General features: G+C 38.9%; 2 protein-coding genes and 1 long non-coding RNA gene across 3 annotated transcripts; 2 read left to right on the forward strand and 1 right to left on the reverse strand.

Moving 5' to 3' along the window:
- Positions 1 to 21,242: 21,242 nt before the first annotated feature.
- LOC126382060 (diacylglycerol kinase eta) lies at positions 21,243 to 101,949 on the forward strand. The gene is made up of 22 exons (XM_050031752.1): positions 21,243 to 21,320; positions 41,407 to 41,552; positions 46,725 to 46,923; positions 65,969 to 66,060; positions 83,901 to 84,106; positions 85,269 to 85,356; positions 86,602 to 86,710; positions 88,331 to 88,476; positions 89,255 to 89,366; positions 89,686 to 89,861; positions 90,042 to 90,129; positions 90,542 to 90,649; positions 91,183 to 91,382; positions 91,821 to 93,239; positions 93,806 to 94,225; positions 94,563 to 94,737; positions 95,086 to 95,211; positions 95,497 to 95,600; positions 97,865 to 98,033; positions 99,078 to 99,230; positions 99,727 to 99,858; positions 100,657 to 101,949. The coding sequence occupies exons 2-22, from the start codon at positions 41,458 to 41,460 to the stop codon at positions 100,945 to 100,947; spliced, it is 4,608 nt and encodes a 1,535-aa protein (XP_049887709.1). The 5' UTR covers positions 21,243 to 21,320; positions 41,407 to 41,457; the 3' UTR covers positions 100,948 to 101,949.
- On the forward strand, positions 62,034 to 63,307 carry LOC126382200 (uncharacterized). Its single transcript, XR_007569045.1, has 3 exons — positions 62,034 to 62,447; positions 63,079 to 63,118; positions 63,290 to 63,307. It is a non-coding gene; the product is annotated as an uncharacterized LOC126382200 (long non-coding RNA).
- Positions 101,950 to 117,146: 15,197 nt separating the features above from the next.
- LOC126382101 (probable glutamate--tRNA ligase, mitochondrial) lies at positions 117,147 to 121,971 on the reverse strand. The gene is made up of 6 exons (XM_050031841.1): positions 121,508 to 121,971; positions 120,473 to 120,668; positions 119,291 to 119,505; positions 118,866 to 118,981; positions 118,231 to 118,340; positions 117,147 to 117,686 (listed from the first exon to the last, which is right to left on the reverse strand). Exons 1-6 carry the CDS (start codon positions 121,843 to 121,845, stop codon positions 117,150 to 117,152), a joined length of 1,512 nt encoding a protein of 503 aa, XP_049887798.1. The 5' UTR covers positions 121,846 to 121,971; the 3' UTR covers positions 117,147 to 117,149.
- Between the last annotated feature and the right edge of the window lie 2,882 nt (positions 121,972 to 124,853).

Consider the following 124,853-nt stretch of genomic DNA (forward strand, 5'->3'; position numbering starts at 1 on the left):
CTGCGGATCTCCTCATTTCTGATTCGATCAAGCAGGGAAATACCGAGCATAGCTCTCCCCATTGCCCGCTGAGCGACACCGAGCCTCCTCACGAGACCCATAGTATGCGGCCACGTCTCACTGCCGTAGGTCATCACTGGCAACACGCGCTGGTCAAAGACTTTTGTCTTGAGACACTGGTATTTTGGACGAGAAGATGTTCCGCAGCTTCCCGAACGCTGCCCATCCGAGTTGGATCCGACGAGAGATCTCTTTCTCGAAGTTGGACTTACCTAACTGGATTATTTGTCCTAGGTAAATGTACTGGTCTACAACTTCGAGTGTAACGTTCCCAACCTGAACTGGAGTGGGTGCGACATGGTCGTTGGACATAATTTTTGTTTTTGCCATGTTCATGCTAAGACCCACTCGTTGGGATGCGTTACTGAGATGCTCGAGCATGGTGTTCAGTTCTTCCAGGGTCTCAGCCATTAGGACTATATCATCGGCAAATCGAAGGTGCGTCGGGTACTCACCGTTGATGTTGTTGCCAAATCCTTTCCAGTCCAGAAGCTTAAAAATATCCTCCAATGCAGCAGTGAACAGTTTCGGAGAGATGACATCTCTCTGTCTCACTCCTCGCTGCAGTTGGATCGGATTAGAGCTCTGGTTCTGTACTCGAACTGACATAGTGGCATTTTGGTAGAGGTCCCTTAGCTTTTCGATGTACCTATGGTCCACTTGGCACCTCTGAAGAGACTGCAACACCGCTCAGGTCTCGATCGAATCAAAGGCTTTCTCATAGTCCACAAACGCCAAGCAAAGTGGCAGATTATACTCTTCGGTCTTCTGTATAACCTGCCGCAGCGTATGGATGTGGTCTATGGTGCTAAAGCCTTTTCGGAAACCGGCTTGTTCGGGAAGTCGTCAAATCTGCAAGCGAGACGATTCGTAATGACCCTCGAAAACAACTTGTAGACATGGCTCAGAAGCGAGATAGGTCTGTAGTTCTTCAGTAGGGCTTTATCACCTTTCTTGAAGAACAGGACCACCTCGCTTCCGCTCTATGCCCTCTGCGTTTTGAGTATTGGCGTTCCGCCCGCTCTCAGGAGTTCTGCTGTGATTCTGTCATCTCCTGCCGCTTTGTTGTTTTTGAGCTGTTTGAGGGCCATCCTAATCTCGTACAGGCTGACGTCCGGGATATCTTCAGTGTAGTGTCGGGTAAGCTTGGCTCGAGGGTCTCGAGCCATGCTTTCGCCTGATGTTTTCGTGGAATATAGCTGTCTATAGAAACTCCCAATCTCCCTCAGGATTTCGGGAGTCGACGAAATGATTCTGTATGAGGAGTTTTCAATAAACTTTATTATTATTGTTATTTTTTTATTAAATGAATTATGACATAAACTACAGAAAAATCTTTTGGTTTCATAGATTTATATACATAATTGACGTCTGTCTCTGTCCATCCGTCTGTCTCTGTCCGTCCGCCTGTCCATCCGTCTGTCTCTGTCTATCCGTCTGTCTCTGCCGGTCCGTCTGTCTCTGTCTATCCGTCTGTCTCTGTCCGTCCGTCTGTCCATCCGTCTGTCTCTGTTCGTCCGTCTGTCTCTGTCCGTCCGTCTGTCTCTGTCTGTCCGTCTCTGTCCGTCCGTCTGTCTCTGTCCGTCCGTCTGTCTCTGTCTGTCCTTCTGTCTCTGTCTATCCGTCTGTCTCTGTCCGTCCGTTTCGGTCTGTCCGTCCGTCTCTGTCAGTCCGAAGAATAATGCATCACCCTGTCTATAAATCATAAGAGGGAATCTATGGTGGCGGTAATAGAAACATGTATGTAATTTCTGTGTTTCAATTTCCGCCACATAAAAATTAGCCTTAAGAAAACAAATAAATATTCAAAATGAGAGCTACGTATGTAATAACCAGTTTCAAAGCATATTTTAATAAATATCTAAAGTATTTAAATTAGAAATTCATAATTACTTCAACTACTTGTTCATACATTTCTTAAAAAAATACATTAACTTATATGCAGCACAGGATACTTGAATTCCACCAAATGTGTGGCGTTAATAGATTTTAATATAGTTCATGAACCATACTATAAAATAAGATGATAACATTATGAATGATTGGCCGTGTTACCTTAAATAATTAAAAAATACAAATATCATACAAATATCGATCGCCGCCATAGGTGGCGGTAATAGTAACCAAACTGCAAATGTATGCTTCTATCACCGCCACATTTTAAAACTCAAATTAATCATTTAAAACTAACACAAATATCAAATATAGCATGCTTTCTCAGTTCTTAAACGTATTAACAAGTAGTTATAATTACTAAAATGAAGAAAAATATGTTTCATCGGACACAAAACCTTAAGAAAAAAATGTTGTATGCTTATGCATTTCAGTAGTGGCTTGTATGGAGCGCGTTGCTTTCGCGGACACTGCACACTTACAGACCAATCACAAATTAGACTGTTGTTGCCCACGCTCAGGGGTATGTTCGTTTCATAGTCAATTAATACATGTATCTTTTGACATTTGAATCAATTTTCTATCTCGGACACAATTCAAAATATCCGCAATTTAAAAAAGGTGGCGGTAAACGATGTCGATTTTTGGGTGGCGTTAATAGGAGCGTTTACCTTAGGCAAAAAGGTCATTCTAAGGTTTCCTTTTAAATTTGGAACCCTGAAAATCGGCCTTTAATTTATATCTTACGCTTTTTCCGAGTATTATATCATATAATACTGACTTGTAGGAGCCTGAATAGGAAACTCTATAAATAGAGTACAATCGTATTATATTATTATTCTTCCTTTCTTTATGAGCCATGTCAGGGGCCTTTGGCAGCTTAATAATAACCCTGACACCAGGCTTGATGAGGTTGGTAATTCACCTCACAACCCACACGATAGAAGAAGATTATTCTTTAATAAATTGGCGTGTTCTTATGTACGTATGTAATAATTAGTAGACACATAAGCCTGTGAGTCACTTGTAGGGAGGTCACCTGTGGATATTTGTTACGTGAGAGATATTTTTTACGCGGGAAAATGTTTTCTGAAACCCAAACTCCCGAGAAATGCATTTCGGGGGTACATGACCTAACTTGTATTGGGCTGGTTTACCCTTCACGGGTTGGGAGGTCAGACAGGCAGTAGCTTTAGTACACCAAACTTGTCAAATCTTCAGAGCTCGCAACACGGCGACAGCGCCGCGTGCAGCGCGATTTATATCGAGGTCATTGACCAATAGATATACGACATCCACCCACGTACGTTGTACACAGGTACACGTTGGCACGGGTGCCGTGAGCCTGCTGGTTAGGTAAGCGGACCCGGTGAAAACGGTATAATATAGCGGTAAGGAGGAAATGATGACTCGTTAGAGGTTCACAGGTTTCCTTCAAAGTCACGGAACTCTAAAAATAGTCCAATCGTGTCCGCACCAGCAAGCGCGTCGGCTGTCAGCGGCCGTCAAAACTTCCTCGCGTTTTGTTCCGATGAGTAGAAACATTCGTACAGGGTTGAAACCGAAGCCAGTATGTTTTATTCATATCTCTCCACAACCGGTTGCCTACATTTTCATCTACATTCATTTTACAGGGGTTTTGTACGTTAGAATTCTAACTTCCAACTGGAAGGATAAACAGACAGTTTTCCCTTCCGTATTCGTATTGATAGAATATAATGGAAATAATTTATTTTAGATATAAGTAAGTATAGGTTAAAAGGGTAAAAAGGGACATCATCATTATCACTTATAGAGCCACGCTCTTGTCGGTGTAGCATTCTCCATTCTTGTCTATCAAAGGCCAATTTCTTCATTTCCTTATAAGACACGACGTTCACCTTCTCTTTGAACTGTTCCATGTAAGCTCTTCTTGGTCTAAAAAAGGGACATCAGCTCAGCAAAATGTTTTGACACTTCAATATTGAAGGAGTGCCATAACGCTGATTTCCAGCTGTTCCCCATATTGATAAGGATCATAGAAACATTTTCTTTTATCTTCCAAGCAACTATTGTCCAATTATACTAACGCCGCCGCGTTCGTGGTTCACGCCGCGACTTGTGCTGAGTGAGGCCCTTTTATCTCAGGCTGTCCACCACCACCTTATGATCATTTCGACGAAGGTCCGTTTTGCTTTTTTATAATTGTTTTGTGAAAATTAAATGATGTTATTGTCTTGTTTTTGTGTGTGACGTCCTTTTATAATAAACTATTTCTATTCTATTCTAATGGCTAAGCATAGGGCACGCTTTCATCTCTCTATCTTTTTTCGGTCCATACATAACATAAATTAAATAGCCTATATACTTCCCAATACTGGTCTCAGACCTCCCTGTAATCAACTAAAGGGGGTATGGAGTATACTTCATGACTTTGCTCCCGTGCGGGTTTGTAATTACTTAAGTAATTACATGGACCATGTCAAGGGCCTTTGGCGGCTGAATAGTAACCCGGTTGTGATTTCCTTTCACAAACTACACGAGAGACGCACAAACTACGGATGCACCACATTGTACCCGTTGCATAAACTAGTCTGCAATGCGACGTCTGACTGCAGAAACTTTTTAATTATCCCGGCATCACCCCGGCACTTTGTTTACTATCAGGCCCGGACTGGCCGTAGAGCAGTCCGGCCAAATGCCCGGTGGGCCGAACGTCCAAAGGGCCGATAGCCGCCGGCCACGTCGTCTGGCCGCTCGGTCGTTCGGCCATCGACTCTGCTATAATTGTAAAACCAAAACCGACCAAGTGCGGGTCGGAATCGCGCACAGAGGGTTCCATACCATTACGCATGGAAACCCCCTTAAATATTAATTCAATTTAATTGTTTTTAAAGTGAACATTTCAAGCGTTAGCAAGCCTGTTGCTGTTATTAATATTGAGCCAAAACGAGAAAATAATGACATTTGTTGTATGGGAACTTAAATATTAATTTTATTCTGTTTTTTACTATTTTTTGTTATTGCAGCAACAGAAATACATTATCACTGAACAACTATCTGACTATCACGGTTCATGAGATACAGCCTGGTGACAGATGGACGGACGGATAAACGGACAGCGGAGTCTTAGTAATAGGGTCTCGTTTTTTACCGTTTGAGAATCTCTCTATATTTAAGAGCTGCGCTCTTGTCGATGGAGTAATCGCTTCCATTTTCTTTACTCCATAGATAGGGCGTATAGAACGGTGGTTGCCCCAATCGCCTTCCGTTCTGCAGTAAACCGATCAAATTCTCAATCGGTGATGTTCTAGCTAGAGCCCTACCAGAATCCTTTTCTTCGGTTTCCAACCAGTACTGATACCGCTGCTGCCCGGCATCAGGGGTGCGCTTTTGAAGTAGCGGCGCCTACTCGCTACGTCACAAAATCGTCACAGAACCTAAGTAGCATTTTATAGGTTAGCCCGTCCCAGTGAGCTACCCACTACGTTCTGCTAATCCTGAATCCTGCGTTTGAGAATGGAACCCTAAAAATGCAAGCAATCCGTCTGCGTCATCATTTTATTTCAGTTGGAGTGGTTTAGTTGTAACTCTTAGCGGTCCACTGGTGCATGCTTGTGGCGAATCCCACCAGCAGTGGTGGTCGCGCAAGGGGCCACCTGGTTTGCTATCACCCTTCCACGTAGAGAGCATCTTCTCCCAATTTCTCGAGCCCGTTTTAAGTCAGTCCGGACCTGTTTACTACACAATTTGTTCGTATTATATAACTTCTTTTAAAAGGTTGCTTGGAGAGTTGATTGTTTTCCTTACCAATTTACTCTACGAGCAAGTTATGCGTGTCTTCTTCTTCTATCGTGTGGTTTGTGAGGTGGATTACCAACCTCATCAACCCTGGTGTCAGGGTTACTATTGAACCGCCAAAGACATGGCTCATGTAATGACTACGTACATACATCAGTAAGTAGTAACCGGGACCAACGGCTTAACTTTCCTTCCGAAGCTCTGATCATCTTACTTTCGGACAATCAGGTGGTCAGCCTGTAATGTCCTAAGCAAACTAGGGATCACAAAGTGATTTTCGTGATTATGTCCCCATTAGGATTCCGGGGTTCCTCGGGACTCGACGCGATAGGGTTCTAAAGTAAAATTAAGCAAATGCATTCTTAACGGCAAAAAGTAAAAGCATTCCACGTTTGTGTGTCATTGTGTTCTGAGTTGTTTGTTCGTGGTAATTCTAATAGAGTCAATATATTGAATATTCTTTATTTGAATACTATCGAGGTCAACTAAGTAACGTTAACTTGAAGGCCGTCCATTTAGTAAAAAGGTAAACGTAGCGTGTAAATGAAAAATAATAAAGGTATAAGGTTTTAGTGACGCCGTAGCAATTACTGCAGGGTAGGATTCAGACCGTAAGTATGAGTTAATATGAAGTGGAATTTTCCGTCTCAAAGACTTCATGCATGCTCGCCGGTTTGGAGTATTCTCGACCTGGCTTTTCATTAAAACATCCTGGATGTGATCGCAGATGTAAGCCTAAGCCTTCTTCCGACTCTACCACTACCTCTACCTCTACCAAAAAAAAGATTATTTAAAAATTCATTGAAATCGTAATATCATTTTTCTATTAACCAGTTACAAATTATTTTCACACCCGCATCATAATCTTTTTCGTAAGTCTACTTTCATTGATACTTCAAGGAACTTAACAGCAATAACACATGACATAAGTTCACAACTATATCCCCGTTGGGGTAGACAGGGATACATTTATCGCAAGATGAACTAAGTATCCACACCTCACCGAGCTTTCTGTTAGACCAATGATAGAGGGACTTCGTTTTCTTCAATTAAACACTCTTCCATTTAATTCGTCTTTTATTTTGTTTGTTCACACTCACGCTATGCCAATCACCAATTGTCATCTTATCTATCTCTTTTATATAAAATAAAAAGTAATACTGTTCGGTCTAATGCTACCGAACACATGATCAAATAGCTAGCGCATTAGATTTATAATGCGCTGATTTAATTATATTAATATTTAATCGCCAGTGCATTACGCGGAGCTGTCGAGATCGGGTGCACTCCGAACATTTTACTAACATTTTTTATGAACTTTAACATTTGTAACTGTAAACATTAGTGGAATTCAGATTATAATTATCTCCTACAAACCACGAACTCTTTCTCTTAAACAACTCCGCTCCGTACCGAAACAAATACAACTTCCGCTTCCTATTTCTCTCTCTCTCTCTCACTCTCATACTTTCTCGCTCTAAACGTTCCTTTTCATGTATCATACCTTTCTATTCCGATATTTATGTCTTTATAAAAATAAAGCCAGTGTCCCACTAGATATTTGACCTAGACACACAATTCACCCGTGCCCCCACTCGAAGGCCGCCGCCTACATCGTTTCACTGTCAAGGCTACTACGCGGCCTTGAGGGGGCGTGCGTGGGATACCAACGTGTTTTGTTTTTTTTTTCGGATGGATTCTTGTTACTTTGTTTATTCATGTCTGTGATAGTGATAACCCTGTTTGCGTGACTTATTTCGGCTACGGCGACTGCTTCGACGTTCATGTGCTCGCATGTGGCTTATATAGCCAATCTATTGGAAAAGATCCTCGCACATAGCGGGCATGCATTTAAATGTGTAAGTATAATTGATCGCCGTAGGCGGTCGGGCTTTCAATTCATCGCGCTTGGCGTCATGCTCTAAGCGCCGTCGATGTTCAAATTCATGAACTTTGGTGTGAACCAAAGCTCTCCATTCCGGACGTTTAGCGGTTGCGTGACTTATATCGGGGTTAAAAACTGAAGTCCGACAAACTGTTATCCGACAAGATTTTACTTCGGCAATATGGAAATCCGACACTTCTTTACTCCGACGATACATAATTACGACATGTCTTAACTTCGATACTACTTCCCAAATCTACGGTTGAGGCATGGTCCGCGAAATCAAATTTTTTATATACCCAAGAGTCGCACTAATATAATGAGGCAAGATCCCGTTACCACCGCTCTAAATATGTATATTAAATGAGGTTGCCAAGGAAATAGACCTATTCAATTGTTCATTGGCGAAGTTCGCAGAGGCTATAATTAAAATTGTAATTGATAAGTTTAGTATATAAGTATAATACTGTAAATATTGAAATAATAATTTAAGTTTATATTAACTTATGTGCCTAAGTTACCGCCTTGGGCATATGCATGTATGGTAGCTTATAGTTGTAATTATTAGATAAATAAATAAATACTCTACTCCGACAAAACGTTTTTTCGACATGACTTTACTAAGAAACGATGCGAATAAGATGGCATTCTACCTCGACAGTAATGCTACACTGACATGAAACTATTTCGACATACTCTTATTATTATTATTTTTCTTTTTCATATCTCGGGCCTATGGAGGCCCGGACTTTTGGAAGGCGTGCGTGGGGCCGAAGCCAACACGTAGAGGCCCCTTAAGACAATTGAATCTAAATGTTGTGTGACACCAACCGGCGATTATCCCTGTATGCACTATGGGAGTGCACCCGATGACAATCTCCGGTTCGTGTAGGATTATTGCAGATTATGGGAACAAAGGGAACTGGGCTATTGGGTTGAGGGTTAGTGGGCCGGAATACTGGAGCTATGGGGGACTATGGCGCCTGCTCGACCAATGTTGGTAACATGGATACAATGAGAAGGCGGTGACTCGCCACTCACTGGATGGGCCGCCTATCTAGCCGACGCGACTGGACGGCAAGGCAGCAACATGGTCGTGAGCAGCTCAGGGTGTCGAGAGGTGTACACCGCTTTCTGCGAGGCGGTTTACCCGCCTCACCAACTCGCGACTTATGCATCTTTCACTTCCACCCTGCGAGCGTATAGCTCTAACGCCCCACTCTGGCCGGCCAATGAAGGCAAGCCAGAGGTGAGAGTCCTGCGGCCCCCGCTGGGGTCCACTCCGGCCGGCCAGTGAAGGCAAGCCGGAGACGGAGGGCCTGACCGACTCTCGCGGGATCTCAGCTCCGTGGTGTCGTCACTCACCGACAGCTCGCTACAAGCTGGTCTGAGACTGACTGCGCCACATAATTTCCTACGACAGTATCTTAGATCGACGTCTTGCATCTAAGATCGTAGTGTTCCAGGTCCGAATCCCGGCTGAGACTAAACAACTGAATTCAACTTTATGAGTTTGAGGCTGGTCACCTGATTGTCTGAAAGTAAGATAATCCGTGCTTCGGTATGTTAAGCCATTGGTCCCGGTTACTATTTATTTTATTTTATTTTTTTCCGGGAGCTTACAGCCTAATTTACAAAATGTTTTGACTTATAATACTTAAATGCCAATCAACAAGCTACCACAAATGAAAAGAAAAAATATTTAAATACATAATAAGTCAAAGCCAGTCTCAGCGCCAACATATCAAGTCTGGTTCTTTATGCAGTATCGATTTGATAGTTTGTGTACTACTATAAAACAAGTCAAAACGGTCAACCGCATTATGCCTGTTGATCATCTTTGCCGTTCTCAGCAGAAAGCTGTTATTCCGGTAGATAGTGCGATTAAAAGGGACGTGTAGCAAGTCATTCCTACGTAGTATTTTTCCGGGAGGTAACAGATTAATATTACAGAGGAGCTGCGGACAATCTATTTTGCTTTGCGCAATCTTCATATAGCAGCAAACATCGGCAATATTTCGACGCAGATACAGCGGAAGAATGTGAAACTTGTTGCAAGTTAATACATAATTTGCAGAAGAATAAGGTTGGCGGAATTTAAAACTTAAATATCTTATAAATTTCATTTGAATATTCTCGATGCTATCTATGTACTTCTTGTAATAAGGGTTCCATATTTGGGAAGCATATTCTAGATGACTTCTTACATAAGCACAATAAATTATTTTGACGGTCTTCATCCTCCTAAAGTCTTTCGAGATTCGCTTTACGAAACCCAGAGACCTGTATGCTTTGTCTACGCAGTATTCAATATGCTGATCATATTGTAATTTAGTGTCGAGAAGAACGCCTAGGTCTCTAATCAGAGTTTTTGAAGATAGCATCGAATTCCCGAGAAAGTAACTATTCGAAAAAACACTTCTCTTACGCGTGAAATTAACAATACAACATTTCGTTACATTAAGGTCTAACTTATTTAGCTTGCAATAATAGTCAAGTCTGACTAAGTCTTCTTGTAAAAGCTGAGCGTCTTCCAAACAGTTAACAACCCTGAAGATTTTCATATCGTCAGCAAATAATAGACATTCAGAATTTTTGAAGCATAAGACTATATCATTTATGAAAATGTTAAAGAGCAATGGGCCCAAAAGAGATCCCTGAGGTACGCCTGAGGGGATTACCGCCCAAGAAGATGAAAAGTCGTTCAAAACCACTGCTTGAGTTCGGTTCTCAACATATGAAGTGAACCAGCGAAATAGATCACCTCTTATTCCTAAGGCAAAAAGCTTGGACAACAGTATATCATGATCAATGCGATCGAAAGCCTTATTATAGTCCGTATAGACAACATCAATTTGACTTCCTTGTGCCATGTTAGCAGTAATGTAATCGTCAAGTATAATGAGATTGGAAACCGTCGATCTGCCCCTCGTAAACCCATGCTGCTGAGGTATGAGACTGTGGCTAATACAGTTGTACAGTTGGTTGAAAACAATACGTTCTAGAACCTTTGCTAGTAGGCAAAGTTTTGAGATAGGTCTGTAGTTCTCGACCTTATTTTTGGGACCCTTTTTATGTTTTGGCGTTATATACGCCGATTTCCATATAGAAGGAACAATGCCCTCACGCAGAGAGCGCTGAAATAAGATCGAAACCGGTAGTGAAAGCTGCTTGGCACAACCAACCAGAAACGATGCTGGCAGATTATCTGGCCCTGCCGATTTAGACAAATCGAGGGATTTAAGGAGTCGGTAGACATGTGTCTGCAACACCTCGATCGAAGCTATGTCACAGGGAGTAGGTGATTCAACACGTAGGGAAGGCGAAGTACAAGAGGCAGTGGCAGAGGAATTTCCTAGGAATGTAGACTTGAAATACTCTGAGAAAAGTTCACTAATACCTGCACCAGAATCACTTACTTCAGAGGAGTAAGTCATTTTGGCTGGGTAGGAACTAGTCCCTCGCTTGCTCTTGGCGTACGACCAGAACAGCTTAGGATTTTTTGAAATGGTATCTTCTACCTTACTCATATACTCCCTATAACACATATGCTCGCTACGCTTCACTCTGTCACGTAGTAGCCGGAAGGACAGGTCATCATATTTGTTTCCATATATTTTAAACTTCGAGAAGTACTTGAATTTTTCCTTGATCATCTTAATTAACGATGAATTGTACCACGGAGGATATAAGCGACGCCTGGCGGAACGGGTGGGTACGAAGCTATTTCTTAACTCGTAGATTATTTCATAGAATTTAGCCACGGCTTCATCCACTGATCCCTGACCCATTATGTTCGGCCAATCTGAACTAGTTAAGTGACTGCAAATCTTATCATAATCCGCTCGATTATATAAATAGATTGTCCTTTTGTTAATATTTAGAGGATTCAGTTCTACAAAAGTTGGCCGAATAATTAAGCTGTTATGATTAAAATCCTCACATACTAATGGGTCGCTGCATTCAGACACCAAGACAGTATCTGTGCAGAGGACCAGATCTAGAATCACACCGTTTGAGTTAGGAAAGCCGTTGAACTGAACCAGGTTACATTCACGAATAGCGTCGATAAAGTGAGACAGCATTTCATTATTTGTGTAGTTGCTCGGTTGCAATCCTATATCAGAGGACATCCAAACAATATCTCTCATGTTAAAATCGCCTAAAATTAAGAATTTATCTGATCCATTCATGTCCATTACCCGTTTGACGTTAACTAGGAAGTTTTTTAACTGTTTTGAAAAAGAGTTACCCAAGTTTTGTTTTATTAAGTAAAGTGAGCAAATATGTAAGTTAATATTTCTCTTATTGAGTGAATTTCGGAGCGATACAGTAATCCAAATGTCTTCGGCACTGGAGTTAAATTCAAGACGATGAGTAACCGATAGGTCTCGTCGGACCGCGATTGCTACCCCGCCGCCCATGGTCTGCTGAGTGAGCTCATAATTGCGATCACGCCGATAAAGAATATACCTATCGTCGACCAGTTCTGAGTCATGTATGCTATCCAACAGCCATGTCTCCGTAAGAACTATCATGTCATAGTTGGTCGTCAACAAGTTTCTAGAAAATATGCTTGCTTGTTGATGTAAGTAAGTAATCGTCACATGAGCCATGTCAGGGGTCTTTGGCGGCTCAATTATAACCCTGACGGAGGTTGGTATTCCATCTCACAACCCACACGATAAGAAGAAGTTTCAATTCATGTTTGGATCATAAATAATTAACGTCACCTGGTTTCTGGTTGATGGCAATCGCCTCGCCTTCTATTTTATGGGACTTAAACATAGACATATGTATTCTGGAATTAAGTGAAATAATACACTACCTATCCATCTGTAATTTAGGTACATAACACCAAACAGATTCTATTTCAGAACGCCGGTAATTTAAAGTAACTTTCTAATAATACTGTGTTTGGTAGGTACATAAATTTCACACAAAATTTGACAATGTTCAGTGTTCACAACTCACTAATGTCAAAACTTTCTGATATGTATGAAATGTTCTCTTTGTAAATTACTGTTGTCGAAGCCGTAGCGAGTTTCAAATGTTTTGTGTTTGGTAACGTGGTTACTCCGACGTCGCTCACTTGTCGAGTTGTTACGTATAACATTTGTAACAGTATAACATTAATAACAATTGTAATATTCGCTTGATTGCAAATAACTTGTAATAGAGCGACGTGTCTTAGCAGACACGTAACGCAGTTTTGCCTAGCGGCAAAACGACTAAATGTACATGAGGAGATAAGTGACATCTAGTGACGCTATTAGTTCAACATTTTGACAGTTAGTTCAAATTCTCGCCACCGGCGCTCCATTCGCGCGCATTTTGGCGGCAATTTTTCTTGTATGGTCACGAGCATTAATATGTATACACTTTGGTACCATGTCACATTAACTTTTTTGACAAATTGAACTGTAAGTCTCACTAAATGTCAAATATGTTAGTGCGACAGAGTCCTAAAGTAGGTACATTATATTGCTCATGACTGTACGTCGAGGGACCCTCTATTTTCCGTAGTATATTAGTTGCTCCGTGTTATTATCGATTCCCACCAAATCGATATTCCATTCATTCATTCTCATTAACCTCACAATAACCTTAATGTCAACGGTCCTGCAATGAAAACAAAGCCGACGAATACTTATCGATCGCTTTAACTAAGTTATTAATCTTTACGTCAAATGATTCGCCAGGGCAAATTTTATATAATTGATGATGCCTGTCGTAAAGACGATTAAAGTTTGTAAGAGCCTTGGGCTTATTACAGGCTTGGTCGACGCTTATTGATCGTATATGAAGAGCAATTAATGACTTAGTCATAAAGAGTTTTCGTTCAAATAAGTTAATAGGAACATGTTGCTTTAAGAACAATGCTTTAGCTGCGGTGAAATCCGTGATAGACTTGGTCGGAGAACGCAAGACTTATTTTGCAGTGTTGCGGGTTCGATTCCTTGAATTCATGTTTGGATCACAGATAATTTTGAAATGTCCTGCAAAACTATTTAAACAGTTTTCCTGCAGGCATGACTCTCTAATAACACGTGTAGCAATTATAAATATGTATATCACAATATAGTGTATCAGTAATTAACTAAATTAACAATTAGTAACAATAATTAGACAGGACACGGAACTAAAAGGTATCGTATAAGTAATTTTCAAAATTTACTTTGGTTTGGTTCAAAACGGATGTTCTCAGGCAAACTATTTAAGATGTATGATAGTCTTTTTTTTATTTCTAGCGTCATAATAATGATTTACTTTAGGTACTTGCCTGCGTACAGTCATGAGCTATTGCTCACGCATGTACAGTCATGAGCAATATAATGTACCCACTTTAGGACTCTGTCGCACTAACATATTTGACATTTAGTGAGACTTACAGTTCTATTTGTCAAAAAAGTTAATGTGACATGGTACCAAAGTGTATACATATTAATGCTCGTGACCGTACGCTGTATGACGTGGTATTCCACGTAAGTGAAACTTACGGTTTAATTTGTCAAAAAAGTTAATGTGACATAGTTTCAAAGCGTATACATATGAGTAGGTACTCGTGAATGTAAACCGATCTCGTGCCGATATCAGGTATGTTCCAGGATTTGTACCCGGTTAATGGCAAGAGTACTGCGAGGCGGAAGGCAAGAGGGAAACCACTCTATTTGTCCCTAGAAAATTGGCATGGAGAATGCTACACCGACAAGAGCGTGGCTCTTAAAATAGTGATGTGTAAGATAGACTCGCCCCCTATTGCATAGGACTATGTAGCATTTATGGCATGTAGATATAATTAATCAAAGTATTAAAAGACTTACGAAAAAGGTTTTTGATGCATAATAACTGGTAGAGTTAGAATAGGAAGGCCTTTCAGTCAATCGTCGCACATATTTATGTGTTTTAAGTAATAAATAAGTTACGTTACGTTACTAACGTTATCTAAATATATAAAAGGAGAAACTGACTGACTGACATATCAACGCACAGCCTAAACGGCTAAACGTAGGCACTTGAAATTTGGAAGGGACGTAGCGTAGGTACCGTAGAGGTGCACTAAGAAAGGAATTCCCGGAATTCCCATAGAAACGGGAATTAGCGGGAAAATCCTTTTGTATGAAAAATCTAAACCGTTTAAGTTAGATGCTTGAAATTTGGCATGCAGGTACCATAGTAAACTTAAAGCTTACTTGCAACAGGATATTGCAAAATTCCCACGGGAACGGGAGTTAGCGGGAAAAAACATTTGTATGAAAAAATCTAAACTGCATAAGTTAGATGCTTGAAATTTGACATGCACTCCCCCACACACGAAGATCTCTCTTTTATAACACGCCACGCGGACGAAGTCGCGGGCAAAAGCTAGTACCTCTATATAATTATATACGTTATTACTTAAAAAAATCGTTTGGTATACGGTAAATGTGACTAACCCACCATAAAACGATTTTTCTCTAAAATGCTAATGAATTGAATATCTGTTGAAACCACTCATGTACGATAACAAATCATCATCATTAATTTAAGAGCTATTCTCCTGTTGGTGTAACATTCTCCAATCTTCTCTATGAAAGCCTATTTGTTATAAGGCAGGACGTTTGCCTGTTCATTAATTTGTTCCATCTTCTTCTTCTGTCGTGTGGGTTCTGAGGTGGATTACCAACCCCATCAACCCCAGGGCCAATAGTAACCCTGACACTGGTGTCAGGGTTACTATTGGGCCGCCAAAAGCCCCAGTCATGGCTCATGTAACTACTAATGTATGTGTGTGTATATGTAATTTGTTCCATGTGAGCTCTTCTTGGTCTTCCCCTTCCTCTCTTTCCTTCTATTTTCCCTTCTATGACGTTAATGCTGAACTGCTCATCAAATGCTATGCACATCTTTACGTCGCTTGTCTCGCGTCGTCTGATGTTCACAGTGGTGAAGATTGGGTAATTTTAATTATACCTGTCGACCGCACGACATTTTAGTCAACATTTATACAAGCGACGTAACGTAAAACAAATTGTACTGAATAATAAATGTGGGCAAGTCAGGGTTGGTTCTCAAAACGTTGACCTAATGTAAATAAATAATTATCAGTGCCTTCTATTCTAGACTTATGGGAGGGGGGAGGTGCCGGGGTTGGGGGAGGGGGGCTATGCAGCTGGAGGAGATGTTTGGGCATCGAAAGAGTATCAAAGCTCTTCTTGTTTCAAATTTCTATGTTTACGTTAGTCAACCATATTTACGCATTATATTTTAAAAGGTGCACATATCGTAGCGAGTCGTAGCAATATGCTACGCCGTAGCGTTTGTAACGTAAGCATAGAGTGTAAGCCAATAAGCTGTCGTAGTCACATTCACAATTAAGTTACTAATACTTCATAGTTGTTATTGTAAAATATATTCTCTAAGAAAACGTCAATACGAGTTTCACGAAGACAGGGATATTATTATTTGTTACGTATAATAGTCATGTATTTGTTTCATTAGCTTGTGTACACACAAGCGGTCAATGACCGACCTCATCAAACCAGGTCAAACCACGTCAGCAGCAGCAGCCAGGGTTACTAATGAGCCGCCAAAAGCTCCTGACATGGCCCATGTAACGACTACATACTTACTAAGTAAATAATAGCCGGGGCGGACTGCTTAACGTGCCCTCCGAAGCACGGATGATCTTAGTGTAGGACAATAGGGTGATCAACCTGCAGTGTCCTGGGCAAACTAGGGATCACAAAGTGATGTTTGTGATATGTTCTCACCGGTATTCAAACCTAGGACCTCTAGATCGTGAACCCAATGTTTAATGAAAACTTGGAGTAATGAATCATACCATGATTCTGAGTTGATAAAAAGTGGAAATTTCCAAAAATATAGAATTAAATAACTTAAAAAAACCCAGAATATCGTGAATTTTGCGACCGACAATTCCACTTGATATTAACTCAGAATTATGAGGGGAATAGTTCAGTATTCAATATGGTGTCACTAACACCCTGTACTTCCTCCAAGAATATTTTCTACTTACGACGTCATCAAAAGAACTGTATTACTCGGCAGACAGTGTCGACAGACGGCCTTACTGGATCAGTGTTTCATATTGCGCGTGGCTCAATGGCTTAAGCCTGATCCGATGTCGTCACAACATAAATGAGTTATGACGTGTTTTAATCTGTGACATGACACGAGCTTACCACTGATAATTTCGCTTCTATTTTTTTAATTGAACAGTTTATTGTAGACTAAAACAAGGCAGACAAACGGTTCAATTTACTTCTAGCAGAAATCTCTTCCAGCTGACGAGAAGTAGTTAATGCCAAAAGTCACATAGCATGACGGCTATATGGTAGTCACAGGTGTATCAATACACCCACGGCCTCGGTGGTCCAGTGGTTAAGCGTTATGCTCACGATCCGGAGCTCCCGGGTTCGAATCCCGGTGGGGACAAATCACAAAAATCACTTTGTGATCCCTAGTTTGGTTAAGACATTACAGGCTGATCACCTGATTGTCCAAAAAGTAAGATGATTCATTGTTTTAAGTTTACGCGGTTATTATCATAATCATGGCACTTGCAACAGTGTCGAAATATCGGGAGTCTCATATCCCCATTTAAACGCGGTAAGAACCCGTTATTATGTGCTTTAATTAAGATGATTCATGCTTTGGAAGGCACGTTAAGCCGTTCGTCCCGGTTACTATTTACTAATGTAAGTGATTAATCGTTACATGAGCCATGTCAGGGACCTTTGGCGGCTGAATCATAACCCTGACTCCAAGGTTGATGGGGCTGGCATTCCACCTCACAACCCACACGATAAGAAGAAGGTATATACGTTTACCCATATCTTGCCGGCCATGTTAAGGTCCCATAGGGGTTGAGCCTCTTGCCACTAACAGGGCATCAATTCCGAAAACCATGTGATATGATTTATCTATGATCCAAATACGAATTTAACTCATAAAGTCGAATTCAATACAATTAATTCCACCCAGTCAATTCCATCTACGGACAACTACATAGTCGCCGGGCGTTGATGTAAGAATGAATCCTTATGTTGTGGATATACCACCAATCCGCACTAAATGTCTTGCCTCTTCCTTTGTGATGCGAACAGCAAAGGACTGGAACTGTCTGCCGTTGTCTGTTTTTCCAACTCTTTATAATCTGGGAGTCTTCAAGGCTAGAGTGAATAGGCATTTGGTAAGTGAGCGTGACCCACCTTAGAGCACATAGTCACTTACCATCAGGTGAGATTGTGGTCAAAGGCGAGCGTCATCATCATCAGCCGTACGACGCCCACTGCTGGGCATAGGCCTCCCCCAAGGATCTCCACGCCGATCGGTCCTGCGCTGCCCGCATCCTGCGGCTTCCCGCGACCTTCACCAGATCGTCGGTCCACCTTGTAGCGGGCCTACCCACTGAGCGTCGTCCGACACGTGGTCGCCATTCCAGAACCTTTCCGCCCCATCGGCCATCGGTTCTCCTCGCTATATGACAAGGCTATCACAATACATAAAAGAAAAGACCCTGACGTGACTCATGTAACGACTACGTACATAAATTAGTAAGTAGTAATCGGGACCAACGGCTTAAGGTGCAATCCGAAGCACGGATCATCTTACTTTCGGTGATCAGCCTGCAATGTCCTAACCAAACTGAGGACCACAAAGTGATTTTAGTGATATGTCCCCACCGGGAATCGAAGCCGGGACCTCCGAATCGTGAGCCCAGCGCTCAACCACTGGACCATGGAGGCCGTCGTGATAATCCTTCGCAAATTGTCAATACCACAGAAAAGCTCATCTCATCTCTCAGAATGAGAAGCGTCAGCAGTGAGCTTAGTCGTGTCACGTCACGGGCCCAGGCTTAGGCCATTGAATCGCGCGTGTTATATTTGACGTTAACCCTCAATGACAGAATGATGACGTCACAAGTATAAGTAAGTACTCGTAGTTATCTCCCTAGCATTGTCCCGTTTTTCACAGTATCCGTTTACCTAACCTGAAGATTTGACAGGTCCGGTTTTTTTACAGAAGCAACTGCCTGTCTGACCTTCCAACCCGCGAAGGGAAAGCCAGCCCAATACAGGTTAGGTCACATACCTCCGAAAATGCAGTTCTCGGGAATGTGGGTTTCCTCACGATGTTTTCCTTCACCGCTGAGCACGTGACAGTACTCATAATTTATGATCCAAACATGAATTTGTAAATTCGACATACATAGGTTTAGGCCTGTGCTGGATTCGAACCTGCGACCTGTCTCTGTCACACACACACACACACACACACACACACACACTAAACATCTCTAGTTAATTTGCAAGTATTTTAAGTCTACATATTTCAGCGAATAATAAAATATTATAGGTTCCGTCGAAAATGAAATGAAGCCATCTTTCATTCCACGAATATAATATTACATTATTATAAGCATATCCCTATAGAGAATTCGTTTTAATTAAAGCCGTATACACATTATCCCGCTTCTTGAAGCTACTTTGGATTTCATAATACATAGGTACCTGGTTCAGAAATTTAATTAATTACGTGAAGGCAAGGGTAGCTACGAACACCGGATATCTTTACCGTGAAACTAAAAATATCCAAGAATCTTTTGTCTTTTTGCAAATATCCAGTTGGAACTTTGTATGTCACCAGCTTAAGTAAGTTATAACTGGATATTTTCAAAAAGACAAAAGATTGTAGGATATTTTTCAAACGACCTCCGTGGTCCAGTGGTTGAGCGCTGGGCTCACGATTCGGAGGTCCCGGGTTTGATTCCCGGTGGGGACATATGACAAAAATCACTTTGTGGCCCTCAGTTTGGTTAGGACATTACAGGCTGGTCATCCGATTGTCCTTAGGTAAGATAATCTGTGCGTGTTAAGCCGTTAGTCCCGGTTACTACTTACTGATGTAAGCACGTAGTGGTTACATGAGTCATGTCAGAGGTCTTAGGCGGTTTAATATTGACCCTGGCACCAGGACTGATGAGGTTGGTAATAAATCTACCTCACAACCCACTTGATAAAAGAATACGAAGAATGGACGGGGCCGCGATTTCGTCAGACATTATGTAATTAGGTACGGTCACGAGTACTAATACACACTACACTTTGAAACCATGTCACATTAACTTTTTTGACAAATTAAACCGTAGGTCTCATAAAATGTCAAATATGATAGTGCGACAGGGTTCTAAAATGGGTACATGATATAGCTCATAACTGTACACCCACCGCGTCGTACCCGTTAAAGTACTTAGTGTCATAAAGCCTTAAAATGAACCTAGACTCACCCAACAGTATTATTTTATAAGGTCATTGACATTCAATGTATTCCTGTGAATGTCTTTTTTTATTGCCCATACCTGTCGTTTCACGTGCTATCGTTATTTTAATCGAGCGAGAAAAAAAAACAGATTCGAATTGTAAATGTTCCGCGTACTTAAGTGAAGCTTTGCAACACTTTTTTTTTGTTCTGTCGGGTAGAATGAGGGGGAAGAATTGACGCTCGCAATTCCTATCGGGCTAGACCGAGGCATAAGCTACCTGAACACTCAATACAAAAATCTCATTCTTACCTAGTGCCTGAAGGCCTCCGTGGTCGAGTGGTTGAGCATTGTGCTCACGATCTGGAGGTCCCTAGTTCGAATCCCGATGGGGATATATCACAAAAATCACTTTGGGATCACTAGTTTGGTTAGGACATTGCAGGCTGATCACCGAAAGTAAGATGATCCGTGCTTCGGATTGCACGTTAAGCCGTTGGTCCCGGTTACTACTTACTAATTTATGTACGTAGTCGTTACATGAGTCACGTCAGGGGCTTTTGGCGGCTCAGTAATAACCCTGACACCATTCTTTATTGTATGCCCTAAATGGTGACAGGTTACCGCCATTTTGCTTTTTGGATGATTCGTCATGATAAGACACAACGAGCAAGCACCATAAACCAAGCCTTTTAAAACTATGCTCTGTTAAATTTATCCTAAATAGTTTGACAGCTGTCACAACAACACACTTTTACTCTTTCGATGGCCCAATTTTCAATTTTGGAAACTCAATTGTTGATTTTATTCTTTGAGATGAATATTTCGTCACGGATTTCTGAATCCATTTGCAAAAATTGCGCCCATTGTGTTGTTTTGTAAAAAAAGAAAACCTTTTGTGCCGAGCAAACTCCGTAACATTGATGTTCTGTCTACAATAGCAAGTTGGATAATTGACATATGTCATGTCATAATATGTTCCTTATACTATGTACATGGCAATTTATACTATCTACATAAATTTATGTATACGTATTTACAACACGGTTCGGACACTTTTTCAAAAAAATCTTTAGCGATCGTAATTTTTTGGTGTTAAAGATTCACTTTTAACCTCGTAAAGCCGAGGTTTCCAGACACAATAGTAAAACAATGGAGTTTGGATTTTAAAAGGGCTATCGGCGTTACGACTTTAAAATAACGCGGCTGGCAAGCAGGATGAAATACCCAGAAGGGGTCACATCGGCACAATACCATCTAATAAGTCCAACACGTTGACGATGACCTTCGACTATTATTGTACTATTTTGAGTTCTTTTTCTCAATGTAAGTAACTGATTTTTTTCTTCTTTCCAGTGCCAGCTTTGGGATGAATGTGAACTAGAAGACGCAACCTTCGCCGAATGCAGCATTAACAACGCAAACAACAGCTTCCAAGTAAGTACATCTAACCTCCACGGTCTAGTTAGAGCATAGGGCTCACGATCTACTAGAGGTCCGGGTTCGATTCCTGATGGGAACCTTATTGAAAATCACTTCGTGCGACTGTCGTTTGTTTGGTTAGGACAGCTAGGATATTACAAGGTGAATCACCTGATTGTCCAATGGCGATTTACCACCTATCACGTTGGTCTAACAGTAAGCTCGGTGAGGTGTGGGTACTTAGTTCATCTTGCGATGAATGTACCTATGACTACTCCAATTTAGATATAGTAGTGATCTTATGTTATGTTTTCAATTACGCAATAATGAGTACGACGTTTGACCACGTTTATTGATGACGTCAGCGATTTTTTCAAAGTCCACCAAGTATGAAAATTTTAAAAAAATATTCAGCACAAAACTTGGCTTAAAATGAAAACGTGTTAATGGAGATCATTACAACTTAAACAATTCTACACGTTGGATAAATTATTTTAGGACAGACAAGGAAAATAATTAAACCATGTACTTATAATAATTACTTAGACCCGGGCCTTTTGTGTTGTGTACCTCGCTAATGATTAAGAAAAAAAATCTTTTACAAACCCTCCATGATAAATCCGTGATAGCCCGGTTCGGAGAGCTTTCTGGAAGAAATCGCTTTAAGCTTTAGTTAAGAGTATTTTTTAAATACTTCCTTTCTCTCTCTCTCTTTCTCTCTCTCTCTCTCTCTATTTTGGTGCAATAAAGTATTATTTGTATTTGAGAGCGTGTCACTTACATTGTTATGTAATGAGTTTGGATTTATGTTCGGATAATAGATAATTGATATTGTGGCGGACCCAACTAGTTGGCCGGCTAGTTCCGCCCACGTGCAACAGATGGCGCCACATTCAATAATGCAGTCTTCAAACAGTCGTGAAACGCGATATCGAAGTTTACACAGCAAGACGCATATATACAACTTCCAACATAACACCGTTGGATCGTCGATCCCTAGTCACACTACCAATTTGTGGCTAGCGACGTACCATCCATTTCGTACCTCGAAAACATCCTTTGGTGGCAGCACACCCTCGCCGCCAAAATATCACATAGTTCCGGATTTGTACCCGCTTAATGGCAATAGACTCACCCCCTCTTACATGGGACTTAAACACAGCTGGCGAGGAGTAAGTGGTAATTAATATATGATTTACCTCTGCCTAACCCTTCGGGGATACAGGCGCGATGCTATGTTATTATATGAAACTCTTACAAACGTCTATACGTTGATAATATTATTGCTAAGAGTGTCTCTGATTAGTTAAGCAGTACGTATTTTCAGATTAACCTTTTTTCTCCTACATAATATTTTTACAATAAATTCAGGACCATGGGCATTCTTTGATGTCCAGGTTCAGCAAAACAATTCGAAGAATCCGCTCGTTGATATTACATTCACCTGGCTAAATAAAAATTCCACAATGGAAAATACGACGCAGACAAAAGTTACAAATCGCAAAGATAACGGAGATTCGGAGATACAATATTGAAATAAGAAATAAAAGAAGTCGGTAATCTCTGAGAAGATTTATGGGCCAACGCTTATCTGCTAAATCAATTACTTTCTCATTGACATAAAGATCATGTCTACTCCATGGTATAACGAGACTAGGTATGCTCAATCCTATGACAAGCCGCCATTATTAGCCCATTGATGACGTAAGTGGTACCATTCTATCTCCAATATTCCAAGGACGTAAATTTTATTATTGAAAGTTAAGTGAATTACTGACTAATGATTTAATTACTATTATTTGTCACATATATAAAAACCATTAAAACTGTCATAAAGGTAGAAAATTTCCTTGCAAGGTAAATTAAAAACATTGGACGTGGGTAATTTATTTTTTACGAAATGGCAACGCAAGGCGGGAGGACGTCAGCTGGGCTAACCTTGAAATGTTAGCTGTCAGTTTTGAGCATAGGTACCTGGTTTTCTTATACCATGGTCTACTGGACATTAGGCTTAGTGAATTCCGCTTACTAAGATCCTTTGAAAGTTTCGCTTCATACACGCAAGCTCTCATAACTTGATCTTTCTTGATCGTGGTAGGTATATTCGACTAAGTGTACATCTTCCCACTCTACCACTTACTTTCGCTTTTTAAATCTGTTTTGTTTCACTACGAACAACGTGCAAACGACGAGCGAACGGCGTTCGTTATAGATTGCGGCTCACCACCTATCACGTTGGTCTAACAGAAAGCTCGGTGAGGTGTGGGTACTTGGTTCATCTTGCGATGGATGTACCTCTGACTACCCATACCATACCCATACAATTGGAATGTCGTGAGGTTATATTATGTTATGTGTTGTTTCACTAATGATGGCAATACGGCTTACCACCTATCACGTTGGTCTTAACAGAAAGCTCAGAAGTGAAGTGACTAACCAGCCTAATTGAGAGCTTATGTTATGTTTGAAAATACTATATTTTATTGATTATCTTTATTGACGTAATTTATTGTAGATTTGCCGCACATGGCATTAACTACTTGGCCAGACAAATGGGGAGCGCTTAGGGTTCTCACCCGGTACAAAATGTAAACCAACAAGCCTGAGGGTGCCCAGATGCCCGCTCTTTTCATGTCCGAACCTATGACAGTACCCAAAAAGTTCGTACTTTGAGTATAAGGAAGGAAATAAGGGTCCCCTTGAATGTTTCTTAAAGAACTGCAAATGACAGCATTACAAAATAAACAAGCTTTAAATCCGACCGCTTACCAAATGATCGAGTTGGTTGACAAGCGGTTTTCAAGTTAAATTGGTTTTCGAGGCCGTTGGGATTTTCGTAGGTGTTTTTAATTGGGTTGGATGCAGATAGCACATTAAGCTACGGATTACATTTTTGTTAATTAATTTTATTTATTTCGATTCACTCCAACATACTATTATGATAACTAGGTTTCCGCCCGTGACTACAATTATCGCGCGCAGCTTATTCCTCATCTAAATAATATAAAAAACTATCTTGTGTTTTTTCCCAAGGTCTAACTATCTCTGTACTAAATTCCAATTTAAAATCGGTTTCGTAGTTTTTTATGAAAGTGTTACAGACAGACAGAGCTATTTATTATTAAAAAAAAGCACATTTATAGTCTTAGGACATCGTACCATCGTGATTTTTAAATGTAAATGACCATTTTATTTATCAATGATAAATGATAATGTTTGAATGAATATCAGTGAAATTTACTAAATATACTTTTACAACCAACTGCATATTTACGGTTATAACATTAACTATTACTTAACTTTTTAATGCACAATTTTCTGTAAGTACCTCTTTCCGTTGCAATTTTCTCTCAACAAAAGCTAGTGCAATACCAACCAAACGAGCAGTCTTCCTTTCATAGCCTTTTATCTTTAACACTACAAAGCACACTTTGTAATATTAATTACACTCAACAATTGTCTCCCTAACCGCCTTTCATTATAAGCACTAAACAAAATGGGGCCCAGAATGCTTCCCAGCGGAACGCTATAAGGGAAATACAAACTATTAAAGTTTTATCATTAGTTTGATTGTGCACTTTGTCTTTACGGCCAGTCAGAGAGCCATTTAAACACTTGACAATTGCATTAGTGTCATGTAATAAACCTAGAAGTCATTAGAAGTCTGTGCGCTGTATTGAAAGCCTTATAAAGGGCGATGTGATATTTAACGACCGATTAGATGGCAATTTGTATAATGGATTCATCAGTCGAGAGTGGTTTTCGTCAATACTTAGTATGTCATCCTTCCGTTCTGGTTCTTGATAAATTATGAAGTGTATGCCAAACATTATCATATTATTATCATTAATGCATATTAATTTCTCGTAAATACGAGACAACGCAGAACTCGATTATAAATAAACAAAACACAACTAGTAGGTACCTAAACAAAGAGAAATAGATTCTCTTTTGTTTTGTATTTTGTATTTATTGTGTGTATAATCATCTTATTTAGCAATTTCTGCAAATCGTTTTTTGCAAAGTGTTATAAGGTTTAGTCATTGTTTACAGAGTTTCATCCAAATTTTATACTCGACTACGCCGCCGCCGCCGCCTTTATGGAATTATTTTTCACGACTAAAACTTAACGGGCGAGGAAAGAAAGATAGAAAAATGTTTGTATAGTTTATATTTTTTATGTTTATTGCTTTGTTCGTGTGTGTTTGATTGTTTGTGGACTGGTTGTAGTTTATACCTATTATACAACTCTGCCTACCCCTTCGGGAATGCATGTGTAATGCTATGTCTTTGTGTAAAACGAAGAAACCTCTAAAAAACTTTAACATAAAACGTAACGTAAACAGCCAATATAAATCCCACAGCTGGCTCAGGCACCCCCTCATACCACGGTAGCTCCAGTGGAGGTGTTTGCGCTGGTAGGGGTACGTATTTGAATATCTAAAATTGAAATACTTTACGTAAAAATACCTACGTTCAGAATCCCTAAAATCATTATACCTAATGGTTTATAATACCTTAGCTTATAACGCCGACTTATAAAATACCTAAGTTTAAAAAAACTAATGGACTAAATGTCTAATGTAATAAAATATCTACAGTTATAACACCAACGTTTAAAATACCCAGTGGTCAAAATACCTAAATGATGCATCACTCGTGAGCGTTTTTCTTAAATAGTAGTTCGGGCGCCGCGAGCAAAAAAGAGGGTGGACTTATAAAATCGTACTTATCGTACTTTAGTGTACTGTATTATTTCTGTACCTTTGTATTACTAAGTAGAAAATTACACTTTTATTTTTGATAACCATTATGTTGATTAAAATTTAATACTGTAATAGGTCGTGTTTCTTTTTGCTTATACCTTTTGATCTTCACATACTAACAGTATTTTGAATTTAGGTCAATAAACTTTGAGGTACATCAATTTAAGGGATTTTAAACGTAGATATTTCAAGTTTTAGCTTTATGAACTTAGGTAGCATAATCCATTTGACATTTTAAACTTGCGGTATTTTGAATTTAATTAGAAAAACCATTAGGTATTACCATACCACAACCACAAACCATTAGGATTTTAGGGATTCTGAACGTAGGTATTTTTACGTAAAGTATTTCAATTTTAGATATTCAAATACGTACCCGCTGGTAGACATATCACTAAAAAAGATTTACATAAAAAACTAAAGCTTATACCTAGAATGCTTATAAGTAGATTAAAACCAAATGATATCCTAGCAAAAATATAAATTCACATGGACTTAACACCGCCCGCATTTCCTGTTAATAATCCTAATAGCAGATTAAGTTTTCTATGTGTAAATGTGTAAAGCGAAAAATATATTCTTTTGGTTATTTTTAAACGTAAAGTTCAAACAGAAATTAAATTGCATTTTTTATTAAACCTGCTTTGGCAAGCAGAAGATTTTAATCCCTCTTCAGCTGCTTAAGCCTCACGAATAAGCTTAATTACTTTAGAGATTCTGGTTGTAGCTTAAGCCACGAGGATTTAGAGTTCTTATTGGCTCTGGTTCATCGAACTGAATATCTGTAAGTGTATCAGACACTGTCATCAAATCAAATCGAAACATAATACGAAGTATTTATTTATTTATTTTATTTTCATAACCATCATCATCATTGGTTCATCATATCCATCTTAGGACTTCGTATCAACAGTGGCTGCAAGTTGTCTTTGATTACTTGTGGCTCTGCCCACCCCATTTGGGATTACGGGCGTGAGTTTGTGTGTGTGTGTGTGTGTGTTATTCTTATAAGGATTATCAGAAAAATATAAAATAGGAGTACTTATTATGAATGGAGGGCCTTTGCCTTACGCTAGAAAAGACAAGATTGGGAATAAAAAATAAATAACATTGTACAGTGGGATGGGGATTTTTTTTACAAAGCTTTTATTTCTTAACGTTAATGTTCCAAATTCAAATTGACTTAAATGCGGGTTTCGTTAAGGAAAAATTCGCAAGTATTTTTAATGACAGAATTTTCATCTATCAATCAAGAATCAAACTGATTTGAATTTAGAACCGACGTTAGGGTAGGGTCACCGTGTTGCCATTATAAAAGGCGCTGGCTGCTCTTTGTATGTACTATGTAGCCATTAAGTAACTATAAGGCTGTATAGCGAATCAGGTCTCGTTAACATCAAGTCGTGACGTCACGAATTACTTTGCGGATCCAATTTGCCTTAGTGACGGAAGACCGGAAAATCAGTGCGCTTGACATTGTCTTGTTAGGAGAGTCTTGTGCCGTAAGTGGCCCGTGTTATTTCATCGTTTCTCGTGTTTTGTTAAATAGCTGTACGTTTAGCTGCCAACATCATTGTCACGATAACGATAAAACTAAAGTGTTATATGCATTTTTGAAATATTCTCCTTCATAACATTTTTTTTAAATGAAGCTTTTATTAATGGTTTTTTTTTATTTTGTTTTTGTTTTTTTTTTGTTCTGTAATGGTAGATTTAAGTGTTTTTAATAAATAAATAAATAATAATAAATAAATTTTATTTTTTTAATAACTCTTGAGCGTCTTTTTATACGATCTAACTACACATAACTTCTGCTAATATACCGTTGCTAGGAACAAAAGTACCTATTACAAGCAGCACTATATTTTGGTGCATTTGAGAAAGTATCTGTGTACCTTTTGGTGGCGCAGTTTTTTCATGTTCTTCTAAAGTGTTTGCAACTTGAATTCGGTGTGTAAGTGCAATAATATCATATATTAGTGTTATTAATAGTGAGATTTTAGCTGTTGAGAAGTTAGTCTCAACAGACTAGATGTTGTTTTCTTTTTATGGTGAATGTTGTGTTCACTTGTAATAGGCTTACACATAAGTACTGTTTTACTTTGTTTAATTATGTTCTAACTAAATGTTATAATGTGCATAGCTGTAAGTGATCCATAAATAAATAAATAAATTCGATTTATCGCAATAAAATTTTCTTGTAACTATCCTAACGCAAAAATAATGAGGAAATTTCCAGGCTACTTTCACCAGATAGATGGCGTTGTACAGCTTTAAACGTGATAATTGCCTATTTTCTCATTACTCGGGTAGATAATTATTCCAGCGGTATATAAAGCGAAAGTTGATGGTAGGGCTGGCAGAGGAAGACCGAGAAGGACTTACGATGATCAAATTGGAGATGTCCTTAGAAAAGGTTCAATACGATCTACTCTGAACTGGCGTGCGTGTATGAAGCGATTGATGAATGTGGAGGAAGCAAGAGAAGTGTGTCAGGATCGAAGCAAATGGAATTCTATAGTTTCTGCTTACCCCGGTGGGAAATAGGCGTGAGTTTATGTATGTATGTATAATTATTCCAAAATACAATGTAATGGCAGAAGCATATATAAAAATAATTGTTGCTTGATATTTGGATCATGTTATATTGCTAGTGCTACCTATATTGCTTCTCTTTATAGTGATCAGAATAATAATGGGTGGAAGATGTAATTGTGCTTGGATGTAATAGAAAGGTAGGTAATCATCATTTATACCAGAAAAAGTATTTATGTATACGTTTTTGTGATAAATATATAAAATATATTATATGTACACCTACATTCTATTTTAAGTAATTTCATATTTAATCTATGTACGAATATTAACGTATATTTATGAAACACGACGTTCGTGCCTCACCCAACAGGGTCCACATAATACCAGCGTCGTGGTTCACGCCGCGACTTGTGCTGAGTGAGGCCCTTTTATCTCAGGACGTCCACCACCACCTTATGATTATTGTAATGAACATCCTTCTATGCTTTTTGTAATTGTTTTGTAAAAAAAAATAAGTGATGTTATTGTCTTGTCTTTGTGTGTGGCGTCCTTTTATAATAATCAATTTCTATTCTATTCAATTTAAAACAAAGATAAAAGATGCATACGTATATATTTGTTATCCATAAAATTAGAAGGTTAAACGAAGAAAAATCTGTACAGCGCCATCTATATTGTTTTGGAGGAACGTAGTTTGGAAAGCCCCTCATTGGGTTTTATCGTTGAATATATACGTCATGGAAATTCCAACTTTCTCCACACTATACTTAGGTATTTGTTTTGCTGTGGCAGTTCAAGCGAGAAAATAAATAGAGGTAACATTTTCCATAGCTTCTTCACTCCCACTTACAAAGGTAATAAAGAACTACAAAGCTAACTTTACAAAGGACAATATAACTTTATCACGTAATTCTTTTAACTTTGTAACAGTCTAGAAAATTCCGTGCTAAGACACTGGTTTCTTTACTACTTACGTTGCACGTGCACGAGCTCTCTTCCTCTACGTAGCTACAGAAATAGAATGAAAAGGTTCGTCGCCTTAAGCTTAATTTTCACATGCACTGCAAGAATCACTTATACCAACACACCGGTACAAAAAACAGTGCTGCCATCATTTTAATAAATCGACGTTTGTTTAGAATATGTTTATTTATCAAAAAACTTGAACGTGTATACATTACTAACGGACCCCGCACTAGGGAAGCCCTGTATCGCGGAGGTCCTGAACATTTGTTATCACCAAACACTTTTAAATACACCAGCAAGCTAGCCTTTCATAGAAGTAAAATTTTAACATTATTATTGTACAATTTAGAATAAACAAAAGTAAGTAATAGAAAACTATTAAAAAGTTACGTTTTGTATAGCACATTTGACGACAAAAAAGAAGATAAACACGCAATAAAAACAGAACTGAATACTTAAAAAAGATAATTAAAAATAGTAATGAAATGAGTGTCTTGTGTGGTGTCAGTGTCTATGATTGTGTGAATGTGGATGAAAGTTTGTTTGTGTGTCGTCACAGGGCTATTTCATACGAATTTCGTGTAACTCGTGTTTTGACAAAGTATTTACTGCCATCTGCGGCAAATCTACAATAAGTCACGTCAATAAAAAAAACGTGTTTTGACGTTTAGTAAAAAGTAACTGATTTGACTAACAGGGGCTTTTTAGAGCCACAGTAGCAGTGGTAGCCTAAGGGCGGTGAGGGGTGTGCGTCGGGCGCCGAAATAGGGGGGGGGGGGGGCAAAATCTGACAATGGTCTCATCATCATGATCCCATTAACGTCCCCACTGCTGGGGCACGGGCCTTCCCTATGGATGGATAGGGAGATCGGGCCTTAAACCATCACGCAGGCCCAGTGCGGATTGATGGTTATTAACGACTGCTAACGCAGCCGGGACCAACGGCTTAACGTGCCTTCCGAAGCACGGATGAGCTCGAGATGAAAACTTTTTTTTTTTGGTCACCCATCCTATGACCGGCCTTTGCGAAAGTTGCTTAACTTCAACAATCGCAGACCTAGCGCGATTACCGCTGCGCCACCGAGCTCCTCAAAGAATGATAAATTTCGGGGGCCGTAACCTAATCTAAAAATACTATTTTGCTAGGGCCGCCATTGCTCAATAGCAATAAATTAAAGAAGATGGCAGAAAACTGCCTACGCTTAAATGTTCAGTCGCTTTCGCAATTGTCTCTGCATCCGATATTGTCGTGTTCTTGACACCGGAAAAGGAAATGAGAGCTAAATATAAACTCGTTGATCGCCTCGCTAGTTCTGTCAACTACATAAGTCGAGCGCTTTGTTCTTACGACAAAAGCGATAGAAAATAACATTATCCAGAATAAAGAAAATATCTGTGTATAAATATGCACGTAGGGTATTTTTCTCTTGGCTTGCTTCTCAAACGGGAAGCGCGGTTCGAACCCCGGTACTGATGTTACTAACACACTATCTACTTGTATAGCTACTTGTATGTACTTGCACAAGATGTAAGTGACATGGTAACTAATACTGAGGGAGATCATTCAGCTCATTATTCTGAGTTAATATCAAATAGAATTTTCCATCGCAAAAGTGTATGTCCGGTGGGGACATATCACAAAAATCACTTTTTGATCCCTAGTTTGGTTAGGACATTACAGGCTGATCACCGGATTGTCCAAAAAGTAAGATGATCCAAACTTCGGAAGGCACGTTAAGCCGTTGGTCCCGGTTACTACTTACTGTAAGTAAGTTACATGAGTCATGTCAGGGGCCTATGGCGGCTCAGTATTAACCCTGACACCAGGGTTGATGAGGTTGGTAATTCATCTCACAACCCACACGATAGAAGAAGACGAGGTGTTTTGTATGAAGTGTCCGGGGTATGGTATCAGTATACCAAATGCTCTACGTTGAGGTTCTTATCTGCTTATAGTAACACATTATACATTGATGGCTTAAGTCATAACACCGAGGGCAAGACAGACAACCATAAACTGTTGAAATTTAAGAAGCCCAAAAGTGACGGCAAATTCGTATTTACGATGCTACCTGCCCACCGGGATCCGATACCGGAACCACCAGATCGAGAGACCAACACCCTTACCACTATACTACAGAGGCGGTAGAGTAAATAGAAATGAGAAAATAAAATTAATAATAACGCAAAGTTGTAGATGACTTCGACATTTCTATCTGTCGTTGGCTGCCAAGTCGAACGTATTGTTCAAAGTTCATCGACGGAACAACAATTACTATCGAGGGTAATTGAGTCGGTTCAGTGGCAGAGATATTGATAACTTTTTAATTGGATAGAATAATGATCAATATTTAGCATACTCAATCTAACACCCGTATTCTACGATGTTTTGAAACTGTTCCTCCACTTGACTTGGCCTCAGATGAGCATTATGGTATTTTAAGTTGACATTTACGTCCTCGACTTGTGGAGTTTACTCAGTGGAATCGAGCATATCATATTGCCAACAAAATAATATTATGAAAATAATGACGTCATGCTGTCTAAGAAGTCCAATCTTGGCTGAGTTCAAGGAAGACCGTGAGCCTCAACTGAGGACGGAGTCCAGGAAGGTTGGAATTAAGATTGTGGCGGACCCAACAAGTTGGCCACCTAGTTCCGCCCACATGCAACAGATGGCGCCACATTCAATAATGCAGTCTTCAAGCAGTCGTGAAACGCGATATCGAAGTTTACACAGCAAGACGCATATATACAACTTCCAACATAAGACCGTTGGATCGTCGATCCCTAGTTACACTACCAACTTGTGGCTAGCGGGGTACTATGCTCAGTTCGGTACCCCGAAAACATCCTTTGGCGGTCGCACACCCTCGCCACCAAAAGATCTTACAATACGGGTGCAAGATTAGATTTTCTTCTTCTCCTTCCCTCCTCCCTCTCCTTCTCCTCTCGTGTGGGTTGTGACGTCAATAACCGACCTCGTCAACCCTGGTGTCGGGGTTACTATTGAGCCGCCAAAGGCCCCTGACATGGCTCATGTAACAACTACATACTCACTTAGGTAAATAGTAACCGGGACCGACTGCCCTCCGGAGCACGGATAATCTTAGTTTCGAACAATCGGATGATCAGCCAGCAATGTACTAACCAAACTGGGGATCACAATGATATTTTGTGATTTATCGCCACCGGGATTCGAACCCGGCACCTCCGGATTTTGAGCCTAACGCTCAAACACTGGACCATAGAGGCCGTTAGTTAAATAACATACTTAAGTAATATGTTGTTGACCGAGTTCAAAGATACGAACCAACAAAGACTTTGATTTCGGATAATCAAATTCAAAATGAATTCATGTTTGGATCGTAAATGATTATCACGTGCTCAGCGGTGAAGGAAAATATCGTGAGGAAACCCACATTCCCGAGAAATGCATTTTCGGAGGTATGTGCCCTTACCAGTATTGGGCTGGTTTTCCCTTCGCAGGTTGGAAGGTTAAACAGGCAGTCGCTTCTGTAAAAAACCAGACCTGTCAAATCTTCATGTTAAGTAAGCGAACCCTGGAAAAAACGGGATAATGTGAAGTTTGGAGTTACCTTGGAAACAATTGGTTTTGTTCTTAAACTTTCCAAAGTACCTCACAGATATCATCAGTCTCAAACAAATCTTAGAAATGGCCTTCAGAGACATAAACTTGTTACGAACGATTCATATCGTAAGCGGAACGCATGTTTGAATACGTATTAAATAGTTCATAACTATTTTTATACTTTACGTTATCTTAATAAATAAGACCCTATCATACATGAATACATAAACTCACACCTATTTCCCACCTGGGTAAGCAGAGACTATGGAATTATATTTGCTTCCATCCTGAGATACTTCTCTTGCTTCCTCCACATTCATCAATCGTTTCATACACGCACGCCGCGCCGGTTCAGAGTAGATAATACTAAACCTTTTCTAAGGAAATCTCCAAATAGGTCAATGAACGTCCTTTTAGTCTTCCTCTGCCAGCCTTCGCTAAATGAATACCCCAAAATATTATACTTAAATAAGATATAAGTTTAAAATCCAAAACCCGACTAGGGAAAAATCACGCTTTAAAAAGTATGACACAAGAAAATATTTTTCTGAAATTCTTCCGAATGGTGACGTTTAAGTGATAGCTGAGGTCGTATGCCAATCTGTTCCCTAAATGTGAATAAAGTATCAGAGAAATGCATATATTTAGAGGCCTATACCCAGCTGTGGGTGAACAAAGGCTTAGTAGACAGATAGGTTAGAGAAATACCAGTTGTTTTTGTTTTGTATTATGAAACGGGCCGGTTTGGAGTAGTCAGTGTGAATCCAGCCTTACAACATTCCCACGAAAAGGGGAGTGAAAGTTGGAATAGAAGGAAACGTCACTCACTGTCACGGCCACAAAGGAGTGAGAGTTGCACGACTGTCATGGCGACAAGACAGAGGAATATCTTTGCTGATAACAGCTCCAAAGATAATTAACTTCGCCCAACTAAGTAACATGGGTGTTGAAATTACAATTCGATTGTTGATTATTATGTACAATTAGAATTTTAGTGACTAACACCCTCTTCTTCTTATATAGTGTGGATTCTAAGGTGGATTACCAACCTCATCAACCCTGGTGTCAGGGTTATTACTGAGCCGCCATTGGCCCCTGACATGACTCATGTAATAACCGGGACCAACGGCTTAACGTGCCTTCTGAAGCACGGATCATCCTACTTTTTGGACAATCAGATGATCAACTTGTAATGTCCTAACCAAACTAAGGATCACAAAGTGATTTTTGTGATTTGTCCCCAGCTCCAGTCGTAATAATTATTACTTTTTCGCCTTTATTGGAAGCACAAATACCGCATCTAGTTTGCGCGCAAGTACATATCACCGCCTGAGGTATGTAAGCGGTGAGACGGGGAAGAAAGCGATTGACTGGTTTGCGGCTACCACCCTTAACTTACTGAGTGTCAAGCTGACTCACTGACACACCTTTAACTTACTGAGTGTCAAGCTGACTCACTGACACACCTTTAACTTACAGAGTGTCAAACTGACTCACTGACACACCCTTAACTTATTAAGTGTGAAGCTGACTCACTGACTCACCCTTAACTTACTGAGTGGCAAGCTGACTCACTGATACACCCTTAAGTTACTGAGTGTCAAACTGACTCACTGACACACCCTTAACTTATTAAGTGTCAAGCTGACTCATTGACTCACCCTTAACTTACTGAGTGGCAAGCTGACTCACTGATACACCCTTAAGTTACTGAGTGTCGAGCTCACTCATTGACACACCCTTAACTTACTGAGTGTCAAGCTGACTCACTGACTCACCCTTAACTTACTGAGTGGCAAGCTGACTCACTGACTCACCCTTAACTTACTGAGTGTCAAGCTGATTCATTGACACACCCTTAACTTACTGAGTGTCAAGCTGACTCACTGACACACCCTTAACTTTATGAATGCGAAGCTGACTCATTTCGCCAATCAGTGTTTGTCTACCTCTCCGGTCCTGCCGTGAGCGTACCTCAGGCGAACTCTAGAACTTACAAAGTTAAGAACGAATATTAAAACTTGGGCGCACAGAGCGTAGGTAATGAAATTAATGATATTTTATGTTTCACTGAACCGTACAAAGAATATTTAAATTAATGAACTCTGAAATTAATTAATGTTTCAGGACGACTGCGATTAAGGAAGACGCCTGCTTTGATATAGGTGCCTAATAATAATAAATCTCTTAGGGGTTAGGTATTATTACCTACACCATAGAATACAATATTAATCTTAAGTATACTTGTAGATTGTACTTGTCTAACCTGTATTGGGCTGGTTTTCCCTTCTCGGGTTGGAAGGTCAGACAGGCAGTCGCGTCTGTTAAAAACCGCACCTGTCAAATCTTCAGATTAGGTAAGGGGACCCTGTGAAAAACGGGATAATTCTAGGGGACGATGTATACTTGTAGAAGGGACACACTCCGCCCCGGAAAAATACGAGCTATTATGCACAAAACGAGCATATTACATGTGGCACTGTATATAAAACTTTCCACATCATTCATTGCTTCTTTAGTATCGCGCTTCCACACCTAGCGCTTGTGTTACTACGCAATGAACGGCGGGAAAAACGATGTAGTAGTCCCTCCAAAACTGACTAATTGAATGCTGAGGGCATATCACCCTCATTTATATGGCATGTGGTGTGAAACTATAAAAACGCGTTTAATACCACTTTACGACTGTTTTACGGTCCGTTTCAATTTACATTCTACCCTAGAACCCCAGATATTAGAATCAGTTACTTTTTACTAAACGTCAAAACACGAAATTACTATGGAACTCGTATGAAAAAGCAACCTGTGACGTCATGGAAAAAAGGTGACAAAATGTCGCAATTATTATTAATTTTTTCTTCATTAAAATTCATAAATAAGTGAAATTTAAGAGCCACGCTCTTGTCGGTGCAGCATTTCTATACTACTTTTTTAGGGAAAAATAGGGCAGTGGTTTCTCTCTTGCCTTCCGCCCCGCAGTATTCATTCTGACGCAAGTGAGATGGCGCCCAGAGTAGTCTATTACAAAGCCATAGTAGGACTCCTGTCCTCCGCCTCTGAATAGTACTGACAGTTACTGCTGCCCTCTGTCAGGTTCCAGGTTACAGTCACTGTGACTTGCCCCCTCCGTCCTGCATTGCCGTACCGATAGCTCCCATCTTCGCCTCTGCAACCCTTGAGGTCTTCACCCGTATCCCTGGGCAAGGGTTCTACTTTATACCCCGTAGGTCTAGATCTCTATTCGAACTCATCCACCATCTCACTCCGGCCTACTGAAGTAAATCTAATCTAGTAATCTTTCTTTAGTAATAAGAGTTTCATAATAAAACTAGATGTTGCGTGTTTCGCTCGCAGCAAGCTGCTCGCGTGTCCTGTATTAGTTCGAAGCTTTGTATGGCGGCCATAGAATTTGACCAAGACTTGAATAGGTCTCGTGAAAACAAAAAAGTCCTAGGTGCGATAGTTTTGCCAGGCCGTAGGGTGTCTCCCTGATGCGGAGCAGTTTTCCAAGATGACGTTCCGATAACACCCCTATACATCGTTTTTACACCCGAGACGTTTTCTGGAAAAACAAAAATTTGTATGGCGGCCATCTTGTTTTTCGGCCATTTTGTTTTTTTTTCACCCGCGATAAAAATTGACCAAGATTTTTTTAGGTTTGGTGAAAAAAAATCGTTCCAGGTGCGATACTGATGCGGAGCAGTTTTTTAAGGTCGAGAAGTATTTCCATACTCAATATGACATTTTGATCTCATCCCTCTTACATCATATTCACGTCGAGGAATTTTCGAGAAAAACGAAAATTTTGTATGGCGGCCATCTTGTTTTTCCGCCATTTTGTTTTTTTTCTACCTGCGATTGAATTTGACCAAGATTCAAATAGGTTTCGTAGAAAAATAATCGTTCCAGGTGTGATACTTTTGCCAGGCCGTAGGGTGTCTTCCTGATGCGGAGCAGTTTCTGAAGATCAAGAAGTATTTCCATACTCGACAAGACACTCCGATTACATTCCCATACATCATTTTTACCTCCGAGACATTTTCTGGAAAAACAATTTTTTGTATGGAAACTACCCTGCCTAGAACCGACTAGGTCTTGTGTTTCAGCTTGGTAAATGTTATTTAATGAGGGACTTTCCAGGTGAAGTTCCCCAATAAGAAAACAGATGGCGCTGTACAGATTTCCCACCGTTTAACCTTCTAATTTCATGGACAACAGACATATTCATCTTTTATCTTTGCTTTTGGGTATGAATTACACCCAAGCACAACACACCTTCCACCCATTATTATTCTGATCAAAATAAAGAGAAGCAATATAGGTAGCAACACAATTCTATACGTATCTGATCCAAATATCAAGTGTTGCTTAATAATTATTTATATTTACGCCTCTGCCATTAAATTATATTTTTCAATAATTATGTAAGTACCCCAGAAAATATTTAAGTACTTATCATCTTAAATCTGAACAGCGCCACCTATATTTCCTATATTTCTTTTTGAGGAACGTTGCCTGAAAAGTCCCTTATTTCTCATTACGATTTAATATTCTGTGCTTTTGGATATTTATTAGAAGAAGAAGAAAAAGAAGAATAAGAAAGGGAGAAGAAGAATATGGATTGTTTTAAGTTTACGCGGTTATTATCATAATTAAAACACATAATAACGGGTTCTTACCGCGTTTAAATGGGGATATGAGACTCCCGATATTCATTTTTTTATCAATCATCCCGTGATCATGGCACTTGCAACAGTGTCGAAATATCGGGAGTCTCATATCCCCATTTAAACGCGGTAAGAACCCGTTATTATGTGTTTTAATTAGAATATGGATTGAATACAAAAAATAAAGACGGGAGTTGCTTTTGGGCTAGCTTTAAATATACCTTTTTTTCCACCACTTTCTGGGGCAGGTGAGCTATACACATACAGCACACATCTTCTCACTGTTGCACTGTCAAAAGATGTTGCAAAGGGCAGGCTGCATAAAAAAAAACATTAAAGCTCGGTCCTTCTTCTATCGTGTGGGTTGTGAGGTATATTACCAATCCCATGAACCCTGGTGTCAGGGTTATTATTAACCGCCAAAGGCCCTGACGTGACTCATGTAACAACTACGTAATTACGTCAGTAAGTAGTAACCTCCCGGTTAACGTGCCTTCCGAAGCACGGATCATCTTACTTTCGGACGATCAAGTGATCAGCTTGTAATGTGCTAATCAAATTAGAGATCAGAATGTGAGTTTTGTGTTATATCCCTACTGGGATTAGAACCTGGGGCGTCTGGATCGTGAGCGCAACGCTCAACCACTGGACCACAGAGGCCGTCCCTAAACGGAATGTATTCGGAACTACCTACCCAATGCTAACCACGTATTTAATGTCATTATGGTGTGTGAAAGTCATCTGACATCCCCTCGCATCCGCATAATATTGGGGTCACGACCTAGTTATGGCTCCGTGGGGACCAATTACAAGGTGTAGGTATGCCTTTACCTTGAAGGTAAAAGGCCAATTTCCCTCCGAAACAGGAGATATAAAACGTAAAATGAACACCGCACGCGAAATTAGCAAAATGCCCAATGTAAAATAGCAAAAGGTACAAACGGCAAGATGTACAAAAGACAATGTCAACACGCAAAATGAGCAAACCGTCCCACGATTAAGCTTACCTGTCTGTTTTATTTGTATGTGTGTATCCTACACTGTGTCATAGAATAAAGAATACTACATACAGAACGGACACTCGATTCGTCGCACCTATTTACCTTATTTCAGACTATGAAATGATTTAAGCCTGCAATGTCCTGACCAAACTATGCTAAGTCTCACAAAGTGTTTTTCTGTTAGGTGCTTTGGTTAGCCATATCCCCACCGGGAATCGAACCCATGCTCTCCAGATCGTGGCTTACAGTGATCGATAACTGGACCACGGAGTCCGTTGATATCTCATAAGATGGGCCAAGTCAAGCCAAGGACCTGTCACTATACGGATCATCACATCTATCTTGAAGCAAATGTCAGCTAAAATGGCACATTGAAGTAATTCATCTTAAAAAGCAATATTGCTTTAAAGTCGTGTTCAATCACTACACGTGTAGTATAGAACCAGCAAGGAGGGGTTAAAAAGGCCACATAGAAATAATTCATCTAAAAAAGCAATGTTGCAATTTCACAGATGAGCATACGTATAAAGTAGTGCGCAATGTCACTAAATCTCAAATAGCAATATTTCTTTTTAAAATTATTTACTTGAATGTGGTCTTTTTAGAGCCCCAGGAGTGATTGATTGAGTTCAATCAATCAATCAATTATACTTCTACTAGAGTTATTGACAACAAGTATCTCTCCATCAAAACTCATACAAGCGCGAATTTATGTATTCATGTAGTAAAAATGAATTCCAAGCTCGCAGAGAAGAAAACAAGAGAGGGGTTTTACCTCCTGCCAAAAATATGTTGCGCATAGGTACGTAGGTATGTCGTGGTAAAAGACCAATCAAGTGGAAGTGGGCTTCTAACGTTTGACGAACGACGCGGGCTGTCATTGTTGACCGAATATCATGACTTAACATTACCACAAGGCTACGATCACACTGCAAAAATTTCTCGTATGACGTGTACACGATTTTATCGATTTTAACACAACATACCATTACGCGTGTATACCCAAAGGTAATATTACACCCACTCCTTGCCAGCTACGTTTTAGAGACTTTTAATTACCTTTGATCCAAATATGAATTCAAACTCATAAAGTCTAAGAAGCTGAAGTTACTCTTTCTTTTAATAACATATTTCTCATGCCTCTCTCTCTCATTCGATTCACATACGCAATGATCTTCTGAGGAAAAGGATTATTTGGTTTAGCTATGAATTAATTTCACAACATTTAGGGTTAGTTTTGTTTATTTCTGGTAAAACATCCGAAAGACTATCCCCGACATTTATCGGGTAGTCGGGTCTAAATAGGCTGATACACTTAACAGCGAGTTTTGAAATAGGCTCTTACACAACCGAACCACCTAAGTATACTTCTACTAATACGGTCCCGTCGATTATTCCAGTCAGATATGAAGACATCCTAAGCGCGGCCAACTGTGCGCCCTCAGGCCTGTTGCCTTAAATTTTGTAACAGTTGAGAATCTTCAGCACCTCGTTATATTTTGGGAGTCTTCGAGGTTAGATAGAATAGGCATTTGCTGGATAAGCGTGATTCACTGTAAACCACATCGTCACTTACCATCAGGCGAGATTGTGGCGAAACGCGAGCAAAAAAAAAGCACCGTCAGAGGCACCCCAAGAATAAGTCACGTCACAAAAGAAAAGGGTCGTCCCATTGCTGGGACCAAAGGCTTCAATCAAGTGGAGGAGTTATAGCGCAAACTTCATCGCGGTGCTTCGCTGCTGGTGGTGTTTGGCCTAGTAGGTCACAAGGACGACTTAACATGATCGACCTAAATCGACTGAAAATAATCGGATCGCTCTCGTTAAATGAGAACATGTCTATATTTGGGTCACTGCGAAATTGACCAGGCCAGATGAACTAATTGGGTCGGCTTTTGCATTTACATATTGATAAGGTCTATATAGAGACAGCTAATGGCAAAGTTTTACTTGGCTGTTAGGGCGAAGCGTAGTGTTGAGTTTGGACTTTGATAAATATTGTGTATCGGCTAATCTTCTTATCGTATCGGCCCAAAACTTGGCAACAAGTATGGCGCTATCTGCAGCGCTCATCAGATCCTCCTGCGTGCAGGTGTTCGGGCACGCAGGACACGATGTAAGATGTTCCATCGTTTGGGGAACAGTGCCGCACTTGCACTTTAAGTCCGAGTCATCCGAGAAACCCCAACTGAACAAATTGTCCTTACTTCGGCCCACCTGAGTCCGAAGTCTATCGGCTAATAAACAGGATATTAGTACAAAAACAGTCTTGACTAATTATTATTTTACTTATTTGTAATAAATTAAACACTCATTGGTCCAAGTGCGGTACCGGGGTTCAAACCGGCGCTCTCCGTTTGAGAAGCAAGCCGGCGAACAGGGCCACAGTGACTAATGAAATGATCTTCTTTGCAAGTCGATGGCGATCGATACAAAATTTTTGCTGACTAATAATTGGCCACGCTTACGTCATTGTCAGTGGCTTCGTAAAGGTCTTTAATAGTGCAGGTGAAGGTGAGTGAAGGTCTTTAATAAAATGATGATTGTTAACCTTCAAAATCTTGTCTCCAGGTAATAACAGCAAGTCGGTGCTTCGTGCTGTGCGCAGACAGCCGCAACGAGATGGAGGCGTGGGCGGGGGCGCTGCGCGGGGCACTGCACCGCGGCGCCGACGTCGCCGACCTGGTCGCGCGCCTCTCCTCCGGGGACCACCACTGGTAACTAAATACATCGTCTATATGATGCAGCGTGTCAAGGATTAGTAATGACGTCATCACTGTAATTAAGTACGTCCGAAGTAACGAAGGCATCAGCTATGTTGTTTCTAAATCGATTTTCGCGCTGCACCGGCCACTAACTCGTTGATGTCTATCAATTACGTATCTAAAGATCGCGCATTGATATGCGTTCGTCGGAAAAAACTTGTAAACAGCAAGAACTGCACGACAACCGCGCCACGAATTATATCGAGAACTTCGACTAATAGACGATGCGAATGTTATCTACGTAGATAGATGTCACGTATAGCTTGGTTAAAGCCCTCGATACAATTCGCACCGGAAGCGGCGCAGATGTCATGCCGCGCGCTAGCGCTAATTGAGATTTTAAAGTTACGATATCGATATTATATCTACTTCTGCCTGTGATAAGGCTTGTGTAACGCTTAACGTATTTAATGGTGCTTTAAACGTGTCTTCCGAAATTTCAATGATTTATTCATTGGACAATCGGGTGATTCAGGATCATAACTTCGTCGAATTCATCGTGATCGAAGCCCTCGATACGCGTTTGCCGTGCCGCGAAGGCGGGAAATGTAGTATTGGGTTTGCCTAAAAGTAAAACTGTAGAAAAGGTACTGACATTCACGTCAGAACCGAATTGTACGGATGAAAATGTAAGGGGTTCAAATTCGGAACCCGGAATTCCGAAGTTGAAAGCCTTATGCAGAGCTGCCCTATTCAATATTAAATGCGCCAAGCAGTGACATCCTATAAACAAATAGACTCACATTCGCTAAGGAGTATCTTTGAAAAAGGGTCCGAACTGAGCTGTAAATACGTACCCAACAAAAACATTTTCATGTAAAATCACAATGTCAAAAAGTCATCAGATCTCATGTAGCGCCAAGTTTCTAACTCTACACGTCCTAATTATACAAACTATAAGTTCACAAACTCTACACGTTAGGCAAATTATGAGGCTTGTCCGTTTCGTTACTATAAGAAGCACGTTATAACAGAATGGCAATGAACAGTCAATAAAATTGTTACCTATGGTGGCGATAACGAAATAGTTTTTTTCACGTTAAGTTCATGTGATTGATGGTAGCGGGATGGTGGTGTTCGCTTTGCTCGTTTTGGCGGGGGCACTACCGTGCCCCCAGATACATTTATGTAGATAGTATAAGTTCGTTCCCTAAAATTAATATGTTATGGCCGTTCAAATAAAGTGCAATATCGTTGTACAGTATCGTTATACCCCGTCGCTTGTGACCAGATGCGACGTGGGCGCTTTTTTACAGAGTTTGGTTGTCTATTTGTTATACAAGGTCTATGGTCCCGAGACAACATTCCGTATTCACAAAACACGTCTGTCACGTAAGATCTATCAACCGTAGTGGGTTTACGTACTTGAAAATGAATGAATTCTTTAGTAGCAGCGTCGACTAGGCTAGAATTCTTTTTGTAAGATATAGGTAAGTATACTTTGTAGAAAATGTAATGTCGTGCATAAATAAACTTGAGGCTAAATTTATTGTAGCGGTCGGCAAATACAAAGTACAAAAAAGAAATGTGTTTTTAATTTTGTGCATGACTTTGATGTGAGTTGAAGAAGCGAAGTGTGTCAGGATGTAGTAAGTGGAATTCCGTTGTTTCTCTCTACCCCAACGAGAAATAGGCGTGATTTTATATAAATCTCTCTTTATTTAAGTGCTGCGCTCTTGTCGGTGGAGTAATCGCCATTCCTCTCTTCTTCCCGCCAAATCCTTCACAACTAAACTTCTTCTTCTTTATATAAGTAATGTATGTAATTTTGAGCGTTAGCAAATGTCAATTATGTATTCTGGTACGACTTTATAAAATGTGATTTCAATTAAAATTCATGGTTTAGAAAACATTCGGACAAATTGAAATATACTTTATAGCATCGAAATACAAAAGCAGACAACCAGGTAGCCTTATCACTTATATCAATTTCTTCCAGACAACCGTACTTAAATCAACCTGTAAATACTATATGAACTTTACAAAGACATAAAGAAAGACATAATACAAACTTATTATGTAACACAACAACAAAACAGATACTCATCAATACTCGAACATCATCTTCCTACCGTATATGGGTCGTTCTTCTTTTTTATCGACAATGATCTGTCCTTCGTTCTGCTTCTGATAAGTTACCTTTTAGAATTTTGATTTATGTTTCCATTGTCCAAAAATATAGTTATCTTATTATACTCAAAATACAAGCAAAATACTAATCGGTTCCTCAATTAGTCCTTAAAGTAGCTTGATTGTTTTTCACAAAATTCTGTGACAGAGTGGTAAATTGAAATGCTGTCTCCGATGAAAAGGACCACTCTATCACAATATTTTTTGGAATGCGTCTAAAAAGAAAAGTATGTTACCAAGATAAAGAGAACCACTAAATAGTCCTCTACAGACACATCTTTATATGATGTTTTAAAATATTTAATGCCGTTGTAATTTTAAAGATGTTAAATCCGATAAATTGAGAAAATGTCTTTTTATTGTCGATAAAAAAGAAGAACGACCCATATTCCTTTTTCACAGGATCCGCTTACCTAATCTGAAGATTTGACAGGTCCGGTTATTTACAAAAGCATCTGGCCAACAATACACAATACACTTAACATTCTTCTTCTATCGTGTGGGATTATGGGAATTATCAACCTTAGTATCAGGATTATTACTGAGCCGCCAAATTCCCCTGACATCGCTCATGTAACGACTACGTGCTTACATCAGTAAGTAGTAACCAGGACCAAAGGTTTAACACAACATTAATATGTGGAAATGAAAAAATATATACTGCCACTATTTTTCCCCATTAAATGTCTTCGATACGACCCCAATATCTTTGCACCAGTTTCCACCGAAGCGGAACTGTCCGGAAATCACTGAATTGGAATATATTTATTATGGAAGAAAGAGTATGTCATCTTACATGTTCTGTGAAAGGATCTATGTGAAGATGGAGGTCACAGGGGCTTGGTAATACATTCTGTGACGTCTTGTGGAAACTATGTCGAAACGGATAAGTGCTCTAGGAGTTTCCGAATTGCGACATGATGGCTGAAAGGTATTTTAGAGGACATACGTTATTGAAGAAGAGATTGAAGACATACTCTATTCTATGTAATATTTGTATCATAGTTTGACATAGTTAGACCTTTTCTAACTAGGTCAAACCATCGTCTTGTGTGTGAGCCAGTCTTAGTTAGTAACTAAGTGATCTAATCAGACCTAATGCAAGTGACATCAGGAGGTTCTGCGCGACAACCGCGCGCGGTGCTAATTATATCGAGAGTCCCGACGAATAAAAGCCAGCACTACCAGCCAAAACAAAAAAAAAATCCAGTTTAATTTAGGTAAAACTTAGATCGTAAGGCAAACATGCGCTGATATAAAAACTAAGAATATTTTTAACCCCCGACACAAAAACGACGAGGTGTTAGAAGTTTGACATGTCTGTGTGTGTCTGTGGCATAACGGATGATCCGATTTTAATGCAGTTTTTTTGTGTTTGGTGGAAATCGGTTCAGGTCTTTAAGGTCGTCAGGTCGTTTGTTAAGTATGATAGGAATGTTACACGCTCAATTTGTTTGCAAGCATATGTGGGTAAAGTTATTTTTTGCTTTTTATAGGGTTTAGCATTTTTAACCTTTTGTCATAATAATTGAGTACTTTTTTTGGTCGGGAGATTTTTAAATTTTTTACATACATAACATACATAAACTGCCTATATACGTCCCACTACTGGGCACAGGCCTCCCCTCAATCAACCAGAGGGGGTATGGCCCATACTCTACCACGCTGCTCCACTGCGGGTTGGTGGAGATGTTTTTACGGCTAATAGCCGGGACCAACGGCTTAACGTGCCCTTCGAAGCACGGAATCATCTTACTTTTTCGGACAATCAGGTGATTCAAGCCTGAAAAGTCCTTACCAAACAAAGGACAGTCTCACAAAGTAATTTCGACAATGTCTCCATCGGGAATCGAACCCGGACCTCCAGATCGTGAGCATAACGCTCTAACCACTAGACCACGGAGGCTGTTAATTACACAGAGACTAATATAGACTTATGGCAATATCGTCGCCATAGTAAAACCAAGTAGTGGAGAATGCTACACCGACAAGAACGTGGCTCTTAAACTTGTGATTAGTGATGAGTGAAACCAAGTAAGCAACTTTCGCAAAGGCCGGTCATAGGATGGGTGACCAAAAAAAAGTTTTCATCTCGAGCTCCTCCGTGCTTCGGGAGGCACATTAAGCCTTGGTCCCGGCTGCATTAGCAGTCGTTAATAACCATTAATCCGCACTGGGCCCGTGTGATGGTTTAAGGCCCGATCTCGCTATCCATCCATAGGGAAGGCCCGTGCCCCAGCAGTGGGGACGTTAATGGGCTGATGATGATGATGATGATGAAACCAAGTAAGCGTTTTTTGGAAAAATCACGTTCAAATGTAATTTTTGTTAACAATACCTCGCAATAGACGCGCTAGTTTTGATCCTGATAAATTGTGGTCTCAATTTTAACCCAGATTGAAATTGATTGAAATCCGTCGCGGGATAGAAGGTCAAACAGGCAGTCGCTTCTATAAAAAAGCGTATGTCAAATTTTCAGGTTAGGTTAGGCTAGATGATAATTGAAATTGATTGAAATAAACAGAGATTTTGTTGAAGAAATTTTGTTCTAACGTGTTGTTCACTAAGTTTAAGACTTATTATTCTTTATTTTATGATACAACGCAACGATTTGTTTGACTTACAGGGTGATAGTAATAAGTATCTTTATATCAGATATTTTGAATACTTTGAGATCGCAGGTTCGAATCCAGCACAGGCCTAAACCAATGATTGTTGAATTTGCTTTCGAATTCATGTTTGGATCATAAATGATTGTAACGTGCTCAGCGGTGAAGGAAAACTTCGTGAGGAAACCCACATCCCCGAGATATGCATTTTCGGAGATATGTGACCTAACCTGTATTGGGCTGGTTTTCCCTTCACGGGTTGGAAGGTCTAGCCAGTCGCTTTTGTAAAAAATCGGACCTGTCAAATCTTCAGGTTAGGTAAGCGGACTCCGTGGAAAACGGGATAATTGTAGGGAGATGAATGTAATAAGTGTCTTTATGTCAGGTACGCAGCAACACACGCGCGGCCGACGTTCTGCAACGTGTGCCGCGAGCCGCTGGGCGCGCTCGGCACTGCGCATGCGCTGGCCTGTGAGCTGTGCAAGTTCAAGGCGCACAAGCGTTGTGCCTCCCGCGCGCCGCCATCTTGCAAGTGGAGCACGCTCGCCTCGCTCGGACCGCACGTCGTTGAAGACGCTGATGGGGTGAGACTTTATAAAGTTAATTTCTACGTGCAAGGCTTGGACTCAGCCACAAGCGATCAGGTCGTCACCAAGAGAACAAATACAGGGTGTTAGTGACATCGTAACGAATACTGAAGGGGATTATTCAGACCATGATTCTGAGTTAATATCAAGTGGAATTTTCCATCGCCAAATTCATGTATATTTTTATTCTTTTTTAATTTGTTTTTTGTTCCGTACTTTTGCGAAGGAAAATTCCACTTGATATCAACTCAGAATCATGGCCTGAATCATCCCTCAAAAGTTTTCGTTACGATATCACTAGCTCCATGTATAGATACGTACATACTTGAATGAGTCGCTGCTCTCACCCAGTAGAAAATTTAAGACAAGCCTGAGAGTGCCCAGGCGCGAACCTCGGCTAAGGGTATCGACTAAAGCTAGAGTATATTACGTCCTTCAGTGGGCCATGACTCATGAGCCATATTTATTTAGTCAACGGCGTTTAAGATAAGATTCTTTATTTGCCATAAATGCATTGGCTTAGTAGAAGTTCTGTTACCACAGTTGATTAGGTCAATCATTCATCACACATCCAACACGAGTGATGAAGAAGTCATCTGATTACTTGTGACTCTACCCCATTAGACATATGCGGGTGTAACAATAATAATTTTATTATGACTATCACGATTTGGTTCAATACCCGATGGGGACATTGTCGATCACTTTGTGAGACTGTCCTTTGTTTGGAAAGGGCTTTTCAGACTTGAATCACCTCATTGTTTGAAAAAGTAAGATGATTCCGTGCTTTGGAGGGCACGTTATACAACGTGGTGGAGTATGTTCCGTACCCCTTCAGGTCGATTGAGGGAAAGCCTGTGCCCAGTAGTGGGACGTATTTAGTCTATTTATGATATGATGATGAAAATTTCCGCTGGGGCGGAAGGGTTCTGGAATGGCGACCACGTGTCGGACGACGCTCAGTGGGTAGGCCCGCTACAAGGTGGACCGACGATCTGGTGAAGGTCGCGGGAAGCCGTTGGATGCGGGCAGCGCGGGACCGATCGTCGTGGAGATCCTAGGGGGAGGCCTATGCCCAGCAGTGGGCGTCGTACGGCTGATGATGATGATGACAATTTCTATTCAACTGTCTCCGTAAACTTAATTCTTATCGATATTTGAAAACGAAGAGTGAGAGTAAACAGGCTGTGATAGATTAATCGCATTTTTGAAATAGTTCCTCGTTAAGTAATGTATTAACAAGGTCATCATCATTATCAGCCCATTAACGTCCCCACTGCTGGGGCACGGGCCTTCCCTATGGATGGATAGGGAGATCGGGCCTTAAACCATCACGCGGGCCCAGTGCGGATTGATGGTTATTAACGACTGCTAATGCAGCCGGGAACAACAGCTTAACGTGCCTTCCGAAGCACGGAGGAGCTCGAGATGAAAACTTTTTTTTTTGTGGTCACCCATCCTATGACCGGCCTTTGCGAAAGTTGCTTAACTTCAACAATCGCAGACCGAGCGCGTTTACCGCTGCGCCACCGAGCTCCTCATTATTAACATGGTAATTAATTCAATACCCTACACTATATAATACCAGTAATAGATGCAGTAATATGCCTAACAACTTCACATGATATGCCTGTCCGTACTGCGAACAGTAACAAACTCCTTACGTACCACATCTGTATCTGAAATAGAATCTAAAGTCGTTTGAAACTTCGTCAGTATTACAGTTCCGGGCTGAAACCTGAATCCAGCCCGTCATTTGAGATACGATCGGCCCTCTACGTGGGAGGGTGATAGTAAACCAGGCGGCCTCTTGTGGGACCTGACGCCGCTGGTGGGGCCTTCATCTGTCACCACAAGCACGGAATAGAAAAAAGAAAAACAAAAAAAATATATATACGGTCGAATTGAGAACCTCCTCCTTTTTTGAAGTCGGTAAAAATACACACACACACACACACACATTGTGGCTTAGAAAATGAGGTTGGAAGGACCAAATGAGCGCGCCACGAGTGTCGTGCAAATATGAGCAAATAATTCATACTTCAACTTTGCACGCCTCTCGTCCGCAAACTTTACGACGCAAAAAATATATTAAAAGGTCGTCTTCTGTCTTAAAACCTGCAGGATAATAAATCAAATATCGACTAACATGCAAGGAGGTTCCTCCTTATCATAGGATAGCTAAAAACCTTAGTATGATTGGCTATTTATCCATAAATACTTTTGTATGCAGTATCTTACGAACAGTAATGATAAAATTGCAGGCTATCGCACAAAATATATACATTACCGGTAAAGTGGCTATGGAATTTGAGAAGCAGTAGAGCTATCGTAGTTATCTGTTTGCAGGAGTAGTAATAAAATAGACAGTGGTTGAACCGGTGACAGCGGTTCTCATACAAATTGCGCGTTAGGGCCTTTCTAACCTCTATATCTTCTTGATCTTTTTTTTGACGTGACTTATTGTAGAAATAGAGAGCGCTGAAGGCTCTCACTCGGTACAACGTTAAAGACAACAGGCCTGAGGGAGCCTAGTTGGGCGCGAACTTTGGCTCAGGGCGTCGTATGAGAGGAAAAATATTTAGAAGAATTAATCGACCTTAGTGGGTCGATAGCGATAAGCGCTGATTGAGGGAACTTCTTGATCTAAACCATCCCAAATTTACTAAATAGATTTATTGAAATGATAACGCGGTCGCGGACGCGGATTGCTTGCATTTTTTTAATAATTATAGCAGAATAATCGTTAGTCAAACGTGCCAGCAGCAACAAGGAACACACCGGCTCATCGGACATTTCCTCGTACTGCCCAATGGACAGTCTGGAGTCTGGACGTGGCATATCACGTGCCCTTCTAACGACTGGAACCTGACGCTAACTGATGAATAGATGCGATTACAAAGCGACATCCACGTGCCCTGGTGGCGATATTCACGGGTAATGGCGATTCTATTGAAGCGGGCTTTCAAAACGCGCCTTACACCTGCTCGAAACGCGTCAACGATTCGGGATATGTCTTCATTAAAAGTAACTGTTGCTGTCTTAGATGAATTACTTCAATGTGGCCTTCGTAACCTCCCCAGAACGGACCAAAGGGACAGGAAATCGCGATCAGGGGGGTTAAAAAGGCCTCATCGAAGCAATTCATCTAAGAAAGCAATATTGTAATTTGACATTTGCGCACATAAATGTAAGTGCGCAATGCAAACAAATGTCAAATAGCAATATAAGAAATCATCTAAGAAAGCAAGATTGCTATTTAACATTTGCTCGAAACACGTCAACAATTCGGGATATGTCTTCATTAAAAGTAACTGATCGCGATGTCTTGGCCCTTTGGTCCGTTCTGCGGAAGTTACGAAGGCCACATTAAAGCAACTCATCTAAGAAAGCAACATTTTTGAATGATAAAAATATACATTAAGAAAAGACTAAGAAGAATAAGTCACTAATTAAGTAAGTTAAGATAAGGAAGAGCCAAGCCTCCTAACACAGACTTTCCCAGTTTAAAGGGGGGCTTGGGTCAACTAGCATTTAAAAGAAAATATTGTCTAAAACGAATAAAGATTTTATTTTTTTTTTATTTTTTTTAACATTGCTATTTAATATTCGCTCGAAACACGTCAAAAATTCGGGATATGTCTTCATTAAAAGTAACTGATCGCGATGTCTTGGCCCTTTGGTCCGTTCTAGGGAGGTTACGAAGGCCACATTGAAGCAACTCATCTAAGAAAGCAACATTGCTATTTGACATTTGTTGGCATAGCGCAATTACTTTTATATGCTTTCTTAAATTCATTGTTTTAACGTGGTCTTTTTACACCCCCTGATGTCTCAATTCCCTCGTGGAGTTATAAAATGGAACTGGAATTTTCAAATAAATTATCCATTGTTAAACTAAACTCTCTTTTATTTCTTAACATGAATAGGCTTTAAAATCCAAAGTTTTCTAAAAGGTCTTGTAAATCTCTTCGTTCCGCGTAAGGACCCTTGAAAATTTTGTGAGGGGGAAGGAAATTAAGACTTGAAAACTTCGTCACCTAATTGGGCCATTAGCCTTTGTTTTAACCAGTAAAAGGTCTTGAGGAAAAATTGTGGATCTTTTTCAGTAATAATCCATCCGTTTTGTACTGTGTATCGGCTGAACAGACGAGTTGTCCCCTTTAGGGAAAAATAGACACCCAAAGAGGGATCTTGCGCTATCGGGTTAATAACCCCAACCCCGGGTTGATGGGGATGGTAATCCACCTCACACCCCACACGATAGAAGAGAGAGAAGGTTAGTAACAATTTCAAAAAGTTAATACAATACAAAAACGCTTTATTCTTCCATACAACCTTAGGGTGAAAGAACTTGTTAAATATTGGAGTCGAGGACGATACAATAGAATAGAATAGAAATCATTTATTTTAGATATAAGTAGGTATACGTACACAGTAGGAGTGAACATAATAATTAAACCTTATTTCTGAAAAGGCACTTCACCTCAGCAATGTGTTGTGACACTCTGACATTGAGGGAGTGCCACAACGCTGATTTTCAGCTGTGCCCCAAAATACTAAAAAAAATGCTTATTAAATCTAAACAATAATCAAACAAATTAAAATTAATTAACTGTGTCAATAAAGTGTGGATTACAATGCATGTACAAGTAAATAATGCAATATAAATTGACACAAACATGGTGTACATAAAACATAACTGTACTTTATACAGGCCTAGTACCTACTTAAAATATAAAGCATATAAAATAATATATAATAATAATAATAAAACACAAGTTTACAAGACATTTACAGGATAAACTAAAACAAATATATATCATCATAAACTGCCTATATACGTCCCACTGCTGGGCACAGGCCTCCCCTCAATCAACCGGAGGGGGTATGGAGCATACTCCACCACGCTGCTCCACTGCGGGTTGGTGGAGGTGTTTTTTACGGCTAATAAAAAGACATACAATAATAATAAAATGTATTTATTGTTCCAACAACTTAAAAACTAATAGGTACAATTATATGATTATATTAGGAGATTAACAATTTTAAAGCACTGCTGGCACTTACAATAGGTACTACCTGTGCTATAAGTACCAGCTATCTTCCATTTGTACAGTATTATATTCATGAGTTGTGCGGGACCGACGGCTTAACGTGCCCTCCGAAGCGCGGAATCATCTTACTTTTTCGGACAATCAGGTGATTCAAGCCTGAAAAGTCCTTACCAAACAAAGGACAGTCTCACAAAGTGATTTCGACAATGTCCTCATCGGGAATCGAACCCGGACCTCCAGATCGTGAGCCTAACGCTCTAACCACTAGACCACGGAGGCTGTTTATATCATATGCATTAAAGTAAAATTAAATGATATATATACTTTTATTTTTTAACGTAGCCGCAAGCAGACCTATCGCTAACAGTTCACAGTAAGATACAAAGTTTCCATAAGAAGTTTCATGTTTGATACAAGTTTAATTCTCGGCAAGCTCTAGTTCGTATCGGGGACTGCGCTACAGGATATTGTAAAAGTTCTTGCGGGTATACGCACCGTGGAAAGGTCACTGACTTCTAGTATTTTAAGACAGATAGGATCATGATATAAGAAAACCAGCCGGGTCTGCATGACAATCGCGCCGCGCACGGCGCGAATTATAATGAGCGCTACGACCAATAGCCGTTTGACCATCTACGTAGATAGCATTCGTATTGTTTATTGGTCCAAGCGCTCGATATAATTCACGCCGCGCGCGGCGCGGTTGTCATGCAGACCCGGCAGGTATGCTCAAAAGTAACAGCTAACACTTCAAGGTTAGCCCAGATGACGTCATTTCACCCTGCGTTGGAATTTCGTAAAAAATAAATTACCCACAACCAATGTTTTTGTATTTACTTTGCAAGAATTTTGAACTTTTAGTAAAAGAGTTACTTTTTACTATTTTTTTATTTGTGACAAGTAATACTAATACATTGGCCCCGATTCCTGCAGACACCGCCTAATTTTATTTTAGGTTATATCCGTCATTTTCGTATCCGTCGAAAAGGAAAGGGACGGATGATTCACAGCTCTTAATTTTAGGAAGAATGAGTAAATTAATGTGTCGGGTTATTGACTGACGTAAAATTTTTAGACGGTTGGTTTAGATTTGTGCTTAAAATTGACGTGTGTTCCATAAATTTTATGCTTGTCGATTACCCGTCCCTTTCCTTTTCGGCGGATAAGAAAAGGACAGATATAACTTAAAATAAAATTAGATGGTATTTACAGGAATTAGCACCAATATACAGTAATTCACTTAATTTTCAATAATAAAATTTACGTTATCGAAGGATTAGCAATGGCGGGTTGTCATAGGATTGAGCATACCTGGTTTTCTTATACCATGGATAGGATCATCATCTCCGCTATCCTCTCTCATTTTCACAGGGTTCGCTTACCTAACCTAAAGATTCAACAGGTCCGGTTTTCTACAGAAGCGATTGTATGTTTAACTTTCCAACCCGCAAAGGGGAAAGCAGCCCTTCACAGTTTAGGTTTCATAACTCCAAAACGCGTTTATCGGGAATGTGGGTTTGTCCGTTTTATACCTATCTTTATCCTATGCTCTAACATCAACTATCAAAACAACTGCATTAGCTGCACGTAACCCCTTGACGCATAAGGACCTAAAACACTTCAGCACTCTGTTGTCATTTTCCTTATTACACTTTACCAACCAACAATATTTCTACTCAACCTTATTGTCTCAGCAAAATTGTAGTAAACAGTGTCTATATGCTTTCCACTCGCCCGGAACAATATTTGAGCCCCTAATGGGCCTTATAATGGGGTGACCATGAAATCGATTTTGACAACCCTGTTTTCTGACAATCCATTGAATAGAACCTTTATTTTAAAAGAACCTATATTTTTTGTATCGCTGTTACTGTCGTTTTTCGAATTGGTTTTTTGGGTAAGTTCCCTAGATGAAAGATGAAGTAAGTAAATAAATGCATGAATGATTGACTGAATAATAAAATAAATGTAATTGAAAACATCGACAATTATGTCTAATATAATTTATTTCATAATAACACAACTTAAATACGCCATGAATTCACAATCACAAACATAAAGGAGATCATCGGCTCTCCATACTTTGGCCGGCCCAAATTTGAAAGTGCCGGCCAGAGAAAAAAAATGTGTCGAACCTTTCGAGTAGATTGCTCTGAACATTTTTTACTATGACACCAAACGTGTATGACCATTAGTTTGGCTTTAATTGGATTTTAAAAATCACGATTTTTCATACATTTTGTAAAAAAAAATATTATGTCCGTTTGGAAAAAAAGGGATACAGGCGTATTACAAAGGACCGTTAGAACATTTATTAGTATGGCGCCAAACTTCTATGACCATTATTTTGACGTTTATTGGACTTTCGTTTTGGTAAATATGTTAAAATGTCGGCAATCGAAAAGAATACGTCGAATCCATCTAATAGTTGCTTCTCAATATTTTTTAATATGACACCAAACATCTATGACCATTATTTTGACTTTTATTGGAATTTACGTTTTAGTTCAAATGTGAAAAGTGCCGACCAGCAAAAATACCATGTAGAGAGTATCGAGTAGATGCCTATTAACATTTTTTTCTATAGCACCAAACGTGTACAATCATTAGTTTGGCTTATAGTTTATTTTAAAAATCTTGATTTCTTATTTATTTTGTTTAAAAATAAAGTGCTTTGGGCAAAAAATGCGGTACGGCGGATTACAAAGGACCTTTAGAACATTTAATAATCTGGCGCGAAACATTTTTGACCATTATTATGACTTTTATTCGTCTCTCTTTCCGTTTTGGTTCAAATGGGAAAATGTCAGCCAGCGAAACAAAATAAGTCAAATCTTTTGGTAAATTACTTGAAACGTATTTTTTTACTATATTACCAAATGTAGACTTTGGCGTTTATTGGACTTTTTAAAAAATCTTTTTTTTATATACATTTTAACAATGACAACAAGCAGAGCTTTCCCAATGACTAGTTATTAGTCAGATAAATACTTTGTGTTATTGTTTTGTGTGTTGTTAGGTGAACTTCTATATTAATACTATCTGATTTTAGATACGACGTTGGCTGTAGTGTTTGCATTCGACTCAACGTTACGGCCAAAGTTTAGGTTGAATTATGGTATTGATTCATCTTGATCGTAGATGGTTACCACCCTCCAAAGATAAGCTTGCCATCTAGTGACGAAACTCGTATTTTGGCATGACGTCTGAAGAAGCTGTTAGGGAAGACAGGAGTCGGGCAGTTATACTTTGCATGTATGCCGATCACAATGTCCTGGTGCTACTCGGCCGATATAGCACAGTACCTCACATTTCTTAAAAAAAATAAGCTTCTAAAGCGTGTATCACCATCAGGTGAGATAGTGGTCAAACGAAAACCTATTTTTGATTTATAAAAATGTGTCCAATGACGACCACTATATTACGCCTTTACCTGCATTATCGCCAGATAAAACTTTTTTCGCCAAAGTGTAGGTATCTATGAAAACTCCAGATTTTGGAGAAATCTAATTGAGTTCAAAATAGTGGTCATAGACGTTTAATGTCATAGTAATAAACATTCTGACGATCCTTTAAATAACGCGCCTGACATATTTTATTTTATAACAAAATAAATCAAAAATCGAGGTTTTAAAAATCCAACAACAGCCAAACTAATGGTCATACACGTTTATTGTCATAGTGAACAATGTTTACAGGTATCTTCTCGATAGTTTTGACATGTGTTTTTGCTGACCGGCACTTTTCAGATAGAAACTAAAACGTAAAGTCCAATAAAAGCCAAAATAATGGTCATAGACGTTTGGTGCCATAATAATAAATGGTCAAATGGATAAGTTTTAACGGGATATACCAATATTGTTTCTTGGCCGGCACTTCACATTTTCACCAAAATGTATGAAAAATAAAAGTTTTTTTTTTAATTCGAATAAAACCGAAAATATTGACGCTACAGCTTTGGTGCCATAGTAATAAATGCTCAGACGGATAAGTTCTAAGGATATATACCATTTTTGTTAATTGGCCGGCACTTTACATTTTCACCAAAAATGTATGAAAAATACAGTTCTTTTAATTCGAATAAAACCGAAGATATTGACTCTACAGCTTTGGTGCCATAGTAATAAATACTCAGACGGATAAGATCTAACGGAATATAGCAAAATTATTTTTTGGCCGGCACTTTGACCTCTGGGCCGAAATCCGATGATCTCCTTTATTATTTTATACATTCACAATAAAAAAATCAATAATTGCCTACTTGCCTGACAAAGAGAGAGCTCTGCGAGTTTTTAATTAGAAATAGTACCCTCTATCTTTTAGCTCTTTTTTATATGAATATCCAAATGCATTAAAAGCGTTTGCGTCCTTCTTTCTCTTCATTACAAATGCCATGTCCATTGATATTATAATATGTACTACTACTAGTAACACTAGATTCTACAAAGGGGTGCGCTTTTTTGATGCCTGAAGTAAGAGCATTGCGCCTCTATTAGTCAACCTCATTGGCCAAATCATAATACTTATTTACGCTCTTCTTCCACGTTTTCCAGTTGTCTATTTTGCTTGGCTGACATAGCCACCCTACAGTGCTGCATCTTTTAAATATTTAGAGCTGATTTTTCAATAAACGGATAAATTGTTTTAATAGAAATGGAATAGCAAACATTTGTATGAAAAAAATTCAAAATTAGAACACTTTATTCCACAAATATCTGACTATTGGCTGACTATTGAGAAATCGGCCCTAGGCTTAGATTTTAATCACAGATGCCAACCTGTCATGTTGTACAAAGTTACGGCTTTTATTTACAACCGGCCGCCTGCCTGACGTCAACCCTCCTTGGGAGTCCCTGTTGTGTCTATAATATAATTTGCGTTCGTCTTCCACGTGTTTTGGCTGTCTATTCCACTCGGCCGACATAGTCACCCTATATTCTCCTGAATTTTATATGTCGCTCTCGAACCCAATCCGTTGTGACGTCATGATTTAAGGTAATGGTAACTGTTTCTATAATATATCAGCTTAGTGTCAGGGTGATGCAACGGTCCCTTAGATTGAAAGCATTTGTATGTTTCGCTATTTTTATTTAAGTCGTTAGTCTCAGTGTTCGCCGTTGGATTTTTTTTTTTAAATAACTACTACATGTGTCTCATTTACAATAGCTGCTTTGCTTTCAATAAGTATAAAGTACCACTGTTTAATAGTGACTGACAGAGTTTAATACGTAAAAGATTGTTACCAGTAATATTTCTACTAGCTTTACTTATGATTATCATCTGTAATAAAAGGTCGCTTCGATATCTTCTCCGGTAGTTCTGGAGTGAACAACAAACGTAAACCGTGGTTGATATTCCCACCGATGGAGTAGGCGGGCGTCACACGGGCCAAACGCGCCCAATAATATGTTTTCCAATAATTATCTTGAATGAATTTTAATCTAGACTTGTAGTTGATGCCCGGCCTGTTGTATAGATCCATGCCAAATAAAAAAAGAGGAGTGTTCATCAGTGCTGCCGCTATGGGACAGCAAAATTGACTGACTAAGAACGATATTTGCTTCCCCATTCCAAAGTTTTCTTCCAACTTCACAGCAACTGGTTTCACGAGGGTGAATGACCCCGATATGGTGATGAAGTCCCTCGCAGCGTACGAAATAAAGGTTCCTATAGGCAACCGCTTCGGCGACAGCACAGCGTGCGCGCGGGTCAAATAATTGTCTTTGAGGAGATTCATACCTATATTCGTAATACTCGTGTTGATCAGAACCAGCCTTGACGCCCTCAAGCCGTTAGTCCTTGCATATCTTTCCGTGCAATTTGATACTGTGTAAGTCGCCGCGTACACCGCCCAACACCACAGAAACGTCGGAGTCCGAAGGAAAGTTTTGGGATTTTCGAAAATCAATGAAATGCATTGCTGCAATGATTTCTGGAGAGCCATTTTCCCACTTGCGTCCGAGAATATAGCTTTGTCCACTATCGCCACTAATGGCGATATCATAAGGCTGGATATTATCCCACAAAATATTTCTCCCTCCATGTTTTGCAATGATTTCAGTCCCTCGTTTCGATAGACATTTCATTCTTCGCCCTCAGATGTTCCCAGCAGAAGAATAGCGCAAACTTTAATTTTCCCATATCTTTCCATAGTTACTCGTAATAATATTCTTCGGTTCACACACGATTCTTCTGTACAAATCTACGTTACAAGTATATTTTCCCTAAGCGTCATAGTAAATCTACAAATTAGATATTAAATTAAGCAGTTCACTTTAATTTAGTAGTATTTTAAATTGTTACTAGGAAAATGTCTAATATTTTCAACTTCAACTTTTTATATTTATGGCTGCATCGTTCAGAAACGAAGATACTGCCAACGTCAAGATTCCAAAGAAAATATATAACGTATTCTCTTTGAAAAAATACTTACTTGATCACCAAGACAATTATGACAAACTTATAACACGTCGCGGAGGTCCGTGTTGCTCTATGACAGTCAGTCAAACTTTCATACTCATACAACATACAACCTTCCGTTTTGACTTTTTAATGTCAAATAAGTAAACTTTTTTGTAACGGTCTTTTTTCACTTTCTGAAATTCTTGTATTGGACTGATTGATTTTCCTCCGCGGGTTGGAAGGTCTGACCGACTGTCGCTCTATAAATAACTGAACCTATCAATTGAATAATATATTATATTTTTAAATAACGTCTAGGGCCCCGTGTCGAGGTTTTTCTTGCAGCTTCTTTTCCCCGGCTATACCGGTTGTGAGAAGCTGCAGTAGTTTTAGGCGGATGAGTCGTTCGTTATGTAAAAATTGACGATTTAAAGTGTAACTATGTTACCTATTTAATAAAGATATTTTTGAATTTGTATGTAATAATTTGGGTTCATTGACCGACCTTCTGCACCGAAAAAAATCGTACCTACCTTCAAAAGTTCAATTGCTTTTTCAAAGATTACACGAAAAAGAAAATGATTACATAAATAAATTGAAAAAATCGCAAGATCGGCGAGTTCAAACGAAGTTCAAAATCATAATGTTTATACAACGTTACGTGAAATGGGATCCTTACCCGGGTAAACAGTTTGCTTTATCAACGATAAACCGGAATTTCTCTTTTGAAAGACTTTTAGCCGTTTACCTACCTACTATTTAATATTAGGTAGTTCTTTTTTGTTGATATTTTTAGGCCTAAGTAATTAGTTACTATCTATAAATAGCTGTAGGAGTTTTAGGCGGATGAGACGTTCGTTATGTAAATAATGACGACTCAAAATGTTACTATGTTACCTACTGAATAAAGATATACCTACGCACATCCGAAGCGCATTTCGCGGAAATGTGGGTTTCTTCACGATGTTTTTCATTACCGCGATAATCATGATCCAAACATGAAATAGAAAACAAAAATCATTGGTTTGGGCCCCTGCTTGTCTTCTTCTTCTCTGTCAAGTCTATCTGGTCTTCTTCTATCGTGTGGGTTGTGAGGTGGGGTACCAACCTCATCAACCCTGGTGTCAGGGTTACTATTGAGCCGCCAAAGGCCCCTGACATGGCTCACGTAACGACTACTTACTTACCACAGTAAGTAGTAACCGGGACCAACGGCTGAACGTGCCTTCCGAAGCACGGATCATCTTACTTTCGGACAATCTGGTGATCAGCCAGTAATATCCTAACCAAACTAGGGACCAATTTTTGTGATATTTTTGGGGTATCGAACCCGGGACCTCCGGATCGTGAGCCCAACGCTCAACCACTGGACCACGGAGGTCGTTGTCAAGGTTACAATCTCTCTGGACGATCTGTCTGGTGTCAAGGTTTAATTAAGCCACCAAAGGCCCCTGACATGGTCCATTTAACGACTACATACTTGATAAGTAAGTGCTGGTAACAGCCTCCGTGGTCTAGTGGTTAGAGCGTTAGGCTCACGATCTGGAGGTCCGGGTTCGATTCCCGATGGGGACATTGTCGAAATCACTTTGTGAGACTGTCCTTTGTTTGGTAAGGACTTTTCAGGCTTGAATCACCTGATTGTCCGAAAAAGTGAGATGATTCCGTGCTTCGGAGGGCACGTTAAGCCATTGGTTCGTTGGTGGTATTAGCCGTAAAAACACCTCCACCAACCCGCAGTGGAGCAGCGTGGTGGAGTATGCTCCATACCCCCTCCGGTTGATTGAGGGGAGGCCTGTGCACAGCAGTGGGACGTATATAGGCTATTTATGTTATATGTTAAGCGCTGGTTACTATGATATGAAGTATACGTAGTTATTATAAACCAGTCTATTTATCCCCTCAATCCATTTAAGCAAGGTCTCCGCGGACTTGAATATTTCATTAATCCCTCTAGCAAGGGTGGATTTAGCCCGGACTATATTTTAATTTATATTTGACATTTCAAAGCGAGCTTTGTCGGCTGTAGTGTCAGATACATATTAGGCCCAGGTTTATTTTAAAGCTTTTGTGTAATAGTAACGTTTGACGATTACATACACACATAGGATCACGCCTATTCCCCGTTGGGGTAGACAGAGAGTTCCACTTACTATAATCCTGAGACACTATTTTCGTTTCGCCTCTTTTATAAAAGCAAAGGGAGCGAAGCGAAATAGTGTTCTTTACGTTCAGTCATAGAATAAACAATAATACATCGTATAGAAGGTACGCTCTCCGCCCCGCACCTCCGGGTGAGAGCCTTCAGCGCTCCCCATTTGTCCGGCCAAGTAGTTAATGCCATCTGCGGCAAATCTACAATAAGTCACGTCAAAAAAAAAGCCCCGCATCGATACGTACTTAGAGCAAGCTTGATTTACCTCACCCCCCGATGGGGACCACGTCAGTCTGTTTGAGTCTTAGGGTGCCTTTCCACCAGAGATGTGCTATGCAGCTATGCTGCGAAGATTTATAAGTTGCGCTACGAAACTATGTGACCCTTTCCACCAATACTAAGCTATGTAGCTGTGCGAGGAAGATTCGCTGCGAAGATGCGCCTCCGCAAAGTAGCTGTGCTACGAGTTATGCTACGTATCGATAGTACTCTGCTCAAAACATAGCTAAAGTACGCATCCACAGCACGCATCCATAGCACGCATCCGAAGCACGCATCCATAGCACGCATTCATAGCACGCATCCATAGCACGCATCCGAAGCACGCATCCATAGCACACATCCATAGCACACATCCATAGCACGCATCCATAGCACGCATCCATAGCACGCATCCTTAGCACGCATCCATAGCACACATCTATAGCACGCATCCTTCCATATAAAAAACATTATCCTACTTAGTTGAATCCGTTTCCACCGGTGCTATGCTATGTGCACCAATGAATATGGTTGGTGGATATCAAACGCAACCGTAGCATCGTAGCATAGCACATGTCTGTTGGAAAGGCACGCTTAAGCAGAAATATGTGTTGTCTCTCTCAGTGATCTGTCTGTCTCACACTGACACAGAGGTGTCGCACGCATAAGGTAGGGCGGAAGCTCCTAGCGAAAATTGTTCAAAGAAAAGAAAGAATCATCACAAGAAACAAAATAATTATACTTTTAATTACTTGTTACCAACAAAATATTTTTTTTTATTTAGATTCAAATTATTATTAGAGTACGTCGAAAAGACGTTGCGTAAAAGAACAAGTCGAAATTCAAACAAAACATTCCTTATTCATATTTTACCTTGTGCTTAGAACATTTTACGAATTCTCTTTTACAGCTTGTTCTTATTTGTAATTCGAGTAACAAGTGCGTAGGTACTTTTTGCGGCGTTAAAGCGAACATTTTGCCTTCATTCGCTCAAGGGACTTGCAAATACCAATGTGAAGAAGCCGCGTAATAGCCATTTTAAATTTTAACTCATGACTATTTCCCAACGGGGCTTACCCCGTTGGGAAATAGTAATAGTCTCTGCTTACAGAGACTTCCAGTTGCATTGGCTTCGATCCTGACATACTTCTCTTGCTTCCTCCACATTCATCAATCGTTTCCTCAATCACTCAATAACTAAAGCATAGAAGGAAGGCTAAAATAAGAATTCAGAAACTATAAACCGGCTCTCTTCTAGCTTACGACACAAACTATGAGTGAGAAAAGGACAAATGATTCGCTCTTTGCTTCATTTTTTCCGAGGTTGTCACAACATGAAATGTCATTTGGACCTATTGGACTCATTTTAACTCGGCCAAATACATAGTAACATACATAAGAAGATTTTACTTATATTTACCGAACTATTTGACACGGTCGCGTCAACTGTGTTTACGAGTGTCTTGTGTTCAGATTGTTTTAAGTGATAATTTAACAATATTTTTCCAAATAAATGGAAAGAAACTTTTATTTATATCAAATAATTGAGTGTCTCGACTGTGTGACATTATGTCTTGTGTGGTATGGGGCTGCAGCTCACATTCAGGAAGAAAAGAAAATAGCCAACAACTTCTGTCGTTTCATCGGTAAGTTTTTTGTAATTTTCTAGTGAAATGTGAACTGCTGAACAATTTTAGGAAAGTAATATGTTTTGCTGAATAGATTTGTAGCATAAAATATTTGAGATATCCATTATATTATACGTTTCATCGATGAATACGGAATTGATTTGAGGTTATGTTGATTGTCCATAGTGATGTACTAAAATTATCGATACTTTTAATTTTTAGATTTCCTGTAGACGATAACAAAGAGAAAGAATGGATAATTCGCATTAATAGACGAAATTGGATTCCAAATAAGTACAGCCGTATTTGCTCGAAACATTTTACTGCGGATTCATTTATGTGTGTTCCTAATTCAAAGTGGAGGCGTCTTCGAGACGATGCTATTCCTACATTGAACATAGATCAGACAGATGAAATGGTGTTTAAATTTAAATTTCAGCCTAGCCTGCATCATCTCACTGCTGGATAGATAGATAAGATATTTGTATCATGTTATCACAACACGTTTATACTATCTATCATTCAACTACATATTATTATGTACTTAATAAACTTAGTATATATACTAAGTCTGTAGTTGTTTTATGTCTAAACAATTATGAGTTGTACACGTTTTATATAAGTAAATTATTATTATCTTTGATTTCAGATATTAAATCCAAAAGTGTCGACTGGATTTACATGAAAAGGTATATCAAATAATTTTCTTTTTTTATATTTTTAACATGATATACATATATAGAGTGTATAATTCAACCAGCTGCACAATGCACTTAAATCAGATATATTTTACTTTTATTTTTATAGATTATTTTGTACATATACTATTTTAACATTATTATTATTAAACTTTATTTCAGTCAGTTCAAGAAGACGAGATGAAAAATTTAAAAGAAAAGCTCAACAAGTCCCGCCTCAAGATCAAACGACTTAATGAAAAAAAAAAAAACAATGTGACAGGGTGTCACAAAGACAGTTTCTAAGCAAATTGACACTGTTTAGAAATTAATAAATTTGTATTTATTGTAAATATAATGTACATAATTAATAACGTGTGAAATAAATACTTGCTAATGAACAGATTTACGATCTAATTTATATTTCATTTTACCTCCTTTTCTTATTTACTCCTACTCCAACACTCCAGGTTGATACGAACTGCGCCCAATAAAGAATGTAATGAATGTTATAGATTTGTGTAAGCGACTTAGATAAATCTTGACTAAACCTTCCTTTACAAATACAAATATACTTTATTGCACGCAACATACAATACTTACAAGTTTTGCACGAAAGATACAGTACACCACCTACCTACCTTTTACTTTCCCTTTCTGTTCTCTTATGAATACTTGTATGCCGTATTTTTTTAAGTATAATGCTATATCTAGTACGTGCGAGTATGGTAATCCTAGTATTGAAACAGCTTGTAGCCCTAGTAAAGACCGCCATTTTATGTTTACAGAGTGGCACGTTTTTTCTGTAGGTATTTCCAGTCCATACTCTTTTCTATGTCTATGGCGTGACCCCATCGGGCCTCTTACCGTCTGTGCGGCTTAGACCCGGCGGCGGCGGTTCCAATTTGCACGGCACGTCGATCGACACCAGTGCACGGCGGATGACATCATAAATAAATTCGAATATTACAAAATACTTACCGATGAAACGATAACAGTTGGCTATTTTCTTTCCTTCCTGAATGTGAGCTGCAGCTCCAAACTAATATAAACCAGACAATATAATCCAAAAATGGTTAGATACTTACCTATCAGAGACAGAGTCTCCTTTCATTAAGAAGAAGATAATTGCATCCTACAAAAAGAAATCTTGTAAAAAAAATTTATCGACATTAATTGTAAGTAAATTTAATTTTATCGACATATTACTAAAGTGAAACCCAACACTAGGCAATGAAAAACTTGTGACAACCTACGAAATTACGAAACAATTTTTGTATATGCGTCTTTGTCTAACATTACGCCGGTTCCGTAAGATAAAGTAGAGCAGAATTATAGAGTTCTGTTGCTATTTTAGCCTTCCTTCTATGCTTTAGTTATTGTTCTGAGATCGTTTCATACACGCACGCCGGTTCAGAATAGATCTTACCGGACCTGTTCTAAGGACATCTCCAATTTGTCAATGTACGACCTTCTAAATTTTCCACCACACACACACACAAGTAGGATGGTTTTTAGGTTTCTTTGAACGTAATAGCAACCTTTTTTGACGATTGCACATTTTTGATTAATGGTTCTCAGTACTTGGCTGAATACATAAAAAAACGGGGAATGGGCTCTCACTAAAACAATCTTTAAGATAACTAGCCCTGAAAATGACTGAATTCGACCTTCTAAGTTTGAATTCATGTTTGGATCATAGATAGGTAATGAATATCACGTGGTTTCCAGGATATGTCCTCGGTTAATGACAATATAGACTCGACTCCTATTACGTGGAACATAGACATAGCTGGTGAGGAGTGGGGTGTACAGAATACACTGCTTAAGCAATGACGTAGTTATTTATTTCTTTGAAGAATAAACATTGCAAAATAAGTGCAATTTTGTTAATAGTTTTCAAAGTCCACAACTTAACAAAAATGAACTCATTATGTTTTTTTATGGAATTCCATAGTCTTTGCTTATCCCTGTGGGAACTATGCGTGAGTTTTATGTACGTATTGTGTTTTAACTCGATTTCCGCTTTCCGCCGGAAATCGTACGGACCCTTCCATAACCCGGACAAAGGCTTTGTAATTTCGTTTAAACAAATTCTAACCATTATTCAACTATTCCTCTTGAAAAAGCAGATTAATTGCGACTGCTCAGCTAAATATAAAATAATGAAAAACGGCGATGAAGAAAATTGTTATTGAATTTTAAATTTATTTATTTTCGGAAAAATTACACTAAAATGAGTAAGAATTACGATCATTGAGATATTATATACTAGACGTGTAATATCAATTAACAATAGCGTCTATTGTGTGAAGTTTTCTCGGTATTTTCGTGGCTGTGTTTTTTTAATTATAATACACAAAACGACCTTTTAATATAATATTATAGCGGAGCTCCATGCGTCGTAAAGTTTGCGGATGAGTGGAATGCAAAGTTGATGTATGATCCAAGTAAGATTCCAACCTGTTTCTTCGATTATGTGCTCTCAATTATATACATCCATCGTAAGATAAACTAAGAACCTACTCTTCACGCTTCACTTAGGATATATGAATTAAGAAGAAGAGTACTACTACCTATCTTGTTGGTCTAACAGAAAGCTCTGTGAGGTGTGGTTACTTATTTCATCTTGCAATGGGTGTACCTCTGACTACCCCAATTGGGATATAGTCGTGAGTTTATGTTATGTTAGTTGATGGTATGTATGATGTGGTAGTGAGAAGCTGCAGTAGTGTTAAGCGGATGAAACGTTCGACAAAAATTCACTTATGTAAAAATTGACGATTCAAAGTATAACTATGTTACCTAATGAATAAAGATATTTTTGAGTTTGAATACTAAATATGTGCAATATTGTTCCAGAGTATAATAATGCCGCATCAATGGCTGGAAGGGAACCTACCCGTGGCTGCCAAATGTGACGTGTGTGATAAGACCTGCGGATCCGTGCTCAGGTGAGGACTATTATTATCTTGTCTAACTAGCCTGCACTAAATAAAAAAAAATCTGATAAAAAAAAATAAAAGTTTATAAACTTAAACCCGATTACGATAAAATATAACCCGAAACTAAAACCAGATTACCAATTATTAATTATTTGAAACTCTGTATGGAACTATGGTTTCTGCAATAAAGACAATTTATTTATTTATTACGGAAAAAATAAGCTCTAAAAAGTTTGAAACAAGAAAATAGGTATGTTTCTCTGAATTTTTTCTCAATAGCAAAAATTACTTTACATAATACTAATTACTTTTAAATAACTACTACTACTACCTTACCACCTACCTTTTACTTTTTTTTTTACTTTTTAATAACTTTTTTTTTAGCGTGACTTTACATAGCCTATAACCACCGGACAATCAAGACGATTATAGTGACACCACATTTGTCAAATTCTGACAGGTTGGTTTAGAAGTTAGATTGGAACAGACGTGCATACACGAATATATAAATAGCGTGTGTAGTGTCTGTTTAAAACGAGGTTGTTTGTATGAAGTGTCCGGGGTGTGGTACAGCGCTAGTGAATATACTAAAGTAGCTTCAAATAACGTTGTTTGGCGAACATAACTCCTGTCATTTTAAGAATTTGGGTCATGACCCTCCCTGCGCGACAGGTTCGGCCACGGGTGGCCGCTGCAATTTTATCTAATTCTCTACGCGTAAGACAACGCATCCCTAATTTGGTTAGGACATTACAGGCTGATCACCCCATTATCCAAAAGTAAGATGAAGTTAAGCCGTTGCGAGATGATAACCCTGACGCCAGGGTTGATGAGGTTGGTAATCCACCTCACAACCCACACGATAGAAGCAGACTGCAAAGGTCATCACTAATATAAATGAAAAAACAACTTTATTGTATCATTGTTCTCCTGTTAATTGTTATTTGTCTGCATATATAAAGAGCTTGTTTTAAAACCGTAATGTCTGAGTCACATTAAGCTCAAGTCTATTTTAACTCGTACGTTCACCCCAAAAGGGTTAACCCTAACCACCTTTTACGTGCGTTTACTAACTACATTTATGGAAAGGACTAAAAAAGGTTCGAACCTAACTCTACTATAAAGGGAATGTGACTGTCATTATGGTTATGTGTGATTGACCCATTTGCTTTGTTTACATTATGATAAGTATACTTAATACACCAAAATATCCTCTGGCGGTCAAAGATAATACGAAACTCCAAAACTTACCAACATAGGTTTTTAAATTTTAGTATTTTATGCATAATTGAATATACTATGTTTACCTCTTTAGCATCAACCTTACCTTTTACTTTTACCTTTCCCGCGTAAAAGCAATGAGGAAAAGCGCATTTTATTATCTTAAGAGACAAAGCAGCTTTTTATTTTTATACTCGGATTTTCCCGTGAGAGAAAGCAATCGAAAATAGCCATGCAGCCTGATGTGCGGCGAAGTTTTGTGCAGGCATTATTTATTTATTTATTTTATTTTATTTATAAAAAAGGTACACCAACAGCTTATATAATAAAACATTAACCCCTTATTGCATGAATTATGAAGATTGTAAATAAAAAAATATTTTTTTGCGAAAATGTGTTTATTTATTTATTATTTGCAAAAAAATACAAGACAATATTTTTTATAGTTATTATTTATAAAAATAAATTGAAGAGCCATATTTGGCTTCGTATGTGTTTAAGCAAAATTTGTATGGGCCATATATGGCTTCGTATGCGTAGCGTTTACATTTTGTGGAAATCTCTAAAACAATTGCGCTTGTCATTGGAGCATAAAAAAACTTCGCACTTTTCACATTTTGTATATCTACGTAGCTTTGAGCAGAATTGATATAATTGACGTTGATTTTTTACCCAAATAGGAAAATTATCGACACCGTCAGTGCGTACAGAAGTCAACGGCAGATCTTGATGCCTGGTTGGTGCTTTTCGAGGTTTCATCATCATCATCATCAGCCCATTAACGTCCCCACTGCTGGGGCACGGGCCTTCCCTATGGATGGATAGGGAGATCGGGCCTTAAACCACCACGCGGGCCCAGTGCGAATTGGTGGTTATTAACGACTGCTAATGCAGCCGGGACCAACGGCTTAACGTGCCTTCCGAAGCACGGAGGAGCTCGAGATGAAAATTTTGTTTTTTTGTGGTCACCCATCCTATGACCGGCCTTTGCGAAAGTTGCTTAACTTCAACGATCGCAGACCGAACGCGTTTACCGCTGCGCCAACGAGCTCCTCGACTAGATGGAGTTCCGGCTCTTGACGTTATCGGTGTACTAAGAAGGCTGGCTGGGTGTCCTTGTCTTGTTCTGAAACTGCAAGCTTGAAATCAAACAGTGCCATGTAACTGTCGCTGTTTACATAATTGATTTTTATTGGGGAATGTGACGTAGTAAGTTCGTACTCCGGTCAGAATCGGAAACAAGCTCATCTTCACTCAAAAAATCATCACCAGGGATAGGATTTACATGCTTTGAAGAACCATAAAACCGTGCACAGTCCATATCTGAAGAAATGATAAAAAGCTTTTTTGCATTTGTATACCTTTGAATGCAAGCCAGATATGACAAGACAGCAATTTAGCGGGAACGCATACCAAGCCATATATGGATTTTACAAAAAAAAGGTCATAAGTCAAATAAATATAAATGCACATACAAAAAAACTTACTGTTGGTATGGTCGAAGATACAATGAGCATATAACTATTTTTACTGAAGATCTGAAACGTCGATAAACTATTATTTTTCATTGATCAAAACTTCACTGCACTTGTTGCATTTCACTTGCCGGAAGCCATGCATTATAACTTCAAATACTTATGACATTTATGACTTACCGTAGAAAAAAAAATACGTTTTGCTTCACAATAGAACACTTATTATTATAAAGTTTATTTTATTTATTTCGATGTTCACTTTATATAGAAAAAAAAATCATAAAGTTTAAAGGCCATAAATGGCTTCGCATGCGGTAAGGGGTTAAATAAAATAAAAGTTACATCAGGAATTAGACTGTTACATAAGCCAATTATAGGTGCACACAACATTTGCAAAGTAGGACAACGTAATCGTTTATTAGATAACTAAATAATAAAATTTAAAAAACAGATAACAGATATTTTATTTTCTTCGGAAAACCAACAGCAAAAGAAATAACAGATTATGTTATAAATATACAATTATTTATTGTTTAATTTTACGAAGTGATATTTAATATAACATTTAGTAAACATTAATTTAGTATTACTTAAGTACGTTTACTTTTAATTTTCTGTTTTTTTTTATTATTATTTTTAATATTATTTGACAGATTGTATATTATTTTGTTTTGAAGATATTATGTTTGAATGTTTTCTAGTTTTATAAACATTTAAGTACAGTAATTGTATACAAATCTTAAGTACTTAAATATAATATCATATTGGTGCTAATTCCTGCAGACGCCATCTAATTTTATTTTAAGTTATACCTGTCATTTTCTTATCCGTTGGAAAAGAAAGGGACGGGTAATCGACGGGCATAAAATTTATGGAATACACGTCAATTTTTAGCAGAAATCTAAAACAACCGTCTAAAAATTTTACATTGGCCAATAACCCGACAGAGTTAAGTAGACAGCACATGAAACGGATTACAATACCAGCGATCTCGCCTATTTTAGTCACTCGGGTTATTCATTCGTTTTAAAATTAACTTGTTGATAATTATCCGTCCCTTAACTTTTTGGCGGATAAGAAAATGACAGGTATAACTTAAAATAAAAATAGGATGTGTCTGCAGGAATTTGGGCCATTATTTTGATGTATGCATAAAAATGTTACACATAAATTACTTTACAAAAAGTAAATTTATGTATTATAAAACACAATGGCGCGAGTCAAATGTTGAAAAAGAGACACAATCGTTAAACAATGCGGTTTAAATTTTAAAATAACATTCGGTCTTACGACTGGCGACAAATGAGTGCGTACAATTATGAAGACTAACTCAGTCCAATAGAGTGAAGAAGACAGGTTTTTTATGCTCCCGGAGACATCAAGTAATATGGAAATATGGAAATTGCGAAGTCTGGTTACGTCGTCCGTTTAGTCCAAAATGGCTATACCGACTTTGGTAATCAGATTTACCTAACCAGTTACGAGATAAGATTTTTCTTTCTCTGTTTTGTAACCAGCAGAATAATTTTTCTATATTTGTAACTTGTAACTAGTTATGGAAGCATAATTATGAATGGAAATATCCTGTATTTAATGACATCGTAATGAAAACTTTGACATCCGTGAAATTCCACTTGATATCAACTCAGACTCAACTCAATCATGGTCTGAATCATACCTCTCAGTAATCATTACTTTATATGTATATTTACGAAAATGGCAAAATATATCTGGTTCCACAACCAGTTACAAAACAGTGAGGGGGAGAATATATTCTCCAGTTGCTCTGTGTCATTATTCTTTATAACATTCCGAGCTTGAAGCACTTTGTAAATGCCACTTCTTGGCAACTACGCATAAGTACTTGTTACTAAGGCGTAAGTTAAAGTGGTGAAACGTGTTACTGCACTCGGCTTACGTTACAATTTAAACGTATATGGGCACATAAATCACGCCCGTAATCCCTAATGGGATGGGCAGAGCCACAAATAATCAGTACCGTACGCAGTGTACTAATACTATACGCACGAATAAATGAATTTAAGATTTTTATTTTGAATCAGAAGACGATTTTCAGCCCTAGTATGACGTTCTAAAATGGATTTGATATAAAAGGGTTTGTGACAACTTTATAGTCTGTCGCCCATGTCCTTCATCATCATTCTCCTGCTCTTATACGAGGGGAGGTCAAAAAGTTCGCGGAATGAGGGGGAAGGGGGTCGAAATTAAACACGAAACTATTTTTCCTTTTCAATATATTCTCCCTTAACCTTAACACATTTTCCGGATCTATCAAATAATTTGTATATTCCATCATAAAAAAAAGATTTCTCTTTGCTGTCAAAATAGGCCGAAATTGCAGACTTGACTTCTTCATCATCGCCAAATTTTCGTCCACGCAGTTCCTTTTACATTTTTGGGAACAAATAATAATCGCTGGGGGCCAAGTCTGGACTGTAAGGCGGGTGGTTTAATTTTTCGAACCCGCATCGGTGAATGGCAGCCGTCGCAACATGGCACGTGTGGACGGGTGCGTTGTCGTGCAAAAGGAGCACACCTCTTGACAGCTTTCCTCTTCTTTTTTCCTTGATAGCCTCTTTCAATCTATCCAGTAAAGAAGCGTAGTAATGTCCCGTTATAGTCACACCATGATCTTTACAGTGGCTGCAAGTTGTCTTTGATTACTTGTGGCTCTGCCCACCCCATTAGGGATTACGGGCGTGAGTTTATGTATGTATGTATGTACGATCTTTATAATCAATCAGCAAAATACCTTCTGTATCCCAAAAATAGTGGCCATGATCTTTCCGGCCGATTGTGACACCTTAAACTTCTTTGGAGGAGGTGTGCCTTTTTTATGCCACTGCATCGACTCTTGCTTCGACTCAGGTTCATAGTGGTGAACCCAGGTTTCATCTCCAGTAACAATCCGGGCCATAACTTCTTCCTTATTCTCTCCACAGAGCTCTAAAAACTGCGCTGACCTTAGTCATCCCAAGATGTTGATGTAGGATATTTAAAATACTTGTTTCGGATACACCGACCATTGCTGCAAGCTGCTTCTTCTTCAAGCGGGTATCTTCTAATACAAGTTTCTCTACTTTTTCGATGATTTCCGGTGTGGTGGCCTCAATGGGCCGTCCGGAGCGGGGGTCATCTTCAATCGACTCTCTTCCTTGCTTGAAAAGACTATGCCACTTGTAAACCATGGTTTTACCAGGGGCAGAGTCCGCGTAAACTGCTAATAGCTCTTGAAAAATCGTCTGAGCGGATTTTCCTTGCTTGGTGAGGAACTTAATGACGGCGCGGTGTTCAATTTTCTCCATATTCGCTGAGTTCTTCCCGATTCACTTGTTTGCTGGTCGATAGTTCAAACATTAATGACCCGATTTGCTTCAAACTTGGTACATATACTGTTAATGAGGTGTGCAACTAGCGGCTACCTGTACGAGCAAACCAACCCCCTCCAACCCCTCCATTCCGCGAACTCTAAGTGTGGTCGGCACAACATGTATTCCTCTTTCATTCATTTCTGTCAGTTGTCATTTCGGTACTCACATCTTTCACACACATATCCATCTTTGCACAATCCATCCACACTTTCTTGGGTCGTCCCCTACCCCTATATCATACCATAATATTATGAGTACGTACTTCCCATAAAAAGAAGAATTACTTAATGAGAAGTGTACATGTAATCCTTCTTCACTTTAGAAAGCATACAATCCAGTATAGAAGTGACTCGAAAATAATCTTCTCACATCATTATCTCTTGTCACGTAGGTCAGCTGGAAGAAATCTCATTGCTTAGAGACAAGCATAGCTGTACTGTCTGTTTTCTTTGTATGTTCCTTGGGCTTGTTTTGTTGTGTACATGTCGTGGCATCATAGAATTGATCATTCCATGATTTGCTCGATCATTTCATCATTCGTTGGCCACATCATGATGTAGTTTGGCCAGATCAATTAACACAAAACGTTTAACGATATGAGCAACTAAATGCATGATTACTTCATGATATGGCCAAACGCTGACAATCATATCGTAAAATTAGTAACATTATTCACCGATAGTGGCGCTGGTGTCGATTATATTTAAAACTTGATTGATATTATAATCGATGAATCAATGTTATTGTTCAATTTTCCATATCGAATGGGTACATAATTTTGAACCTAAGAAATTAATCGACTATTCGCATTTTTATTACACCACATAGCATGGATACCGCCTACATTAACGATATGGCCAACATTAAATATTGACGTTTCAACGATATGGTCAACTTAAGTTGGCCATTTCATGAAATATGACCATTTCATGAAATGGTCGACCACATCATGAAATGATCAATTTTACGATCTGGTCACGACATACACATAAACACATAAAAAAACATTACCATAAATAGACTATATACGTCCCACTGCCAAATCGGACCTGTCAAATATTCAGGTTAGGTAAGCGGACCCCGTGAAAAACAGGATAACGCTAGGGAGATGATTGTACGTCCCACTGCTCCCCTCAATCAACCGGAGGGGGTATGGAACATACTCCACCACGCTGCTACACTGTGGGTTGACGAAGGTGTATTTACGGCTAATAGCCGGCACCATAGGCTTAACGTGCCCTCTCGAACCATGGAAACGTTTTACTTTTTCGGTCAATCAGGTGATTCAAGCCTTGTTCCATAAAAATAAATAAATTATACTTACGACAATTCGTATCCGTGAGTGTTTGGGATTGGAAACTGACACCACAGAAGCTCTGAAGCATCCAATTTCACGGCCGCTGACACCGGTCGCGATTTTCTCACGCTATTCCAAATGTCTGTGAAGCCTTTTTCAGACTCGTGCGGTTTATCCGACAACTGCGGGTTTGCACCGCATTCGTGTCGCCCGCATAATACACAAAGATGGTTAAGTCCCTTTCCTTTTCAGCGTACACAAAAATACAAATATAACTTTTTTTTTTAATTACGTAGTGGCCCCGATTCCTGCAGACACCGCCTAATTTTATTTTAAGTTATATCCGTCATTTTCATATCCGTCGAAAAGGAAAGGGACGGATGATTCACAGCTCTTAATTTTAGGAAGAATGTAAATGAATGAATAAACCGGGCGAATCAAAAGGTACGTCGCTGGTATGCAATCCGTTTGACGTGCTGTCTACTTAACTGTGTCGGGTTATTGACGGATGTAAAATTTTTAAACGGTTGGTTTAGATTTGTGCTTAAAAATGACGTGTGTTCCATAAATTTTATGCTTGTCGATTACCCGTCCCTTTCCTTTTCGGCGGATAAGAAAATGACAGATATAACTTAAAATTAGCACCAGTGTCTACAGGAATTAACACCAATAAAAACCATTTGCGCAGTACTTTTAAATTGGTGTTTATTCAGAAATAATAATTACATACGGTCACGAGCATTAATATGTACGTATACACTTTGGTACCATGTCACATTAACTTTTTTGACAAATTGAACTGTAAGTCTCACTTAATGTCAAATATGTTAGTGCGACAGAGTCCTAAAGTGGGTACATTATATTGCTCATGACTGTACATATGTAGCATCACACTTCTTTTCCGGAAAGGGTAGGCAGTCGTGTATAGTTTACACACCCACTCTTCTCTAGCTCTCTAAGTCACATGTAATAGGAGGCGAGTTTATTGCCATTAACCGGGCACAATTCCACGAAACCACGTGATAAAAATTATTTATGATCCAAACGTGAATAAATTCAGTGGTTAAAAGCCGAAGTGGGGAATTGAATCCATGACACTATGATGTGAGAGTTGTGAGACTCGCGTTCTCCGAACCACTGTTCGGTGTGTGTGTGTGTGTGTGTGTGTGTGTGTGTGTGTGTGTGTGTGTGTGTGTGTAACATCGTAATGAATACTTAGGGGATCATTTAGCTCATTATTCTGAGTCAGTATCAAGTGGAATTTTCTCACAACGGTATACTCTTCTTCTATCGTGTGGGTTGTGAGGTGGAATACCGACCTCATCAACCCTAGTGTCAGGGTTATTACTGAGCCGCCAAAGGCCCCTGACATGGCTCATGTAACGACTACATACTACAACAACAAACAACATACTACAACGGTATACAATTTACAATAATAAAAAAAAACATAAAATATACAGGGTGTTAGTGACATCGTAACGAAAAAAAAAATGGAACGCCTATTTTATTGTACTAAAAATGATGGTGGGTGTTTTTCTTGTCGCAAATGTTTAATTAAGATTTTGAATTTTTACTGTGCCGCAATGTAAGTCGAACAACGCGCCACACAGACGCTAAACTTACGCGCGGCTACGTTACGCGTGCGTGATACGATGTTGATATCTAGGTAGGAGTTTTCATTCTCTTGTATTTAGATGCTTAGTGGTTCAACGTTTAAAAATCTTGTTTGTTGAAGTAGAACACCTACTGCCACGATTTTTCACGCACGGTACCTACCTACCAGTTATTAAAACGTTCCTAAATTATTAACAATAAAAACCCTACTCTTGCCTTACCTTAATTGTTATTCCTTCGGATGAAGTACCTAGGTAGGTACCCTAGAACATGTCACGTCACGTAGGTATGCAACATCGCGTTTCCTCCGCGGTAGGTAGGTATCACACGCACTCACAAACACAACACCTTGCTCTTTAATAAACATCAACAATCTTCCATACTTTTGCGCAGTAAATGGTCTATGATCTATCATCATAGTCGACACTACTCATTTACAGAATGAAACAAACACTCACAAACACGAAAAAAATATCCTCGAAAAACATCACGCGATTCGGATCAAGCTTAGTATTCGACTGAGCGGAAGCGCGCGGCGGCGTTAGCGCAAAGCATCAAAGGCGCGCCGACGACGCGCCGGCCGCGGCCGAGTCGAGCCGACGACTAGACAGAGAGAGAGAAGTATGTTTATGGTGCAAGTGACAGAGAAAGAAATAGTATCTGTTCGTATGCCTACTTTATTGGCGAGCGTTGCCCTTGACCCGTGCGCCGGCTATTCACCTGCGCATAGCTGAAGTTGTAGATACGTTATTATTATTATTGATGACATTGATAAAATTTAATAATTAGTAATTTTTATTTGTTTATTTTAAATGTGCGTTCTATGCAGCTTAAAACACAATATGGGACTGAAAAAAAATCTAATTTTTTTATGAATTTGGCGACAGGAAACTTCACTTGATACCTATCAACTCAAAGAAATACCTAGTATCTGTTCGTAATGCCTACTTTATTGGCGTGCGTTGCCCTTGATCCGTGAGGCTATTCACGTCCGAGTATCCATCAAGACAGATCAAACAAGCCCTAACTCGGAGGTCTTGCGTCCCAGGATCCTTTAATTATGTCTTAGAACCTTCTTGGCCTATGTGGTCCAGTGGTTGAGCGATGGGATGCGGAGGGTCCGGGTTCGTATTCCGGTGGGGACATATCACAAAAATCTGTTTATAAGGCCTTTGGTTGGGACGTTACAGGCTGATCACCTGATTGTCCGAAAGTAAAATGATCCGAGCTTCGGAAGGTACGTTAAGTCGTTGCTCCCGTCTACTAGGTACTTATGTAAGCACGTAGCCGTTACATGAATATTGTACACAGAACAGGATAGGTTTAATTAGTTCTTTACTGATGATTTAACAATGAGATTTAAAACCACGAATAACTTAGTACTTAGTACCTCGGTACCAACATGTAACAAGAAAAATAAGATCACTCCTCTCGGACAATTTTTTTCTTTGAACATGCCGACATTGCCTACGTGGCGGAGTTGCCGAACTATCGATAGGTAGATTATCAATTGTTGAACTTGAAAATTGTCTAAACTATCGAAAGTAGTGATAGTACATTTAGATCGATACTAGCGATAGTACCGATAGGTCTTGCTTTGTAATAATAATGGGTATTGATCTAAAAGATCTATCGATAGGTACCTACTATTGGTTTTTTTTAACTAGGTATCGATAGAATATCGATAGGCAACACTCTGGCGGAGTGTCCGCCCAATTCTAGACGCGATCTCGCTCGATTTTTGTGTAGCGAGGTTTTGCGTAGGTACTTACATACTAAGTTGGTGGATGGTTGACATAGTAGGTAACTAATTACCTAATCTGTGGTGGTTGTGTTAGTTGGTTGTTAGTTATTCTAATGACAACAAAGAATACAATTATTTACTGTTTCAACTGTTTTAGGTAGATAATGGCCCCGATTCCTATGAGTAAATGAATGAATAACCCGGTCGAATCAAAAAGGTATCTCGCTGGTATGCAAACCGTTTGACGTGTGCTGTCAACTTAATTCTGTCGGTTGTTTTAGATTTCTGCTTAAAATTGACGTGTATTCCATAAATTTTATGCCTGTTGATTATCCGTCCATTTAAGAATAAGAATAAAATAAATTTATAAATTTACGATAGACAGAGAAAGAAATAGGATCGGTTCGTAGTGCCTACTTTGTAGGCCGCGCCGCCGCCGCCGCGCCGCCGCCGGCGTGCGGCGCGGGGCGCGCGGAGCGGGGCGTGCGGAGCGGGGCGCGCGGCTCGGTGCGTGTGGCCGTTGACCCGTTCGAGCAGCTGTTGTCTCCATTACATCGAAAATTTTCGATAATTTGTCATTATTGTTTTTTTTATTGAAATTTGGGTTCTATGCAGCTAAAAACACAATATGGAATTGAAAATAATTAAAAACAAAACTCAAAATTTCATGAATTTTGCGACGGAAAATTCCACTAGATATTAACTCAGAATCATGGTCTGAATCATCCCTCTCAGTATTCGTTACGATGTCACTAACACCCGGTATGAATTTTGCGACGGAAAATTCCTCTTGATATTGACTCAGAATCATGAGCTGAATCATCCCCCTTATTATTCCTTACGATGGCACTAACACCCTGTTTAATAAAGCAAGTGGAGCAAAGTGCAAATGAGTTTTCTCCTACATGATTACATGATTCATCTTTTCATAGTACGCCGAACACCCAATACCGTGTCTGAAGAAACCCTAACACAATACATTCGAGTTTAACGACCTCCGCAGATCCCATTTAACTCGAGCGTCAATCTATCTTTCAAGCAGACTTTTCTTTCGCGAAAATGGAATGTTCTATTAAATGTAATGGTACTTGTTCGTGACGTGTTCGGTGTTTAGGTAGACTGACTACGAAACAAAATGTTCCGGGGTCGATTTTCGTTCGTGTAAGAAAATAAGTTTTCTTCTTCTATTGCATGGATTGTGAGGTGAATGGAGGTGAATTGAAATACATTTTTAGCCAGGACAAACATGGTCGTAGAAAAAGAACCCCGGGACAGAATCTGACAGAACTTTGCCAGAGTCATAGGGAAAGCGTAAGCTTTCATTACATGTAAGTCTCATCAGTGGAGGTTCTTGGACCAGTTTCTGTTGAAACTTGAGTACTCAGTTCATCTTGCGACGCGCGTACCTTTGACTAGCCCAATTGGGAACATAGTCATGAGCTTATAATGATATTTATCACTCAAAAATACGCGAAGAAAATACGTTTCTAACAAACTATTAAAGCAACCTTTTCGTTAGGTCAGTTCAGTTAGCGCGTAAGTCTATGGTTAGAGGTATATTTTCAATAAGAAATACAATAAAACGTTTCTGTAATTACCGGGTGAGAGCCTTCACACCGGGTGAGAGCCTTCAGCGCTCCCCATTTGTCCGGCCAAGTAGTTAATGCCATCTGCGGCAAATCTACAATAAGTCACGTCAAAAAAAAAAAAACGTTTCTGTAACACGCCGCGCTATTCCCGACAAGATTTGGAGAAAGGGCCAGTTGTGTACAAATGTACAGATGTGTGCAAATGTACAAAAAGGTCGTTATAGCAGACCTTGACCCCGAGCCGACTGTACATTAGGCCACGTGTACACACCCTAGGGAGGTGCACACCGCATAAAACATTACCGGTGTATATATACCTTAATTTGCGAACTGTAGCGGGAATGAATGGCGAAGAGTTGGTTTGCGTCTGTTAACCCTTTCACAGGCGGAGACCATGAGTCATTGCTGGTTCATTATAGCTAGTATGACACCTTAGAATCGGAACGTCATTAGACGTTCTGTCCTTGAAAGTGTTAAAGATAAATTATGAAATTCTGATTACTAAATATAGACTAACGAAATACGTTTTGTGTATACTGTTTAACTTTTTTTACGAGTTTTAATCAAGAAAAAATGTAATAATAAGTCCAACATTTTATCCCGATTTTCTTTAACGTCAAATCAAATCTGATTTAACACATAAATACAGTACAACTATGGCGGCCTTATTGCTTTAGAGCAATTTCTTCTTAGCAACCACTACCAGTGATCTGTTCACTTGGACCACGAGTACGCAGATATAATTGTACAAAAGCAATTATTCGGGAGCAATAACGTAAATAGCTCCTCTGAGGTTTAACGTATGAAGCTTCACGACCCATCAAAGGCATCCGTATGTACAGTAATTAGCAATATCATGTACCCACTTTAGAGCCATATCGCACTATCATATTTGACATTTAATGAGACTTACGTTTTAATTTGTCAAAAAAGTTAATGTGACATGGCATCAAAGTGTATACTATACACTCATAAACGTACACGTAATACCTATTGTTAATTCTATAATCCAGTCCAAAAATTCCATGATAGCTCTTGTGGCGGACCTAACTAATTGACCCGCTAGTTCCGCCCACATGCAACAGATGGCGCTACCATTCAATAATGCAGTCATAAAACGCGCTAACGAATTTTACACAGCGTGACGCATATGTACAACTTCCAACATGACTCGAATGGATCGTCAATCCCTAGTTACAGCACCAACTTTAGCGGGGTACAACCTCGTCTCCAAAACTACTCTCTATTCGAAAACGAATGAATGGTTCAAATCCTACACTCTAAACCACCGAAATTCCACTTTATGAGTTTGAATTAATGTTTGTATTATACATAATTGATAACACGTAGTCTCCAAGATTTGTGCCCGGTTAATGATACACTGGACTTAAACAAGGAGTGGATGTTACTATACATTACTGCCTACCTTTCGAGAATACAGGCCTAATGCTATGTTATTTTGTATTTAAAATCTAGTTTACGCTCGCCTCCTATTATATGGAACTTAAACATAACTGGGGGAAGATTGGGCGTATATACTATACACTTCTACCTACCCCTTCAGGGTACAGGCGTGATGTATCTAGTCAATCACATAAAGATATGTGATGCACGTTACTGTTAAAATCACATTTCAGAGTCACGTATTTGCTACGATAAATCGTAGTACTTGCGTAGCACAGCTACGTGCGTAACGTAAAGGCTTTATCAAAATGTCAGAGAGGAGAATTGTTCCATTCAAAGTAGGTTCATACTATTCATATGACCAATGTAAGAGATTATATTAAAGTTACTGTCATATTAAGATAAGACAATTTATTTCAGTATAAAATATACAAAATGTGTAAAAATATCAGTTTGTGATGCTTAAACTACGTAAATTAATATTCAAAATTCAAATTCAAAATCTTTATTTTCAGACTATTGTCCATAGATGTTAGTAACATAGTACTTAATCCTAATGTTAGTAGACTAATATATACATATTTATGAAATCAAATTAGAGTCGTCTAGCGGGAGGAGATATGTGTGCGTGCAGTCGCAACCATCGCGCCATCAATGGCGACTCCCAGCGGTCCGCCCACACACCCAGGAAATAGAAAATAAATAATAATAGGAATATTACGTGTATCTTAGGCATAAGAAAACTTCAAGTTAGGCAACATACAATAAGTACAACCTTAACATTATCATATTGGTCCCATATTGTGAGAACATACATATCTAGTTATAAGGTAACATAAGTTAAGTGAATTGTATTAACAAATAAATGGATCTGTGTTGTCTTTAATAAATAAATAAATTATTAAATTATTATTTTCGCCATCGACTCGCAAATAAGAAGAAGATTAAATTATTATTATATCCATATATGGTTGGTGGTAGGGCTGGCAGAGGAAGAATTAGTAGGACGTACGTACATTGACCAAATTGGAGATGTCCTTAGAAAAGGGTCAGTACATACGGCGTGCGTGTACGAACGAGTCGAACGAGAACGTCTACATTCATCAATCGAAAGTCAGGATCAAAGTAAATGGAATTCCATAATCTCTGTTTACCCTAGTGGGAAATAGGCGTGAGTTTATATAGGTAAATAGGTGTGTATAAGTAAGCGCAAGTTATACACCCGTAGCGAGCAGTTTCTTGTTACTAAAAGTTGTGCTTGGTTTCTTGAGTTTGAGAGCCCTCAGGGCTCGTGCAGAGAGTGCCTTTAGTGTGAAATTTAGCGTAAGCTGGAAAAGGTAGCCAAAGCTGAAAACGTAAAATGTTTATTGAATTGTTGACTTTTGAAAATTCTTATGTTTTATTTTTTTCTTTTATTCTTATTCTTTTTTTTTCTTTTTTTTTTATTCTTTTGATTTATATATATCACTAGAGTCGTGTGTTATTAGTTGTGAGCCGTGGTAGCCCAGTTGATATAAAATGTTTGCCTCTCACTTTGAGGTCGTAGGTTCGAATCCATCATAGTATATCATCATAGGCAATGATTGTCGAATTTGTTTTCGAATTCATGTTTGAATCATAAATGATTATCATGTGCACAGCGCTGAAAGAATACATCGTTAGAAAACCCACATTCCCGAGAAATGCATTTTCGGAAGTACCTATGTGACCTAACCTGTATTGGGCTGGCTTTCCCTTCGCCAGTTGGAAGGTCAGACAGGCAGTAGCTTCTGTAAAAGACGGGACCTGTCAAATCTTCAGGTTAGGTAAGCGAACCCTGTGAAAAACGGGATAATGCTAGGGAGAAGATAGTTGTTACCCGCGACATTGTTCGTGTGAAATCCTATTGAAACTAAATATAGAATATAATAGAAGTTTCACAAAAACTTTGCCACCCCTTTTAACCCCCTTAGGGGTTGAATGTTGGAAAATCCCGTCTTAGTGAACAACTACATCCTAAAAAACCCCCATACAAAATATGAAGTTTAGTTTTACATTAAGTTTAAGTGATTTGGTGATGAGTCATTGAATGACCTTTATTTATATTATATACTTACAGGGTGTTAGTGACATCGTAACGAAAACATTGAGGGATGATACAGACCTTGTTTGCTTGTTTTGTTGTTGTTTGTTGCTGCATGAGCAATAAGGCCGCCTGTTGTGCTTTTCTGTATATGTTGTCCTTATCTCTGTATTTTGTGTCCATTGTGCTCAATAAAGTATTTTATCTATCTATTTATCTTGTTTCTGGGTTCATATCAAATGGAATTTTCCATTGTAAAGAATGGAACTGAAAATAATTAAAAAAAAAACACAAGAAAATTCATGAATTTTTCGACAAGAAATAATTGCATTTAATATCAACTCAGAATCATGGTCTGAATCATCCCCCTCAGTATTCGTTATGGTGTCACTAATACCCGTACCTACTTGTACGTACTCGTATGGGGTGTAAGTGACATCGTAACGAATACTAAGAGGGGTGATTCAGCTCATTATTCTGAGTTAATATCAAGTGGAATTTTCCATCGCAAATGTATAGAAATTAAAATAATTTAAAAACATTAAAAAAGAATCATGAATGTTGCAACGGAAATATCCACTTGATGTTAACTCAGAATCATGGTCTGAATCATGTCACTTACACCCTGTATAATCTATTAAAGTAATATGTTGTATATTGATTATTTTTGAATACACACCCCTTTCGTATGTCGTTGTTTCGTTTCGTTCATTTCGTCTTTAGTAATTCGTCTCATCAAAAAACAAACTTTTAAAACAAACTAAGCCAATAGACTCTATACTTTTTATAAATCGGCAATTGGATTATCCTGGTAAGTGATAGGAGAGTGCACCCAGTTAACTACAAAAAAAATCTGGCGATCGAATCGTCGACATACTTACTGCCTGCGATTCAATAAAGTGGTCGCCGAGCTTCGACGTTCCGTCCATCCAATTCAATCAACCTGTATCGTCCCAGCGCTGGGTACATTCATTGAACCTGTGTATTTCTTGTGTACCTTTTAGAACGATAGAAAGTGGGTTGTTAGTAGTTCGCAATAAAAGATACATTATTTAAGAAAGAAAGAAAGAAACATTTATTATTTTACAGATAGGTACATCTCTCATTTTCTTTCCTCGCTTACCTAACCTGAGGATTTGAACTGTCTGACCTTCCAACCCGCGAAGAGAGAACTGGCTAATACCTGGGCTGGCTGTAAAAATGCCACATCGAAGCAATTCATCTAAAAAAGCAATATTGCTATTTGACATTCGTTTGCATTGCGCAGTTTCTTTTATATGCGCATTATTTTATGTAAAATAGCTATATTTCTTTTGCAGATAAATTGCTGCGATGTGGCTTTTTTAACCCCCCAGGTTAGGTGTCATACCTACCTCCGAAACGCATTTCTCTAGAACGTTGACTTTTTAACGATGTTTCATTCACCGTTGAGCACATTTATACATAATCCGATCATGAATTTGAAAGCCATTGATTGGGTCCGTGCTAGATTCGAACCTGCGACTTCATAGTAAGAGCCATGGGTACTTCTAACTGAGCTACCACAATTTCTGACCGACATTGATATTGCTGTGTCGCAAAGGTTCAATACACCGGGATAAGAAAGATTAAAATTTATGCAAACTTATTAATTAAGTATGATTATTTAATCCGTTTCGTTTTATTTTATAATCTACAGTCATGAGCAATATAATGTACCCACTTTAGGACTCTGTCGCACTAACATATTTGACATTTAGTGAGACTTACAGTTCAATTTGTCGAAAAAGTTAATGTGACATGGTACCAAAGTGTAATTGATGCTCGTGACCGTACTTAATATAAGAACAATAAATGACTTGCCACTTCTTATAAAAAAATGCTCCGATTTATTATCACAGTTTTTTTTTTGGTCAAAATACACTGTTTTGGATACATTTTCTTTTGATTAAGTGTTATCCCAACTACGTTTTTTCAAAACTTACAAAATAAATGTATTTTTTATGAAAGAATTGAGTTCCTAAACCAGAATGACTGTCTGTAAAATGAACTATTCCTTCCCTCCCCAGGCTACAAGACTTCAGGTGCGTGTGGTGTAGAAAATGCGTGCACGCAGCGTGTAAACCAAGCTGGCGCGCGTCGTGCTCCCTCGGGCCTGCGCGTGCGTCGGTCGTGCCCCCCACCCGCTTGCACTCAGTCGGGCCGGATGACGCCTGGGTGCCAGACAGACCTCCCAACGCCTCGCCGCTCATTGTCTTCGTCAACTCTAGATCTGGTGAGCTTTCAAATATAATTTATTGCACCAAAAAAGAAAGAAAATAATTACTAAATAGACTTAACTGTGTACATGGCAGCAATGGCAGCTTTACGAGTATATAGAGCTTTACAATAGATGAACATAATCGGCCCAGGTAACGCCCTGAACTGAGACTCGCGCTCACTGGGCACCCTCAGGTCTGTTAGGTTAATTTTTTTTGCCATTTTTTCTCATCTATGACAGCCGGCCGTGTAAGTAGAGAACATCCGTGTTAACGCTACATATGGATAATAAATTTAAATACATTTATTTCTCCAGTATTTGACAGTAGGTAACAAAATTGTGGACCTCCCAGTAAGCAATTTGATCTACGGTAACTCTCCGCTCCCCGCCATCGGATGAGCTAGGTTTACCCCATCCAACTTGGTCTTAGTTTAGTCTTCGTTCGCATGGACGTCAGACGTTACATACACGGATGGGCGTGTACGTTAACGTCAACGTGTAGCGTCTGTGTAAAACGAGGTGTTTTGTATGAAGTGACCTTGACTTTATACACTTCCTTGGGCAGCTCAGTGTTTCCTTAATTGCGTCCTGGGTGATGCAGATGTATCTTTTCACTAAATAACCACTTAAGTATACACTTACACGCTGCCCTTGTAAGTTGAAACTGTATGCAAAGTGAAAGTCCTTATGTATTTCGACCGCAAAAATATGAGCCACTTACTCTTGGTAATCCAAGCGTTCGTTGAGGATCCGTACGACATGAGAAACTTTAAGACAGACATTATCATCAAATTATTCTTCACGGAAAACCTTTACAATTAGTTTATAAATCTATACATAACATAAACAGCCTATATACGTCCCACTGGTGAGCGCAAGCCTCCCCTCAATCCACCGGAGGAGGTATGGAGCATACTCCAACACACTTCTCCACTGAGGGCCAGTCTAAATGATTTTTTAAGGCTCATAACAGGTACCAACGGCTTAGCGTGCCCTCCGAACATCATCATCTTACTTTTTCGGACAATCAGGCGATCATACCTGCAGTGTCCTTACCAAACAAAACACCGTCTCACAAAGATTTCGACAATGTTCCCATCGGGAATCAAATGCGATAAATGTATGTAATCTTAGTTATTTTCGCCCAACAACTTTTTATACTCACCTGTCTCCCCAGGTGACAACCAAGGCGTGAAGTTCCTCCGACGCTTCAAGCAGCTCCTGAACCCGGCGCAAGTGTTCGAGCTCAGCGGTGCCGGGCCGAGGTATTTATTTGTTAGGTGTTACCCATTACTCACATCACACACACACATACACATAAACACACTCAGATACATTGTAGACATAAGTTGCTAAGCGCACGCGTTTAGTTCTGCCGAAGTACATGAACGATTAGGGGACTTAAAATGGCCACATCGAAGCAATTCATCTAAGAAAACAATAATGCTTTTTTGACATTTGTTTGCATTGCGCATTTACTTTTATATGCGCAAATGTCAAATTGCAATATTGTTTTCTTAGATGAATTGCTTCGATGTGGCCATTTTAACCCCCCAGTTCGTGTTTTGTTATAATAATAATAATAAAAAAGTTTATTCAGGTAAAATCTACGACACACATATACATTTACAACATGAAGATATACACACATTACATTAATATTTAGCTGGAAAACATAAAGGTATATGGGTGCCGCAGTTCACCAAAAAAGGCCAGGGTTCAGTGAAAATTTACCCAGAGGGCAACACTGATTTTCAACCCACGCCGATCGGTGAAACGCGAGTACCCGCACAATAAATTCTAAAAAATAAATAAAGAGTACAAAAAAAAAACGACTTAGTGTTACACATGGAAAGAAGAAACAAAACAATAAAAGAAGAAATATTGCACTAAAAGAAGGATCTATAAATGAGTAGTGAAAACAGTGTGTAGCTATGGTGCATGTGATGTGAGTGCGATAATTAAATAAACGTCATAATATACATATAATATATTATAATATATATTTTGTGCGACAGTTTTGTTTTAGTATTTGTTTAGACTTGATTCTTTTCTTACGAATAGACGTGTGCTGTACGTCCATACTTCAACTCCAAAAGATGGCAGACAAGATATAGTTTACAGATAATCAAAAAGCATCTCCCGTCTATAATTTAAATGATGAATTACACAGAACTTATTATTGTTCTAAATTGTGTAAGTAAATGTTTCATTGAATTATGTACTTACACGTGTATCAGAATTGGGTCTCAGGCGCAGGGAGAAAACAGGTGACTCCCGCTCCGGCTCGTTCCTGGTCCAAAAGCTGGCCATTGCCATTCAGCGCGGCAATGCGGCTAGTGTTGTGGGCACCTTTGCTCCAGGAACAGTAGGGGCGGGCTATTTAATGACTAGTTTTTATGCTTGTATTTGTGACATATTGTTATTTTTCAAGAATTAATAAATAACATTGTGAAAAATTTCTTACACGTGTGTCGAAGTCTCTCAGAAATAAACTTTTTTATTATTAGATTAGGGCTGCGATTGTTTCGGCACTTCGCCCCGCTACGGGTGTTGGTGTGCTCCGGTGACGGTTCCGTCGGCTGGGTGCTGCAGGAGGTCGATAAGTTGGATATGCATGTGAGTGTCTTTGGAAAATATACCAAGGTATAAAAACGTTTACGATAAACGATTCGCATACTGTTGTCTTGTGTTGAACGAATATCTCCCTAGCGTTATCCCGAGTTCACGGGGTCCGCTTACTTAACTTGAAGATTTGACAGGTCCGGTTTTGTACAGAAGCGACTGCCCGTCTGACCTTCCAACCCGAAGGGAAAACCAGCCCAATACAGGTTAGGTCACATACCTTCGAAACGCATTTCTCGGGAATTTGGGTTTCCTCACGATGTTTTCCTACACCACTGAACACTTGATAATATGTATGGTCCAAAAATGAATTTGAAAACAAATTAATTGGTGTAGGCAATTGCCGATTTACAAACCTGCTATCTCACATTGAAAGTCAAGTGTTCTTCCAACAGGCATACCATGGCCAGTGGGTTGTATTGAACAATATAAAGGTAAAATAGTTGAAATCAGGGTAAAGATAAAACTGAGCCGAAGGGATCACGTGTTTCCTTATTACTTTTATATTATGTGGGGAAAAAACTTTTGTTTTGGGATAAAGAATTCCAATTTAGAGAATTTCTTTCGATTCCTACTTTACCTTTCCAAGAAAAAGGCTTTATTAAGGCATGATGTTAAGGCGCAGTTTGTATTTCGCGGTCGCTTTTGAAAATGATCTTAAATGAACGCAAATAGACGTTTTACACAGTTTCATAATATCTATTTCTATTTACTTTCAATGACCGAGGAGTATACTCCACCTCGCGATCTAATGCGGGTCATCACAGAAACACATCTTTCGTCTGTAATCTTTATCGGTGTCATCAGATCTACAAGTCACAACGTCGCCAGAAAACCTGCACGCATTTTAGAAAGAAAGAAAGATTATATTCCTAATTTGAGGACGTCACGCGACAATACAATAACACCAAAAAAATATTAGCATTAAAAAATATGTTACTTATTTAATATTCTAATTTTAAAAATTTTACTAAATGGAAGTCTCGATTCAGTTAAAAAAAATCATATCTTACCAGCTTAGTGCCCGCCTATATTCGTAATCCATCATTCTAATTAATAAAGTCCACAAACTTTTTTTGGGAGAGCCCAAGCACAGCTCCAACAATTTCCTTCCAGGCGGTTCTATCCTGGAATATTTTCTTATCTTCCCCCAAGACCAGCCAGAACCTTACAGTCATAGTTATAAATCCCTTAGTCGAACGAAGATTTTGGGCTATTTTTTTACAAGTTTTCTAATTTTATAAGTTCATCTTGTAATGGATGTACTTCTGTTTACCCCATTTAGGATACAGTCATGATCTTATGTTCTGCAAACCAAACCAAACAAACCATTAACCATTGTTCTAGCTTATCTTTATAAACCGTCCAGTCTTGGTTATCGTGATTGAAAGTGCCCATCGCGCCTATTGTCACTCTCGCCATACTCGCACGCGTCTGAAGTCGCCACGTCGCCACTGTTAGTACGAGGGGAGCGGGGAGTGAGAATGAAACGACGCGTATTACTCACAAGATGGTCTATTAGTGACTGCCGTAACTGGTCGTGTAGGGCGCAGCGTACATGCAAATCTTAATGTACTTACCTTACATTACTAACATGTTCCTATGTTGTTCTAGCGGCAAGTGCAAACAGCAGTCCTGCCTTTGGGCACCGGCAACGACCTGGCGCGAGTGCTGGGTTGGGGCGCCTCCTGTGACGATGCTGCCAACCTGCAACTGCTCATCGAGCGCTACGAGAAGGCTTCCACCAAGATGCTGGACCGGTGAGGGTTTTGTATTACCACGTTTCATCTTCTTGAGCCATGTCAGGGGTTTTTGTTGATGATGTCCGTTACTGATCTCCCAACCCACACGAGAAAATAATCTTTTTGACAGTCACTGCTCTTCACAGAACAATCAGCGTATGATTCGAACAATCTGCCATCCGACTTTCCTAAGAATGGAGTCCATCAAAGCGGAGTACACGCAAGCGTAGTTGTGTGAAATCAACCAATCACGGTGTGGGAGAGAACAAGAGAGGAAACTGCTGGCTTTTCGATTATTTTTCCCTCGCGGAAATTCGTTGATTCCTATACATGTCCGCTTGTCCCTCTCCGCTTTAATAGAATTACCCTTTGGTACGTTATTTTGCTCAGATTTCTCCGTGATGTTTTCACTAACACAGTTGGCTCGACCGTTATAGTCAGCGATACGACTCACTGCGTATCTCTATTTCTATCTGTAAGTATCTAAAACTCGGTGATGTCTTTACTGCACAATCTTACAACAAGAGAGAAGAGTTATTCTCCGTGTACTTGGTGCCTTCCTCACACCTCTGCCTTTCGCCTTATGCATTGCAGCCAGGTCTGCATGATAACCGCGGCTCGAATTATATTAAGCGCTTCGACTAATAAACGATACGAACGCTATCTACGTAGATGGACGTCAAACGGCGATTGGTTAAAGGCCTCGTGCAGAGCCTACAGGTATCGATACATATGTGATTTAGTTGAACTATCGCCAACTCCACAACATAATAACATTCATACTCTATTCCACCAGCTGGTCAATCATGACATTCGAGCGGTCGTTGTCAGCGCCGCCGCCGCCCCCAGTGCCACCTGATCTCCTAGAGGAGACCACACTCTTGAGGAATCTGCAGGACATCATGCAGGTACGATTTACGAGTTAAGATTTATTTTTTACTTAAAAACCTTTTTCCTTTTTGACGTGACTCATTGTAGATTTACCTCAGGCTGACCAATGGGGAGCGCTGAAGCCTTTCTCCTGGTACAAACGGTTCAGGGTGTCATTTGAAAGCATTGCAAATGATAAGATAAGCACTAAAAGGGGGAAAATATCGACAACGCAGCTAAGTTGTGAACTAATTGACCGCTTTTACGGCTAAAGTAGGTACTTGGGTCGTCAGGATCGTACATGACCTTCTTCGTAAATGTCTGTCACAAGTACTACAAGGAAGCACACGCTCGCAGGCGGGGTCAGTGGAGGGCGCGGCGCAGGGCTCGCTACGCGCGGGCTGCGCGCGGCTAGCGGCGGCGGGCGAGGCGGCGGGCGGCTCGGCGGCGCGGGCCGCGCACCGCTTGCGCCGCGCGCTCAGCCTGCTGCTGCACGCGCGGGCGCACCTCGCGCATGACCATGCCAACTGCAAGTACGGGTATTGCTTTTTATTCAAATTGGAATCCTATTATTATTAGAAACTTTTTCTTTCTTTTCTTTAATAATTTCAAAATTAGAATAATACAAATACCACTGATCACAGATTCCTTTTTATTTTTGAACTGATTAAAATTCCGTAAGTACTTATATTAACTAAACAAGTGGTGTTCAGGTCATGGGAGCCACTCGACACGACCAGCGACAGCGAGCCTGAAACACAAGCGGTAGCGGAGAAGGGCAGCATTGAAAAGACTGAAAAGGTAACGTTGTATAATATATCTACTACGTCATATTTATAAGTCTTAATATAAAGTACCTCCAACATTATTAAATCGACCTTTTCAACGAAAAAAGCTATACTGTACAGTCATGAGTCATGAGCAATATAATGTACCCACTTTAGGACTTTGTCGCACTAACATATTTGACATTTAGTGAGACTTACAGTTCAATTTGTCATAAAAGTTAATGTGACATGGTACCAAAGTGCATACATATTAATGCTCGTGACCGTACACACAGACTTGAGAAGGAAATATACAAAATAGCATAACTAAAAGAAATTATAAGTAAATTCGACGTTTGAAACTACTTATGCAGATTATATTCTTGTTATTCGATAAGATTTTAAAAACCAGTATAAGAATATGAACGCATGAGTGTGTTATAAAGGAGCAGCTGAACCTGGCGGCGCGCGGCTGCTCGCTGGCCGGGCGCGCGGACAGCGTGCGGCGGGCGCTGCGGTCGCTCGTGCGCACCTTGCAGCAACATTACCCACAGGTGAGGGGGGGAGTGAGTAGTGTTATATGAGTGAGTGTGTTCTATAGGAATAGTTGTACTTTTGTACTGGCCGGGCGCGCGGACAGTGTACGGCGAGCGCTGCGATCACTCGTACGCACCTTGCAGCAACACGCGATGATCAGGGGGCGGGGGGGGGGAGTGAGAGAATCTTTATTTTTTTATATCAAATATATTCCTTGACCTAAAATACATATTTAACATTATTATTACTATTTTTTTTTAATATGAATGCATGAGTGAGTGTGTTATACTATAGGAACAGTTGACCATGGAAACTGGCCGGCCAGCGCGAAGAGCGCCCGCGCACGTTGCAGCAACATCATCCGCAGCTGAGTGGCATAAAAGGCTACTTTTGTGTTAACCGGGTTGTAGCTAAAGTCAGTTTCTGGGCAGATGAAAAATATTTTTTTAATACAATGGCTCTCTGTTTATTCTTTTGCTTAAATAAACCATGTTCAATGGTAGGTACCGACGAATATGAAAAACTAAGTTTTCTTTCTCTTTCCAAATAGCATCATCAAGCGACAGATTCATGCGACACCTGCACGAGCGGAGCGGAGGGCGGCGCGGAAGCGATAATGGAGGCGGGCGAGGCAGCGGGGGCGGTCGCGGGCGCGGTGCTCGACGCTCTGCCTGTGCCTAAGGCATTTGCTGATAGTCGCCGCTCTTCCGCTGCCTCCGCTGTTTCCGCTGCTTCTTTGCATCCTGAACAGTTAGTATCCCGTTATTTCGATTAGATTTATTGTTACCACAAACCCAACATATGTATACAATATTTCCAATTAGAGTAGTCAAGGATACAGCTGGCATGATGAACTAAGTACCCGCGTTTCATCGAGCCTTACCAATCTCCTTTTAAAATCTGGTGTATGCAAAACTTGGCCGGTTGTGAATATGTAAATATAAGACCCAGTATCCTCAAAAACCAATCACCATTATTTAGCTGTTGTGTCTAAATAACCGGGTCTGGTTGTATACTTTATAAAGTGTATACTTACGAACAAATTGTATACTTCCCTTTTCTGAATACCATCTCCTGTCTCATATAAAGATTGAATGGAGCAATTTTCATCTTGCCGCTTATTGCTCAGAATCAGTAGCATTCAGGTGCTATAAATATCGATTTTAACTTTAATTTAATTGTCTACAGCATTCCAGATGTAGATGAAGACATAGCCAAGTTGATAAGTTCAAACCCGGACCAGAGCAGCCTGGAAGTAGAAGGCAAGCCGGACCGAAGCAAGGCCAGCTCGGCTTCGCCCCAGGATCGGCTCTCTCTCTCCAACCTCTCCTCCTGTGATACTAACTCCTGCAGAAACCTCTACAGGCCAGAAACCCGCTGTAATAGTAGTAGCCTTACCATACCTAACCTAGTTGTCTCAGATGATAGTGATAAGCGAGACTCGTTAATACAGGGAGAAACTTATGAATCGGACCAATTGACTATAATAGACATCGATAAACCATATACAGATGACGTTCACTTCGAGATGAGTGAACGAGTCACCCCTGCGAGTGGGGAATGCACACCAGAGAGAAAACTCTCCAGTGTCGATTTGGAGATTGACGCTGATAGTTCCGAAGGGTCCAACATTAGCGATGACTTTAGCTTAATATCGGAAATTATTGACGCTAAGCCCGGCGACATTGATGAAGTTGGTGGGATTACACACATTGATTCCCCAGAGATATCCGACAACACGTACATGAACTCCGAAACGTTACATGGAGAATCTATCATGGATGATATAAGTTCAATGCTCGGACAAGAGGTCCTTATGGCTATGATGGGGAAGAACGGAGAAAACGAAACATACACTGATGATACGACCTTATTTACCTCCGACACAGTGTCAGACATAGCCATGGACAGCAGAAACCCCAGCTTAGAGAAAAACAAAGACATGAAATACATATCCAAAATCAAAAAGGCCAAAGAACCAGAGGTAGAAAAATTTGGTTTCGAAAATCGTGTGTTTTACATTGAAAACGTAACTAAAGCCGAAGAGCAGACCAAATACGCTAGCTTAGCTCAGTTTGAAGAGGGTAACGACATAGCAAGGAAGTCATTCAAAAAGCAATTAAAAAAGAGTCTTAAAAAACGCGTTGACGATTCAAGTCTGAAGCATCTATTACCAAAAACAGCGGAAGAATTTCGGGAACAAGACTCGAGACTTTCAACACAATCACCTAAAGGATCTCCAAAGGTGAAGAGTCTGAGGGCCGAAGCGAACAGACTCGATGATGAGAGACTAGATCATATAGCGTTCCCTCAAGTAAGCGTTGTGGTAGAACCCCCTTCGCCATCACATAGCGAAGATAAAAAGAGCATTAAAACCTGTGCTAGTCGAATGGCATCCGTTCTAAGTGATATCTTTGACCAAGCAACGGATACTCTGAGTGTTCACTCTCCGGAACCCAGCCTTGGACCTCAGAGAGAGAGGAGGCAGTCTGATAATCCGAAGTTGCTTGGATCAGACCCTGAGTACGGAAGGTTCCTGAGTTGTTCCCCTGCCGCTACTCGGAGAATATCCTGTGGAAGTCTGTTCAAACCTGGTGAACCTGACAAGTAAGTGAAATACTGTGCAGAACTCTATCTAATTTTCTTTAAAACGTGTCAGCGGTAAAATATTAAGTAACGAATATTATGTAACATTTCAAAATAATGAATCCTGTTTTCAATTAACGTAGAGTAATTATTCAATTATGTTCCGAGCCCTTTGTACTCGTACATCTAAAACAGGTCGCAAAGGAAAAGAAATAACACAGACTTATACCTACATGCTATTTTAGGCCTCATGATTAATTGAAACGGCGCGACCCAAAGAAAATAATACCTACTAATAATTTCTTCTGAAATTAGATATTATCATCATTCTAAACTAAATATTTAATCAGGTTTAACAAGTGTTTTGTTCTTTTCAATTAGGTATTTCAAATTTCTTACTCAAGACTTATTGACTTTGGGAAAATACCTTGGACGATAAGTAATTTGGGACATTCAACTTTTTTCCTAAAAGGCAGCTTCTAAGCATTCTCTGGTCTGGTGTGGTAGTCGATAAACACAGACACTTATTAACACACATCGTAACACTTGACTTGTAAAAACCTTACAATCTTAATTTTCACCAACAGGCTATCGACATCGGTCTCATCAATCTGGGGTGAAGGTGGTGCTTCAACGGAGAAGAAAGACCACCTCAGACCTCAAGACGCCAACGATAAGACCAAGAAACTCCCGATCATCAATCCTCTGGTGCAACTACCCGCCTGGCCTCACGTAACACAGGGTTTCATAAGCCAATGTCTCCTGGCCAATGCCGACGCTCTTTGCGCAGCCGTTAGTCCATTAATGGACCCTGACGACACACTGCTTGAAGGGTTCTATGAACGGGCAGTAATGAATAATTACTTTGGAATTGGCATCGATGCGAAGATCACATTGGACTTTCATAATAAGAGGGAGGAACATCCAGAAAAGTGCAGGTCTAGAGCGAGGAACTACATGTGGTATGGAGTGCTGGGATCTAAAGAGTGGGTGAATAGAACTTACAGGTAAGTCGAAGTTTATAATATCTACCTACCATACTTTCATCATCATCACATCCTTACTACATACGTCCATATTTTGTCACCTAGGGAGTAATTTCAAACGTCATTTAAGGTTGACTTTGGCTTTTCGACTAACTTTCTGACCTAGTTATTTATTAGTTATTTTTTAGAGTTTTTAATATATCCAAAGATATATTTAACTTACCTTTACGACTACTGACTTGCGACAAGAAAAACAAAAACATCACAAATCCCATCCACTAAAATTTCACATTGAATGTTCTATCTTGATTAACTGTTGACTCTAGATGATAATCTGAACTAAACCTGCTATTTCCAGACACCTAGGCCAACGCGTGCAGTTAGAATGTGACGGACAAAGGATCCCGTTGCCAGAACTTCAAGGCATCGTTGTTTTGAACATACCTTCGTTCATGGGCGGCACCAACTTCTGGGGTGGGACACGAGCTGATGACATATTTCTCGCACCTTCCTTTGATGATCGTATTCTTGAGGTAAGAGGTGAAATCATGGCTGTTAGAAAGAGTGGCTCCATGTGGGTGATGGAAAAAGTGGTGGTACTCGGAGCGAAATAGCTGTATATTGTCAAGTTCAATCAACAGGAAGATTTACGAAGTATACCCCAATAACACCACTGCAGGTTTATGGATAAACTAATATGGTTTTAAAAATCTTTGAAATCATCTTAGGACCTCCCAAGTTACCTCTAAGAGCTTAGAAAAACTGGTCGATCTTATGAAGCTTCTTTATCTCCTGCCATTACTTAAGAAATTCTTTATAGTAAACCAGTATTACCTACCTCACGCACGACCTACCTCATTTTTATGACTTCACGGCACCAGGTGGTAGCAGTGTTTGGGTCAGCACAGATGGCAGCCTCGCGGCTCATCAACCTGCAGAAGCACCGCATAGCGCAGTGCAGAGCAGTGCAAATCAACATCCTCGGCGAAGAGTGCGTGCCTGTGCAGGTATGTACAATATCAGATGAACGACGTTCAAGGTGATGGTAAAGTGGCATTACTCTTGAATCTCTTGTGGCAAGAGATTCCTAAGAATGATGGGCCAGAATGTACGGTCACGAGCATTAATATGTATACACTTTGGTACCATGTCACATTAACTTTTTTGACAAATTGAACTGTAAGTCTCACTAAATGTCAAATATGTTAGTGCGACAGAGTCCTAAAGTGGGTACATTATATTGCTCATGATTGTATATATGTATTATTGTAGTAATTTGTATCTATGCGCAGGTGGACGGCGAGGCTTGGCTTCAGCCGCCAGGCTGCGTGCGCATCATCCACAAGAATCGCGCGCAGATGCTGTGCCGATCGCGCGCGCTCGAGACCAGCCTCAGGTCCATGTCTCTGCCTATTATTCTTTTTTTTAGCTGCTAGACAGTACTAGCGTACTTAGTGCTGCACTACCATGTAGGTACCTACCTGTCTAGCTCCGAAGCGGCTGTTGTATTAGAATAATATGTTGATCTTTTGCCAAGATGCAGATTGATTTGTAGTTGTCTTTATTATTTATTTTAATTGTAGTTTTTTCATCCCATTTGGGAAAGGCAATGGAATAAAATCCATGCAGCTAAGTGATGAAGAAATTTCCTTCTTCTTTCTATGGTTAACTTTCTTCTAGTCCATGTATGAGTCCATGCAATGTGATGTCATAACCATTAAACATTTTGGCAAGTTAATAGAGATTATTTGTCCCGGTATCAAATAAATATGTTTTGATTTATCTCCTACTTACTTTACTGCAGACTGTCCTTAATTTCTACTACTAATTAGCTGTTGACCCGCAAGCTAAGTGGAAACAGTAGTGTAAAATCGAACTAACATGTAGGAGTAACTAATATTACCTAGTACTAAATTACCTCATCATTTGCTGTCACTTCATGTGGTTTAAAAAGGCCATATTGAAACAACTCATCTATAAAGCAAGCACGCAACATCAATAAATGCTAAATAGCAGTATTGCTCTCATAGATAAATTGCTTTAATGTGACCCTTTTAACCCTTTACCATATATATACCTAGAGACAGTGTAGAAAATGTAGAAATTCTTATACGTACTAGTTATGTAGATTCGTACACTACATGCATTAGATACTTTCATTTATCATGTACAAAATAAACATTCATTTCAATTGGGTAGATTCCTAGGTCAAAAATACATTATGAAATTCGGATTACTAAATAAAGACAGATCTGAAGTTCTGATTAAGTACTTGTAGGTGTAATGGGGTCTTACACCTAGCAAATAAAAGACTCCATTCGCGTAGTAAAATGAATTGTCCTTGTTCTTGTTATTTTCGGGATATCTAATTATGTGTACAAAATGTCTACGCAACTAGTGGTAGGTTTGCACATTATAAACTTATTATCTATCAATTAAAAAAGGATAATTTAAAGTAAAATATGCAGTACGCGCATGCGCGGCGCAATCGTTCCTCTGCGCCCGCGCGTCGCTTTCCACCCCGGAAACTTTGCGCGAGCTATAAATACGACCGGCCTGACCACGTCTCGGTTTTGCTCGTCGCGGCGTCGAAGAGTGCGGACGTGCGCGGAGCGCGCCGCTACATACTAAAAAAAGTTTTCTTTTTGTATTTAACTTATTTATGAATTTTAATAAAGAAAAATGTACTTAATAACATTAAATAAGTGCGTCATTTTGTCACGTTTTCCTATGACGTCACAGGTTGCTTTTCATACAAATTCCATAGTCATTTCGTGTTTTGACGTTTAGTAAAAAGTAATTGATTTGACTAGTTGGAAACTACCCTATTCTTGACATTATGCTCATCGCATTACGGTCACTAATTAGTGTAGATAGCAGACTATAAGAGTGATACAGTACTTATAGTGTGGCTGCGACTGCTATAGGTACCGCGCCTAGGGTAGAGTGACATGCGGGGATGAGTTCAAATAATCCGAACGATAGACAGAGACAGATGAGTTTCAAAATGCAAACAAGAGACGGAGAGGAGTTGTTCCGCCACCATCGAATGCCTTCGAAGCGGTTATTATAGTCGTCGTTACCATGGTTACGTCCACCAATTTGCTATTAGACTACACGAATGGCCTTGAATAATTGGGCAGGATGGGCCGCCTAAGGCGCGGTGTACAACGATCGCGGTCGAATACCTATAGAACATTTCAAAATTCGAATAAGTACTGATTTTATTTAATCAGTAAAATAATTCACTCAATAACTTTCGTCATCGTGACTGCGGCTTTACCACTTTGAAAACGTAGCCAGTGTGAAGTTTTAATATGATACAATAAATACAAGGGAAATAATTATATTAAATTCTCACACTGCCCCGAATGATGCAGCGTACCGCGTGAGCAGTGTGCGGAGCAGTGTGAGAATCACCTAAGGTTGCTCGACGAGATTGTTACTTAGCAATAAGGCCTATTGTACTCTTTTATTTCTCTTTGTTAGTATTTTTATATTTCCTGTGCGTGCAATAATATATTTTATCAAAGACCGAAATATTATAAAATTAAGACAAGTGTGTGTTTAACTACAGATAGAGACTTTACGTTACGGAGCTGATTCTAAAAATCCACAATGAAAAAAATCAAAAAACCTAAAACGATCGTTATCATACAGGACATGGGATGAGAAGCAACAGATGAAGGCACACGGCACCGGCGCAGGGACGTCGGCGGGCATGGCGGCAGCCGCGGGCGCAGCTCACTGTGCGCGGACGCAGCTATCCGCCGCCGAGAGCGCGCAGCTGCTAGCCTTGCTGGATGACGTCAATACACTTGTTAAACATGTAAGCACTAATCACAAATACAAGGTAACGAGTGCATGCTCGCCAACAAACTGCAGAGGCAGTTTGGCGAGGCTACCTTACATTCCGACGACAATCCAATAATAGACAACCACCTTATCTTTTTAAAACTTCATTCCGTCCCATTCATTAGCCAACCTAAATTAGCATAAACAACCAAAACCCCATTCATTATACTTCCATAATATTATCTCTTACTTTCTACTCACTTTCCGTACCTCTTTCTGAATAAATAAATAAAAAAAACATCTCATTGTCCAAAGCACAGGGGTAATAAGACACCACGTTCCTGTTGCCTTACCTTGTATTTAATTCATCATTCTATCCTTTCTTGGCTTGTGAAGGGGAAGTCCTTCCTCTCTTTCCTTCTATCCTCCCTTCCATGATGCTTTTGATAGAAGGTTTTATATTTTAGATAATTATACATCTTGCCTCTTTTGTCTTCAATAGTTTTAAATATTTGTCGTTGTTCGCTTACTCTTTCTAGCGCAACATTCTTTCTTACCATGAGTTCAAATTCAAACTCTATCTCCATATTTTATAATCTATTTATTATTCCTCAAACGAACTCCGGGAACTCCATACACAAATCTCGATCTTACCGCGTGAAGCCTAGCGCGTAACGAGCGAGACCCAATCCAAGCGCTTGTGGCGGACTCAACTAGTTGGCCAGCTAATTCCGGCGCCACATTCAATAATGCAGTCTTTAGCAGTCGTGAAACGCGGTATCGAAGTTTACACAGCACGTATATATACAATTTCCAACATAACACCGTTGGATCGTCGATCCCTAGTCACACTACCAACTTGTGGCTAGCGGGGTACTATCATATATGCTCTGTTCGGTACCCCGAAAAACATCCTTTGGGGACAGCAAACCCTCGCCGTCAAACACTCTCCCTCTTACACTTTACTTACGACTAAAGTAAGACCCAGAGGGGGTGAAGTCGGCGCCCGATACGAATTCGTGCGGGCGGAAAGTTACCCTTCTATGCGTAGTGTGTTATTCTCTATTCCATGCCCCAGGTGAAGCTGTCATGCATCAGCGAGGGAAGTGCGTGCGGGGTTGCGAGCGCGGTGTGGGCGGCGAGACGCGCGGCGGCACGGGCCGACGCGTTACAAGACGCTGACGGAAAGCTGTTACCAGCGCCTCAGCTCCGTAGAATGCTCGCCACACTGGTCAGTAGCACTTCATCATGATGATGTTTGTTATTTGTGGAGTTTCCACAAGCATAGTTGTCTCGATCAATATAGACGGCGATACAGCTCACCACCTATCACGTTGGTCTAACAGAAAGCTCGAAGAGGTGTGGGTACTTAGTTACATATTGCGATGTACGAACCTCCCAATTAGGATAAAGTAGTGAATTTAAGTTATGTTATATTTGTAGCAGAGCTACAAATTACCCTTGCTAGCAGGGCTTAATACAAATATTGATAGTGTCAGTGACGCTGGTGGTGTTAGTCACGATGATGGTGTTAATAACGATGATGGCGTTAGTGACAATAGTGGTGGTAGTTACGATGATGGCGTTAATGACCATGATGGTTTCAGTGACGATGATGATTTAGGTGACAAAGACGATGACAATGTAAATTTTAAAGTAACAGTTTAGACCCATCGCCATCGAATATTTAGAAAAAAAAAATTGTCTAAATATTCTAAAAACCCCAGGTGGAGAGTTGTCACGAGCTGCTAGAAGGCGGTAGTATCGGCGGTGCCGGCGCTGCGGCCGCCGCGTCCTTGCGCGCGCACCTCACTAAGGTCGAAATACACGATCAACACGCATTCCTGCACGCTGATGAGGTATGTAATGTCGTAAGAGAGGTGGTAAGGAGTTTTAATGTTTATGTTATCATAGCGAACAGGGTCACAATATTAGATAATATATATTAAGAATTACGTACTTACATAAATGTGCATCACGTTTTTTTATAAATTTTGAAGTTAATCGGTGATCACAAGTTCTAAGAAAACAATCAATTATCATGGTGATAGAAACAGACAGACATTACGTAAGCTTAAAAAAGCCGGTCGGCAGGTGCTGCCAAATATTTAGCATTTTTAAGAGGTATTGCCATAATAGAATAGCCACTCAGTGTTTATTAGCCAAATCCTACACAAATATGATGACTCCTACATTAATATTTGCTTTTTTATTTTCATAAATTGCTGCATATACTAATCACGCTGTGTTATTGCCATTTCACCCCGTTCCTGTAGTCACTATTAGCCAAATCGCGGAGATCCTACCGTCGTCTTTCTCTAGAAGGAATCAGACTTTATTTCTAACTTTTATTCTCGTCATGAAAAAATATTTCAATTGTAAGAAATCAGGTGGACCTTATTTTAAACATGATAAGCCCACATTTTAAATATGCCATCTGACAGCAACATTGGCACTCTGAACCTTAAATCTTGCTTGATATCTGTTTTTACAATACTGGTCTTCATGATCCTACGAGTGACGTCTTTCTATCTTATGTGATCTGTGATTCTTAACTAGATGTCTCCCTAACACATTCATTGCTTTCTCTCAACGTCGTGTCCCCCTTAACCCTCATCGGTAGTGTAGACGAACCCTGACCAATGTACCTCCCGTAGATTTCAAAGAAAGGCGGCGCGGGTCGGTGGCTGCGCGGGCGTCGGAGCGTCTCAGAAGGTCCAACTGGAGGCACTAGTTTCACTCCAGCGCAAGTCCGCTCCTGGGGCGTGAAGGAGGTCCAATCCTGGCTAGAAAGTCTGCAACTTGGAGAATACGCTGAAGCCTTCGCGAAGCATGACGTGACGGGGAGAGAGCTTCTTTCTCTAGCGAGGAGGGATCTGAGAGATCTAGGGGTGACGAAGGTGGGTCACGTGAAGAGGATCCTGCAAGCCGTGAAAGAGCTGCAGTGACGACGGCGCGGCCACTCCGCGGGAGATGGCCACTTGTGAATGGGACGCGGTCGCAAGGTCCGTGGGGTAAAGACTGACCAACAAATGCCGGGGAAAAAGTGACTGAAATCAAAAGTGGGTAAAGTAAGGGCAACACACCCAGGCCAATAGATGTCATCGTATTGTCAATAAAATAACGGGGGAAAATAAAAAATGGCGTAAATATTCAGAGGACAAACAGCATTTAATTTCCTTCGGTTTTGTTGGTCAGACTCTACCGTCAGGAATTTGTTCACCTGAAAATCGATCCTAGAAATAGATTGAAAAGATCTTGTATAGCCGAAGATATAACAAACATTACATCGCGTCGCAGGCGTTACTTGAGGTTTTACTTAAATGATTATTAAATTATTTATCAAAGAACGCGCAACATCAGAAAGTGTTGCCATACTTTGTGCATTTAAATTAATCGTAACAAAATATTCACTGTGTGAACGTAAAATGTGATTGTGTCAAGTCTAATTCTTAGGAATGTAAAAATTATGAAAGTTCGTGATCGTCTAATTTAGTGGTTGGTTTCAACAAATGATTGATGGATGGATTTATTAATAAAATAATGACCATGGGCAGAGAGAGGTAGTTTAAGGGAAGTGAACTAGGAACTAGGTATTTACCGCTCTACATAGATTTTAGATTCCTTTTTTATCAAACTGAAGATAAATTATTGGTTGTGGCTGATATTCTGAGTGTAACACCCGTATTTTAAGATGTTCAGTCATGAGCAAACACCCACACCCATGTCATGTCATGTACCCACTTTAGGACTCTGTCGCACTAACATATTTGACATTTAGTGAGACTTACAGTTCAATTTGTCAAAAAAGCTAATGTGACATGGTACCACAGTGTATACATATTAATGCTCGTGACCGTTCACTCGCTTCTGACTCGGCTGAGCATTTTGGTATTTTAAGTTGACATTTACGTTCTCGACTTGAGGACGTTACTCACTTGAGTCCAGCTTATCATACTGCCAACAAAATAATAAAAAATAATGTCGTCATGCCTCACTGGAGCAAACTCGAGTTAAGGTTGAGGCGCCGTGTAGGAATACCGGTTTTGAACCTAGTTCGACGAAGACCTTGAGGTCGCCTCAACTGACGACGGAGTCGAAAAGGTTTGAGTGAACATATTTTGGTAGACCAAGAACGTGATGAATCCAATATTGTATTGCGGCACGCTGGGTGGTGAGGATATGGTATCCCGACGTGCCGGCAGGGTAGGGGAATGATTGGTGATAACGATGATAAATTAGAAGCAAGCAGGAATACATACAGTTTATTAAATACACTTCACAAAAGAATCAAGAATTAGAGGGCACGCCCCTAAACAGTATAATAATAACTTGTGTTGTTTTTATGAAGGTCGGGGATGCAGTGAGTCCGTGTAAAATGAAAGGAAATGCGGAATGGAATGAGAATTTCGTAATTTAAAATGATGACGGTCAGAATGAAAGGCCAGTATGTGCAGAGTTTGTACTCTGTACAGTATATACTCCAGACCAGATAATTTATAACAAAATTTAATCAATACAACAGACGATGTGAAGTGGACGATGGTTTACGAAAATTTGATTGCGTTATTCTCGTCTCGTTAGGTGGACGCATGGTCCATTCCGAGTGCTGATTATTACATTATCGGCAATCTGTTACATTAGTTACATGCGCCAGATTTAGGCTCCGTTCACAATACAAGCGCGGGACGACAACTTGAGCGGAAACAATTCTTATTTCTTCCGCGACGCGGTACTCCGGACTATGATAGTGAGCATCATCACCACCTTGCGTTATCCCGTGTTTATATGGAGCGCTAATGTAACCTGAAGCTTTGACAGGTCCGGTTTGAAACAGAAGCGACTGCCTGTCTGACCTTTTAACCCGCGAAGGAAAAACAAGAGAAATACAGCTTAAGCGGACGATGATCATCATAACTAGTTTAAGAGCCACGCTCTTGTCGGTATAGCATTCTCCGTTCTTGTCTATCAAAGGTCAATTCTTTTACTTTCTTATAAGACACGACATTCACCCTATCTATAATCAGTTCCATAAAAGCTCTTCTTGGTCTACCCCTTCCTCCCTTTCCTTGTAAGCTACAATGAACACCTTCTATGATGTTTTTAATAAATTCGTCATGTCTTATTAAGTGTCCCAGTCATCTTGCCTCTCCTATCCTCAATAACTCTCAATATAACGACGATAGTAAGCGATAAAAAAAAATAAAGCTTACTCCAGTTTTAATGACTCTACTGAATACACTTACTACGAGTACCTTCATAATTTGTTTTTTGATGATTTGATGTCCGAACGAAACAAGATTTCAGCCGAAACCGAATCTTCGGACTTGATCTCTGTTTTGATCGAAACCGAAAGCTACCTAACGCGCGGTATATCGCTAGTGGTCAGGCTATAGTTTACATAAGCTCATGTCCCAATTGGGGTAGTCAGAGGTACACCCATCGCAAGATGAACTAAGTATCCACACCTTACCGAGCTTTATCTGTTAGACCAACGTGGTGGTGACGCATGGTGATAGGTGATGAGCCGTATCGCCGTCTAATAAAAATATAAGTACATGAATAATAATTTATACACAGTTTTTTTTTTTTGTAATATTAAAAAGAAATGTACGTACAGCAGCCACAGCCAATATTTTTTCTCCAGTATCCTATTTTTTATAATAGGTAATACCTACGAACTTTGCTACTATCAAACTACTAATGTTATTTTGCATTATTACCAACATCGAAACTTCTACATCCTTGTTTTTTTTTTTGAGAATTATATAATCATAAATGCTGATTCTTACATAATGCACAAAAATGAATAGTCGGATCAAAATAAGCAATCGTCAAAACATTGCACCGAATTTACGCGATGGTATTTGTACCAAATATAGTTTAAAATTTAGGGTTTAACGAAGCCAAAGAATTTTCAACGATTTACATGTTGTGAAATATTTCCCCGATCCATTTTAACATATTATTTATATGTCATAAGGACCAGATGCATTCTATGATCTAAAACCCATTGATAACTACTTATTATGTCTGGAAATCCGAGTCTTACAAGAATAAAAACCTTTTAATTGGAAATGAGATATCCAAATTAAACTGCCAAATTTGCCTTCCAAAACTTAGACAATGTACGTTTCAATAGCTTTTGCCTGTTAGGTTCAAAATAGTGGCAAATTGTCAAAATAAAAAATAAAGGTCGCCTGTCCCATTTTGGTTCAAATCCAATATTTTATTTTTTTGATAGCGGCGCTGATTCCAACAGATAATTCCTAATTTTATTTTAAGTTAAACCTGGCATTTTCAAAGGCAAGACACGGGTTATTGCCCGTGACAGGCTTAAAATTTATGGAACACGCAATCAATTAAATTTTAGGAAAATCGTTAAACAACTGAACGTTTAAGTAGCGACGATTAACGATTTAAGTTGACAGTACATGTACGTACGGATTGAATCGGGGTCAATACCAACGAGATTTATGTTTATGTACCAACGAGATGCCTATTTGATTCGTCCTGATTATTGTCTCATTCACTCGTTCATTTTAAAGGAAACGGGCGACGGATGATTGTCAACTGATTGACAACTGTCAATCATCCGTCATTTTCCTTTCGGTGGATAAGAATGACAGGATATAACTTAAAATAAAATTAGGAAGTGTCTGCTGGAATCATCACCGTCTCTCCAAATATAGACCGTATTATTTGTATTTTTTAAATACAGAAAAAAAGCAATATAATAATTGTTAGTAGGTAGGTACATTAGCATGCCATTATAATTAATTTTAAACGCATTGGAGATGAACGAAATAGTACATTAAAAATACAATTAGGAAGATTAAGGTCACAATTTAGATCCAAAAATAGAAAGTTTCACTAATAGAAATAGATTGAGTAGAGTGATAATAATCAATAGAATTACATACTTATTTGCACAATAGAGCATTTGACCCAGTCAAATGCTAATCTAGAAATAGAAGCCAGTGTTACATAATCAAACTCAATTTCCAAATTTGAATGAGAATGATATTTATTTTTCCTAGCTGCTCGATAGATGGCGCTGAAGTTAGTAGGGTACTTCAATTATTTCTATTTTTCTTTGATGAAATTTTGAAAACATGAAACAAAAATTACTAATACGTCACAATAATTATGTTTTTTAAAAAAACAATAAATAAAAAAAGAAGTCAATCTCTTATTAGCTCGTGGTATATTGGTAATGGCACAGTAACGTAACGGCGGTTAAGCGCCATCTAACGAGTTTTTGAGAACTACTTTTATTTTTTAATTCTAAAAAAGAAAATCTCCCATTGCGAATAAGTAACAGTGCGTTGATTGTCCGCTCCTATTGATTCGCAAATTATCTTCTTTCACGACGATTCCTATTTTATATACTTACATTTCGCGCACCAAAACTTAGACAGATATACCGTGTAATATAAAATTTCGCGGGAGCATAAAACTTAAAATAAATAGGTACCTCTAAATGAGTAATAAAATCTGGAAATCATTGCGAAGTGAAAAATCTCTGGATTTTGTATAAAAATACGTCTTTTACACACAATACAACTTCACAATACACACAATATATTAATAAATTTTCTTTATTAAAATACAACTTCCTTAAGCATTTCTTTTGATTTAAGTATGCGAAAAGTCTATAATTATTTTTCCATTATTTTCCTCATAAATAAGTAACAACCGTTACTTCCGTTGCTTCCAATTTTAACTTCGCCAGAACACGATAATAGGATAAAAAACTTTACGTAGCAGTATTATGGAACATAGTTGATATTAAGACTTTTAGTTGGTACAAATTTAGTCTTTATCCAGAAGGCACGATTTACGCGCGTTTTCACACCACAGAGTAGGTAAGTGTTATACTTAATACTTATATACTTACTGAATTTGGCACGCATCCATAAAGTAATTAAATTACTCTGTGGAGAGAAAATGCATGTCGGTCGTGTATTAGCTTTTTTCATAGTACGATATGGCTTCTAAAGTGGATTTACTTGAAGACTTGATAATGTACTCAAATTGAGTTGTTAGTAGGATAAGTTGCGTACCAACTCGGTCACGGAAACGTAAGGAGTTAGTTTAGGTATACGGGTTGGATGCGATAGATAGGTAGTTATGTATGTAGTCTATTTTTGTCAAGTTCAAAGCAGTTTATTATCAGGTCGTCTATTTTGATAAATTTTACTTACACTGGTAGGTATTTGGAGAGTTCGTGAAGAGTGTCATGATCTAATGCTTCAAAAGCCATCGAGTATATGACGGCGTAACTACTATTAGGCTACCCGTTCTTCACGCCAGCAAGCCGCAAGCCTCCTAGCCGGCGACTTTGGTACGGATACCATATTTTTAGTTTTTATAATATAAAAAAAATAAAAATAAATTACATATATATTTTAAAAGGTTTTAAATACAGACTTGTTCAAAAATAGAATGCATACAGTTACCGTGTTCAAAGAATAATACTCTAAATTTTGATAGTGTATTATTGTATAATCGGTCCTCACTATATTGTAGGTGTCTTATCTCGATTCCATATTCTAAAAACAAGCAATTTTCATCAATATTGTCTCGTGTATGAGGCGATATACTTTTGAGTGTACCTAACACTCTCTTGAAGCTTAAACGTGGAGTGATCATAATTAGTGCTGTAACTTTTTGATTCAATCGAACGACTTTAACTACTCGAAATATTGAAATTTTAACTAGTACGTTTGTTGCATGTTATTGATGGCAATGATAATCTCTATTTAATTAGCAAGTAGATATTTTTAAAGACAATTGTCTTGTCATCTTTACACGTACCGTTGCTTACATAAACGGAGCAGGCATGTCTACTTATTTCAATCGTTTAACTATCTTCGTAGGTATAGCGTAGCTGGTATAGCTAGCATCAACCGATGGTTAAGTTTGACTGTGTATTGAATCGTAAAGCCTGTCTTGTGACATGTGTGAATACGAACACACATATCACAAGAGGTCTTACCGGCTGTCTGCCCGGGACGCCTTTGCCACTAATTATGATTACTCACGTTTAAAGCCGATAATATTGTGATCTCTTGTGTTTTGTTGTCTTTAGATAAATCGCGACCGTGTCGGCATTGTGTACTTCAATCTTGAATCGAATAGAGGTTGTTATGTATTAAAGAAAAATTTTATTTACTTCGAAGTTTCAAAGTTTATACTATACTTACGGCTAAATGAAAAAGTCGTTATTTTTCAGACATTTTTGCACATTTACATGCATTCCAACGCGGTCGCCTCTCCTTAAGATCTGCCTTATAGGTGTTTTTATATATGTGTCTACAGAGCTGCTGTTCTACTTATAATGTTCTCGTGGGAAGGATCGTGTGTGTCTATATTTATAAAATATTTATATATACTAGTCTTTAACTCGTGGTTCGACTAAATTATGATATACATACATCCCTAGACCTAATATTTTTCAACCGTGTGAACGGTACGTTAATGCCTTAGATGATTTAGGACTATTTGAAAAGTTATAAAATAAAACATTTTGAAGTACGTTATATAGGTAAAGTATAAACTGAATAATCTTATTTATTATAAAAGTTTTTCCATAAAAGCCATAAAACTGTGTTGTCATTTTCAATTATATTTTAAATTTTAAACATTTAAGACGGTTTTAATAATTATAATTATAGTTATTCAAATATGTAATTGTAATTTTTCAGATTTCAAAAATCTTGTGGATTTTCATCTGATGTGTGAATTGGTGTGTTGAGCTGTTTTTAAATTGTTTGTATTTGCTATAATAAGTAATACTTACTTGATATTTAAATAATTGATGGCATTTCATGAATTATTTGGTGTTTACTCTGTCGGTTTTCAGCTTCATGTGTTTTGATAACATACAGCGAAAATAGTGTAGTGTGAAAATGGGGTATTTAATTATTTGCAAAGCAATATAATCGTGATGCTCTAGTGCCATAATTAGGGTGCTGTTCTTCTTATCGTGTCGATAGCAAACTAAATAGTAATCGGCCCAATACTTGGCTACAAGTACTTACTTAATTAAAACACATAATAACGGGTTCTTACCGCGTTTAAATCAGGGATATGAAACTCCCGATATCAAACCCTGATTCCCCCTACCCCCTTTACCCTGATTTTTTGGTTTTTGGATTTGATTGATATTGATCCCTGATTTAAACGCGGTAAGAACTCGTTTATTAAATGTGTTTTAATTATGATAATAACCGCGTAAACCTAAAACAATGTATAAGTACTTACTTTTGTGGGGTACTTACTTTGACAGTTCCCTGGTTGCCGTATATTTGGAAAATGGCAATCCACACGAAAGCCGTCGTCCTCAACCATCATAGAGTACAGTCATGAGCAATATCATGTACATACTTTAGAACCCTGTCGCACTATCATATTTGACATTTAATTAGATTATTACGGTTTAATTTGTCAAAAAAGATAATGTGACGTGGTTTCAAAGTGTATACATCTTAGTACTCGTGTCCGTACAGATACAACGCCGCTTTGGTCGACATCTACATTTGCCGGGCAGGCTGTTTTAGCACAGATATTACCTACCCCAACTGATGACGTCACTTGCAAGGAGGGAATTTCCAGGCTAATTAGAAAGTAATATAAACGGCGCTGTATAGATTTTCCTTCGTTTAACCTTCTAATTCCATGGATAACATAAACAGCCTATATACGTCCCACTGCTGGGCGCAAGCGTCCCCTCAATCAACCGGAGGGGATAACCGGGGGGGGGAGGTCATAGATAATAGACATATGAATCTTTTATCTACAAATAATGATATAAATAACAAAGATATTAATAATGACCTTTTTAGTACACCCAGTCACAATAGGTGGAAATTTGATTTGATATTCTTTTTTTGTGTGTGGCGTCCTTTTATAATAAACTATGTATATTCTATTACGTAGATCTTCCGCCCATTATTATTCTAATCAAAATAAAGAGAAGCATTAAAAGTAGCAACATAATTCTATACATAACGTGATCCAAAAATCGAGTAACAATTATTTTTATACATGCTTCTGCCATTACATTGTATTTTGGAATAATTATTTACCCGTATCATGAGAAAATAGGTAATTATCGCGTTAAAACTGTACAATGCCATCTATATTATTTTTTGCGAACGTAGCCTGGAAAAACCCTCGTTGCAATATCGCGTTTTAATACGTACTTTTTCAATAAGACTGAAAACCGACTATTTATCGTTATTTCAAATATTTTCCTTCTAAATGTAATCATATCAATATTTTTAAGCCATTTAAAAAAAACGCTCTTAATAATTATTTATAAGCTGTCTATTTTACGATTTCGATTAAGCAATAAGCATCGACTTGTCGTTTCGATTTTCTACTTAGATTATGATACTTAATATTATTTCACTTATTAGTGTACTTAATTGAATAATGCAACGTTGTATTTGTGCGTTTGACGCAGTGTATTGAAGTTTAAAGATCCTGTAAACTGTGGGATACCGATCTACGAGATATTAATCGATTTTTGGTTACGCATTCCAAATTCAAAATATTTTTAAATATAGAAATGACCGAAATCAATCTGTATAACCAACATTATTTACAATCATCGCATGTACTAGGGGCGGCCCTACGGCGGTGCGAACGCCAAAACCAGCCAAGACGGAACCACCCTGGCTGGCAGCCTAGGATTTACAGGGGAGTAACTGGATTGGGCACACCTGGCTTGTGAATTAAAACTCTTAGCGGCCACATAAGACTCTCATACATTTAAGTTGTGGCCGTAAACGACATTTGTAAAAGATTAAATTAGGTATATTTCGGTGGCCGTAAACTAATCATCTTCTTCTTCGTCGTTCCCTCACTGCTGAGGATCGCGACCACAGGTTATGGTTTTCCACTCGGTACGGCTATATACTGCGTGGACCGCCCTCTGTATGCTGCCGCCCACCGTCTTCTTCACGATGTTAGACCACCTCGTAGGCGCCCTTCCTTGCGCACGTTTCCCATCCACTTGCCCAACGATGATCTGCTTCTCCAGACTGTGCTTCGGAGACCGCATAATATGTCCGAAGAAGCTTAGGGCACGATTTCGGCATATTGAGGAGAGCCGCGTCGTGATCTTGAGCTCTTCGCATCGCAGTCCAAGGTATGCGTAGCAACCTACGCCAACACCACATTTCGAAAGCATCGATCTTACTGCAATCGCGGCTCTTCAAGCTCCAAGTTCACAAATATGGAAAACACCAGAGCCCGAACCAAGCGCACCTTAGTTGTGCGTCGAACTAATCATAACAGACTGTATATTGGGGGCGCAACTGTGACGTCTCGCACCACCTAAATATTTTGCTAGGGCCGCCACTGCATGTAACAAATATTAACAACGCCTGTTATTATCGACTTTAAAGAATATTGGGGGTGAATATCAAAATGTCAAGTTTGGTGGCGAACTTTCATATTATTTTTTCGTGAACTAGTTCCTTGTTCGCCACCAAACTTGGCACATTTTGATATTCACCCATTGCACTGCGGTGCGCGCAAAAACAACGTTACGTTTGAAATGAGCTGTAACATTACGAAGTATTATGTTACAGCCAAAGTAATATATGGTTATGTTAAATTATCCAGTCATTATGACATCGCTATGTTCCTGTGAAAGTTGTGAATTCAAATAACGTAATATTCTTTAGTTTTATGCTGACAAGGCGCTGATTCTTGCAGACACCAACAAATCTTAATTTAGTTTGACACTTCTAAAAATAACTCTATCTTGCATGACACTATGGTTAGAACTGCCATAGACTAAAAGAGAATTAATTTGGCCTCTGCAGAGATCAGCACCATTTTAGTAAGTAAAATAGGTACTTGCCTAAAATTCTAAACGCATCGACATTAAAATAACGATTCAAAATATATTATTACATTCCAAAAAATGCCAAAATATGACTCAATGTTCATAAAGTATAATATCACATTGTAATTTTAAATCTTTGTTAAAGATAACATTTTCGTTCTTCAAGACTTTGTCTCGACAAGTCAAAAGATATTATTTAGTAATTTAATTAATGCTCATTTTCGTTCAGTAATAAATTAATTATTTACTTACTTGAATATATTTTGCAAAAAATGAATTGTATACGAATGACATCAAATAGAGACCAAAGTTATAATATTTGTTGTTTTGAAGAAGAAATTATTTACGGTACGTTTGTTTAACATTGGCCCGATTCCTGCAGACGCCCCCTAATTTTATTTTAAGTTATACCTGACATTTTCTTATCCGCCGAAAAAGAAAGGGACGGATGATTGACAACTGTTAATTTTTTTGAATGAATAACCCGGGCGAATTAAATACGCATCCCGCTCATATGTAATCCGTTTGAGTGTGTGTCAGCTTAATTCTGTCTGGTTATTGGCCAATATAAAATTGTGAAAGGGATTTTTAAACTTCTGCCTATAATTTACATATTATATTCCATAAAATTGCATAAAGTTGTCGATTACCCGTCCCTTTCCTTTTTGGCGGATAAGAATATGACAGGTACGTATAACTTAAAATAAAATTAGATGGTTTGTACTGGAGTTAGCGCCATTTAGTACCTACTAGTACAGTAATAAATTATTTATTGAACGAAACCAAAACGAAGTGTCTTTAAAATAATAACTCTAAGATAACGAAATAGTACCTATATTCAAAAGCCAACGTACTAGGCAAACTTTTAACAAGCATTCAAATAGCACGAAAAACACGTGTATTATTCATATTGGATATTTGCTACGTAAATGCTACGAATTCTCGTAGCAGCTACGTGACTACGACATGGGGTTCTAAAAGCAGCATGCGTCTCATATCTACATAATTATGCTTGTGTAGATTTATAAATAAAACAGTATACATATACACATAATCGCAAGTAATCAGTAGACAATTGGCAGCCATTTTTTAGACAAAGTCGTAAAAGTGGATGTATTATGGTATGAGATATAACCATATCCCATTAAAGGTTCATCATGTTCGAAAGGACATACCTTCAGTCAGTTTGTCTATTACGCTGGCTGTATAAAAATGCCCCAAAATTACGATAATTGAATTAAGTAATAAAAGTTCATATTTTAGTTTTAAAATTTTGCTCAATGTTGGTGAATCTTCTTTATGTTGTAATAATAATATGATATAATAATAATTATTATTATATTGTAATGTTGTAAGTTACTTATGTTATTTTGAGATTTGGTCTCTGTAATGTTTGTAATCTAGGTTTTACTAGTGTGCTTGCACTGAAGAATGTTTCGTTCGATGAGGTTTACAAGGACATGTTTAGGCTCCGCGCACACGTAGATACTTTTTAATCGCCGTGGAAAGTTGGATACCGTATTTTTTTATTTTTAGTCGTGACTAAGTACCCACGTTTAATTGAACTTTCTGTTATAAATAGCCCTACAACTACTTCGCCGTACAAAGGTGAGCGCTGAGGGCTCTCACCTGGTAAGTACACCCATTATAAGCTATCGTGAATAGTAGCAACTGGCGACTTTGTCTGGTGTAAGCACATGTTTTTTATCGTATCTCTTTCTTATGGAATCGTGATTTTCGAATATTAAATTACTAAAGTCAAGGCTGTATGGTCCTCTCCTCTTTGCCTGCCTTATATAAGGCGAATTTAAACAACAACAAAGGAATTCGAGTGTAAGCACAGGTTTTTTATCGTATCTCCTTCTTATCGAATTCCTCTGGGTCTTACTTTAGTCTTAAAAATGGCCGTATGTCGCTAAGGAGTAAAGGAAAAGGCGCACTGTCTGTCTCGCTCGCAATTACGCTCGAATTTTTTGTATTGAGTGTCCGGGGTGAGCCCCTGCGGCCAGGTAGTGCATGCCAAAAAAAGTACTTACCCAGAGTAGACCCAGTTACAGTAGCCGCAACTAAATATTGGATACCTACATTTTATTTCTTAAAACATCCCAGCCGCAACCGAATATCGGATACAATTTATCTTAAAACGTTTTTGCATGTTAACAAAGTTTCTACGTTTGCGCCCCGCCTTTTTCTTTGTACTTACAACCAGAGTTTTGACAAGAATACATACCTACTCACATTTTCTCGTTTAGTAGGATACGACTGTGTCTTCATCTTCTTTGGACGAAGTCCTCGTCGATTGTAACTCTGATGGATCACGTATTTTCTCTCCGTAACTTATTTACATTTGGGATTTAATAAATTATACTGTTACTCATAATTTTGTCGTTTCATTCAAACCCCTATTATTTGTGTTGTGGTAAAGATAGCTTCGATAGATCCAATGGTGTACGTAAACACAGGTCGCGTTGCAAACATGAATGCAACTAAATATATAAATGCAAAAATATCCTACAGACAAGTAACAGAGGGAAGGTGGGGAAAACTTACGGATGCGCTACAAAACGGATATTTATGTCCCTGAGGACACCGTTGCTCGACGAGGGCCCTCGGAGATGATGATTCAGATGGCTGCGTGCACTTTTAAGATGATAATATTTTGTTTGGCCGGCCGGCACTCTCACGCTCGGTTGTTGAAGCAAGAATTGAATGAATGATTCGGAAATTTGAATAAGCGTGTTCGATGAATGAATGAACGCCGCCCGATAGGAAAGGGTAGGAGGCGGGAATGACTGATACTTCAACACCCATACAAAGTTCTGTAACGTCGGTTTATAGTGCACCGCGGAAGCGCTTTTTTGAAAAATCACTGACGAGTTTTTCTTGAAAAAAATCCGGGTTTTTTCAACTAATTTAAATCTGAAAAAACATTGATAAGTACCACAATTTTTACCTAGTTTGAAACTATAATAATAATAAAAAATAATAAATATTTGTTTAAGTGGTTGTGGCTAACCACATATATAACCAATTATCTGACGAGATAATTTCGACAATATGCTATTAACAATCAAAAGTAATCAAAAGAATCCGTGTCACGGGTTCGAAACCCGAGTCGTGCTCTAAACCACTTTGACTTTGAATTTATGTTAATTTGAGCTCGGATAACAACAATATTGGCGTTAAGCTCGCTCGCTGATTTATTATCTAAATGGGTCTTAAACATAGCTGGCGAAGTGTGGGTGTTTTTTTTTATGTACTTTAACCACAGATAACATTAACTACTTGGCCGGACAAATCGGGAGAGCTGAAGGCTCTCACCCCGTACAACGTTTAAGACAACAAGCCTGAGGGTGCCCAGTTGGGCGCGAACTTCGACTCAGGACGTTGTCTGAGAGGAAAAATATTTGAAAGAATTAATCGGCCCTAGTGGATCGATAGCGATAAGCGCTGATTGAGGGAAATCGTCGACCACGCCGGCGGGGTCGGTATCGGGGAAAGAGTGGGTGTATGCGATACACCTCTGCCTACATCTCAGTATCATAGCCCAACCCAAAAGCAGGACAGAACAACAGCAGCGCGGGTCTGCGTGTCGTAATACAAAAAACTACAAAAATTAGGGCAATCCGCACACAAAGTCAAAATTACTATTTTCATGTGCCCCTTATAACATCGTACAATGGTAAGTACCCATTATTTTTGCTCATAAAAGGATAAAAGGCTCCATAACTAGTTTTATTTCTAAACGATATTTTTCCTTTGTCTTCTTCTTTTGACCTTTGATGCATACTTACGTAAAAGTCGTTTGCTTCACAGCACAATGCTGGGCCTGTAATTGTGTAGGAAATCTTTTGACACACAGAAAAGATATTTCAACCGTTAAAGGGAGCGCGAAATGTCTCTCTCTCCGACGCACGGGGTAAAACTGCCAGTATGATCAAAATGCTTTTTTTTACTTATAAGTATTCAAATTCTAATTATGAATTACGTATTACAAATCAATGACGTCACACAGACAGTATTGCCATACAAAATTTACTTTCTAAGGAAATTTTCAACTTTTAGTAAAATATTTACTTACAGTTTAAATGATTTTTATATATGTGACAAGTAATAAACCCCGATACCGACCCCGCCGGCGTGGTCGACGATTTCCCTCATTCAGCGCTTATCGCTATCGACCCACTAGGGTCGATTAATTCTTTCAAATATTTTTCCTCTCAGACGACGCCCTGAGCCGAGGTTCGCGCCCAACTGGGCACTCTCAGGCCTGTTGTCTTAAACGTTGTACCGGGTGAGAGCCTTCAGCGCTCCCCATTCGTCCGGCCAAGTAGTTAATGCCATCTGCGGCAAATCTACAATAAGTCACGTCAAAAAAAAAAAAGACAAGTAATAATAATTAAATACATTAGTAATTCACTTAATTTTCAATAATAAAATTTACTTCCTTGGCATGTTGGAGAACCAATTTAATGGTAACACTTACGTCATCAATGGGCTAGCAATGGGGGCTTGTCATAGGATTAAGCATATCTGGTTTTCTTATATACCATGATATTAGGTGCTTGAATTTACATATACCTACATGTATGTAAATAAAACAATGCCCAACGACAGTCGCCCAAATTGAAACTACCCGCAATTTGAAATGTAAATCGGACGCGCGGTTAATGTATGCGCCGGGCGATACAAAATATCTCGGTCCCGATGGTAATGAAGCTGCAGTGTGTTGTGTTCACGGCTGTCGCTCCGCTAAATTGAATCCCTGATTTTATGGGGTTACGAATATTCAGTTGCGGTTTGGTAAGTAGAAGTGGTCCCACCACATACATTCTATTATTAGGCCCCTCTGTCCACTCTGATAAAGTGCGCAATACATAACATAAGGTCACGACTATCTCCCAATGAGGGACTTTCCAATGGATATTACCCAAACACACGATAGATGGCATTGTACAATTTTAACGTAATAATTACCTCTTTTCTCATTGCTGCGGTATTTATTTTATTTATTTATTGATGATATCCAACAGCTTATTAATTAACTAAGAATAATTACAGTAAGTACAATGTTTGTTCGCCAATCACAGGATACCACAAATAAAACAAATTTTAGAACTTGATGAGAACAGTAACAAAACTAACGATACAATGCTAGTCTTAAAGTATATAAAAATATATATATTATAAAAAAAAAACTCATTATAAAAAAACTGGAAATGTTACAAAAAGATTGTTTATAAACTTAAACCTATATATTATAAACTATTGTCATTATAAGCAGGCACAGACTAAAATTGGTTTACGTGACCACAAATAAATATAAAAATAAAAGATTATTTAAAAATAAAGGGTAGGTACATAATTATTCAAAAATGTAGTGTAATGGCAGAAGCATATATAAAACTAATTGTTGCTTGATATTTGAATCACATTATGTAGGTATACTAGAATGACGTTGCTATCTATATTGCTTCTCTTTATTTTGATCAGAATAATCATGGCTAGATGTTTTAATTGTACCTTGGTGTAATAAAAAGGGTCATTATGTATACCTAAAAACAAAGATAAAAGATGCATATGTCTGTAATCCATGAAATTAGAAGTTTAAACGAGGAAAAAACTTAACAACGCCATCTATCGTGTTTTTGGGGAACGCCGATTGAAAAATCCCCCATTGAGGTAGTCAAAGGTACATCCATCGCAAGATGAACTAAGTAACCACGTTACACCGAACTCTGTTAGACCGACGTGTTACGCGGCGAGCCGAAGCGACGTCGCCTCCATACCCGACAATATTCTTATTTTGACTAATTAACAACACAATGACGACTACAACGCGTGGCGTGACGATTTGACTTGGACGCTTGCCGAAGGGATCGGCTGGAATGCGCACAAGACCGCGAAAAATGGAAGAGGAAGTTGGCGGCCTTTGCCCAGCAGTTGGATCTTGTAGGCTAGATAAATTGGGGTAACCGCTAGTATTTCTATTTCTCTTTTGTTTTGTATTTTGTTTTTTCCTGTTTGTGCAATAAAGTATTTGTTATGTTATGTTATGCTAAAAATACATTTCGCAATGAACTAAATACCCACCTTTCACCGAACTCTGTTAGGCCGACATGTTACGCGGCGAGCCATATCGACCTCTATAATGGTCGAGCCAACTGCGTTAGTGAAAACGGCACTTAAGATAAATTAATAACTCATTGGTGCGATACCAGTACCGAGGTTTGACCCGGCAAAAAAGGTAAATATTGAGACAAAGGACAAGAAAACACACAATTGTTATCGCACGACAGCCTTTATTCGTTCTAAAGACTGACCTTTACCCAATAACTGCATCATTTCCGCCACACCTGGACCCTCGTTCAGCCCACTTAGAGCAGCTCTTAACATCTTCATCAGTTGTGGAAACTTCACATTATGACTCTGAGAGAACTGCTTCAGGTGGTCTTTTAGAGTACTCTGATCAAAGGATTCTAAACTCTCAAGGTTTATCAACAGTTTTTCGAGCAATTCCTTGTCTAACTCTTGCTGGTCGCTAGCGGGTAGGATCCATAAAAACCCGAACTTATTGGAAACTAAGTCTTCGATTCGGGTCATTCTTGACAATGCCCAGTTGAGAACTCCTTTTATGTGGTCGTTGGAGACGTTCAGGTTCTGACCTCTGTATTTCTGAGAGATCAGATTCTGTAGTTTGTTGATCAATTCCTGGGAAAGTTCTTCGTCCTTCATTTGCCGTTTTATTTCGAGTCTGTTGCATTCTTCTAGGAGGTCTGGGTTGTTGCGTGTCGGGTGGGATGATATTTTCCTTATCTGGAACTGGAGTTCAGTATTCTTTTAGTATTGGGGAAATTCAAGTCAACTAGGATCTTAAAATCTTCGAGATAAGTCAGGACAAGTTTGGTTTACCAGACTCACATTTTGATGAGTTGCCACGGTTTAGTAGACAAAGAACTTATTCACAAAACGCCTTACCCCTAAAAAAGGACCTATTCGTACAATGATTTATTCTTAAAACGAAAAATAATGTGTTGTATACTGATTGATCTAGTATTAAACATTGTTTAAATCCTATGACGCAATCAATCGATTTTCTTGTTTAGTATACTTGTTTTATGATTGGATTAAGTATTATCGCTTACTTCGTATCAAGTTGGCAATTGGTGATATTTTTTTTGTATCTCTATACATCATACATACGTAAACTCACGCCTATTTCCCACCGGATAAGAGTCTACGGAACTCCATTTGCTTCGATCCTGACATACTTCTGTTGCTTATTCCACATTGATCAATCGTTTCATACAGGCACGCTGGTTAATAGTAGTTCGTGCCTTATAATAAAAGATAATAATTATAATACCTCCTGAGCAAGTTCGTCCATGGTCTTCAGCCTGACTCCTGCGCCCGGGATGTGGTCGAATCCTCCACCAGACAGCGTGATATAGTTCACCAGAGCCAGGGGAAATATACCTGAAATGGTAAAGATTTCATGGAATTAATGGTACAGATGTAACGAAATTAATGGTACAGATTTAACGAAATTAATGGTACAGATTTAACGAAATTAATGGTATAGATTTAAAGAAATTAATGGTACAGATTTAAAGAAATTAATGGTACAGATTTAACGAAATTAATGGTACAGATTTAACGAAATTAATGGTACAGATTTAACGGATAACGCTTAAGTTACATCGTAATGTCGCGGGTTCGTATCCCGGCTTGGGCTCTAAATCACTAAACGGAACGGGATTAATGACAATAAACTACTCCTATTACACCTCTGCCTACCACTTCAGGGTTACAGGCGTGATTCCATATAAGATTTTTGACGTGAGTTATTGTGGACTTGCCGCAAATGGCACTAACTTCTTGGCCGGACAAATGGGGAGGGCTGAGGGCTCTCACCCGACACCAAATTTAAGATACCAGGCCTGAGTGGTTTATACAATACATCTCCGCCTAATCCTTCCGGGATACCATAATTGATCTTACCATTTCTCCGGTAGTCCTCAACCCTGACGTCGCACTGTCGTTTGCTAAGCTTGGTGCCGTCAGAGTTCACGATAAGGGGCAGATGCCCGAACTGCGGCGGCATCCAGCCGAAAGCCCTGAGAATATCAACTAGAGAGTTAAGTAGGCCACATTGAAGCAATTAATCCAAAACAGCAACACATTGATATTGCTTGAAATTAAGACGATTCGTGCTTCGGCAAGCCGTTGGTCCCGGTTACTTACTGATGTAAGTACGTAGTCGTTACATGAGTCTTACTACTTATGTAAGTGAATAATCATCACAATGAGCCATGTCAGGAGCCTTTGTCGGCTCAATAATAACCCTGACACCAGGGTTGATGAGGATGGTAATTCACCTCAACCCAGACGATAGAAGAAGACCTACATATAGATTAGTAACTTACCTGTATATTAACAAATGTTTAGTAGTAGATATCTGCCACTCCACTCCCCTCAAAACATGAGTCACCCCCATCAGGTGGTCGTCTACCACGTTCGCGAAGTGATACGTGGGGAAGCCATCACTCTTCATAAGAACTGGGTCGCCCTCGTTCAAAGACACGTCGTATGCTATCCCTCCATAAATCATGTCTTCGAAGGCCTGGACGTCTGACGTGAGCTGATAGACAAAAGAGATGGATCTTGAGAAAAATACCATTTTTATTTTTTATGGCGTCTACAATCGTCGTGTATGCGTCGACATCGTGACACCGTGAGAAAACCCACGAGAAATGCATTTTCGGAGGTATGTGACCTAGCCTGTATTGGGCTGGTTTTACCCTTCGAGTTGTAAGGTCAGACAGGCAGTCGCTTCCGTAAAAAACCGGACCTGTCAAACCTTCAGGTTAGGTAATCGGACCCTGTGAAAAACGGGATAATGCTAGGGAGATGATGAATCCGAGTCGGCATGTCTGGTCCCTGCCATACATTTTATATTTAATATCAATGCTCGCCACATGAGACCCGTGGTTGCCCAGTTGGAAGAACGTTTGACTCTCACTGAGAGGTCGCGGGTTCGAATCCCAGCATGGGCCTACACCCAACATACTTGGATCATAAATTATTGATAGTGCCCAGCGGTGTAGGAAATAACCCATATTCTCTAGAAATACGTTTCGGAGGTATGTGGCGTGATCTTTATTGGACTGGTCAGATACCTAGAAAGTCGCTTACGTAAAAACCGGACCTGTCAAATCTTCTTTAAAAACAAAACAACAATAAAGTAATTACTTCCAAATTCACATTCTGATACACAATAAATCAGATAACTGATGAACAGTCATGAGCAATATCATGTCCACTTTATAACTCTGTCACACTATCATATTTGACATTTAATGAGACTTACGGTTTAATTTGTCAATATAAGTTACATGTGACATGGTTTCAAAGTGTATACATATAAGTACAGTCACGAGCATTAATATGTATACCATGACACATTGACAAATTGAACTGTAAGTTTCACTAAATGTCAAATATGTTAGTGCAACAGAGTCCTAAAGTGGGTACATTATATTGCTCATGACTGTACTCGGGACCGAACATGGAAATTAGCGTCCGGAAATGCGATTGAAGCACTGTACCTTAAATCTTATACAACATGGTGTTCCAGCAGTCAATTTCTTTTTAATATCCTCGTTAGTTAGGTTTCGGCAACGATTATCGTATTTAGGTACCCTCTGTGACTTGACCGCGTCTCTACGAAGGATGTTCAACCGACGTTCGGTGCAGAAACAACGATATGCTGTTCCATTTTTGAGCAGTTTTGTAATGTACTCCCTGAAACAAGTCTTTTTTTGAGCATGCGTGAAGGATAAACATACGTGATTTATATGTAATTTCTAATAAGAAAAAGAACATTTAGGAAGTTGTTAATAGCTTCAGACCCGGAGTAAACCTGAAGAAAATAAGATGTTATTTTTTATTGTTTTTAGGTTCTCTAGACCTTCAAAAAGGTGTAGAGGTAAGAAACTAGGAAAATACCAAATTATCATTACACTATACTACTTAAACATGATGGTAAAAGTATATGGCGAAGTTACTGGGATATTGTGTGACTAACTTGTTAACAGAGATTGTTGAATAACTTTACTTTTAATACTAAGTTGCAAAAGAAAATGATTAAAGGATTATCTGAGTATAATAAGTAAATCTATACAGTTGTATACATATTTATTTATACTTATTTAATAACAATTATATATTTTTTGTTGTTGTAACTGTGAATGCAGTGTCTACCTGTAATTGTGGCATATATACAAAAATTAACTTAAGACTTGAATTTTATAACTTTACAATATGTTGGTATACCTATCTAAATAACCAATAAAAAAAAATTTAAAATTAACTATAACAACCTATAAGACATATTTAAACATTTACCTATTTTGTAACTACTATTCAGAGGCGAAAGGACAGGAGTCTAGACTACTTTGGGGGCCATCCCACTCACATCAGACAGAGTTCTGCAGGGCAGAAGGCAAGAGGGAAACCACTGCTTTATTTTCCCTAGAAAAGTAGCATGGAGAATGCTACACCGACAAGAGCATGGCTCTAAAATTAGCGATGACCTGTTTTGTATATTTTGAGAGTATGAAGAAATAATAATTTATACTCACTGGTAAATGTCCAACCTCTCACTCTGTACATAGGGGCCGCAGCCTCCTTTGCCTGGTCCCTCCTCATATTCAATCCCAGCCCATTCTAAATCCTTAACCAAGGCTTCAATAGAACCGTCGACTTTCCTAGTCTGATCAGTGTCTTCTATTCGCAATATAAAAGTGCCCTCACGAGACTTTGCGAATAAATAGTTATATAAAGCTGTCCGTAGACCTCCTAAATGCAAGTATCCTGTAGGGCTCGGAGCAAACCGCACTCTAGGACGTCCGGATTTCAATGTCCTATACACAATCGTTGACGGCGGACAAATAACATTTCTTATAACTGTAAACCACATTTCAAAAGCAGTAATTTAACATTCCATTCATAAATAATATACTTTATTTGGGTTATAAGCAAAGGATATAAGAAAAACAAAACAAATTTCTCCAAGTTTAGGTTATTTTCACCGATCAGCTGTTTCGCTGACAAGACGTTTGGATTTTCGTTTAGAATTTTTAAAAAATATTTCAAACTAGTATTTTAATGTGATGATTTTCTGTTATTTCTCACGTTGAATATGAACGTAATAATATTTAAGAAAGCAAATAAATAATGATTTTGTAAATTAAACAAATGTTTACAAAATAACTAATAATTTGATATAAAATTATATAAAATCTTTCTCCTTCTAGCACCTATTTCTAAACGAAATATCTTTTGTTTATGGAATATACTTCAGGGTTGTCAATTTAAATATTATGCAGCAAATTTAGGAAAATTCAAATTTAATTTAATTCAGATTGTTATTCAAACAAACTTTCTAGTAATGCAAAATTTTAAGTTATTTGAAGAAATACGGGTTTATTTAAATTTTTGAATTAACTCGTAACTCTGTACGTAAGTATTTACTATTATAACTGAAAACTGATTATAATTTTCTGGTATTTTTTAGGGAAATATACATTTTTGTGTAGTAACATTCATCAAATTGTTTATGGTTGTTGGCAGCAGATTTAGCCCTCGTCTCCGAACAAAGACCTTGTATAGAATAGACGGATAATATTTTAGAGTGACGATCAAACTATCACAGCTCTCTTTCTTCCCTATGGCAATAATCTCTGTGGAAAAAAGAAACAAACATAGACAAACACCGCTGTCTAGAACGTCAGTGTTTAACGTTTTGAGATGTTGTGGTAGTCAGCTGGATACCAAACCTGCCGTTAGTTTTTTGGTGTTTTGGGACATTATTTTAACTTTTTATATAAACAATCTGTGAAATAGTTATTCATTATGAACCATGGCTTGCGTAGCTATTGGTTGTGAGAGTAGAATGGGTGTTATAATGGAGAACGATCAAACAATGTCTCACCATGGGTAAGTTATCGACCACATAATACATGTTTGTGTGCAAGAAATACATTACCTGGTCTGGTTTTTGTAAAGTTTATTGAGCCCTAAACACGATGCAGACGCATATTTTCAGCAAAGCCGTCACATTTGTACAAATAATTGATTTCACATTTTACGTTAATCAGCTTTGACAGATCATGTACCCAAAGTATTATAAGTAGTGTTGTCCTTTGATATCGATAACATAATATTATGTTTGAATGTAACATCTACATGTTGCGTTATTCTATTCACGTTTAATTTATTTTTCGACCTGTTTCCGATTTGGATGAAGATTACATAAAGATATTGTATTTTCCAGATTTCCTAAATATCCTAATTTACGAAACAAGAAATTAAGAAACAATTAGATTCAGACCATGAAACGAGATAATTCTCTCTTCTGAAGGACGCCTTCTCCTTATTTAAGACTGTGCTAATTACATTTCGATGTATCTTGCTTTCTATCGAGCAGGATACCAAACAAAAATATTACATAGAGATGCAGTACCAACAATATTCACTCACATATCTCACATAAGGTGAGTTTAAGTTTAGTTATAAGTTTATAGATAAATTTGCAGCTATTTCGTTTTTGTATTCTACATTAGCATGGAAAAAATATTTCAATACAATACAAATATTCTCTATTGCACAAAATAATTAGTATGAATAACTATTTTGGTAATTACCTGTGATTATTCCTTCTATAAATAATTAGTATGAATAACTATTTTTGTAATTACCTGTGATTAATCCTTCTATGTGCAATGTGTAAACATGCAATGCTTGTGTGTTTGTGTGCTCCACGTTAATATGTGCCATTCTTGCAGGTAAAGTTATAACGACCAGAGCCGACACTATACACTTCTAAAGAAAGTGAACAAGAGGATTTTTTTTTTTATCACCAAAAGTCGGAATTGTTCAGTGCTTCGTAGTCATTGTATTCTAACTATATTGAATAAAAATCTTATAAAGAAGTATTTGCTTTTATTCTTTAATCGCATTGAGATAATCCCCGAAATATACTAGAAGGTCGTCTACTTCTTGTATCGAGAGCCGATTCGATTTCCGGTCAAGTCAATGAAAAACGCGTATTTAATTTTTATAAAAGGGTAGGTATGTGATTTATAGCAACCAAAGGGTGGCCGCAATGTCGTATTAAAATGATACTATAGTATATGTGGACTAGATGGACCGTCCTCGACCTTCTCGGCCATAACACCTTGCGAAATGACATAGATTCAAAAATGATAAATTGACCTTTAACAAGTTTGTCCATGATAATTACGTTGAATAAGTGGTTCTGAATCTGTCACCGCAACGTACGGTTCTTCTTAGGTATCTTTCTATCAGGGTACAAATAGGTATCGTTTTAACTAATTTACTTGTGGTTCTACCCACCCAGGTATGGATACTAGGTCGTTATTTCTGTATTTAATTAATCATTCAATTTGTAATGTATATTTTTTTAGATCTTGGACTAACATGAAATATTTAGCCAATAATAATGTCGATAAAGACATGGAACGGCACTAGTGGTTCTGATACAAAAACATATACTATAGGTACGTTTCTATAACAAACCCGCTACACGAGTACAAAAGACGTTACGACGATAGTATATTTATCTCTTTTTAACTTATGACGGCTCACATGAGTGCGAAAGACAAAACCTATGTTTTTCTTTCGTCTTAAAAATGCTCCGTCTATTCTATACAAGGTCTTTGTCTCCGAAGGTGTGCCCGTGCCGCACACGTTGGATGGACTTTTATCAGATGTAAAATACTTTGTGCCGCTGTACAAATTTATATTGAACTCCGAATTCGAACTGTGATTGTGACAATGATGTGATTTGTTGTGTGAACTCGGCGTGAAGTGAACGTTAAATTAATGACAGGCTTAAAAGGCTACTAGGCCAGAGCCGTTAAACCCTTTCCAAAAAAAAAAAAAAAAATGTTTATGGTTGTTATT

The sequence above is a fragment of the Pectinophora gossypiella genome, chromosome 3 (genome assembly GCF_024362695.1).
Source record: "Pectinophora gossypiella chromosome 3, ilPecGoss1.1, whole genome shotgun sequence".
NCBI lineage: Eukaryota > Metazoa > Arthropoda > Insecta > Lepidoptera > Gelechiidae > Pectinophora > Pectinophora gossypiella.

Coding starts and splice junctions, on each gene's coding strand:
- LOC126382101 (XM_050031841.1), bottom strand. CDS start 121,845: ATGTGGTTTACAGTTATAAGAAATGTTATTTGTCCGCCGTCAACGATT. Junction 118,982..119,290: donor AAACATTTGTTAATATACAG/GTAAGTTACTAA, acceptor TGATATTCTCAG/GGCTTTCGGCTGGATGCCGC. Junction 118,341..118,865: donor TGAGGACTACCGGAGAAATG/GTAAGATCAATT, acceptor TTACCATTTCAG/GTATATTTCCCCTGGCTCTG.
- LOC126382060 (XM_050031752.1), top strand. CDS start 41,458: ATGGAGGCGTGGGCGGGGGCGCTGCGCGGGGCACTGCACCGCGGCGCC. Junction 89,367..89,685: donor ATCTGCAGGACATCATGCAG/GTACGATTTACG, acceptor ACACGCTCGCAG/GCGGGGTCAGTGGAGGGCGC. Junction 95,601..97,864: donor GCGCTCGAGACCAGCCTCAG/GTCCATGTCTCT, acceptor GTTATCATACAG/GACATGGGATGAGAAGCAAC.